The sequence below is a fragment of the Teleopsis dalmanni genome, chromosome 2 (genome assembly GCF_002237135.1).
Source record: "Teleopsis dalmanni isolate 2A chromosome 2, ASM223713v2, whole genome shotgun sequence".
In the NCBI taxonomy this organism is placed as follows: Eukaryota; Metazoa; Arthropoda; class Insecta; order Diptera; family Diopsidae; genus Teleopsis; species Teleopsis dalmanni.
The window spans coordinates 63,586,359-63,729,580 of record NC_051847.1 but is presented as its reverse complement, the minus strand read 5'-3'; the positions used below and the strand labels follow the sequence as shown (position 1 = coordinate 63,729,580).

General features: G+C 28.2%; 18 protein-coding genes across 22 annotated transcripts in view; 10 read left to right on the top strand and 8 right to left on the bottom strand.

The window, feature by feature from the left end:
- Nucleotides 1–10,307, bottom strand: part of LOC119680994 (protein wech) — an 11,971-nt gene extending 1,664 nt beyond the window's left edge. Inside the window, exons 1-3 of one of the 2 annotated variants that reach the window (XM_038094045.1) lie at nucleotides 9,794–10,307; nucleotides 3,139–3,394; nucleotides 1,207–3,058 (exon numbers count right to left, since the gene is read on the bottom strand). In XM_038094045.1, coding sequence (XP_037949973.1) covers nucleotides 1,207–3,058; nucleotides 3,139–3,320 — 2,034 coding nt within the window. In that variant the 5' untranslated portion in view covers nucleotides 3,321–3,394; nucleotides 9,794–10,307. Of the gene's footprint in view, nucleotides 1–1,206; nucleotides 3,059–3,138; nucleotides 3,395–9,793 lie in introns of those variants that run through there. The other variant, XM_038094046.1, reaches the window with a different exon arrangement.
- Nucleotides 10,308–12,723: 2,416 nt separating this feature from the next.
- On the bottom strand, nucleotides 12,724–15,534 carry LOC119682781 (mesoderm induction early response protein 1). Of its 2 annotated transcripts, XM_038096291.1 has the most exons (5): nucleotides 15,415–15,534; nucleotides 14,608–15,348; nucleotides 13,939–14,549; nucleotides 13,488–13,885; nucleotides 12,724–12,856 (listed from the first exon to the last, which is right to left on the bottom strand). In XM_038096291.1, exons 1-4 carry the CDS (start codon nucleotides 15,473–15,475, stop codon nucleotides 13,508–13,510), a joined length of 1,791 nt encoding a protein of 596 aa, XP_037952219.1. In that variant the 5' UTR covers nucleotides 15,476–15,534; the 3' UTR covers nucleotides 12,724–12,856; nucleotides 13,488–13,507. The 2 variants fall into 2 exon arrangements, with proteins under 2 accessions (XP_037952219.1, XP_037952218.1); XM_038096290.1 differs by lacking the exon at nucleotides 12,724–12,856 and having other exon boundaries at nucleotides 13,453–13,885.
- Nucleotides 15,535–17,018: 1,484 nt separating this feature from the next.
- LOC119681257 (DNA replication licensing factor MCM4) lies at nucleotides 17,019–20,230 on the bottom strand. The gene is made up of 9 exons (XM_038094398.1): nucleotides 20,061–20,230; nucleotides 19,703–20,004; nucleotides 18,730–19,649; nucleotides 18,477–18,671; nucleotides 18,240–18,416; nucleotides 17,806–18,172; nucleotides 17,509–17,750; nucleotides 17,238–17,448; nucleotides 17,019–17,121 (listed from the first exon to the last, which is right to left on the bottom strand). Exons 1-9 carry the CDS (start codon nucleotides 20,104–20,106, stop codon nucleotides 17,026–17,028), a joined length of 2,556 nt encoding a protein of 851 aa, XP_037950326.1. The 5' UTR covers nucleotides 20,107–20,230; the 3' UTR covers nucleotides 17,019–17,025.
- Nucleotides 20,231–21,948: 1,718 nt separating this feature from the next.
- Nucleotides 21,949–36,305, top strand: LOC119685940 (unconventional myosin-Va). Of its 2 annotated transcripts, XM_038100354.1 has the most exons (22): nucleotides 21,949–22,186; nucleotides 25,424–26,237; nucleotides 26,297–26,421; nucleotides 26,483–26,596; nucleotides 26,667–27,155; nucleotides 27,217–27,310; nucleotides 27,370–27,596; nucleotides 28,769–28,792; nucleotides 29,383–29,496; nucleotides 29,559–30,445; nucleotides 30,509–31,053; nucleotides 31,759–31,894; nucleotides 31,963–32,060; nucleotides 32,708–32,906; nucleotides 32,977–33,202; nucleotides 34,213–34,381; nucleotides 34,457–34,583; nucleotides 34,653–34,784; nucleotides 35,015–35,540; nucleotides 35,602–35,733; nucleotides 35,841–35,933; nucleotides 36,005–36,305. In XM_038100354.1, the coding sequence occupies exons 1-22, from the start codon at nucleotides 22,157–22,159 to the stop codon at nucleotides 36,146–36,148; spliced, it is 5,445 nt and encodes a 1,814-aa protein (XP_037956282.1). In that variant the 5' UTR covers nucleotides 21,949–22,156; the 3' UTR covers nucleotides 36,149–36,305. The 2 variants fall into 2 exon arrangements, with proteins under 2 accessions (XP_037956282.1, XP_037956283.1); XM_038100355.1 differs by lacking the exon at nucleotides 28,769–28,792.
- A 1,349-nt stretch (nucleotides 36,306–37,654) lies between these two features.
- Nucleotides 37,655–39,487, bottom strand: LOC119684808 (elongation factor Tu). The gene is made up of 5 exons (XM_038098934.1): nucleotides 39,107–39,487; nucleotides 38,959–39,050; nucleotides 38,238–38,774; nucleotides 37,947–38,175; nucleotides 37,655–37,874 (listed from the first exon to the last, which is right to left on the bottom strand). The coding sequence occupies exons 1-5, from the start codon at nucleotides 39,408–39,410 to the stop codon at nucleotides 37,678–37,680; spliced, it is 1,359 nt and encodes a 452-aa protein (XP_037954862.1). The 5' UTR covers nucleotides 39,411–39,487; the 3' UTR covers nucleotides 37,655–37,677.
- Nucleotides 39,488–40,225: 738 nt separating this feature from the next.
- On the top strand, nucleotides 40,226–44,420 carry LOC119677853 (GPI ethanolamine phosphate transferase 2). The gene is made up of 10 exons (XM_038089409.1): nucleotides 40,226–40,542; nucleotides 40,597–40,975; nucleotides 41,038–41,217; nucleotides 41,381–41,517; nucleotides 41,574–41,776; nucleotides 41,838–42,046; nucleotides 42,108–42,741; nucleotides 42,806–42,944; nucleotides 43,015–43,357; nucleotides 43,989–44,420. The coding sequence occupies exons 1-10, from the start codon at nucleotides 40,373–40,375 to the stop codon at nucleotides 44,418–44,420; spliced, it is 2,826 nt and encodes a 941-aa protein (XP_037945337.1). The 5' UTR covers nucleotides 40,226–40,372.
- Nucleotides 44,421–44,455: 35 nt separating this feature from the next.
- Nucleotides 44,456–48,935, bottom strand: LOC119677854 (origin recognition complex subunit 1). The gene is made up of 6 exons (XM_038089410.1): nucleotides 47,644–48,935; nucleotides 47,325–47,563; nucleotides 46,425–47,258; nucleotides 46,223–46,358; nucleotides 44,688–45,010; nucleotides 44,456–44,623 (listed from the first exon to the last, which is right to left on the bottom strand). The coding sequence occupies exons 1-6, from the start codon at nucleotides 48,735–48,737 to the stop codon at nucleotides 44,478–44,480; spliced, it is 2,772 nt and encodes a 923-aa protein (XP_037945338.1). The 5' UTR covers nucleotides 48,738–48,935; the 3' UTR covers nucleotides 44,456–44,477.
- A 4,680-nt stretch (nucleotides 48,936–53,615) lies between these two features.
- Nucleotides 53,616–71,564, bottom strand: LOC119681246 (zinc-type alcohol dehydrogenase-like protein C1773.06c). Of its 2 annotated transcripts, none has more exons than XM_038094377.1 (5): nucleotides 71,393–71,564; nucleotides 55,478–56,293; nucleotides 55,264–55,411; nucleotides 54,081–54,233; nucleotides 53,616–54,003 (listed from the first exon to the last, which is right to left on the bottom strand). In XM_038094377.1, exons 1-5 carry the CDS (start codon nucleotides 71,404–71,406, stop codon nucleotides 53,887–53,889), a joined length of 1,248 nt encoding a protein of 415 aa, XP_037950305.1. In that variant the 5' UTR covers nucleotides 71,407–71,564; the 3' UTR covers nucleotides 53,616–53,886. The 2 variants fall into 2 exon arrangements, with proteins under 2 accessions (XP_037950305.1, XP_037950304.1); XM_038094376.1 differs by lacking the exon at nucleotides 71,393–71,564 and adding an exon at nucleotides 59,534–59,630.
- Nucleotides 71,565–77,482: 5,918 nt separating this feature from the next.
- Nucleotides 77,483–79,212, top strand: LOC119685310 (probable trafficking protein particle complex subunit 13 homolog). The gene is made up of 6 exons (XM_038099554.1): nucleotides 77,483–77,587; nucleotides 77,649–78,036; nucleotides 78,094–78,238; nucleotides 78,292–78,459; nucleotides 78,523–78,651; nucleotides 78,714–79,212. Exons 1-6 carry the CDS (start codon nucleotides 77,545–77,547, stop codon nucleotides 79,158–79,160), a joined length of 1,320 nt encoding a protein of 439 aa, XP_037955482.1. The 5' UTR covers nucleotides 77,483–77,544; the 3' UTR covers nucleotides 79,161–79,212.
- Nucleotides 79,213–81,197: 1,985 nt separating this feature from the next.
- LOC119684658 (cytochrome b5) lies at nucleotides 81,198–92,274 on the top strand. Its single transcript, XM_038098739.1, has 2 exons — nucleotides 81,198–81,445; nucleotides 91,729–92,274. Exons 1-2 carry the CDS (start codon nucleotides 81,329–81,331, stop codon nucleotides 92,011–92,013), a joined length of 402 nt encoding a protein of 133 aa, XP_037954667.1. The 5' UTR covers nucleotides 81,198–81,328; the 3' UTR covers nucleotides 92,014–92,274.
- Nucleotides 92,275–97,580: 5,306 nt separating this feature from the next.
- On the bottom strand, nucleotides 97,581–104,861 carry LOC119684753 (twist-related protein). The gene is made up of 3 exons (XM_038098865.1): nucleotides 104,734–104,861; nucleotides 102,609–102,895; nucleotides 97,581–97,980 (listed from the first exon to the last, which is right to left on the bottom strand). Exons 1-3 carry the CDS (start codon nucleotides 104,807–104,809, stop codon nucleotides 97,609–97,611), a joined length of 735 nt encoding a protein of 244 aa, XP_037954793.1. The 5' UTR covers nucleotides 104,810–104,861; the 3' UTR covers nucleotides 97,581–97,608.
- Nucleotides 104,862–108,133: 3,272 nt separating this feature from the next.
- LOC119680841 (sarcosine dehydrogenase, mitochondrial) lies at nucleotides 108,134–113,494 on the top strand. The gene is made up of 4 exons (XM_038093839.1): nucleotides 108,134–108,598; nucleotides 109,707–110,897; nucleotides 111,002–111,144; nucleotides 112,475–113,494. The coding sequence occupies exons 1-4, from the start codon at nucleotides 108,188–108,190 to the stop codon at nucleotides 113,430–113,432; spliced, it is 2,703 nt and encodes a 900-aa protein (XP_037949767.1). The 5' UTR covers nucleotides 108,134–108,187; the 3' UTR covers nucleotides 113,433–113,494.
- Nucleotides 113,495–117,695: 4,201 nt separating this feature from the next.
- Nucleotides 117,696–118,766, top strand: LOC119683258. The gene is made up of 4 exons (XM_038096896.1): nucleotides 117,696–117,800; nucleotides 117,876–118,043; nucleotides 118,097–118,253; nucleotides 118,311–118,766. The coding sequence occupies exons 1-4, from the start codon at nucleotides 117,752–117,754 to the stop codon at nucleotides 118,672–118,674; spliced, it is 738 nt and encodes a 245-aa protein (XP_037952824.1). The 5' UTR covers nucleotides 117,696–117,751; the 3' UTR covers nucleotides 118,675–118,766.
- Nucleotides 118,767–121,292: 2,526 nt separating this feature from the next.
- LOC119678964 (zinc finger and BTB domain-containing protein 41) lies at nucleotides 121,293–124,302 on the top strand. The gene is made up of 5 exons (XM_038091097.1): nucleotides 121,293–121,585; nucleotides 121,641–121,884; nucleotides 121,944–123,078; nucleotides 123,144–123,534; nucleotides 123,959–124,302. Exons 1-5 carry the CDS (start codon nucleotides 121,469–121,471, stop codon nucleotides 124,205–124,207), a joined length of 2,136 nt encoding a protein of 711 aa, XP_037947025.1. The 5' UTR covers nucleotides 121,293–121,468; the 3' UTR covers nucleotides 124,208–124,302.
- Nucleotides 124,162–125,461, bottom strand: LOC119678965 (S-adenosylmethionine sensor upstream of mTORC1). The gene is made up of 2 exons (XM_038091098.1): nucleotides 124,373–125,461; nucleotides 124,162–124,225 (listed from the first exon to the last, which is right to left on the bottom strand). Exon 1 carries the CDS (start codon nucleotides 125,364–125,366, stop codon nucleotides 124,464–124,466), a length of 903 nt encoding a protein of 300 aa, XP_037947026.1. The 5' UTR covers nucleotides 125,367–125,461; the 3' UTR covers nucleotides 124,162–124,225; nucleotides 124,373–124,463.
- An 807-nt stretch (nucleotides 125,462–126,268) lies between these two features.
- LOC119674695 (protein ALP1-like) lies at nucleotides 126,269–127,065 on the top strand. Its single transcript, XM_038085851.1, has 3 exons — nucleotides 126,269–126,341; nucleotides 126,441–126,656; nucleotides 126,710–127,065. The coding sequence occupies exons 1-3, from the start codon at nucleotides 126,269–126,271 to the stop codon at nucleotides 127,063–127,065; spliced, it is 645 nt and encodes a 214-aa protein (XP_037941779.1).
- A 1,388-nt stretch (nucleotides 127,066–128,453) lies between these two features.
- Nucleotides 128,454–129,793, top strand: LOC119682477 (DNA repair protein RAD51 homolog 4). Its single transcript, XM_038095928.1, has 4 exons — nucleotides 128,454–128,770; nucleotides 128,828–129,222; nucleotides 129,281–129,397; nucleotides 129,481–129,793. The coding sequence occupies exons 1-4, from the start codon at nucleotides 128,514–128,516 to the stop codon at nucleotides 129,735–129,737; spliced, it is 1,026 nt and encodes a 341-aa protein (XP_037951856.1). The 5' UTR covers nucleotides 128,454–128,513; the 3' UTR covers nucleotides 129,738–129,793.
- Nucleotides 129,794–134,707: 4,914 nt separating this feature from the next.
- On the top strand, nucleotides 134,708–140,713 carry LOC119679289 (kynurenine 3-monooxygenase). The gene is made up of 8 exons (XM_038091555.1): nucleotides 134,708–135,046; nucleotides 138,009–138,318; nucleotides 138,404–138,491; nucleotides 138,550–138,718; nucleotides 139,727–139,978; nucleotides 140,047–140,277; nucleotides 140,350–140,511; nucleotides 140,570–140,713. The coding sequence occupies exons 1-8, from the start codon at nucleotides 134,963–134,965 to the stop codon at nucleotides 140,636–140,638; spliced, it is 1,365 nt and encodes a 454-aa protein (XP_037947483.1). The 5' UTR covers nucleotides 134,708–134,962; the 3' UTR covers nucleotides 140,639–140,713.
- Nucleotides 140,714–143,222: the final 2,509 nt, after the last annotated feature.

Here is a 143,222-nt window from a genome sequence, read left to right as displayed (position 1 = left end):
CAATTAACCATCTAAATTAAATTCATATGTATTACGTAGCGTATATTAGTAATAAGTATAAATAAGTGAAATATATTTGACGATGATCCATTTAAAAATAAGTTCGAAGTAATATTTAATAATGAAACATAGGTCAATGTGGTAATAGAGCTCTTTCATGAAAGAAAGAAAAAAACTGAAGGTTTTGCAAAATATTTACAGAAGAAAATTAATAAAATAACGATTGATATTTAAGCAATTGATAAAATAGAAACCTTATATTTAAGAAATGAGGAAGAAATCAACACTTTAAAAGGAAATCCCTCGGTCTAAATGGAATCAATAACAAAAACTTTGCAAAAACTTCTGATCTCAGTTATAAAGATATCTTCGTCTGGGTATATTCCCAGATCGGTGAAGTGAAGTGTATTGAAGTGATCCTAAATCACCTGAATAACTCATTATCATATTGGAATGAAACACTTATTACAGTGAATTACCCTAGTGATCACAGACACTATTAAGTACAAGTGCTTTAGACTCTGACTCTCGTTTTAACAAACAAAAAGAAAGAAAACTAATATAAATTTAAGTAAAATACAAATGAAATATCTAATAGAAATTATCTTTTACAAAGAACCAATGTAATATTGTTATCGATATGGTAGAAGTAGAAAGTAGAAAGAGATGTTTAGTGTAGATGATAGAATATTAAATTTTAAATACATCTAACTAAAATAGTAGTTAAATCTCATGAGATCCATTGTAACATCTATTTATTTCAACTAATTTCAAAATAATCGTTTAAAGAAAAAACAATAAACATACTTTTACTATTGAGCTTTCCTAAAATCAATTTACTTTTCAAACATTTTAATAAAAGTTTTCTACAGACATTTTTCTAATTTTTTCTCATATATTTGATGCAGTTATATAGCACTTTTTAATTTTTTATTCTTTAATTCATATTAATTTTTCTTTTTTTGTTTCTATCTCCTTGTCTTCACTTATTTCAAAGTATGAATTTGAACTAACTTGAAGCCTGACTATGTGTAAGTGCAGTGTATAAAGTAAAAATAATATGGAGATTTTTAGTAATAATATTGCACACCAAAATTAAAATACACCACAATACATATTAAAATCTATAAACGTATATGGAATTTTAGTTTTTACATTATAAGGAAATACTAGATAATATACTTCAATAAATATATGTAGTCTTACCTCATTTATATCTGGATCAATTAAATACAAGCAGTGATTATCAAAATCTGACACTATAATATTTCCGGTTGGAGTGTAGCAAACTCCACGTGGAGATGCTATACCCTTATTTTGTCCATGGTTATCAAATACAATTTGACGAATGAAACGGCCTTCTGAATCGAATTGTTGTATACGATGATTACGAGAGTCTGAAACTACTATCTGACGTCTAGAATTGACAGCTACGTCCCATGGATACTGGAATTGGCCATACTCTTTACCGTAGCTGCCAAATTTTATGAGAAATACGCCACTTGCAGTAAATATTTGAACACGGTGATTATCTTTGTCAACAACAATAATACGATTATCAATATCGACGCAAATGCCAGCAGGCAAATCGAATTCACCATTTCCAACACCTTTGCGACCGAATTTGAATTTCAATGTACCATCTGGATTAAAGACTTGTACACGATTATTGCGACGGTCTGATATAAGAATATGTCCCATTTTGTCAACACAAAGACCCCAAGGACGACTTACTTGACCGTCTTCATGTCCTTCCGTAGCAAAAGATAAAGAAAGTGCATTGGATTTACGAGCTTTAACATGATCTGTACTCCCAGCTATTGCTTGTGTAGAACGTGGTGCACCAAAATGTAATCCCGGTGAACTACGCATTACACTAAGCTCCCATTCTATACCAGCATTTGGTACAGTACAACTATTTGTACGCGGTGGCATTATAGGTGATGGATTATGAAAAGAGTTATCACGCAATAGAGGGCGTCTAGAATTTGTTGGTATTACAGCAGTCATTCCATTATTTGGAAGTGAAAGCACAGTACCAACATCATTTGGCGGTGCTCCAACCATATTACCGCTTGTCGGCATTGGCATATTCTTATCGTCTACTAGTATTATAGCACCTTGATTACGTATATCTTGTAAAATAGAATAGTCAGGTGCAGCGAATGCAAACACCTCTTGTTTGGGTTGTAAGTCTTTATAAATAGCTGCGAATTGCTCTAATTGTCTTTGTCCATTTGTGACTTTCATAGCAATTTCAATATGATCCATGCGAGTTGAGTTCTCTGAAATTTTGTGCAACATATCAGATGTTTCAGCCAGGCCAGACAAAGCTGATTTCAAACCAGCCATCTGGTCATGTAAAATAGCCAAGCGGCGTTGACGTAATTTTTCTACAAAATCTAATAAAAATCTTTCACGATCTTCGATTGCAATTATAAATTGACGAAAAGCTTTTCGTATATTTTCACATAATTCATTGCAATTACGTTCGATTAAGCGTATAAAAGCGAGTGCTTTATCAATACTGCTTTTAATGCATTTGGTGCCCATACGGCTGCTCTCCAAAGCAGAGGTAATTTTTTCATTTGCTTCATCAACGAAATTTTGTATAGAAGCATAGTTATGTTCTTTATGTTCATGCAAGGTGCAACACTGGCACACAAGTTTCTTACAAAATTCGCAAACATAGCGATACATTTCGTTATGCAAATCGCATACGTAGTTAGGAGCTGGTTGAGTGGGTATATTATTAGATATTCCACCTGTTGGGGAAGTACCAATTGGGGTTGGCAATGAAACAATGGAATGATTTGAAGCAAATGGACTCTTGCGATGTGCACGTAAGCAGTCATTACACATATACTCATTGCATTCAAGACAGCGTAAAGAGGCATTTACATCACACCAATTGCAACTAATGCTCGAATTGTTTGATGATTCTGGAGACATCTTAGGATTACGTACGCGTGTGCCGATCGGTGCCATGCCGAAATCATTTGTAGTTTCAAGAGAACCTAAGAAATTGTTTAGGAAGAAATCATTACGTGGTGGAGATCTGCAAAAAAATCATTTAACATATTATATCCATATAGAAACGGTTTTTCATATATTAATTTTTAGATAAAATTTACTTACTCATTGTTGGTAGGTTCATTATTAGGCATCATTCCAGCGTTTAGGTCCCAGGATGGAAAGGATTCCAATAAATTAGTTAGCAACCTTTCAGCTGTATTGTTGCTGTTTGTTGTATTTGTGCTAGTGTTATTGCTTGCCATTTGTTGTGGAATGGAAGAATTGTTTGACAAAAGTTCCATCATAAAATTGGGCAATCGTATGCGAGCGATAAGCAAGCAGTTTGGAAAGTATCACTATTAGCCACAACACGTTTAATCTATAAAACGCAAATAACACGTTTAAATTTTAAATATTTGTTCACTTTTTTATTTAAGAGAAAAACAATTTTAAATTTCTTTATGCCGATAACTGCTGATATAAAGATAGACATAAACTGACTACAGCTGCTCGTGCTAAGATTAATATTCGAGTATTCAAGTATTCAAGAATTCGAGGGTTGTTTGCTTGATGCCTGTCTCTGTCGCCAGCGCGAACTAAACTGTTTAAGGCCACTCAGATGCAACCAGATGTTGTAAAGAATATTTTGAAATCAACTCTGTCTACAGACAGCTTATTGTACAACATTTAAATCAGTGTTAAATTTCTTGAGTGTATGTGTGGGATCAAAATGCACCAATGTTAATGTTAGGTACAAAAATGGTATTAAATGTTAAGATTTTTGAATGCATTTACTGCAGTGCTCTTCTTTAATGCTATTATCTTTACCTAAATTTTGCTTTCCTATTCCTATTTATTTAATGATTTCTATTATTCTTAGCAATGCAATGGCTTATTTAAAAGCAGATGCATATTTCCGATCCCTGCCTCCTTCTACACATCACAGCAGGTCACAGTTTTACGGTTAAAAATTTCTACGAATTTTCGAGGATTGTTTTTTTCATTTTAATCCTAGAATGTAGCAAATTTGAGCTACACTATTTGGTTTCATTTTTAAAGGATCACAGTTTAATTATTTGTGCAAAACATAATACAAAGATCTAGGCATCATATTATGCAGATCGAATCGATGTTTTTTCTATTTCCTGTTAAAATTAAAAATACACGTATATATATATCGACGATATCTATACAGAAAATAAAGCAAACATTTGCAATCAATTTTTTTTTTTCTAAAAAGGATTTTAGTCAAATTTAAATTTTGCCATTATTTAAATACAATAAATTCTATGAACATACCTTTAAAAGGAATGTACCTGGTTTAAGGTAGAAAAAATTACCTGAACGTTAAAGTCACCAATACATTTTATATTTAAAGTGAAAAATAACAGCCATTTTGAAAATATTTCTTGAAAATCTTTTATCTACAACATATATACTTGCAAAACTTATTAATATAAATAATTTTATACCTAATAATTCGGAGTTATCAGAGTTATTATGATTTTAATCAATTCAGTATTCTTTATTTAATTTATTTTTCCAAGAAGATAAGCTAGACTTCAAACTATACTTCTGTAAATTCTCCTAAATTAGATTACCCAAGTAGTCCTACCAAACACTACTATGTAAAAATGCTTTAGACACTAACATGTGTTACATCAAAAAGAAGATCTTATTTAATATTAGTCTTAATACATATCATATCCTAGAATTTTACGAAAAGTAACGTTTACTTGTTCTTTTTGATATGTATATTATCAAATATAGGATACGAAAAGATAACATCATTATTTGAATAACTATATTTAATTAAATAAAATAACGTTAGTACAAGGGTTACGACTTCGCCAAAAAACTAGTTTAGTTACAACTATTATTCGAAGCCGGTCATAACGACATTAAAGGGACCGACTCAATCCGCTCGTTATAACAAATAGTCGTTGTAAACAGCAAAATAAATTGAAAACTCTGTGCCTTAAAGGATAAGGATAAAAACTATACTAATGTTTATTTGTTTAAAAAAATATGTATAATTTTAATACTATTTATAGTATTAATAATATAGTACATATTATTTAACCACTGGGAGAAATAGTCGGTAAGTTTTGTTTGGTGCTCATATTCAAAATGCATATTCTGTGCGGCCTCGTAGTAGACGAGGATTCATTTTAGATAATAATTTCTTTATAAATTCTCGAAAGAGAAGAGTGATAAAAAAATTTTTATCTTTGTTTGTTGTTGTTGTAGCGCTCAAAAATCTATAAAGCAAAATACAATTATAAAGCCAAATACATGAGTTAGGATGTGGATAGGTATTGGTAGTGTGAGAGTGAGAATGGATTAGGGGATGGGTGGAATTTAAATTGAAGTCACCCAAGATCAGAGCGGAGAAATCTAGCCAATTCGTTTTGGCAGGTTCAAAATTCTATTGGACTCAAGTTCATAAATGCTTTGAGGCAGAAAAACAGATAAGCGATATTAGGGGACAGATGAGCTATATTTAAGGCACACATTTGGAACTGATGCATTTATTGATTACATGTAACTATTTGGACCAAATGCTGATTTCAATTAAACTAGGATGACTATAGGTATAAGCGATATATTGTTATGTCGATATACCTATAAAAGGTTGCAAACTGTACATGGATATATGGCAAACCAATTTAAATTTTGAGGAATTCGGTTAAACGTTATAAGTGATATCTACTGAATTTAGTTGAATGGCTTAGAGTCTGATTATAATTAAAAAGTACACTGAAGCTCGTGCAGTACAACAAGCTTAAATTGCTTTTTAGAGGGAGATCCTGGAACTGCCCAAGATTCGCAAAAATTAAGCGTCTACCACAATCAAGCGAATATAATAAAGAAGTAGTATTATTAATACAAAAACAAAATTTACCTATAAAGTAAACATAAATAATGAATAAAAACTGTTGAATAATAAGTTCTTCATAGCCACACACCTGCGACAATAATTAATAAAAATAGTACAGTGAGTAAAAGAGATTATTTAATAAATCGTTTCTATTGACTGGATTGACTGCGAAAATCATGGTCATTTATAGTTATAGTTATAGAGATTATTTAATAAATCGTTTCTATTGACTGGATTGACTGCGAAAATCATGGTCATTTATAGTTATAAACGACCTATTGCGCCTTTTAATCTTTTTAGTTTGTTGAACTTATTAATAAGTTTCATATTTCACATTATTGTGTTGTAGAACACTAGTAAGACAAGAAAAACTTTAAATCCAGAGTCACCAAATAGTTGGAATTTTATTATATTTTAGAGCAAATAAAAAAGGTTATTGTAGGTAAAAAATAGATCTCTATATTGAGATTATTCGTAATATTTCGATTAAAATAAAGATTATAGTACATACATATACTTTAAGTTCTGTGAATATTGTAGTACATATTTGAATCCCTTAAACTCGAACAAGCGATGTTTACTGCTTTGTATGCTGAAAATTCGACTACAATAAAACTGTTTAGGATGCAATTTCTCAAATCCACAGTATTACATTAAACTCACCCCAATATTTTTACATATCCAGTCTGCTCTTAATGTTATACACATAACACACATTCTTAATACCAATATTAAGATATTTTGTAATGGGCTATCGAGGAAAATTACAAATTTTATTCATAATATTGTTATTGTCTTTGAATAAGTATGTATAGTTTAGAAAATGGAGATTATATACTGATAACTCATTCTTCATTTTTGAACCCGCTTTTAATAATAAACGGGACTAAATTTGAATTAAAAAAAATTAACTATTTTAGCAATTGTATTAGTTTCAACCCTGATTTTTTTAATTGTATTAATATATGCTTTTGTAACTTCTTTCATAAATTCTTTTATAATAAATATGTTAAATAAGCAGAAAAAACTTCTTTGAAAGGAAGTTTTCCTACTGTTTTGTTGTTATAGCTAGTTGCTAAGTTCAATTTCTTGAAATAATTTTCTAAATTAGGTTAATAGATAGAGAGAATTATAGACTTTCAACAGTCATTTGGCAGTATCGACCGTTCCTACAATTGAGTGTACTCTTTATCAAATTGTACTTTTAAGCTCTTATTGAGCTTAACTATACAAAAACATTGGCTCCAATAAAAAATTTCAAAGATTTCATGATATGCAAATAGCCGGCTTAGGCAACAAATGTCAAAACAATCAAGTATCTGCTGGAAATGATAAACGGCACTTAGTTATCGAAATTGTCGAGTGGCGCCTAAGGTAGAACCGCCATGAATGAAACTTTCCCTTGTCACATATAAATGCGTCAATTCCCAATGCGTGCCCCAACCCTAGTTCTACTTCCCATGGTGTCGCCCATTTGATTTTATGTCCTAATACACACACCAGCAGTTTGAGAACAATTCATCTCAGCTTTTATTGAGTTTGAGTTTCTCCGCTTTGATCCAGAATAGTTTAAATTAAAATCCAGACCAACATTAATCAACTCTTCTTCCCAATCAATCCCCTCTCCTTTTATTCTTCCTATACCCAAAATTTTTACGTATTAAAGAATACTTCTTCAGAAAATATATGATATATAAAATATGTATGACCATTGCTACCATATGAACGATAAATTTAACCGAATCCAGCACAATCACGAGCTCGAATATATAGTAGCAGGCAGCAAATGCACCCTAAGTAAATGGTAAAGTATAACGCACCGATTCGTGGAAGTGGCAGGGATGATTTGAAAAATTTTGTGTAAATGATCTAAAATATGACCTTAATAAATTGGGTGTCTGTAATTGGAGAATGATTGCTCCAGACCGGCAATATTTGAACGTTTGATTAGGTAAGTACTGATCCGCCAAGGACTATAATGCCAAAAAGAACAATAAAGTAAACGATGTAATTGAGGGCATTAATAATTTGGGTGTATGTGATTGGAGAATCATTGTAACAGAACCAAAAAATGGAATATTTGATTTAGGAAGTACTAGTCTGTCAAGGACTATAATGCCTAAAAAATAAGAATGAGATTGATTCTTATTGAATCTATCTATATAAGATAGGTGGTTCATTATCAACTTAAGTTATAATATTTTTAGGGAATTATTATATAAATTATTTGTAGTAAAATAAGAAATTTATGTAACTACTATTTTAAACACTCAAAGTTTATTTTTCTTATGACTTAATTATATTTGATTTAAACAAGTATTTCGACTTATTTCTTAGTTATAATAACGATGATCTTAATGATCTGTTTTCTAACCTAAGCTATGGTACAAGCTACTCTTGTACCTCAATTTAGCTTTAGGCACAAGAACACCATTCTAACTTAACCAAACCTAAGTTATTAGTAGCCTATTGAGATCGCCGGTATAACCTAACCTAACATATATCTTATAAAATATGTACTTTCTCAAATTGTCTTTAAGAATTCTGAATGTTGTTGTTGTAGCCCGCCGGGATCTGAAAGCAGATAACATGTAAGGATTACAAGACGAATACATGGTTAAGGATTGGATAGGTGGTGTTAGAGTTAAGGGGTGAGGGGATGAAAGATATAATTAAAATTAACCAGTGCCCAGCCGAAGAAACCTAGCTACCTCAAGGGTATGAGTCCAAAGGTTGATTGAATTTAAATCAGTGTGTGCGTTGGGGCAAGAGAACAGATGGGCGACTTCATAAGGCCGGGTACCAAGAACGGCCGGGTCTACATAAGCGGCGTTCAACACACAAGTATGTGTTTGTTTGACATTTGTCGTTTATAAGAACTCTGAATCTGTATCGTTACTGATCTATTAGGCCAATGCATTGTGTCGTCATTTACGCATACTCTTACTAAACGCATTTCATGTGATAACTAACGCTAACGATCTAACAGATTTATCTATCAATTTTATCTTCTACCTACCCACATACTCACATAATACCCCACTATGTGAACTCAAATAAGCTTTGGGCAGAAAGCTCCCAATCCAATTTCACCTTCCTAAAAAGATTCCTTTATTTAAAAAAAAAAATTACTAATAATCTATGAAATAAATAGAGTTCAAAAATTTTTTTTAAAACCAATACAAATATATACTTATACGTTAACTTTTATTTAAATTTGGCGCCTCACAGTTATTTTAGCGTCCTTTTGTGTTACATTTTTAGCTTAGTTACTGACATCGATCAATTATTTTAATGTATTTAATAAAAACATTTATTCTTATTCAGCACAAATATCGACATGTTCACATACACATGCGTGTGTATGTGTGTTCCCGTATATAGGATTATTTATTTGACTCAATGAAACTATCAAAAGGATGAATATTCCTCAAATGTATGTTTGTATATGTAGGCAAACATAAAAGGCAAAAAGTACGCAAAAAGGATTTCAATTCTTGTTTAAGAAAGAAAATGTTAAATTTTAGGGGATGAATTTCAGTTTGGGTCTGCTGCTACCAATGCCACACGCACTTGTCTAAATTAGTACGCAATATACATATGTATGTATGGATGGATGGATTTTCAAGAAAACCAACCCTCTTGGCCCCCTCTTTTTTAGCAAACCGTTACATGTTTATATTAAACAATGAAAATAATACACACTAAATAACTTTGGAAAACGCCATTTTGGTGCGTTTTATTTTCTTGTCAGATCCAAATAAATTTTATTCACTTTTGCCTTACTTTAACACAACCAATACATATTTTGTTTATATTATATCAGCATTATATAATGGGATATGTACAATGTTAAGGTAATTTTATTGTATTTTATGCAATATTATTTAGACTTACGCTTTGTTGTTGCACAGGCTTACAAACATCCAAACCAAATGAAAATGTTGTTTTACTGCAGGCGGCAAAGGTTGACAATGCGCTTTAGTTCAATACAATTTTTTTTACTTTCAGTTTTTTTTTTTTTGTTTTTTATCGAAAAAATGAGTTTTTAATGTAGATATTTATTATTTCTATTCAAAATCTGTGGATGAATCTAACTTATAGTTAAAACGTTATTTAAGTATGTTTTCAAACTGTTCAAACCATTGAAATTCAATATATTTTGATATTTTTATTAAAATTGTTTTAAGTTCTTATATTAAAATTACACGGAAACCTTCACTCTCCGTTCTTTCTTTTACGAAACTGTGCACACAAAATAAATAACAAATTGTGCTTCTCCTTTTGCTTTTATTCTCTTTTTCCTTTATGTGGTGTTAAATTTGAGATATTACTTGTTTATTGTGTTTTTGTAGGTACAATTTTTGAATTGTATTATTGCGTTTAAAAAGTTTGTATATTTTGTATATGTCGCGTTCCTTTTTGTTTTGAATTATTTATTAAACTTTTTAGTAATTGTTTATTGCATTATATTGTCTGCTTTTATATTATTCCAAGGATGATTCCAACCAGAACTTCTGTACCATCCGAATACCTTGAAACTACTACAATTAATGTTCGCATTCTACCCTAAATCTTGATAACACAATGAACAGGAAAATTGAACCACATACATGTTTGTATGTATACTGAGAGAATGCAGCTAAGGTGGTTAAAATCTATGAAAAGGGAAACTCATGGACGGTTTAAGTAAAATTCGAGTATAAATACGTTTTAACAATACTCAATAAAAAAATTTACTTAATGCATATTATTGTATTTATTTATAATATATAGCATTATTATTTTAAATAGAAAGTGATTAAATAATTAAATTATATTTTAATTGTATTTGTATATACAGCTTAAAGCTATATCATTTTAAACAAAAAATAATTTTATTCTTTTTAATTACATGTACCTTATATATATGTCAGGTAACTAAAAGCTATATTCAAAAAAATTTTATTTATTTGGCAGCACACGAGTTCAATTCAATCTCAAAAAATTACTTACAAATAATTAAATACAAGAATTATTTCAAGACCATTGATAATGGGTCAGCCAAAAATTCGATTAATTAAAATAATATAAAATGAATTTTTGTTGTTGTAGTTCACAACTTTTCGAAAACCCTCATTATTTATTTACATATAAAAGCTCATAAAAGCTATAAGAACAAAATAGGTTATATAAAATCCAATTAAATCAAATTGAAACATTGTGTTTCTGCATAAAACAAAGAGTAAAAAATCATCTGGAACCTTCTATGTAGCTTAAAATATTCTCTAATCAAATATCAAATAAAATCTTCAGAAAAATAGTTTAGGTTAGGTTGAAATGTTGGCCCTGGCACAAAGTCAATTTGAGCTTAAATATACGCAAACCAGAGATCACGAACAACTCCAAAAGGCACGACACCCCCAACAAGTAAAAGTGAACCAATAAGACAAATCTATAAACTAGACCAAGTTTCTAATTTTGCAGGATGAAAGTAATATCAAGTCAGTAAGAAAAAGGACTCAAAGATCTAAAATCTTCTCCTACCCAATTATGGACACTGACGCATAGTATGGAGTACAATTTTCTCCTTATCCATAGAACCGCAAACACGACAAAAATGATTATAGTATAAAGCCAGTCTCATATAGCATGTCTTCCAAGTACGCAGTAACCCGTCAGCACCGATATTGCTGATGAGGTTAAGCCTTAATTAAAGAAGCTGACTGACACATTTCCAGTTTCAGGTTTAGTAGACCAGTTTGGAATAGGTTTACCTGGAGAACTGACAAAAGGATTTATCTACACAATTTTGTTACATTATACTCCGATATTTTTATTTGTTTACCAGTCGAGAAAAAATGCTAGGACACAGTATGTTTGGAACGCATGTTTAATATGCTATAAATGATATAAATATAGTAAATTTAAACTTTTTCATATCTTTTATTAGATTTATATGGCCATCATTTGAGTATTTCTTAATGAAGTTCTTCAATTTTTTTTTCAAAAGTTTATTAAAATAATATATAACGAAACTGTGGCGATAAAAATTTAAGCAAATGCATTGCAAAATGATTAATTTCAGTTTTTGATTGCAGTAACGTCTACAATTTGGGCCTGACGGAAGTGACAGAATATTTTTATTTTATATGATATTACTTATTTACTTAATTGATAATTACTTAATTGAGTATATTTACTGGAAAAAAATATATGTATATATATAAATTGATTAAATATATATTCTTACTTTAATTTTTTATAATTTTATGTATTAAATAAATCACCTAAGCCCGGTAATAATCAAAAAACTTAATGTAAATAGGTCGTAATAACAATTAATTAATAATTTTTATTTTATAATATGAAAAATGTTATTGATATTTAATAATTATAGATTTATTTTTAAATATACATATATATTATAATACATATCCATTAAACATTCGAATATTTTTCATTTTCATAAAATATATATATAACAGTAACATATATATATATCTATATGTCATTCATCATATTTTATAATTTAATATATATAGTACAGAGACGTTGTCGCCTATCTGTCTTATAGTGTTGAATTTGTACACAGATCCCAACAAACGAGACAAAACTAAATCACACCTTATCGGCTTAGTTTATTTCAATTTATATTAATACACGTATTGTAATATATAATAAAATATATGTATATTGTATTTCATTAAAATTATTTAAATTATGTAATTATTTTGTTAATTAAAACCATAAATAATTTTTGACTAGCACGAAATTGATTTTTTAATGAATATGACGTATTCACAGATGTACATACATATATTGATTTTCCACTGTAGAAACCGGTTTTGTTAACATTCAAAACAAGAAACTTATTACAAAACGCTCCTGTCATTTATCCAGAATTTATTTAGACTTATGCGTATACACACTCGCTATTTTATTTACTATATCCTTGCATGGAGAAATTATACACCATCCCTAAAAGAAAGAGAAATTATCATATTTAGTTCAACATTCATATGTTGTGTGTTTGTAATTGGTACACTGAAAAGAATTTTTTAATTTTTCGTTAATGCAATTAAATCGATAAATTTTATACGGCTAGTGCATTTACATTTTTGACATGCATTTAATCCTATATTAATCCAAACATAGTTTTTAAATAATTAAATTTTCTATATTCCCACACTATTCAGGTCAAATTTTTCTTATAATCGGTATAAAACTACTTAGGTTTTGGTAAACGGCATTTGGTCTTCGATGATGTTTGCATTTACTCATAAATTAAATGCATTTTAAAAATTTATGGTCAGCTATGATGTACTTTTGAAATTTAACTTATTTCTTCACACACGTAATGGTCTTTTATCTATATTTAAAATATTTTTTTTCTTTCAAATTAAAATTTTTCTTTATATCAAGAAAATAGTTTCTATTTTTTCTTTGCAAGAAATATGTATTTTAAATATTTATTACTTTGTAAATGATTCACAAAACTTTGAACTGGAATAGAATGCTGTATTACACATAATTTTAAAAACAAATATATATATATATATGTATATTGTATAAAAAAGAATAAACACAAAACAAGGTAAAGCTTAATTACAATTTTTACATTATCTTATATCATTTCGTATTAAACGTTGATATAGCTGATGATGTTTCATCTGTTGGAACGTTTTTTTGTTTCTTATTTGCAATTTTTGAGGTATTTGTATTTGCTTGCGTATTGGATACAGTATCGGCACTATTGCCAGCCATAATAAGAAAACTTTTTTGAAGATTATTTGGAATTTTACGAGTATTGCTTCCATTATTTGTGGTTGTCATCAATCCAGACATATATGAAGCAGCATTATTATGTGGTCCAAAATCGTCCTCTTCATTTAAGTAAATATCCATATGATCAACTGTATTGGAATTCGCAAAATTATTATCACGACGTTCACTTTTTTTCCAAAGGTAGTAAAATTGTACCAGTTCTCTCATTGTACGTGTTCGTACCTAAGAGTAAAAATTCTTAAAAATGTTGATTCATATAAAATTTAATGTATTACCTGATTTTGTCGTATTTTCAGAAAATCTTTTCCATACTTCTGTATACCTTCCTCAAATTTTTGGCATTCTTCTTCTGACCATAAACTCATTGAGCCAGTTAATGGAACAACATTTAATCTTTTACGCCTTAAAGCTTCATTGAAATCATAACCACATTGCACCAATAAATGTAAAGCTTGTTCATTATCTTTCACTATTCCGTTAGAATCGTTGTCTAAAGATGTAGGAGCTATTGGCTTGTTTTCATTCGATTTTTGTGGTATATTTTCTTTGCCATTTGGCATAGTATTTATAGTATTTGTTAAAATTTTTAAATCGCGTGCACTATCTTCATCAGTAGGCTTTGATTTTAATTGATCATCGCTCAACATAGGTTTTATATCACGCACTTTTAACAAATATTCTTCCACTTCCTGTTCGCTGACTTGAGTTGGTTCCCATATGAGCTTATCCTCATTTTCATAAGGTAAAATATCACCATATTGTGATAGACCAAACGGAATGACAGCCTGATAAGCATTGCCCACCATTATAGTTTTTTTAACAGTTTCTTCGTCTTCATCATCATAATCGTCATCATAGTCATCATCAAAGTAAATTGTTTTTACCTCTGTAAATAAGTATAAAAGTAACAATTAACAATTTCTCAAAACTGTTTTAGTCTTCACCTCTTTCTCGTTCCTCATCAGCAACTGGTGTAAAAGATTGTTCAGGATATAAATCTAATAGATGAGAGCGCTTCAATAACTTCTTTTCGACTCCGTTTTCATAAATGTGGGAAGTTGTTTGATTATTAAGATCATCTTCAATTGATTCATTCAAAATATCGTTGCTTGCACTTTCATCTTCATCATTCATTTCGTTTATTAAATTATTTGATTCCTTCTCTTTTCCACTAATTTTATCATTACTAGCATCCTTCTTAGCTGATGCAATATTTTTAATTTTAACGCGCTTGTTAGTTTTTTTTGGTTTTTTGCGTGGCAATTCAACAGGTTCAATCATTGCTTGATATTTAGCCAATAACTCTTCTAGTGGAATTTCACTTTCTTCTTTTAGCGTGTCAATTTCTTCTTGCGGATCTTGTGACTCTAATGCAGCTAAAGCCTCTTCTTCATTCAAAGTCTGTTCATCATCAAAATCATTTACCATCATATCAATTGTAGGTTCGAATGTTGCATCACTGCCAATGTTTTGGGATACTGATGATGATGGCGACAATGGATCCTCGAAGGCAGACGAGATGTATGACCTTGGTGATTGTACACGTTTCTCGCGTGTCTGATTTTGACTACCTTGTAACACCTTTTCAGAGGATGAAGAACTCAATTTCGGATTCTTTGGCACTTCGGAATCCACATCTTGTTTACTAGTTAAAGCGTATTCTGTGCTTGCCACATGAATTCCTTCTGAAATTTGTCGAAATAAATAATTTTGACATAAAAATTTATAGTAACTTTTTTAAAATTAATCACCGTCATAATTTGTTTTTTGAACAACACTTTTTTCCGATTTTGCTTCTTCTGGCGGCATCATAACAACAATATTAAAAAGACCTTATCCGCAACGAATCTAAACACAAAACGACGAATGCCAAACAATAAACTGTGAAATAAACTGTGAAAGACACATAGAGTGTTGCAAATAACACGCACATCTAGTTATTGATGGTTGCGTTCTTGCGAATGGTTTTACACAATGCTGATATTTAAATAATTTATATACATATATATATATATATATTATTGTAAACTACTATTATTATGTATATAATGAATACAAAATAGTTTACAGTTATTTTTGAAAATTAAATATAATTTTTTATTATATTAAATATTGTTATAAAAAATTATACTTGATCTATAAGCTCTTTTCAATGTTAATCCCACTATATCCCAACATGATTCTTTTTCAATGGACAATGAATTTTCATCAAGAAAACTGTTTTGAGGAACTTTTTTCACTGCGCCATATATATATGTATAGCTTAAACTATGTTTAGGCTATCATACTTAATTCATTTTTAGTTTTATCTAAAAATCCATTAACATCGACTGCAAAACCAGATCGATTCGGCAAGAAGACAATGCTGCGTGTTTGGTGGGACCAGAAAGGTGTGGTGTACCACGAGCTCCTAAAACCTGGTGAAACCGTCAATGATGATCGCTATAAACAACAAATGATAAATTTGAACTATGCATTGATCAAGAAACGACCAGAATGGGCCAGAAGACACGGCAAGGTTATTCTGCTCCATGACAATGCACCTGCACACAAAGCAAAACGGGTTCAGGATGCAATCAAAACACTTGGCTGGGAGCTGCTACCCTACCCGCCGTATTCACCGGACTTGTCTCCTTCCGACTACCATTTGTTTTCATCGATGGGACACGCATTGACTGATCAGCACTTTGATTCCTACGAGGAGGTCGAAAATTGGGTGTCTGGTTGGCTTGCTTTAAAAGACGAACAATTTTTTTGGCGTATTATCCACAAATTGCCAGAAAGGTGGTCAAAATGTGTAGAAAGCAATGGCCAATACTTTGAATAAAATGTTTTTTACTTTCCTATTAATAATTAGTGTTTTATTTTCACCAAAAAATCGCTCATTTCATAAGTATATAGATTTATGTATAAATTTAGTTTTTATAGGAATTGCAATATATAGGAAGGAGGTCATTCCTTAGTAAATTGCACATATTAAAAAAAAAATTCGACAAACTCTTTAAGCATAAGAAGCTAAATTTTCGAAAAATAACTCTCCGAAAACTTATCTTGTTTTTCAAAAAAAAATAATAAAAATTTGATTTTAAAAGAATATGATGTGATAAACAGTGATGAAATGATAGATTTTCTAATTTAAAGATTGCTATAATATCGAAAAATCAATTTCAGAATATTGCATTCAAACTTTGCTTAACATGATAGAACCAAGAAGCTTGTATACTATTGTAATAGTATATATATATATACTAAAAATATCTGTTAAATAAAAAAAATCATATATTTAATATAAATATTGAAATATTAAGTTTTATTAATTAAACATAATAGAATAAGTAAATTATAATTATTAATAACATGAATTAACAAATTCGAATAGTATTTTTTCCCATAACAACAATCGTGCCTTCATCTTGAATTTCCTTCAAAGCATCTTCAAATTGTTCACGAGTTATGAGCTAAAAAGAAAATTAAACCGAATCAAAAAATGCAAGCTAAACATTTTTAAAACATACAGTAAGCACATAAAAATGTTGAAAAGTATTTATAAATATTATTACAAATTTTAACTTACAATCTGTGAGGCTTCCTTGATCTCTTTAAACAGTTTTTGATAAGGGACAGTAGGAATTTTTCCTTTCTTTTTCAAATTTTCCTTTATGGCTTCCACTAACTCAGCGCGTTTCTTTCGTGCAGCTGTCGATAAACCAGTTGTTAAGATACCAACATCAATTTTACCGGATAGAGGATCTGTTGCTGATTGTTTCAAAGCTTCACGATGTAGTCTTTATCAAAAAATTAATTAATTAATTATTTAAATTTTTATAATATATCTTATAATATACCTCCAAGCCTCTTCAACATCTGTTACTGTGACTTCATTACTAAGACGAACTTTAGCATGCGCTTCGGAAAGACGAATTAAACTTTCCAATTGACGTGGGTAAGCTGAAATCTGACCTCTTCGTGCACCAACTTTTCGCATATCAACGTATGCCTGTATAAGACGTTGCTGTGCTTCTTCAGTTAACGTGGGAGAAATATGTTCACGGGCGTAGGCTATATAATCACGAAGAACACTCATATCCTTATAAAATAATTATTTAATAAAATTTTACTATGCCTAATTATTTTGAACTTACAAACATAGTGTCTTCTTCCTCTTGTCTAGAAACATAATATAATGAAACCAAATGATTTGCCAAACGACGATCAAATATTTCATCTTGTGGATCAAGAACCAAAAATATAAGATCAAAACGTGAAAGCAACGTATGAGGCAGATGCACATTATCAATTATATTTTTCTTTGTATTCCATTGGGATTCAGCTGGATTTGCAGCAGCCAGTATGGAAGTACGTGCATTAAGCTGACAAATGATACCAGCCTTAGCTATACTTAATGTTTGCTGTTCCATTACTTCATGCAAAACACTACGTGTAGCATCATTCATTTTATCGAACTCATCAATACAACAGACGCCGTTATCAGCCAGTACCAAAGCACCACTAGTTTGAAAGATATTTATTTACAATTATATTTATATAATTAAGTATAAAAAATAAATGCACATACGTTTGTAAAACCAACTGACGAGTTTCTGGATCTTTGGTAACATAAGCTGTCAAACCTACAGCAGAAGAACCTCTACCTGAAGTGTATTGTGAACGTGGAACCAGATTGTAAACATATTGTAGCATTTGAGACTTAGAAGTACCGGGATCACCACATAAGAGTAAATGAATTTCAGATCTAAAATATATGTAAATTTTTTAAAATATTATATGAAATATTAAATATATAAATAGCTACCTGAAATTTTGTCTTCCCATAGTGGTATGCTTCTTTTTGGTACCTCCAAATAGTTGTAGTAAAATGCCTTTTTTAATATCGTCATTTTCATAAATAGAAGGAGCTATCGCTTTAGCTAAACGATCATATACATCAGGTTTTTGTGAAAGCATGTGCAATAATCCAATACGTTCTGGCGGAAATATATGATCTTTTCTAAAAAGATAGAAATATATAAAATCGGTTTAACGAATATTTGATGAATAAGTCCCACCCTTCTTCCTCTTCATAAAGGCGTTTGTTGTCAACTTTACGAAAATGTACTACATCAATATGAGTTTTATACACGCTCTTAACATTGTTGCCTTTTCCTTTCATTGGAACAGCACGATAAATTCCAGTAACAGTTACACGATCACCAGGTTGAACTTTGTCGACTAAATCATTATGAGCATACAGTAGCACATTGTGTGGAGTTTGTCCAGCAGCCATATCATCTGGAGATTCTTGCAATTTTACAAGTTGCTTATCAGTGAATTCCGAGCGATTGTGCACAAGTCGAAAACAGTGATTAGTGTTACAATTTGTACAAAGAGTTGGTTGGGCAATGCGACCCCGTTCAACATCTACCGTAGATATAAAATCGCATATAATGCACTTAAAGAATGCTTCACGCATTTCCGGTATAACATTTGAAGTTCTTATTACCATGCCACTAATACTTATTAATTGATCCATATCTTCAGGATTAAGTGAGCGCATATTACGTGTTTTATCAGCATTAAATGGACGCACTTGAATCTGATGTTCCAAAATAGCAGCTGGATACTTTTCGAAAAACATTTCATTTACTGCCATATCGAAAGTTGGGATTACTTCTTGAGGATAACATATTAATTGATGATACAAAGCTGCATCATATGTTTTAAGGTGAGCACAATTAAGATTAAGATACGGTTCTTCCAGTGTATGTATTTCCTCAAGCTTTTGCATATACAATGGTTGATTTACATCAATATTTTCAGATATTTCATCTTGCTCAGCTGTTGGATCTATGTAACGCATTAGAAAAGCTTGAAATTTTGTTTTACATTGACTGACTACCACATTTGTGCCCCAGACAACAATTTGTGGTCCTGTCGACGCCTCAGATATAGGATCAGTCTCTGAATGTCTTTCTGTTATTGGTTCCAACTAAAAGATAATCTTATAAACAAACTAGTTTAGAATTAAAAATGTTAACTTACCCCATCACCTCCAATTGCTACCTGACGCATGCGCTTGTCGGTACGTATATCAGGACGAGTGCGTAAAGGTGTTCCACGTATGCCAGATCGTGGTGTACGTATGGAGCCCATTGAACTGGGAGTACCATAATTTAAAGGGGAACTCAAATCAATTTCGCTCATGCCGCATCCTAGACCTCGTGCTGGACTGGTTGCGGCTATACTTACTCTAGGAGAAGTGGGTGGTAAACTTATATTATCAGAATGCTGAACATGTGCCCGACCCATACGCATAGGTGTCTCCACATCAATTGGTGGTGGAGCTATAAAAATATAACATGAAATATATACTGAATATTTTTAAATATTTAATGTTTACCAGCCAAAGGTGTACTTGGATTAGAAATACGCGCTGGGCTCGACATTTTTTAATACTATAATTTTATTTTATCTCCGAATTAATTGTATTATTATTTACAACTACGAAACGCACACTTCACAACAATCTTGTTGCGATCGAAACGAAAAGCGCGCGAAATATGTTTGTCAGTATTACCATTTTGCTTTTTTTCTTATTTTGTATGTTAGTGTTTCAGGCTACCAAAAATTTGATACTTAATAGTTAGCAATAATATACATATATATATATATTGTTTTTAATGGTTAATATGTTATATTTTTATGTATATTTATCGATTATTGATTAATATTTAATTGAAAAAGTCTATAAGTTATAAAGAAATAACTTATTTTTTTTATGTACACAAACTAGTTAATTATTTACACACCCGAATTCATTATGTAAATAATAAAATTGTTTTATTTAACATTCTCTTTGAATATGTGCCATGCAATATTTAAGTACAATACAGTATTTTAATACTAATTCATTCAACACTCATTTATTATAATAAGAAACATTTATTATGTTAGGGCCATATTAGGGCGATCGAGTGGTTGTCGATCATTAAATTTGTTCCGGCTTTATACTCAGTTTTTTGTCAACATATCCTGCAAAATAGATGTTAGTACTAGACCTAAATTGAAAAAAAAAATGAAGGCATTTAAACGATTAAGTTCATATGTAAATGAAATATAAGTATGTAATTTATTGGATTTATGAAATTCTACTTAGATTTTATAGAAATAAAATATGTTTATGTCTTGTGTTTCCAGTAATATTGAATATATTTAAATATTTTATTTATGTTCTTTAATTGATTTAATTAAAATTATAGTTGTGTTAGCGAAAAAATCATATTTATTTGTTAACGTTGATTAAAAAACTAATTTGATTTTAAAACATTATATATTGCAATTCTAACAATTTTATGCAATGGCGAATAAAATATTTTTTAACGTATAGACATTTCGAGAGGGTATTAATTTTATAAAATATTTTTTTTGCTACCAAACAACCTCAAGCTAACAAACTTTTGTTAGTATTTATTACGTTGTATTTATTTCATTCTTTTCAAGTATATAAATAATTTTTAATAATAAAAAATTAAATTTTTTTTATTTATATATTATTAATATTTACCGAGTGTTATTTTAAAAAAAAAATGAAGTTAATTTTGTAAAATGATTAAGTGTATATGCACTGAAGAAAAGCTGCGAGGTATGTGGAAATATTTATTATTTAAAAATGTTAATGAAAATAATTTAATAATACATTTAAGAAAATAATATATAACGATTTTCAATTTAAAATGAAATTAAATTAAAAAACGACAGCCCGGTAAAAGTAAATTATAATATGTAATATTTCATTTTAAATACTCTAAATACTTATTAATTATTGTGGGTGTTTTTATAATAAAACATATTTAAAACTAAAATAAAACTGTCATAATATGATTCTTATTTATTTTGGAGAAGTGTTCATTTTTATTTTTTTTATAAAATTTTTATTAGCTATTATATTAAAGTTTTAGTTTAAATTTAATGGTAATGGAGTACATACCGTGAAATATTTGAAAAATTCCAGGAGAAAGAGAGAACACTATTAATAACACCGCACAATGTAAATAAAAACACCTGATATTTGTTATTATTGCGGGTTGCTAGTAAGTACTAAATGGGTTGCTAGTTGAAGCAAATTGGCAGAATAACTACTACGGCTAATAGAGCTACTACAGAACAAGTAGTTAAACAATTATATCTAGTGAGCTTTGGTTCAGCAATGCCTTTGCTTTAGTTTTTGTTAAATGTTGTCAACGTTGTCAAAGAAGTTATTGGTTTCTGTTGACGGTTTTTTCCTTTTATATATTTTTAGTTTTCTTCTTATGGCATTAAACTTACTTGCGGGCTCTTTGTTTAAATTTCAAAATTGTAGATTAAATGTTTAGTTTATTTCAAATAATCAATAAAAATATAAAATATTTGTGCAAAATTTTCAATAAAAATTAAACCTTGAATGAATTTAAAAAGTATAATTTGTGTTTGTAAAGAATTGAATCAATCAGTGAAAATATGTCAAGTGAGGAGATGCTATATGCACAGGTATTTATATGGATTCATAATCGTGATACTAACAATTTCTAATCACAACGTTTGTGGTCAGTTTGTGTGGGGGTGAAGTGGTAATGAGAATTGTTGTTGTCAAGTCTATATTACAAATTTAATACTTAGCAAAACATGAGTGGTAAATATTTTATTTATTTAAAAATGCTGCATATGCAAGTTTTTTTTTTGTGTTCTTTTTTTTTTCAATTTTCAAATAATTTCAATACTGTTATCTTGGTTTTTATTCATACCATTTAAAATAACTATTTTTAAATAAAATTTGATGTTTTAGTTAAACGTCGTTTCATATATACATACATATATATAAATGCATATTATGTTAAATTAGGATTAGGTATCATATTATAGTGAATTTAAGTTTGTTTTTTAAAATATTTTTAATTAAATTTAAATCAAACAATATATAAGAAAAATATTTTGTGAGATATTTTTTCAGATTATATCTATATATATATATATGTATAAAAAATTTGGCGCCCATAAGTTGTTTCGTTACGTTTTAACCGCTTCTGTCGCACCAAATATTAATTATTCAAACAATTTGCATACAATTTCGTTTGAGAAGATTATTTATACAAAGAAAAAAAATTGAAATAATTTATTAGCATGTTCACACAGTCCATGAGAAAACAGTTACTTTTTATATACATAAATAAATTGCATTGTATTATTACACGTTTTTGTAGGAAAATGATAAAAATGTTTATGAATGGTACGATAAGCCTTATAAGTGTTCCGCCTTCTTGTCTAGTTTAAAAAAATTATTATTATATATGATAAAAAAATACATTTAAAATTAATATTAGATTTGTTTAAAACAAAATAAAAATTTAATTTCATAAAACTCTGAACCAGTTTAAATCTCTCACTAAATTGTATTAATTTGTACATCAATTAGAACCTATAATAAACATACATACATACATATGTATGTATGCACATACATATATAAACGCAAACTATTATCAGTTAGTCGATTAGAAATGGTTCTTTTTCGTCATTTAACAAAAATAAGAATTTGATGAGTCGCACTTAGTCATATCGCATATATTGTTTTTACTTCAACTCCATAAGTTTTTCAGTTGTACCTGACGCATTATTTATAGTACCTTGAAGGGTAATCTCATTCACACGACCTTTCAAAAAAAAAGTATGTGGTTACAAATCATACTAATATTAATACATTCATTCAAGTAAATTGACTGGATATCACTTTCAGAAAACTGTTTATAATATCATATCATAATCATTGCAATTATCATAAGACTTTGTTACGCGGTTTGAGCTTTAACTTTATCAGGTTGTTTCTCCGCAAAAAGTTTAGTGTCTTGTAATATTTTCCAGGTGTTCAATAATAAATCTTGTAATTGTTTTATTTCTTCTACATGGTTTTGAAATTTTTATTTAAGCACGTTTAGCACTGGCATCTCATATCTACAGTACGCAGTTCAAGAGCTATGTATATCAACGCACAATAAGTTTGAACAATATATCACTTTAGTATTGCAAAGAAACTAAAAAGCAAAATACGAATGACTGAAAAAAGTGAGAGCAGTACTCGAAATTGGAACTGTACCGGTAACTAAAATAAACCAATATTTTTGATCAGAAAAGCAAAGTAGGAATGATTGAAAAAGTTGAGAGCAGTTCTCAAAATTGGAACTGTACCGGTAACTAAAATAAAGCAATATTTTTGATCAGAAAAGCAAAGTAGGAATGACTGAAAAAGTTGAGAGCAGTTCTCCAAATTGGAACTGTACCGAAATCTAAAATAAACCGATATTTTTGATCAGAAAAGCAACAAAGTAGGAATGACTGAAAAAATTGAGAGCAGTTCTCCAAATTGGAACTGTACCGAAAACTAAAATAAACCGATATTTTTGACCGGAACCGAACTGAAAATAGTATATTTTGTAATATATTCGTTTAGTACTGTATAGTTCGGAACCTGTGTATTTGCGTTCAATTCACTTCAGTTATTTAAAAAGTTAATAAATGAAGGTTTAAAAACAATTTTTAGTTATAAACTTAGGTGAAGTTGGAGTGACTGCTATGCGCTCAAAGCTCATTTCAGCTCAATTAAGAGCCCGATGTGATATCACTAAATAGAGTTGTTCATATGTAGACTAGAGGTCAGTGTACGAACAACAACAAAAAATATGATTGTCCCATTTAAGTTAAAGTAAACCAACTTGACAAGTCTCTAAACTTGACCAAGTCCCTAATTTTGTAAAAGGACAGCTCTGTTAGTTCGGTAAAAATAGCAGCTCCAAAGACGAAAGATTTTTCGTCAATGAGGTACACTAACCCTTGAGATGCAGAGCCTCAACCATGAAAAAACTCCTAGTTGAATAACATGTCTTCCTAGTACATAGTGATTCATCGGCACCGATAATATAGTACTGAACAAATTCCCTTTTGTTAAAGCAGCTACTAATACGTTTCTTCTCATTTATAAACATAAAAGTTTGTTTTTATTAAATAAATTCAGTAACTATGCTTTATATAATATATTTAATATAGATTTAGACTATTGTAATTGAGAAACCAAATAGAAAAGTAAAATTGATGTAAAACTGAAGTAGCATAAGCGAAGAGACTTGGAACAGAGTTCAATATAAGAAGTTGGTAAAGACACTGTTCTCTACTGGAAGTTTGTGAAGTGGTGTATAGAAACTTTTTATCCAATTAGTTAATAAATGCTTCAATTGAAAGAATGTGCTGCCTAAAAACATTTTACTTCGCCAACCACATTTTCAATTTCAAGGAAAAACAAATTTTTGCAGCTGTTAAATACAAATTAAAAATATTGCATTTTCTCAGATTGCATTTAATATATACTTTATATATATTTTAATGCATTTGTTTTGTTAAACCTATTTTCAACTTTTAATTTTTTGTGAGATTTGTTATTTCTATTCGTATTTATTTTGTTTTAATATTTTTGACTGGATTGAAATGTAAACACTTTAATAACGCAATTATTGCTAATTGAGGTTCGTTAATTGTGGAGTGTATTAGCACACGGATTGCTCATTTTAGCATTAAAAAAAGAATATGATTTTGTTTTAATGAATATAATTTATTTAATAATTAATTGCAGTACTAGAAGGTGTGTTGAAATTATAGTTCTTGTGATTTTATATTTCAATGTCTATATATTTCTTAATTTAATTTAAGGTATATTCTTATGTTATGTTTTTATTATTTTAGGGTGCAAAAATATGGGTTCCACATCCAGAAGAAGTATGGGAGGGAGCTTCACTGGAACAAGACTATCATAAAGGAGATACAGTTATCAAAATAGTAAAAAATACTGGACGACAGCTCGAGTTAGCAATCAAACCAAATGGCAGTAATTTACCGCCATTGAGGAATCCTCAAATTTTGATTGGTCTTAATGATTTAACATCCTTATCTTATTTACATGAACCGGGTGTTTTACATAATTTAAGGGTTCGATTTTGTGATCGTCAAAATATTTACACATATTGTGGAATAATTTTAGTTGCCATAAATCCATATGCTTCGTTATCACTTTATGGGTCCAGTATTATACGCGCTTATCGTGGCCGATCTATGGGCGAGCTGGAACCGCATATATATGCTATTGCAGAGGAAGCATACACAAAATTAGAGCGTGAAAAATGTAATTTAAGTGTAATTGTAAGTGGCGAGTCGGGTGCTGGTAAAACCGTGTCAGCTAAATATACAATGCGTTATTTTGCCGCAGTCGGAGGTTCAGAGTCTGAGACACAAGTAGAAAGAAAAGTATTAGAATCCTCACCAATTATGGAAGCTTTTGGTAATGCTAAAACAACAAGGAATGACAATAGTTCACGTTTTGGAAAATTTACAAAGTTATTGTTTAAAAATAATATGGGTGTGATGAATCTTACTGGTGCCACAATGCACACATATTTGCTGGAAAAGTCACGTGTTGTATTTCAAGCGCCTGGAGAACGTAATTATCATGTCTTCTATCAACTTTGTGCAGCCCGTGATAAATATCCAGAGCTAATTCTTGGTAAAATTTGGATTAACAATAAAAGTTTTTCTTTATTTTTAATAGTTATTTAATTACAGATCATCAAGATAAATTTGATTACTTAAATATGGGAAAGTCGCCTGATATAGAAAATGTTTCAGATAGGAAACTTTTTAAAGAAACCTTACACGCTATGAGCGTGTTAGGTTTTAGTAAAAATCAGGTAAGCACATCTGATCATATGAAAAATATTGAAACAAGTTTTCTTTTAAATTAACTTATAGATTACCGATATACTAAAAATTCTAGCTGGCATCTTGCATTTAGGAAATATTAAATTTGGATATAAATATAAAAAGGATTCAGAGGAAATCGACCCTGATGGTTGTGATATAAACGTAAAATGATTTGATTTATCTGATTGATGTAATAAGAACATCAACATATTTTGATTATATATTTTAACAGGTTAATGATCTACATTTACAATTGACGGGTGAAATGTTGAGAGTGAACTCAGATGATTTACGCAAATGGCTAACTACTCGACAAATTGAATCTGTAAATGAGCATGTACTTATACCTAATACTATGGAAATATCATATGCAGCTAGAGATGCATTAGCTAAGCATATATATGCAAAACTGTTTCAACACATTGTTGATGTTACCAACAAAAGCTTGAACATGGGAAACAAGCAAAGCTGTTTTATTGGCGTGCTCGATATTTACGGTTTTGAGACTTTTGATGTTAACTCATTCGAGCAGTTTTGTATTAATTATGCTAACGAAAAACTACAACAACAATTTAATCAACATGTTTTTAAACTTGAGCAAGAAGAATATCTAAAAGAAGGCATTACGTGGACAATGATTGATTTTTATGACAACCAGCCATGTATTGATTTGATTGAATCAAAATTAGGTGTACTAGATCTTTTAGATGAAGAGTGCAGGGTTTGTTTGTTATTAGCTTAGAAAATAGGATATTGTATATATAATTAATTGTTTCATATAGATGCCAAGAGGATCAGATGAAAGTTGGGTTGGAAAATTGATAGAGAAATGCAAAAAGTTTCCTCATTTCGAGAAACCACGTTTTGGGACAACAAGTATTTAATACATTTTTATACAAAAAACATTAGTGATATGGTTTTAATGTTACATAAAGGTTTCTCTGTCAAACATTTCTCTGACACTGTGCAATATGACGTTCATGGATTTCTTGATAAGAATCGTGACACCGTTTCTAAACAACTTGTTAATGTAATTCGTCTGTCGGAATTGCCGTTGTGTAAACTTTTAATTGAATTGGAAGAAATTGACACGCTCAGCACGGATGGTGCAAAAACTCAAGCTATGGGTGGTCGGGTTGTAATAAGTGCAGCAAAGCAACAGGTAATTTTCATTTCTTAAAAAGATTTAAAAATTTACATTAAAAATATGCATATAAGTCCCCGAGCCGTATATAATAACATATTATATAAAATACTAGGATTACAATTATTGTACTTGTTATAAAGGTTTATGAAATTTTGTACACTATTGGAATATTGTTATATGGTATTTATTACCATTGTATTAAGATACAAATACTTTAATGAAGAATAAGAGTATGTAGCTTATGTTGTTCTTGAATACTTACTGATATGATGTTTCATACTATTGTATTAGCACATTAATACTTTATAAAGTATAAAATTATAATATTTTTTGTCAGTAGTTTATATTTTTGTTCGTCAGAAAAGATGAGTGGCTCTAAGTTGTAGACCCAATCTCGAGGTTCGAGATATAAATAACAAGTAAATTTATTTAGTTTTGATATTAAGTTCAGTTCCTTTGTTTTTATGTGAAATTCACATTATTTTCTTTTACAATTTGCTGTTTCTTCAAAATTATTGAAAACAATCTATCCTCTTAAGTGAAAACGTTACAGGGTACTGACGACCGAAAGTTTGTTAGTTATCTAAATATTATTTTTTAAGTAATTACTTTAATTATACCCCGATATTCATCTAATATCTAATCTAAGCTGATATTCGGTATAATAACATGTTCTTGAATCACTGGCAATATTTTGCTATAAAGTATTCTTTTAAATATTTTAAGAATGACAAGTGAAGACTAATAGTATAATATTAATTTATTATTAAGTTAGTGTGTGCACTGGGACATGAAAATAGATGAGCGGCATCATGAGACACCAATTTAATGGTAAAAGTCAGGTTAGCTATTTAATGCCAGTTTTAAACTTCTAGCATGTGGTATTGCATGACTAACGTTAAAGAAAAAAAATATTTTACCAATTATAGACTACATTAATATTTACTTATTAACAAATTCTATGTATTTTAACATGTTTTACATAGAAAAGTCTAACTACAGCAGAAGGTTAAATAAATAGAAAAGAGATTATATACATATATGGCTCAAGGACTTAAATATAATTTTTAATTGAATATTTATATACTATGTTTTTTGTTTTTTGTTGCTGTTGTCTTTTTTATTATTTTTGGTATACTTAAAAACGAAAAATTTCTGGTTAATCCAATACGTCCTTCGATCTATAGCTGCCTGCTGATTACCGACGTCGAGTTAGTTACACATTTTTATATACTGTTTTTTACTAATATATGCATGAATTACTTAAACCAAATTTCTAACTGAAATCTTAAATAATTGATAATTATTTTTTTTTATATTGTCATAAAACATTTATATTGATTGTTCATATATATCAATTACTTACTATAATATATAAATATAAAAATTATCACATAAAATAAAAATTATTCATACAACTGGGTTATTGTTATAACAAAATTTTGAAATCGGATATAAATTATCATATGTTTTCTAACTGAACTATATATTTGATTTTTTTTAATTCCTTTAAAGTGAAGGTTTCCGAAATTATGATATTTTTCATGGATAATGGATCCCATCATTTTTATTTTTTTTCTTCTCTTATTTAATTAATATATATAAGTTTAAAATCAACTAAATACAAATATTTAATCAATATTATATTCTCCATTTTATTAAAGCATTACTAATCTATTACTATATTCATATGATTAACTAATTTTAATAATAATAAATAATTGTTTTAACTTGGTTGCATGTTTCCTTTGATTTTATTATTATTTTAAAATTTAGTAAAGTTGGTTTATTTATTAAATAGGTTGCACCTTCCAAACAACATAAACGTTCTGTGGGATCTCAATTCCGTGAGAGCTTATCTTCACTAATAAATACATTGCATGCGACTACACCACATTATGTACGATGCATCAAGGTAAACAATGAGAATATATAACGAAAATTTTGGTTAATTATTTATGTATATTATTTTATTAGCCTAACGATGATAAAATTGCCTTCAAATGGGAAGCCTCTAAGATTGTACAACAATTACGTGCCTGTGGTGTACTAGAAACAGTACGCATATCAGCTGCTGGATTTCCATCACGTTGGATATATCATGATTTCTATATGCGCTATCAATTATTGTGTCATCGCACATTAATCAATAAAAATGATTTGAAGCAATCATGTTTCAATATTGTGCAAAATTGGATTACAGATGAAGATAAATATCGTTTTGGCAATACGCAAATATTTTTTAGAGCGGGTCAAGTTGCTTACTTGGAGCAGGTGCGCGCCAATTTACGTAAAAAATATATAACTCTTATACAGTCGGTAGTACGTCGTTTTATATGTCGTAAACGATTTCAAAGGCTACAGCGTACAGCACTTGGACTACAACGGTATGCACGTGGCTGTTTGGCACGAAGAAAAGCTCAGGCAATACGAGAGCATCGAGCTGCACTTGTTATATCGAAGTATGCACGTGGTTGGCTTATAAGGCGGAGATATGTACGTTTGAGACGTTCAATTTGTGGTATACAACAGTATGCACGCGGTATGTTAGCTCGTAAACGGTTTCGTGATGTTATGGACCATTATCGTGCTACGGAGATTCAACGTTTCATGCGAGGTTATTTGGCTCGTCGCGCTTATCATAAGAGACGACACGATATTATTATATGCCAAGCTGCGGTTAGACGATTTTTGGCTAGACGTAGAGTGAAGAAAATGAAAACCGAAGCGAAAACCATTTCTCACATAGAAAAGATGTATAAGGGTCTTGAGAATAAAATTATATCAATGCAACAGAAGATTGATGAATTAAATCGTGAAAATAGTAACTTGAAGCATAAGACAAGTGAAATATCCGTTCTTAAGTATGAGTTATATTATTGTTTAATTTCTTAAATTTTTTACCAACATTATCTTAACATTTTTAGAATGAAATTGGAATTAAAAAAAACACTAGAAGGCGAAGTTAAAAATTTAAAATTAGTGCTTGCAGAAAAAGATAAAGTATTAACACATTTAACCAAACAATTGGAAATTGAACGCGATGAGAAAATGCAATTACTTGAAGACAAGGATAATACCGCTGAACAATTTACAAAGCAAAAACAAATATGGCGTATAGAGAACGATGATTTGCGTAAACAAATCGATGATATGATTGAAATGGCGAAAAAAGTTGAAACAAAAGCTGCCGTACAACGAGAAAATAATAATGAATCTAAAGAAATACAAGAGGCTTATCAAAAGTTACTTAAAGACAAAGAAATAGTGGAAAATGAAAATTACCTACTGAAAGAGGAACTATCGCGGATGCAAAAATCGAATGGTACTGATTTTGTTTATCATACTAGATCGCCAAGTAACGCTTCTAGCCAGAATGAAGACGATGTAGGCTATGTATCTGGAAAGAATACGTTGGAAGTGACTCGCAGCCAAGGAGGCTTTGGAAAGGCCCCACATTTATCACAATCAGGTAAGTACTGTATTATGTTAATATTTGCAATGAAGTGAAGGCACACTGTTTCGAAGTGCGACAAAAAACAACAAGTCTCTTGCTCAAGTCTCTTGCTCAAGTCTCTTGCTGACATATTGGCACCACTGTTGCAGTCTGTCAAAAACTATGTTTTTACAATTAAAAAATCTTACGTATGTGCGTAAATTTCAAGGCTAACTAAATTTTGTATTCATTTAAATAATTATGAAAAAAATTTAAAATTAAAATGAAAATTGAAATTGGTTTTTACAACAAAATTAATTATAGTTAAAAACATTTATACCTTAATAAGTCTTAAGGCATGAAGGTTAACAACTTAAACTTGTTAACAACTAATAAGTTAACAAACTCGATGTGATTTTTAATTACACTTTATGTAATTTTTTTTTAAATTATTATATTTTTAAAATAATTATATTCAACAAACTTTAAATATTTTTAAAATAATTTTTGTTTACTAACAAGTTTTAAAATGGATCATTTATTGCATTGTTAACATTTTTTTCTGCAGTCTTTTAGTTGATTAGTTGTATCTTAACTAGTCTGTTAGACCAAGAGAGTAGTGTTATTGTTTAACGTACTAATTAGAGACTTTAGCAAGAGACTTTACTCTTGCCGCCTTTTAGAGCGGTCGAATATAAGTTAAATAGTATTAATTAAAATTTTTTGATTAAATTTTGAAAGATATAACTCCGGGCCAAGTTGGACTTGTTCTTAAGTTACGTGATATTTTGGAATATGAAAAACGCAAAAATAAAATACTTGGTGATCAGCATGAAAAGTTAATGAATCGCAACAAGAACACTGAGGATTCTATAAGGTATGGCGCATTTTTTTTCCTTTAAATAACTTTAATTTGATTCAAATATATTTTTTTTATAAAACCAGAGTAACTGAACTTGAAGTTGAAAATGAAAAGCTACGAAATGATTACGAACTTTTGCGGAACAGTATAAAGAGAGGAACGGAAATGCATGAACTTGATGGTAAAATTAATTTGAAAAATCTCCTAAAACGTTACCCCTTCGAAGCTATAATTTTATTAGTTTTACAACAACAAAAATTCTTTTTATATTATTTTAATTAATTAAATTTTTACTTGACCATACAGCTGTTTCAAGTATTGCTAAAAAAAGAGTATTAAAATTTAACAATTAAAAAATAAAAATTTAATTAATAAATAAGATTACTCTACAGCTAGTCTATGATTTCGTTCTAATATAACACAGAAAGTGCATTTTTTAATAACTTTTCAAACAAATTAACAAAATTCCAGAAAAAAATGCGAACATACAAGTCAAATACGTACGGCTTTGGGTCAGTTGACTAATAAACGCTGACTCTGAGCTACATTTTTGGCAGGGCAAGAGTTCAATCCCTGGTATTTCCAGTTGCCAAAAACTATTTATGAATAATTATATATAAGAAATAATTTCCAAAACCACTGATGATGGATATTTGGCAATACTCAACACAGCTGTTGTAGAAATTTAGTTGTTGTGGTTCACTACTTTGCGAAACTTCTTTTTTAAGTACCATAGATTGTAGTCCACAGTTTCTGTTGAAGTAAAAATTGTCATTACTGTCATATTGACGTTAAAATCAAATTTAATTAATTTTTTATTTAATTAAGCGCAATTTTATGCACTACAAGATGAATTACGACGACGTCGTGAGGAATGCATTCAACTCAAAGGTGTATTACAGCAACAAAGTCAGTCATTAAAATCGTATGGAAATGGAAATGGATCGTTAAATAAAAATGAATTTAAAAATCCCCAGGAAAATAATGACCTGGCTGAAGCATTCCAAGCTCAGAAACTTGTCAATCGGTAAGCATTATTTTTATTTTTATTTATTTATTTATTTTTTTTAATAAAAATTATCTACTTATTTCAATAGACAATTGGAATCTGAACTTAGTGCCTTGACTGAAGAAAATAATGCTCATTTGGCTGAACTAAGTAGACAGATTGATGATCTTCGTAATGAAAAACAGCAATTGCAAAATATTATGCAAACTGATCTTGACAATGTTAATGAAAAGGATATGGATAAAGTTGTACAGAATGAACGTTATTTACGTTACGAATTGGACAAAACTCTAAACCAATATTCCCATCTGCAGGTAAATGTTCTTTGCGTTTAAATTAAAAAAAAAACTAGTATCAGTATAGTATTTGCTATACTAATTAAATATGAGATTTGATGAAAAAAACACCATCTCTATACATAGTATTGGTTGGACTCATATTGATTTTGATATTTTTCGCATAGTTTTCAATATTTTGTAAATTGACGAAACAGCTAAGGAATTAGTAATTAAACGATAAACAGATTTGGTAAAGTTTCTATTTTACCAAAAAAAGTACCTTTCTACTTTTTAAGTTTGCACTTAACTTCTAATAATAAGAATATTGTAAGAATCTTTTAAATTCTAGTTTGCCAAAAAAAAACTATTCTATTTTATATAAGGTTTTTAGCCTTATTAGATTTCGAAATCTCAATACAAATTCCTCAAGCTTAATAATATAGATTTTATTTAGCAACACTACTTCTAACTTTAAAGTTAAGTTAGATTAGCTCAATTAAAAATCTTCTAATCTCATTGAGATGCCACGTTAGGATATCAGTCTTGTATTCGCTTTCTTAATTGCTCACAGCCGGTAAAGAAACCCAGCTAGAGGATTGAATCTTTTTTAATGACTACTCTTTCAGTTTTTGCTTTGTCAGTTTTAGCACATGCCTAACGACGTTTAATCATTTTGATTACAAGTACAACCGGGTCTACGTTCCGGTGCCACTTGTCAATCTCGACGACCAAGTGACCGTTCAATACCCCCAGCGGGTTGAAGTAAAACGCAGGTCCCAGTGGCAACATTAATCATACTTGAAACTCAGTTTTTAGAGGATCTTATATAACTTCTATATGCTTTGACTAGAATTCAAGTTAAATCCTGAAGTCTTATATGTTAACACAAGATATTATTTGGCCTAAATGGATTTCTAGAATTACTGTTATAATATAATCTAAACTTTATAGAGTAGGTCCACTGTGGTAGCACAAATTATAATTAATTAAAGTTTTAAATATGCAAATAAATATTATTATTAATTTTTTTTTATTATCGAAAACAGGAAGAATTGAATGTTATGGGTCGCAAATTTGATACATTGAAGTTCGGCAATGACAAAATGGCACTGAAACTTGAACAGTTAGGTGTGCCAACTGTAGAGAACGCCGCAAAAGAAGAAACTGCCAGGCCAGTTACACAAGTTACTAAACAAAAAATGCAAAACTATCAAGGTAATTAATTATTCGAATCAGAACATTATTTTATTTTGTTTTCTAAACAACTGTATTTGGTTATTTGGTTTTTAGGTGTTATGAAATTCCAGAGTTCAGATCTAGACAAAATTTTACATCGCCTTATAAACAGTATGACGCCTCGTATTGCCATTGGATTATTGCCCGGTTTTCCGGCCTATATATTATTTATGTGTATACGGTATGTACCCGATTTTTATATATTTTTTTTCAATTTTTTCTTAATTTAATTTCATATTAATTCTTCTAGTTATACTGATTTAATTAATGCTGATGACGATGTACGTGAACTTTTAAGTAAATTTGTGGTGCAAATCAAGAAAATTCATCGTAATCCTCATGTCATAGAAGTTCGAACTTTGTGGCTAGTAAATTCTATAGCGTATGTATTTTCATTTGTTAAAATAATTTTTTTTTATATAGATAAGATATAGATTATATAGATAAGTTATATGTATATATGTATCTTTTTAATTTGTAATTTTTAATTTTAATTTATTTTTTTATATTTTATATTTATTTATTCTTGAACTTTTTTTTTATTAATTTAATTTTTTTATAAAATTTTACTATATTTTATAGATTAATTAACAATTTTTTTTTATTCTTTAGGTTATTAAATTTATTAAAACAATATGGTGATGTTGAAGAGTATGTGAAATACAATACATTAAAGCAAAATCAGCAACAATTAAAAAATTTCAATCTCTACGAGTATCGTCGCGTAGTGCTTGAAATAATCAACAGTTTATATCATGTATTAGTAAAACAAGTTCAAGGATTTTTGGAACCATTAATAGTACCTGCAATACTCGATAACGATGAAATTAAGCGTGGTAGACAAACACAAAATATACGTGGACATACCACGTCTAATGATCCATCATCTCCTGACCATTCAAAAATAGCTGCTTGGAAACAGTTAATACAGAAGCTGGAACACTTTTTCAAACAGTTCTATCATTTTGGTTTGGATCGCTGCTATTCGGAGCAAATATTCAATCAGTTATTATATTTTATCTGTGCTGCTGCCATGAATTGTTTAATGTTATGCGGCGATATGTGCATGTGGGAGACAGGAATGATTATTCGATATAATTTAGGCCATATTGAAGATTGGGTTAGAGAAAAGAAAATGGTAATGTTATTTAAGTTAATAAATTTTAGTTTTATTTTAATAATAAATTATTTATTTATAGTCAAATGATGTTCTATTGCAATTGGCACCATTAAACCAGATATCTCAGCTTTTGCAATCCCGGAAAAGCGAACAAGATGTGCAAAGCATTTGTGACTTATGTACATCTCTTAACACAGCACAAGTACTTAAGGTAAAAATATTTATGAGTTTATTTTGATTTTTACGTATTTCGAGTAATTTCATCTATTTTAAATTAAATGAATTTAATAATGTTTTAACTATTCCTTTAATACTTAGGTTATGAAATCATACAAATTGGATGATTATGAGGGTAAAATAACAAGTACATTCATGGAAACATTAACAGAGAAATTAAATGCACGTCCATTGGTAAGATATTATATTAGAAATATGTATGAAATAGATTTGTAATGATTTGTTTTCTTTTCTTATCTTTTTAGATGAATAACAATATTCATGACTTTACTATGGATCAGAAGTTTATACATCCATTCAAAGTAGTTTTTAAATATAGCGATGTAAAATTAGAAGAGATTGATTTACCAAAACATTTAAACCTCGACGAATTACTCGTTAAGATATAATTTTGCTGAACAAGTAAACTTTTAGCATTCAACGTATTTAATTAAAGTATTAGTAATAGTTGTTCCTTATCGTTGCCAATCGATGTTAAAAATTAGCTGAATTTTTAGTTAAAATTATTTATTTTTATTTGATTCATGCAAATTTTAATAAATTTATAGTGCAATTATATTTACATATATATAAGTATGTATAAATTATATTTTTGTGAACAAATAGTAAATTGTACCTAAAACTATTTAAATGAGGAAACGGTTCCTAAACCGAAATATTTTGTACTAACTTTTGAAAGTATTTTTACATGCAATAATGAAAAGAATTGTTATATTATTATTAAAGATAAAGATTCTTCCAAATGTACTTAAGAATGAGCAAAAAATTGGTTGCCTTAAATAAAAATTAAGAGATTTTCGATACAATGAAATGAAGGACTTTTGTCCGATTAGAATATATGTGTGATAAAAATAAAATGATCTGATTTGAAATGTAGTGATTGCAGCGTATTTAATACAGGAATAGATAAAAATAATTTTTGTCTATATTTGATATACTATATGAAAATATGTACCTAAGTATTTTTTGTTATTATACATTCCACCAATTTATTTAAAAAATATTCCTATTCAAAATGCCATTAGTAAAATAAAGTAATTTAGTATTTTTTTGTTTACATAAAGAAATAAAAATAAATTATGCACTATAAAGGAGATATTATACTAATATTTTTAAATATTTGTATAAATGAAATTAAAAAATACATATGTATATGTTAATATTTATATACAAAAGCTTTAGCGGCTAAAAAATTAATACTGTTTAGAAAACAGAATATGCATTGTTAGTTATTAATATGAAATAAAATTATAATTTAATAACAATTCAAAGTTTTTAATATTTATCTTTTATTGTTTATTTACATTTATTTATTATTTAATATTTTTTAATTTATTGTTTTAGTGACCAAATTGTTTCAATAATAATTTTGTTTTTTAACCTGCTAACTGGTCGTTAGTTAGATAATACACTTTTTAAAAAATTATATTTGTTTTTTAAAATATTTTATATAAACTGATATTTCAACTATATTCTAATGTCATCATCAAGGTATATTTTGTAAACCAAGAAATATTATAACAATCAAGTCAAAATGTTTAAGAATTGCTACTACAGAATGTATCTCTACAAATGTAAATGCGATGTCAGTAAAGTTCGTGGATAAAGGCAATAAAAAGTATTGTACATCGTCGTAGATTAAGGTTATAGTTGCATCATAAATTTAGAATAGACAACTTCAACCATGAAACATAGTTTTCAACAGTATGTTTACTTTGCTTTAGAAAATCTGATGGCATACTCAGTTAGTTATAGATATAGCATATCAATAACCAGCTATATATTGTGATACCAATATGTGTTTTTTTAGAACTATTATTTAATATAAATTTTTAAAGTTAAAGATTCATTCTTCAATTTCAAAGTTTTATTAATTACTTAAGTTATAATGCTCGCAATATTCAATTCAAACAAAAAATTAATCGATAACAACATTGGATAGCTTATTTCTTGGTAGGTTTATAGATGGTTTTCGTTTAACGATTATTCCAGTCGCTACTGTCGCTTCATTTTCTCTTATTGTAAACGCTTGACCTGGAGTCATGACCATTTTTTTATGCAATGTTATGCTAACTTTCCCGTGTTCGCCAGGCATCAACATTTCATTTGGAGGTACTATTTTTTTTTTTTTTATAAATATACATCAATAAATAATATTATATATACTATTTTAAGTGATTAACTTACTTAAATCGATTCGAGCTGGTACATTCCACGTAGTACTGAACAATTGTTGTATATATTTCGAAAGCATAGGTCTAAATCTACCACCTTCAGCTCTGGATAATAAATACATAGATGCGTCGTAATGATTTGATATATCTTCAGTTCCTGTAGCGCAGAGAAGCATTCCTCGTTCTACATTTGATATTTTGACTCCACGAAGTAATGCACCAACATTCTCTCCTGCAATACCCTATGAAAACATGCATTCCATTACTGGTCAAATTTTTTTAAATATTTTATCTATTTAGTTACTTGCGGTACACTTTTGCGAAAAATTTGTAAATCCCCAATTGAAGTCTTGATATTTTGATTGAATCCAAGTAAATCGGCTTCAGCATTTTTTGCCATTGTACCACGTTTAATTGTACCCACAACAACTGTACCTCTACCGGGCATTGTGAATGCGTTATCGATAGGAAGTATGAAGGGTGAAGTGATATCACGTGTTGGCGTTGGTATATAATTGTCTATATGTTCCAATAATTGTTCAATTGCAGGTACACCGTATGCAGAAGTGTCATTATTCATCGCCAATAGTGCAGAACCATAAACAACTGGTGTGGCAATTCCATCAAAGCCAAAATCTGTCAGCAGTTCACGCACTTCTAATTCTACTAACTCCAAGACTTCATTATCTACTAGATCTGCTTTATTTATAAATACCACAATTTTTTCTATGCCAACCTGTTTTGCGAGTAATAAATGTTCACGAGTTTGAGGCATTTGACCATCAGTTGCTGCAACAACCAATATTGTGCCATCCATTTGTGAAGCTCCAGATATCATGTTCTATAAAAAAGCATAACGATTATATATTGTCTTAATGCACTATAACTTTATTTTGATTTTTATTGAACTAAATTAATATTGTTAAGAAGATTTAAGGGTTCACTAACCAAAAGCGTGAACACTTGGTGTCAATATTTTCAGATTATATAACATTGTTCATACTCACTGCTTAGTAGCGTTTTACCTTAATATAATCTGCATGTCCAGGGCAGTCAGTATGTGCATAGGAACGCTTTAAAGTGTTATAACCGATATGGCATGCATTTATTGTAATTCCTGAAATGAAAAACTCATATTATAACCTCAAGAATATCACTGTTTAGTGAAGTTACCTCTTGCTTTTTCCTCCGGCGCACGATCAATTTGATCATAGGCAACAAAATTTGCTAAACCTTTTTGCGCTAATACCTTTGTAATAGCTGCTGTCAAAGTGGTTTTACCATGATCGACATGACCAATGGTTCCCACATTGCAGTGTGGTTTTGTGTCTTTTTCAGTTTGCGTACAAAAGCAGCGTCGCTTAAGCTTTAATCCATGTTGAAAATTGTTTCTTATATTATTGTTAAAAGTATTTAAACTGACACCACATCGAACGGTGAATATACTTTGTGTAAATAACTTCCTCATGCCGGTCATCTGTTTTTGCTCCTTTATTTACAATTTTTTCACATATTCTTTTTCCCTTCTTCTCATCAGCATGAATAAATATTAGCAAAGATTAATAGATGAGACATAAATCGATCTATATAAGTTAAGGCTGTCAGCAAGTTCGAGTAAATTGATGGTAAATTGAGGGAAATTTCGAGTAAGGTAACTTAGATAAAAATTAGGTAAATTAAGTCTTACCGTTGTGAAAATTTTACAAGATGTTTAATAAATAAATAAATAAATTTGAAAACTTTTAACCAAAAAAATTAAATCAGTGCAATAAATAAATATTTATATAAGTGCAATGCGAAAAATCCTAGGAAATTGTAATTTACTTTACCTCAATTTACTCAAACTCGCACACGGCTAAAAATAGTGTTTGAAGCTTGTAATTTTTAACATTCGATTTGTAAACAAAAAACATATGATATTCTTAATTTGCGGCAGTATAAACAGTTTCGAAATTAACTTAATTAACTTAATTATTTTTACGAAATTAAGGAAATTTGGCTGTCTTAACATAGTATTAGGACGTGTGCGAGTTAGGCTAAGTTGATGCTAAACCAAATGGGAGATTTTTTGGGATTTTTTGCACTGCACACATTTAGCCATTTATTAACACGTATCGACACATCACTACATTATCGGCACAAATTAGAATTTCCTTCATTTAGAACGCAACTTAACCTAATTCGCACACGTCCTTAAAACTCTTTTTTCAAATCTGCAAATTCAAAACTTGATGAAGCATACATTTCCCATTTCCACAACTTGAACATTTCGCTGTTTTTATATGAATTTTTGCTAAAATTTTCGCATACATTGTTCTCTGACGCTATATGTCACTATGAAATTCAAAACAGATAAGGGTACGAGAATTTATTATAACAATTCTTTAAAATGTTTGAATAATTAATGACAACTGCAAAAGTGCTAAATAATATAAGGCAATGACTAAAATAAGTCAAGAAAGCTTTTTATTTTTGACGTTAACATGTTTTCTTCTTGGAACTGGTCTTTTCTTTGTTGGCTTTTTTCCGGTTGCATATGAAACCGTAGAGATTATTAGCAAAAATGATGATTTATCCTATGAAAGACCTGTTAGTTTAAATGGAATAAGGTAATAAATTTAATTTAATTACTAATTTAATAAACAAATAAAGTATAAACGCAGATTAGTACAGCCGGCAAAAAAGTATCCTCAGACAATATTAATGGTTGTAGATGCACTACGTTGGAATTTTTTAAATAAGACAAATATGCCGTTTACTTATGAAAATGCTTGTATGCATTTTTCAATAGAAGTTGATATTCCAACAGTAACAATGCCTCGTTTAAAGAGCCTTACAACGGGAACTCTATCGACATTTATTGATATAATATTGAATCTTGGCGAAACTGAACAATTGGATGATTCATTAATACACCAATTGGTCAAAAATGGAGCTAACATATCCTTTGTTGGAGATCGCACATGGACGAATTTATTCCCTAATAAATTTTATCGACAACAAGCGAATGTAGATTCCTTTTATGTAAACGACTTTTATGAGGTTTGTTAAATTTATATAAAATTTTTTAATCGCTGGTTAAAGCGTTTTGTATTAAATAATAGGGCGACAAAAATGTCACACAATATTTAATGAAAGAACTGACTCTGTATGATTGGAATATGCTTATATTACATTATTTAGGTTTAGATCATATTGGCCATGTTGAAGGTTCTACTAGTTCACGAATATTTCAGAAATTAAATGAAATGGATAAAGTTGTGCAGAAAATTTACAACGGTCAGGTAATTTCATAACACAAGTTAAATTAATTTGAGTGATAATAATATATAATTCTAATATATTGAATTGATAATCGTAAACATATTACTAATAATTTTTTATATATATGTCCATCTTTATCTATTAATCTTAAATATTAATTGTATGTATTCTTCGTTATGCTAGAACTTTCATAATCAGTTGGTATTGATAACAGCAGATCATGGAATGCGAAATGGTGGTGGCCATGGCGGCAGTACAACAGAGGAACGTTTTGTACCACTAAGTGTTTTTAAAAAGAATTGTACCGCAAAGAATCTCATGTAAGTAAAACAAGCAATATTTTTGTTGATATTTAAAATCATTCTTAAATATTTAGCAATAATGTTAAATATAAACAAATTGATATTGTTCCAACTCTGGCGGTGCTTTTATCCATTGATATACCAAAACATTCAGTTGGATGCTTAATTTTAGAGATGTTGCAAGACTTAACATATGAAGATCAACTCTATGCTCTTTATTATAATACAAAGCAACTTTTACAATTGACGAAACGACGATATGGGCAACAAGATACAGGTTTGGAAATTGTTATTTTAATATTAATTTGCCATGTTAAACAAAACTTTGTCTATCTCAGAATATTTAAGTTGGTTTTTAAAAGCAAAGTCTGCCCATTTTGACTTTTTATCTAAGTTGCGTAATAAAAAGGAACAAAGCAGCTTCGATTTTGAGCAAGCGAAACTCAATTATGTTCGTTCGTCCCGAACTATATCGACATTACTTTCAGAGTCTCGTGTTCGATTTCATTACGACTTTATAGCAATTGGTCTCACATTAACTACCATGGTAAGTAAATAACAAAATAATATGTTTTATTTAAAACTAATTATACTCTTTTTTTATATAGACCACTGGGTATATATTAATTTTTGCACTTTTCACAGAATCAAATTATGAATTGGAAAACTTTCCGAAATATAAACGTTTGATGCTTTCACTTTGTGTTGCTATATTTATTTATTTAATTTGTTATTACAAAGCTATAATAAAAACAAGTCATATATTAAATGCCGGCTTCATTACGCTGTCAATGTCTATAGCCATATATTTTGGTATAAACATAGTAAAAATGATATTTAAAATTATTTTACCGATGCATAAATCTATGCAGATGGCGTTGTCCATTCCAATACCACTATTGGCTTGTTTTATATTCCATACATGTTCATTAGCTTCATCATCTTTCATTGAGGAGGAACATCAAACTTGGTATTATTTAGGAGCTACCGCACTTATATTACTTTTTATGAACAAATTTAGAAAAGCTACAATTGAAAGTAATATTGGCCAGGAATATTTTCTTTTTAAAAATATACATAAAACTATTTGGAAAATGCGTTCCGATATAAAAATGCTTATAGTGGTAACGTTGATGAGAAAGCTTAATCAAACAGGCGACAGATGGAAAGACTTAATAGATTTAGGTGATATTTTAAATGAACATGATAATAAAGCCGCTTTAACTTTATTTTTTATTATTGGTGCGTTAAAATAGTTTATATCTTTTATGAGTAATATAATCTAAAATTAGTATTATTTGCTTAGGACTGGTAATGCTATTAATGCAACTTAAAAATGTGAATGGACCATTAGAAATCGTTCCTTGCTTTTTCGCTACAATGTGTATTTACTGTTTTCGTGGTGCCAGTGGAACTGTGAACTTAGTTCAATCGGAGGATCATAAGTGAGTACCATTTCATGTATTATTAATTTATAATAATAATTCTTAACAATTTTATCATTTATTACCATAGCAAATATGTAATTTTGATGTTATTTTGGATAAGCATAGTTATTTTAGCAATAATTCCATATGCTAAAATTATTTTCGGGAAAAAAACTTATGGATATGCAAGAAAGCCAAATCTTATTAAAATATTAAATGCAAATTTTAGTTGCTTTCTACTGGTCTCCGCCTTATTGCATAAACCCCACAATGTTATTTTAGTACCGGCACTGGTATTTGTATTGCAAGTGACATATTCTCTGTGTGATAACTTACATAACCAAAGGTTTTGGCGAGATAATCAGTTACATGTGCTGGCTTATAAAACAGTTTTAACAATATTTGTTGCTAAAATGTTCTACTTTTATCAGGTAAGCGAATTTAATATCTATACGAATATACTTCAGTTGCATAGGCAGTTGAATGACATATATACTTATATAATGTATATATATCCTTATCAAATCCAAAGCTAGTTTAACTGTCTTAATATACCACATTTTTATTTGATTAATAAATGAGATGTAGTTTCAATACAGCACATAACAAAAAAAAAAGAAAAAGTATAATTAATGTATATATAATAATATAATTAAGATGTCTATAAAAACTAAAATCAATTAATTTATAATTTATAAAAAATAACAATCTTAATATATTAATATTAAAAGTATTTGATGCAAAACTGGATAGTTCAGATGATTCGAAACATATTTTTGTTTCCAAATTAAATATTCGAATTATAAATTCATAAAATTAAAAATATAAATATTTTATTATTTGAACTATAGGATGTAAAACCGAATAGATCAGACGATTCGAAGTTTGTTTTTGATGTTAATTTATATGTTCATGTTGACTAAAAAATTTGAATATGATATAATTTAAATAACACGTACCACATTTATAAATTATGACGATTTTGTAATTTAATTCTTATTTTTGTTTTTTTTTTTTTTAATTTTTGTATAAACTTATTAACAATATATTTTTATTTTGCAGGGTAATTCAAATAGTTTAGCAACAATTGACCTTAATCCAGGTTATATTGGTCAAACCAGTTACAATCCTATTATTGTGGGCACATTCGTGACGCTTAATACTTACTGTGCATATATAGTTGCCTTTCTCTATTTAATTCTACACACTTTTAGTATACAAGCCAAACAAATGCCGCGCCGTGAAGAGAAAGAACAAGTCACAAATAGTGCGTTGGTGATCGTGAATGAGAAACAATTGCAATATGTCATATCCTTGTATACAATATCAACTATAATGCCTGTTGCAGCATATTTAGGTTTAATGATGATATTTCGTTATCATCTTTTTATATATTCAGTATTTGCACCAAAATTTTTTTACGAAGTTTATAATGTTTTCGTGTTTTATTTTATTTTTGCCTTAACAAATTTGTACTTTAAATTATTTAAATAAATGTTTTAACGTTGACGTTAAAATTCTGTTATTTTATTATTATTCTTGTATTTTGTACTATGATTCAGTATTTACTCGCAGCGCATAATGTATATCATCCATACTCACGTTCAGCAGAATCTTCTGAAAAATGTCATTGCGCGAATGTTCACAAATGATTAGTCGTTCTGAGCCCAATTTTGAGCAGATACGCAATGCACGACCTTTAAGTAATTAATAAATATTTATTTTTAATCTGAATTCAAAAAGAATTTATATGCAACGAACCTGGTGTAGGTACAGTTACTCCCATAAATGCAGCTATTGTTTCAATCTGTAGGTAGACACTCATAAAATTAGTTTCATCTACACCAGTGCGTGTTATTTCTGCAACGACGGCTTGTAGGAAAAGTTGCTCGAGACGTGAACAGTTCTTTATGGACTGTACTTTAGCGCTGGCTATCATTTCACCTAAAGCCTGTTGTACATGTGCCATATTTACACATAATTTTGTTTTATTGTTGGCGTCAAAAGAAGCATCAGCAATTTCGGTAGCTCTACGGCAAATGTCTAAAGCACGTCGTGCATCACCGGAGACTGCAGCAACCTTACTGAAATAGTAAACAGCATAACATATATAGAATTTAATGGAGAACAGTTATATTGAATTTTGTTTTTAATTATATTTTCTACAAATATAATTTTTCAAACGGTCGAATGATCCAAAGAATTTATTCAAAATTTAAGAATGATCCAAAATTTATTTTGTAAATAAAATTAAATATTTTTTTTAGATTAAATTATCAGTATTAATATATGAAATATATATATTATTAATGTATAAAATCTCAAGTTATTTTGAATAGGAAGACTTTAGCCAATATGTCTTTAGCATGAAACTTTAACCTATAGGCCTAACCTACTCTTAAATAATCCCGTTTAATCTGACACCATCATCACATATCTATTTTCTGCCCCATGTATACGTGCTTGTTCTTGTTAGATCTGTTAAATTTAACATTTATATACAATCATGTCTTGAAGAATATATAACCACTTTTACTACGTTTTAATAATATGAGCTCCGTAAGTACTTGCGATCGTCAACTTAATAACTCTTAGCAATAACTATAGTATGTAATTCTAGATGCTAATTACAAAATCTGTGAAGAGTTTTAACTCTATCTGGTATTGCTAGTGATCAATAGGTCTATGTAAGGCTTACAACTAGTCTAATCTAGCCTAATATCAAAAATCAGTGATAGTGTCCAAGCTTAAAGCTAACAATGGCGTGAACGACTTTCTGACAATATTCCTTTTTAAATATGTTTCTAAAATATTTTGTAAAATGTGTTTAGAAGCTTATTGTGGTTCATTTTACAATACAGAATGATAAGTCCCAAGTAACAAGGACTTAATGTCGACTATTTCATACAGGTGTTTAGCAATCTTAACTATTCTTATTTTTCGGTTTTCAAACGTCTGTTTTTGAACAACTATAGTATAAAATATAAAAGCTCTTCTTGAAATTTATAGAATTACTTCAAGGACAGTTGAAATATTACTATTGATCAGAATGATTTGATCAACCGCTTATAAAAAAAAACAAAATTTAGATTAATATTTTTATTTTCACCTTTTCAACCTTAAACTCTGGCTACTGGCTTACTGAGCGACACTAAATCGTCTTAGAAGACCAATGATTTCGGGACGTGGACTAGATATTTCGATCTAATTTTTTTTTAATCATCTAAATTATTCAATTGACATTCTTTTTCAAGGTAGTTATAGATTTAAATGTATGAAATTCAATTAAAGCTTACCGCGCAACAAGTTGTACGGCATCACTTTTGAAAGCATCCGAACCACTTAAACGTTCCGTAACAATTTCTTGTAGCTGTTTGTGTGTATATGGTTGAAAAGTAAGACGCGTAAGTCCCAATCGCGATGTTACTTTACCTAATTTTGAAAAAATTAAACATATATTTGAAAACAAATTTGATTTATCATCACTACATTACATACCCATTAATAATCTTTCAGGTAAGTCCATTGTGTTGGCTATTGTTACGACTACTAAACGTGCCTGTGATTTTGTTGGCCAGTCGAGTAAATTATATACGACATCTTGCCGTCGGTTGCAAAGTATATCAAGTTCATCTACAAGCAATACTGTGGTAACACGTCTTGGCGCTGATGTTGTGAATCGTTTTTCAAGTAATGTATGTGCATGTTCCCAAGAAACAGTTTTACCAGTCAATTGTTTATAGATTTGTACATATGCTTGTCTTGGTTCTGTTAGACGCATACCATTAATTTCTATATAATCAAATGGTGGTAAATTTTCTTCAGTTGCTTCGCGTTGCAGTGTACGTATAACACCAGTTGTTGTTGCTGTTTTTCCAGTTCCAGGCACACCAGATACATACATACAGCCACCACATTGATCTTCTATTTTTCCTCTTAAAAAAGTATAAATATTTTCAAATTCTTTTTCACGGCATGGTAGACTCTTTGGTACTACAGATACGTGTAGCTGTTCTCGTGCTAGCTGCAAATCATTTTTGTTTTGTTTTGATGAGAACGTTATGCGTTTTTCAATGGTGGGACTTAGTTCTCCAGAACGTAAAAGCTTTAATTTTTGTGTCGCTGTCATAGAAGATCGTTTGCTTGGAGTTTTTTCTTCATACATGTCGGATTTACGAGAGCTACGTTTTGGTGTTTTTGGAGTTTCGACATCGACATTATCATTTTTAGTATTGCGCGATCGTTTTGGTGTGCTAACTATATCATTATCATTAAAAATTCTACGTTCCACAATATTCGATAGCTGTATACTGCGTTTTGGTGTTCCATCAGCTAAGATATATAAATAAAATATGAAATTAGAAATTTTAATATTATATTAAATTATTATATTCCTACCTGGACGACTTGTTGCTGATTTTAAAATGCTTTTTCTTCGCGTAGCAGTGACCCGCGGTGTCATCTCAGAGTTTATATCAGTATCTTTTGATTTCTTTGATGGCGTTTTATATATATTCGGTGTAGAATTATCAATAATACCTAAGCGTTTACGACTGCTCTGCGTGTCTTCATGTGAAGCACTATCTGCTAATGCTAAAGGATCTTCATCAATAGATTTAAACTTGTTAGAGCGCCGCCTAAAATAATTTCAATTTAAATCAATTATGGTTAATAATTTTTTAAAAATGTTTATGCTTCTTATAAATATTTTACTTACGTTTCTGAAATTCGTAATTTAATTTTAATTTCATTGTTGCATGATGGTTCATCTTCAACCGGCTTAACAATGGAATAATTTAGACAATCAGAATCTGCTGTTACATTTCCTTCTTTTTCTAGGCTTAAATTTAAATTGCGTCTAGCTGCTGAAGCTCTAGAGTTATGTATTGGAACTTTGTGATTCTTCTCAGTTAGCGGAGATGTGATGAGATAATTAGCATTCACCTCTTCCTTTTTCTTTTTAGCAGAAAGTTTTACCACACTTCGTCCGCCAATTATTTTTATTGGCGAAACTTTATTTTCAGTAGAAAATTGACTAATATCGACAAATTCTAGTGCACTTGACGCGCACATAGAAGCCCGTCTGCGTTTAATATTATCGGTATTTCGAGATTTTTCTTTATGTGCTGACCGCACTCTTCTACTGTTGTCATTATTTATTTGAACTTTGGTTGTAGATTCTGTAAAACAACTATTGCGACGCGTTTTCCTGACGGTATTCCTTTCAATATCTAATGGTTCTTCACTGTACTGTAGCGGAACTAACCGATAATATTGTTTTACTTTAATAAATTTATATCGACAAACAAACATTGGACATGTACTACGTGATGAGTTGAGATTATTTAAAATTTTGGACGCAGTATCTTCGACTTCGCCAATTACGACAAGGCACTTACGAAAAATTGTCTCCAAAGAAATATCAGCGTCGTAAGGTCGATGTTCTTCTATAACTTCACAATTAAAGTCTATATTTATATTATCAGTGTCAAATTCTTTATGAGGAATACATTGAGGACGTGAATACCACTGTACACATGCACGGTAAGGATCCTTTTTGCACATGTCCTCATGTAATTCATACAGGCAAATTATTTTTGCTATATCACAACCTTCAACAGTATCCGGTTCAGCTGCATCTGCATTAGACACGAGTACGAAATCGCCCACACTTAAAGTTAGTGCTCCAATAATGCATTTGGTGTAATAAGAAACGTTTTTATTTTTCAAATTCGTTGCTTCAAAATGTAATGCTTGACTTCCTATCCACTTAACACTAACATTTGAACTAAATAACTCTTTAATTACCATTTTTGACTTCTTTAATTTTTATTGGATATCTCAGCAAAATAAATTTTTAAATACAATGCTCCAATAAATAAAATAAATAAAAAAAATATTAACCCAATTTTCAGCTGCTGACACAAAACAAAGGTTCTCAAAGTATGTTTTGGCGCGCAATAAAGCAGCAGCTTTCATGTGTGAGTGTGTTTTGTGTGAGTGAAGGCTGAAGTAAATGTATGATTATATAGGCAGACCATACAAAAATAAATATCGCCCGTTAAAATTTTTCTTTTATTATGTATAGAAATTATTTATTAATCTGAATTTATGTTATATGTTTTTTATATTAAAAGTGCATAATAACCATGTAATTAAAACAAAGCATTAACGATGATTGGGAATTATTGAGTACTTCACAGTAACAGAAAAATCATAATAATGCAATTACCACATATATGTACAGCAAGTAATACCATTTTGCAACAAAATTAATACATAAATATAATAATGAGGTTTGATAATGGAAAATGTAAATATATTATATATCTGGACAATATCAATTAAGTCGTCTTTATGTTCAATTAAGCTATCAGACGTTTTTATTTGGCAATGAATTTTGTGTTATGGTCGTAAATTATTTTAAATTACTTTTCATCGATTCATGTGAATTTCTTAGATCTTGATCTAAGATTTATAGTTACAAACTGTTTCAATTTCATTAACATAATTGATGCGGCATTTATCGGAAACAAGTCATGAAATTTTTACATTGGTTATATGTGTGACGATTAACAAAAACAGTAATAAATTCAAGTGTAGTCCCGCGGTTTAATTCAATAACCCTAGCGTTATTTTAAGTTTGATGACATTGCTATAACAAGTTATATAATAGATCTGTTCCAGTAACACTGCGTATACATAAGTGCGTTGCACCAGCAAATTTTCGATTAAGTGAGAGCATCTGAGAGAGCGTAACATTCCTGTCGAAAATTGAAAACTCGTACTTAACTCGTACATTTTATTTCAAATAAAATTTGTGTACATGTGTGAATCAACTGTTTTTGTTTGAATTCAAATTTTTGCCTTGTTTATTTGCACGGCACTGGTGTTCTCACCAGATTTTACACAAAGCTGAAAATCTGTATAAAGAGCGTAATTTGGCATTTTATTTGTTTTACGCTCTCATTTTGTAGTTTACTTGTGTTTTACTTGAGTTTTACTACGAGTATCTCGTAGAATATACCTGTTATGATTGAAGCATCAACTTAAAGATGTGACCTGTTTTTAAATTTCACTATATTAAATAACCTCTTCTACTATTCCATATGTTAACAAATTTTAATTTATGATATATTGGAGTATAGAGCAGTGAGTTTTACATTTAGCAACAACTTTTAGATGAAATTTTTAAATTGATTATATAAATTACTTCTAGTTGTTATTGGTGATTCTATATAAAAATATGTAATTCAAAGCCCGCTATCTCGAGAACTAAGATATGCGACGTAATGGAAATACTTACTTAGAATAGCTCCTTGTATTAAAATCTTTAACATGGCAAACATTTTCCGCAAACAGAGTGTAGAATTGATATCCCTCTTAAGCGAACAATTTTTATTCAAAACCAAATATAATTTTTACCATCAACTGAAACAATTTAATCTTTTTTATATTAAAAGAAGCTAACTGATGATTAATGTCTACTTAAAGGTGCATTCACACCAAAGCGAAAAAAAGAACATTCGGAGGTAATCGTAAAAGTTCGTTCGTTCGCTTTTTTGTGGATGCATCTTAAAAGAGTTTTTATTGCATAATAGCAACATTTTGATGATGTGCATTTGAATTATATAGATGAGTTCCATAAAATATATTCAGTTTCGCTTCTTCTTTATCTTTTAATTACCGAACAGCGGCTAATCTTATCAGCTGTCAGATTTTGTTTTGGTTTTGCTATTGTTGTTAAACAATTCAAAACAGAAAGATACGCGCAATGTATTTGAGAGCAATGGAAATGTGCGGGAAAAATTTAACATTATTTAAGTATATTTAAATTGTCATTATATATTTATATTGCCAAAAAGGATTTAATGAATGGAGTTTATATCAATATGTTAACTTGAGTACTCTTCACGGTAAAAAAATACAAGATTAAGACAATATTTGAAAATTTTAATTCATTGGAACTGCAATTTCTTTTTTAAATGATATATTACTAAATTTTATATTAACTTTATGACATCAATTATTTTTTGTTTTTAAATAATTTATAACCTTTTATGCATTATTAATTTTGTTTGTAATTTGTTTAAAAAGTAGTGCTTCAAATAAGGACAATAGTAGAAATTTTAATTCAGAATAATATTTAGATTAATTTTCTTTAAACCTTAGTAATATCAATAATATACAAATGATTTTTTTATAAATTTTCTTATAAAATCAAATAGTATTTATTTATTTAAAATTAATTAATAGCATTCTGTATATTATAAATTATGTTTTTTAATTAATCATTATTAATTTTTTTTATTTTATTGAAATTGCACCTAGTCTACTTAAACTAATTAGCAATAATCATTATTAATAAGAAAATTTCATTTCTATAATTTCAGTTTGCTATAATTTTTAGTAGAATAAAGAAGAGAAGAATTTTGTTGCAAACTCTATGTTTGGAGTTTACGAAAATTCCAAAAATTTGTGAATATTTTAATGTAATAGAACAATATTCTGATGATATTTTTCACAGTTATTTTCGAATGGGTCGTTCATAACTCGATTTTTATGGAGGTTAGTATTTGAGTTTCACTTTATTTTGATTTGCGTTAACTATTTAAATATCTAAGGCCATTTGCGATAGCAAGTTACGCTTTTTGGATGTTTTTATTGGAAATACAGGCAGTTGTCATGCCGCAAATGTGTGGAAAAACAGCCTAATTTTCAAAGCAATAGCTAAAGGAAAAGTAAAACTAGCACCAAATGCAGTAATTTTAGGTGATTCTACTTACCCTCTCTCAAAATTTGTGATGGTTCCGTACAGGGACAACGGATACCTCAGTGTAGATGAAAAAAAATTTAATTATTGCTTAAACTCGACAAGATTGTTTATAGAGCAAACCTTGTTAATTCTTAAGCAAAAATTTAAAATTCTGAACCATATAGACATAGGAACAGTGCAAGCAATTTCAAAAGTGATATTCATAAAACATCATAAATATTCATATAAAACATCAGAATACATTAGTGATCTCACCACAGATATGTATGTTGGAAATTCTGACGCTGAATGTCGCTCAAATACTTTGATTCCATCAGAAGAAATTGACGATGATATCGATGGTATACCTACACGTAACAATTTAAGAACTCTCTTAATTTCTTAAAATGTCGTAAAATTATTTTTATTTCTTCGCGTGATAAGAACAGAACGTCGATCCGTTCGTTCTTGAAACCCAATATTTATAATCGTTATTAATGCTATGAACCTACATTATAAAATAGAATATTGGAATTTTATGTTAAGTTTGTTGCTTTTGTAATGAATGTTTCATAAATCGTACCATACTAAGAATCGTGTACCATAACCCATACTAAGAATCATGGTATTAAACGCCTTTTCGAAATAAAGGACTTACGTATGTATATTCACTTGTATTGCATCCTAACTATTAAATACAATTAGATGCAAATTATTGAAGTTTATCTTTAGGCGCGTTTGGTGATAAATTTTGCGAAGTGTGTGCCAAAAACATAAAAAAAAGACATGTATTCTGTCTCTGTTAAAAAACCATGAAGAATTTAAAAATGATATTTAATAAAATTTTATGCTAGCTGTCATACAAATGTCAGGTTTGACTGGTAGTAGCGTAACCGTGGTTGTTGTTAGTATAAATGCTATTAATATGCTTGGTAGTGTAGACATCCTTGTGGCTTATTGTAGCAATGAATCCCTTATTCCCTATATTAGTAAACACTAAATTGTTTAATAATTAATTGTGCTTTATATTTTAATATATATATTTATATACATAAGCAAGTTTTTATTATTATATGTTCAAAATTTTAAATTGCATTTTAATGTTGCTTGTATTTATTGTATTTAATAGAGAGGTTTCGAACAATAGTGAACTACAACAACAATTTTTTTTTTCATTTTAATCGTAGAGTTTTTGTAAGCGCCCACTGTATAAATTACTAAATAAAACAACAATATAAAATGGATTATATATGCAAATTACGTTTTTATTTTACACATCTTTGCCTTAAACATACATTGATTTTGAGGTGTTTGTAATAGTTTATAAAAGAATTTCTTTTTAGAATTCCGCAAAGATAAATAACATTTAATTTATATATAAAGAGCGAAATACTACTCGCAATAACAATAAAGTATAATGAAACATTTAAATTTTTCTTTCTTAAAATTCACTGACATAAATTTTTTTTTTGTTATAATAAAAACTATTTTTTTATTTATTATTATTAAAACATAGAATTGAAATATATGAATTATGTAGTCATGATATTATTTGAATTATTGTCTTGAAATAATATAAAAAAACAATAACAAAACTTTCAAGATTCTTCATAAATGCTATAAGAATTATTTTAAAAAAATGTGAATTGCGCTTATAAATAAAAATAAAATAAAAATTTAAATATAAAAAATTATTACATATCTAATTATTTCATATCTTAAAATGTTTATATTGGAATAAACAATATATAACGACTATTCTTATACATCTTACATATATTAAAAGCAGTAGAAAAAATGATAATAAAGTTAATGCTAATGCATAAATAAAGCCAAAAAAAATTTTTTTTAATACATAATATATATATATATATATATATAATATATATTTTATATACAATAAAAAATAAAAAAATAAATATAAAAATTAATTGTTAAATACCTATTCAATTGTATCAAACTAAACTTAAAGTTCAATTAAGTGTAGGTGCGATCTAACATAGAAGCGAAAAAACAATTTAGTGTTTTAAACTAGTTTAGTACTAACAATCAATGAGATAACATCGCACCTGCTCGAATTATTTACCTTAATTTTGAGTATATCAAAATGCTCAATACTAATATGCAAAATCATTTAAGTGATAGATATTTTGGTTATGAATACAATAATTAAACTTAAGTTTTACTTAAATATTTTTTAAATGCTTATTCAATATCGTGGAAACGTAATATGGCACGTCCAGGAATTTCTGAATTGCACAACTTTTGTATAACTTCTGCAGCTTGTTCACATGGGAAAACCGAATGTGGAGGAGGTTCAATCTAAATTTAAAAAAAGAATATATATATATATTAATATACACATTTCAAGATGCAAATTTTAAGTTTTTACTACTTACACTTTTATTAGCAACTAATGTAACTAAATCATGTAATTGATTTACTGAACCGTTCGATATTGGTATAATCTCTTGTTGATATTCATTAGATAAGCGTGAGAATTTCGGCATTAATTTTTCGGCAACTTCATCACTAATAAGTACAACACCACCCTGAAAAATCAATATATAAATTGTTTAATATTTATTTAGTTTCAGTATTATTTTTATTATGATTAGGAAAATATGTGAAGATGAAGGTCGTATTGAGAAGCTACTATTGGATGTATGGATGAGAAACCCTACAACCATAAAAGGAAAGCAATTTAAATAGATTGGAAGGGTGTGAATGTTTAGAAATTGCAAAGTAGATAAGCTAGCGAGACTGGGTGCTTCAGAAAATCATTTGGAACATTTAAATAATATGGGTATACTGTTAGCATCCTGCATAACATTGCAGAGTTCTTTCTCTACTAAACTTTTTAATAAAGGATAAGGTGATTTTCAATTATCTAAATTTTCCCTTATATGGTAACATAATGGGCCAATACCCCTTAGGGTTAGGGTCCCTTTAGATCGGCGGTAGGGGGAAAATTAAACTCAGTTCATATTTTGGTTAAGTTAAAAAAAATTGAAAAGTTTTAATAGTCACTAGATAATATAAGATGATGTCTAATGACTTTGATGTTGAAATTTAAGCAGGAATTCTGCTTTGATAAAAGATTCCATAAAAATGTAAAGATAGTTAAAAAAAAACAATTTAGATTTTCAAGGCTGATGCATTCTATTTTTTCTAAATTTATATGCATTTCTAATCTTTTTTAAATAAAGATTAGAAACTTTAAATGTAAATATAAATTTTTGAATTAATAAAAATGATTATTAAATATTATGATCTATTGAAAGGTGTCTTCCGAAGTATATATAGATACTGACGGCAGCCAGACTCTCGGAACACAAGACTAAGATTAAAAGAGTAGGCACGTTATAATAATCTTAAGATTTTTTCTAGTCTTAAATCTCTTTTAATAATTGCACCAAAATATATTGAAGTTTTTTAAAATTCTTGTCATGTACTGACGAAATGTAAAATATGTAAATTTGTAATACCGCATACTTGTACAAAAAAATATCCCAACATATCTTCTTATGATATGTATAAAAATAATGAAACACAAAAAAAATCAAATTAATAATTATATACCTTGGAGAGACAGTGCATTGAGCGGTGCAGACTTCTAGAAGTTGTGCCAAAATCAATAACTACGTCAACAGGACCACCACAAACATCTTTTGTACGTTCTATTAGTTGAGGTTCGTAGAGGCATTCGTTCCATTGAACTACACTAACACTGTAAATATTAAATAGATTTAAAATAAAATTATGAACTATTTTATATATATTTCAAAAAACATACTCTTTAATTTCTGTTGCTAAACGGAATCCTTCATCTCTTAGACTAGCAACTGTTACATCAATAAAATTATTTGCTCCAGTTGAAGCAAAATGATAGGAAGCGATACGTACAGCCCATAGAGCAAGACCACCAGTCCCGACAATTAGAATTTTACATTTTTTATTATTTTGTTCAGCTGAACGCTTCTTAAGCATTTCTGTGACAATGGCATGCGCTTTGAATACAGCATTCATTGCTAAAAGAGCACCTGTTGGTAGCATGGCAGCTACACTTATTGGTAAACTATCTGGTATTGGAACAATATTTTTGAGATCTGGTACTACCATTAATTCGGCATAACCCGCTGGGGCTTCATCAAATGGATAGACTATTACACGTTGTCCAATTTGTAGACCACAATTATTGGCTTCTGTTATTTCTGAACCTAATGATTCAATAACGCCAGCTACTTCGAAACCAGGAAATAGAGAACCCTCACGTATACCTTGATGTGCTGGTGATGTTTGTGTTGTTATCGAAGGGCAATAATCGCTAAGGTCAGATGAAACGGATGACATACTTGTTAGAGATGCTGCACGATCTCGACGCCTATAACAAGCACCAGCACATACAATTTTAATCCGAGCACCCATAGGTGGTGTATCTTCAATGGGTACATAGAAGTTGAAGACACAGTTCTTTGCAACTGGTCCAGGTGATTCAATTGACACTTGACGGCAGAGTTTGTTCATGCTGCAGGATTTGCTTGTAGGAGGTAAGATAAAAGGGGATGAAGATATATCTTCTTGGTTAAGTGTGAACAAACTGTTCGTAGTTCTGCAAATAGAAAAGAGATATAAATACATATTAGTTTTGTATAAAAATCAACATAAATACTTATCGTATAAGCAAATATTTGTTTTGACATTTTGTTCTAATTTTTACTAATGATTTCAAAACATTTACATTAACACACATATGCTTACATATATACATACATACAGACATATATTTGAGTTTGTTTAATCAATGAAGCTCTGGTATTTCTACAAAAATACATAAAAGCGAAAAATAACAATGGATTTTGTGTACTTAAGTTTTCAGTTAAATACTTGCATATTGTGTGTATTTTTTAGAATAAAATTTAATTAAATTTTGTTTTTAAAATTCCAAACAAAATCATTAATTGCCAACAATTTTATTATAAAAAAAAATTGTTTTGAAAATTCTTTATGCGCGCTTACGAAAACTTCATGAATATCAAGGAAGCAAGGTCAAATAAATAAATAAGATAAATATATATCTACATATATTTGTATTGAAAACAATTATGTATAAATATATATAAACAATTTTAATTTGCTCATAAAAAACTATTGAATAAAAAAATAATATGAAATAATCGCTTTAATCAATTGAATAAGCGTTTATGTTTGTTATTCGAAAACAAACTTGTTGAATCTATTTTTACTTCCAGTACCGATAATAAATTAATAATATCTTAGATTTTTTTATTGTATTAGAATTTTAAACAATTTACAATAATTCTCGTATGAGTGAAGTAATTCTAACAAAGAATGCAAACCCCAGTCAGTGTTTAAGTTTATATATTTAAAAAATCGTATTTTAATATTCATTAAATAATAAAGTGTTGTATAAATATTATATCCTTCTCATATATATATGTACTTTATTATAAGCAGATTATTATTATTATTATTATTATTTTGAGCCTTTCCGAGTTAATGCATCTAGTCAGTTTTACTCTTTGATAGCTGGGGGGTTTCTGCAGAGTCCCACCCATCTCACTGACTAATTTGTGTATACCTCATAAGCTTCGTGATTATTTAATGACTGATCTAAGATCTGCGTACCGCCCCGTGTGGTTAATGATTACTCTGAGATAAGATAGTGCTAAGTGGGGCAGCCAGCCTATCGGTTTTTGCATATAGCTTCTGGGCTCTGTCCTTTATGTATTGTTTGACCTGATATATTCTAAGTATAATAATACTTTTTATATTATAACATTATAATGGTTGAAATATTTCTTATATCTACAAATCGAAATCGATAAAAAAGATCTTGTATTGTGATGCATTATCTCTTATCTTTCTACACATAATAAAGGATATATTAATGTATTCTTCCTGCAAAAAGTATGTTAATGACATAATAAGTTTATTTAGGTAGTTATAACGCAGTATATCAGACATCGAAGAAGTTGTAGCGAAGGCTGTGTGTTTTGCTACTGATCTTCAAAGAGTTAAAATTTGTTAACTTGACTTTAATCGGTTTAAAAACCGAATTGACCGGCAAAAACTATTTAACGAGTCAAAATATGACCAGATATCCCCAATAACATTTTTGTTATATATACAAAGAATTTCTTGCAGAAACCGAACATGCTTCTATAGACGTACATATGCAGGTCTCTGCGTTTTTAACTTTATAGAACAAACATATTAATTAAATGCTTTAATGACTAAAAGAAATTTTTTAAAAATAATTTTTTCACGGGCTAATTGGTCAGTTATTAAATAATGATCTTTTTTTTTAGTTTTAATTTTTATTTAGTTTTATAAGATTTTTATTGTCCAATTATATACTAAATTTGACCGTAACTTAGTTCCACTTGCAGTAACCTATTTTAAGAATGCATGAATTTTAGTTTAAGCCCATGCGGAGGCATAAACATGTATATATATATATAGAGACCTGCATATCTATATATATATATATGTACAAAGAGTTTCTTGTAGAAATCGAACATGCTTCCACTTGCAGTAACCTATTTTAAGAATGCATGACTTTTAGTTTAATTCCATGCGGGGAGACCTATATATATATATATATATATACATATATATATAAATCGAACATGGTAGAGACGTATATAACATATGCAGGTCTTTACGTTTTTACCTGTATAGAACAAATTTATAAAATAAAAACTATATAATAAATTTGACCGCAACTTAGTTCCACTTGCAGTAACCTATTTTAAAAATGCATGAATTTTAGTTTAAAATTTTAAAAATGTAAACAAATTTACCTCAAACAGCTCTGGACAAACCTTATAGTCTATCGAAAATTTAATTCAACTGAATTAAAACAAAATATTCTTTATCACTCATAGGTTAGCCACAAGAATCCCCAAAAGAACCCAATAGTCAGCCATAATCTTTTATTCGAAATCGATTTTTTTTTATCATAGCACATAAAAGCCTAATTATGTAATTTATGTTTAAAACCCTTTTAGCCGTTTTTGGCAAGCACCCAATGATGGATGCATCTAGTTATATCCATACATGCATTTTTTTAATGTTTAATACTTGTATGTTTTCATTGGCTTGGATATACATCTGTGTCCAAGTATTAGAGTAACTTCGACGTAACTCATGCTTAAGTGAGATTAGGACAGCTTTTAGTCATATCAAGATATATTTCTTTTTCATTCTGTTCAGCTTATTCACACATGTACTTGAGCATTAATTAATATCTTAATTAACTTCATGGAATTTATTTTTTTAATACTTTCAAAGAAAGTACTTCGTAAATGTATTTTCTAATATATATATATATATGTGAAAGTTACATTTGAACAAGTTTTATAACTATACTTAATGTTATAAGCAGGTTTTTTGGAAATTAATCAGTTTTTATTAGGTTTGACGGAAAAGGTACACAAACTAATTATTTCTGTTTTTCTTTTTATGCTACCGTAATGACTATTAGTAGAAGCGATTTATTATGGCCGCAGTATTCCTTTCAACTGGGAGCCTATGTCCCTGTAGTTTATCAATCTACCCTAAGGACCATAATTATTCACCAGGACATCAAGTCAATACGAGCGTTTGTCGTTTCGAAAATGGCATGTTTGTTTGATATTAATTTTATATTAAGAAAGGAAGGGATTATTTACGGCGACTCCTGGATCATGAATAAATTAACTTAATTACTTCTTTGTTTGTGGCAGACTTAAAAGTGCTTTATTTGTTACTACTTTTTAATCAAGGTTATACACAAAGCAATTAAATATACATTTATTTTGGAATAAATTACTAAAGCAGCTATTACCTCGTATCTATTATATCCACCGGCATTTTAATTTAATTAATTAAATTTGCATGAATAAAACAATATGTAAATCTTTTAATTTATTTGTTTAGTTAAATTAATTCTTTTTAATTGCATTTATAATTATTTATTTGTATTTAAGTTTTTATTTTTTGTTTTTGTTTTAAGTGTATTTTTTCAAATTTAAAAATCACAAAATTTTTAAAAGAACTTCAATGTGAAGATATTTGTATATATGTTATTGCATAAAGTAATAATTTTTTTTTTAATTAGAAAACACTTCACTGTAACTACTTTCAAACTATTGATTTGTACACTTTAAAGTCTTCAAAGTCTCACAAAAAACGTCCACTCACTGCTGCTGTTGTTTAACAACTGAAAATGTTGAGGCAATACAGGAACAGCAAAGTTAAAAGCTTAAATAAGAACACGAAAAGAACGCTTACGAGCGCTACAGTATTGAGAAAGCTTGTCAAGTTCTTTAGAAAACAAAAACATGTGTAGGTTTATTTTTATACATATGATTACATAGATATTCATATGTTGTTGATGCGGTGACTACAAAATTTCACGTAATAGACGCATGTTAGTCGGGAGGCAGTTTGAGTGCTATATATATTATATATTTTATAGTGTTGATTGTTTATTTATTTTTGTTGAGATGACGTTGTTAAAAAACCAATGCATATATGTTAATATACTTAAATTTTTTTTTAAATTCAAATTATATGATTTTGGATTGTTTTATATTTTTATCTATATAGTTCTTAACTAACGAGAAAGTAAACCAGCAGATATAGCCTTATTCAGCTAAATAATTTTTTCCTTAAAACTTATAAGAGTTTGTAAATTGAGTTTTAAATTTCATTATTATTGTCTTAAAATAACAACAAATTAGTTAGTGAGTTTACGGCGATCCAGAATATAGAATATTAATTTTTATATTTTTGTCTACAATTATTACCAAATTAGTTAACGAGTTTATGAAAGTCCAGAAGCGAGCGAATTGAAGTCCCAGCAAGTAAATGATGATATAATAAATTTTATACTAAAGAAAAATTATTAATTTTAACAATTAAAAAAAATATCATGAAACAAATTACTTTTTTAATAGAGAGGTCCCAACAGATGAATACGAAAAAAAATTTTATTTTTGATCACTTGAATTCACTTGATCACTTGAATCACTTGAAACTCATTTATTGTAATTCACTGCTGTTTGTTTAATACAATACTAGTATTATATTTCACTATATAATTGTGGTATAGAGTACCTCTTTAAAGAGAAGCACTTACAGATATATAACATATTAAAATATGAAATTAATGATTGTTCTGTAAAAAAAATATAAAAAAGAGTGCAATCATAAACATATAAACAATTTTTTGTGATTGAAATTATAAAATTTGACTAACTTCTAATTTATAAGGGTATTATGAACTGTAATTATTATTGCTCTTAATTAAGAATAAATAATTAAAAAACTTTTTTTATAAAATGTTATTGTATCGATGAAGACGAGGCTTATTTAGAACTTGTAAAACTCATCCATTCGCTCAGTACTATTAAGCAGAAGCAACATGCAAAAGATGGTTTCAACGGTTCAGAAATAATGATTTTGATGTGAGAAATGAAGAACGTGGAAGACCGCCAAAAAAGTTTGAAGACGCCGAATTGCAAACGATATTGGATGGAGATGACACTTTGGGTCAAAAGCAAGTGGCAGAAATGTTAAATGTTGCACAACAAACAATTTCTGACCGTTTAAAAGCTATGGGAAAGATCTAAAAATGTGGAAAATGGGTGCCACATGGATTGAATGAAAGTCAGATGGAAAACCGAAAAAACACTTGTGAAATTTTGCTTCAAAGAGACGTATATATACGTATAGCAAAATTGTAGAGTATTTTTGAAGTCGTTCAAACTTATTTGTTATTGTTTTGTAAAAACTCACAAACGAAATTTTGTTTGAGACGCAATTGTTATGTTGAAATTTTGTTTTGTTTTCTTTCTCTGTTTGTTTACTTACGCATAAATAAAACGATTGTTCTTGAATATAAATTTTATGTATTCACTTATACAGAACGTGCTCAAAAGCACAAAGTATACAAAACTTACATATATAAATATGTATATCTGCGCACTTAATAGATACATAACGTTAGTGAAGTAAGTAAAGAAAAACCAAAAAAGGACAACTGTAATAGGTGTAGTGGTTTCTAACTTCAATCTGCATTGCAGACACATTGTGTGATGTACACATTATGTTTCATATATGCGAATTTACATTATGCTCATATATTTTTTATCAATATTAATATATTTATTTCAAAACTTGTTTTTTATATATAAATAAGCATTAATTAAATCAATTTATAATAATAGATAGTTTATATTTAAACAATTTGGCAGAATCTCAAATATTAAAAATATATTTTTCGATTGGCAATTCTCTAGGGTAACTTCTTTATCCGTGATTTATTTTTAGTACAGTTTTCATATTCGATTGATTAATCTCAAATAAATTGTATTACACCCGGGGTTAATATATAACACTTTTGACATTTTGTCAGGATAATAAAAAAATCACCATGAATTTAACAGCAGTTTTATGTTGTTCGACAATTTAAATATATTCGGCATGTAGGGATTATTCTAAATATGTTCGATTGGGACAAAAGAAGACTATATATTATAGATCACTGTACTATATACACATTAGCGGTATAATTTTTTGGCTTATATCTAACTGAATTCTTGCTTGTAATTAGTAAGAAATGCAAAATGCTTAAGTTCACTTCTAACCAAATCGTTATATTACTTTCTAACAGAATTGAAAGTATTTTAGATGCCAGTTAATAAAAAGGATTATGGTTATACTTGATAAGTTAATTACATATACAATGATTTTTGAGGACATCATATAAAATAAAAGAAATACTAACAAAAGAGATTTTGTTTTTCACAGAAAATAAAAACATACAGTTATTAGTTATTTTCCCATTTTTATGGTAAATGAGAAAGCCGCACATTGTTTTAAAAAAATTATCTGTTATATTATATGCCACATTCATTTTTTAATTCAACTGAGTTTTAGGTGTAATGCCCTTACTTCATACTTCAACCTAATCTTTCCTCCATGCCATAAGAAAGAAATGATTTTTAATAAAATATATAACTAAGAAATAAATAAAAAAAATCTCAATAAATAATAAAGAAAGAACCATGAGGAAACGTAGCCACTTTGGAAACAATTTTCATTTCACCATTAACAATAAATTTGTTTAAAGTTTGCATCACTTAAAAGTTCTGGATACCATGACCCAATACTTTTAAAAAATACCTATTAAATTTTTTATTAATCATGATAAGTAAACAAAAACATAAATTATTAATAAATTGTTTTTATTTAATGAGTGCCAAGTAGTTTTTTTTTTTTTGACAAACATAAATTTCTTCTTTCATTTTCGACACGCGTAAGAAGACACGTTTACCAAAAATTGTTTTGCTAATAAATAAAATTAATATAAATATGTATAACTATGTATGTATATTAATATGAATATGTATATTCAAAACAAAGCTGGTTTTTATGAAGAAAGCTTTTTTTGTTTTCTTTTTTATACATAAAATTTTTTTTATGTTTTGATTTGTATTTTTGATTAAATTACTTAATTTTATTCGAATCCTTATTATTTTTAGCTAGTTATCAAAATTAATTACTTAATAGCAGTTACAGCGAAAGTAAGTTGTATAAGTTACCGACTGTAGTGCAGAACATGTGTAAAAAGCATAACGCATCCCAAAGCAACGTGATTATCACGCACGCAAAAGATGATTTCGGGTTTTTGAGTACAGCAAAACAATGAGCAGCACAGCACAATACAGCACAACACTGCACAAACACTGGGAGCTACCACCGCTGCCGCTGCAAATGTGTAATTGCTTTTATTTTGCTTATGTTTACCACTCATTGCAAACCAAAAAACGAAAAGCGTCATAACACTTTTTGTATTGTTTACCTTGCGTTCGATCGTTTTGTTCTTGTTTTCGTGGTGCTTTTCGTTTTTGTTTTGTTGTGTTTTATTTTGTTTTGCAAATAAATTTGATTTGAAATTATTATTTTGGTTTATATGTTTTGTCCTGGATTTAATTTTATTTATTTATTTTTTTTCATTTTTTGTTTTCATTTTTATTAAATCGTATTTTCATAAACAAGAGGAAAATATTAGCGAAATAATTGCAGGCCGTTGACACAATTTCCTTTGTCTTAAGTTATTCCTGAGATCTTTGTTTAATTTTCTGTTTTGTTTTTTTTTTTGCATTTATTTAGTGGGTGTCTTTTTTATTGTGATTTTTATATTCGTTTAATTTTTTTGTTTTTAACAAATTATTTAAAAATTTAAAAAATTAATTTCTGAAATCAGGTTAAAGTCTAATATTTATATGTATATAATAAATATATGTATATGAAAATATAAGATAGGAGGATTGTATGTATATAAATGTTGCTGCCAAGTAGCTATATAAATTAAAATTAGTGCAGTTAACATCATTTTTAAAATTAGCTTAGAAAAAAAAACTTTTGAAATTATATATTCTTCATAAATCAGTTTTCACATTCAATGAATACAAAGCTATATAAATATATGTATGTATGTACTTATATTGTTTACTTTTAAAAATAAATTATTTTTGTAAATTAGATATAATGTCTCATTGAACCCTGAATTGTTAATAAATTCGCAAGGTTTTTTTTAGAGTTACCACATTAAAATTGTTTATAGATTGTGCTACCTAAGCTATGGAAGTTTTATTGTCTCTGTATCAGAGTGCTTATTGTCTCTGATATTCTGTCTTTAAATATCAGGGAGTTACACAGACATACATATATGTATCTTTGAAATAAAAAGTATTTGTATTTTTAAAATGTATTTATTTTTGTTAATAAGACGTAATCCTCATTGCATTGTCAAAAAATATCAGCGTTTTACATTGAAGACCTCTCAACAAACTGGCTAAATTGTGAGCTATTCTCTCAAAATAATAAAGAGTTACAGAAAAATTTTTATAAAATATGTATATTTATTTTTAAAATATATATATTTTTGTTAATAAAACATAATGTCTCACTGAATTGTCAATAAAATGGCATGATTTCTTATTAGAGATTGCCCATCAAACTGTCTTAACACTTCTTCCTTAAAATATTAGAGATATATTTGATATAAATATATTTGATAAGATATCTAGATCAAAATAAGACATAATATCTAACTAAATTGTCAATTAAATGGCATGGTTTTTTATTAGAAGCTCAGCATAAAAACGGTGCCATACTGTCTTATTTATACTACTACTGTTGTAATAGATCTCTATTTATGTAATAGAACTATATGTATATAAATCAATATATATGTATATAATATACAAATGTTTAAAACTCTTATTAACAAAGAATTTTTAATGTCCAACTTAGTTTTGGTAAAGTCACTTATTAAATAGATACTTATCATACTTGTATGTACATAGGTATGCATGTTATAAACCACTCTATGGTTGACATATAACCAAATTGCAGCTCTATACATATAACATCGTTGATTTGTTCAATTTATCATTATTATGCACACCTCAATTAATTAGTCTTCGTAAAATTTAGATGGTACGACTTCTGAATATTGTATGGCTTAGATATAATGTCTGTGTAATCAGAAATTAATTGGGAATTTGACTAGAAATATTTGATCTTTAGGTCAAATAATATGTGATTTGTTGGATGTTGGATTATACAGAAATAATGGTCCGCAGATAATCTAACAACAATCGTATCAATTAGTCGATAAGTTGACCGGGTCCTTATGGTAATAAAAGTTAAACAAAATAAATTTTTTAATAAATAAATAGTTTGTAACCAAAAGAAGTGGCTTTTAGTGAGATATTCCAGGTAACCTCGAGGCAAAAGAACAGCTTTATTCTCATGATAAAGCGTTTCCTTTTTAGTAGAACAAAGCTAAGGGTGTTGGTAGATTAGCGAACGATTATCATTTCAACAAGAAGGCTTTGTCTGAGGAGGCACAATGTTCTTTATACTTGGAATCAGATGAAAACTTTAGGCACATTTAGTCATTGTTCTACTTTTATTTACGCCAAAAGTAGACAATTTTAGACAATATTATTCAAACGACTGAGTGTCTTCTGTTTAGTTATATTCTTTGTAACACAAAGGATCTAACTTAATTCCGTTGGGTGTTAATTTATATTTCTACTCCAGTTTACATCAGTATCAACAAAAACCTGCATTTAACTAATATAATATTAAATATTAACTTATTTTTCATACTTCAATAAATTGTTTTGTTTTTATAATCAAGTTGCAGGATAGAAACGGTCTGGCACATGAGGGGGATTGTTATTAGTCCGTGCAAACCGGGCATAACACTATTCTGACGACATAGTGACGATGTGTTAGGCATTTTCAAACCACCTATCCGCACAAAAAAAGAAAAAAAATTATAAATAACTTTGAATTTTATTACTAAGCTCATCAAACCGATGTAGGTATCTTCATATTTTTCAGATTATGCCTCGAAGGTGAAGAAGCTACCATGCATTTTCTTTGTGAATGCCCAGCTTTATTAACGCTTAGAAGAAATTTGTTTTATATGGAAGTTCTGTCATCAAAAAACAGATTAAGAACTCTTCTCTAGATTTAGTTCTAGATTTTATTCACAAAGTTTTAAGGGGCTTTGTGTAATCAATAGTGAAACTGATACAATAGAACTTTTCTGGCGCTGTATCGGCTGTTGGGGGATTTCAGGCTTAAACTTTTAATAATAGCAATCTTCAAATTTAGGATGAATGCTTTTATAAAAAATAAATTTCAAAACTACAAGAGTTGATTATATTATAGGTAGCGGGGAAGATGCAAGAAGTATCTTACTAAAAGATATTCTAATGAAATCATAATTTAAATATTTAAAATTATCGCTTATGACAGTATTGAAATACCATTCAGTAATTTTTAAGTAATTATAAATAATAAATAAATAAAATACTGAAATATCTGTAGTTAATTGATTGCAGCTTTTCTATTGTCTTCAAAAGTGAATAGTAAAGTCATGTTGAAAAATAATTGATGGATAGTAATTTTTTAATGTTTTTAATTTTTATTTATGTTTTTTTTTAATTATTTTTGATTTTCTTCCTCATTACGTTTTATCTCTAAATAGGGATTCAAGTAGTTTTTCTAAATTGTCAAACGACCCATATGATTGTATAGATACATCTATATATAGTATGTGTATTTAGATTCTAGAAAAAATTAAGATAAACATGTTTACCTTGGATCATTTTTAGAGACTGTAAATGACAATAATCTTTTTAATTGACAATTACTTGATTTGCTATATTGATTTTTATTTGAAGATAATCAATAATGACTTTTACAATTAGATAGTACACGTTAAGGCATGAAAGAAAAATATCTGAAATTTATTGTGCTGCTGTAGCATGGAATAATTGGAAATTATAAATAATTAAATCAAATGAACAAACACATTTTTTAGCTTTCATTAGTAAGTGACTTGTTCAATTATTTAAATAAAAACATTTTAATATACATGTATTTATGGAAACAATAATAATATTTAATTCAGATGTTATTCAAATAAGTTCTATTAATGGAAACTACTTGGTAACAGACTAAGTTACACAATAAAGGCACAGATGTTCATAATGCAGAACCTGAGCAATACATGAAAGCGGTACGAAGCAAAGTCTGAATTGCTTCACAGATGTGGACTTAAACAATACTTATTAAAAATTAATATATTTAAATTTATACATTTAATAGTATAACACAGAGTGAAAGAATCTATTACTATGAGTATTAAAACAATTGTTATTGTTTTTTAATAATGTAATTATTTTTAAGATATATTGTACATTAGATAATATGTTTAATTACTGAGATACTATGTTTAAGCAAGTGTAATGTATTCAAACTTTAGTATATTTAATGAAGTATATTCTAAAATTATACTACAATCATTTCTGATTTAAAATTTTTAATTTACTTAATTATATCAGTTTTACATATCAAGATTGACAGACAGACAAAAAGAAAATATTTACCAGATTGTGAAAAAAAATATGAACTTCGCTCTTCTGATTGCTAACGCCCATACTTTTAAAACTTTCATATCTCTACCATTAATAATAATAACAATGTTAACCTATAGATGAGATAAATCATTACTATTGCCGTAATATATGGTATTAAGGTCCAAAAATAATAAAATGTAAGAATATGGCTTTTATAGAACCTTCAAATGTGTAAACTCGGCCCACTGTTGGTACAAGGGCTTAAAATGGAAAAATTGGTGCTCATACCTAAGCACCGAGTTTCAATTTAGCTGGAAATTTTTACAAAGTTATTTAGGTAGAAATACATGTTATTGAAATCTCTGCTATAGAATGCTTTAGAAGTCTCAAGAAAATTGAGCATTACTATATATTGTGATAAACAGCCAGCTATTGAACTTTTTTAGCCTTGGACCACGTTATACAAATTAGTTCCGCGCTGCAAAAATCCCTTAACTGAGTTGGATTATATAAACAAAATAATACTTGTTTGCATACCCAGATGTAACAGCTGAAAAGCACACTAAGAAAAATGTTTTAATTCCTGTTATATATTCTCTTTTTAGACTGCATTATGACCTAAAATCAACTACTAACTGAGAAAATAATTGCAATAATAAGTTTATATATTAAATTGGAAAACTGGTATACTTTTAAAAGTGACAGATAGATAGAAACTTGTACGACATTTTCCCGAACTGCAAATAAGGTATCACGTATAGAGTCATTATGATATCTACTATTAAGTTTATCCTTTATAGTCCCTTCACTTAAGTGCTATAATCTTAATATATTTTAACAAAGATAATCTAATCGTATAATCCCAAATGAATGCTCATCTTGTAATAAATAAATCAATAAAAACATTAAAAGACTAACAATTCCAACAGATCTTAGGAACTGATTTAAAAATAAGATAAAAATTTTTAATTACTAATAAGTTGTTAAGAACAATGATATATTATAAATAAAATAAAAGATTAAGAAAAATGTTTCCTTAACGAATACGTAATGCAATTCTAATTATGGGAAATGGAAAGTTTTGCTTTTGTTATAACAAAATATTAAAATGTGTAGAAGTTTGGTTTACAAAAATAGTTTCCACACAACAAACTTAATGATAATTTATTAAAACGTTTTTATTAAAAACTTTTTAATGTCTATCTTCATTTCATTTAGATACTTTCTAGTTTTCTTTGTCTATTTCCGACAAGCCATGAATAACCAATTTTCATCGACATACTCTCTCTTCCCCATCAACCTTTCAAACTCATTAATAAAATAAAAAATTGTTATAAATAATTTTTTTAAAATTATCAACCTTTATTAAACATTAATAAAATAAAAAATTGTTATAAATAATTTTTTTAAATAATAAATTTTTTTTACATATAATACATACTTTGGCAGACATTAAAAATTAGTATAGAGAAAAAAAAAGTTTTTAATTTTTTAAAATAAATTTTCAATCCATATTGAAATATGAAATATGTGCAGATTTATGAAAATAAATTCTGTGGGGTACAGCAATTTCTATATTTTACAAAAACAACGCTCCAAAAATATTTAGATCATTATACCAAAATTGTGTATCCATTCAATTGAATTATTTGGTTAAGTTAGCCATTTAAATTTTTATTTTACAAAGATATCAGTCCAAAACGTTAAGATACATACTTAACGCACCTTGGTTTATGAAAAACTTTATCACATACAAATATAACATTTTGACCACTTTTAAGTCGTCAAAAACCGTTATATATTTTTTAGAAAACATCCTACCCAAGACTATCAAAGATTTGGTAAAAGCGTTAATCAACTTATACTAACAAAGAGTTAATCACCAAGAACTACATGATAGTACTTCCACAATAGAAGTTCGCAAATTTAATGAGTCTGAAGGATATCCAAAACATAGATATTTACAATATAATCTCCTTTATCAAATTAAGAGCATGGCGGACATTCCATGCTTTAAAATAAAATAAGTAAACCTTATACCACGGACCTCACTTAAATCAATGGGTTAAATTTCATTAGAGTGAATGTTAGGTGGTTTATTAAGAAAGCAGTTCAGCTTTATCAGATTACAAAAAAGAAGAGTGGGGTTTTTACTTGAAGTTATTGAATTTTAATTAATATTTAGATGGCCAGCTCTTTTTAGACGGGAAGTAGTGGATAGAGATTCTTTGCTTATGGAGTAACGTTCTGTCAGCTTTTTATTGTATTTTTTTCTTATATTGGTCAATTTTAGCTTAGCTTTAACTAAAGGAATTTGTAGATCTCACTGGATAGTTTCATTTTTAATATACTATGGGGTACTAACGATTATTCTGAGTATTTTTGTTTGAGCTCTTTGGATAATTTCAATATTTGAGGCATTAGCATTACTAAATAGCTGGGTACCATAAGTCTATATTGGTTTTATGATGCTGTTGTACCAGAGTACTTTATATTCTATGCACAGGGAAGAACTGTTATTAATGAGTCAATCTAACTTAAAGGCTTGGAGCTTCATTTGTATTTTTTTTTTGGAACATATATCTTTTTTTTTTTTGAACATATAATATCTTTTGCTGGTATTGGGAGCACTAGTATTACCAAATAGCTGGATACCTTATGGTATTTTAATATGGACTTGTGTCCAAATTGGTTTTATGATGCTGCTATACAAGAATACTTTATACTCTAAGCACAGGCAGGATCTATTATTAATGAGCCAATCCAACTTAGAGGTTTGGAACTTCATTTGCACTTTGGGTGTTTTTTTTTTTGAATATATATGTTTTGCTGGTATTATTGTTTTTAGAATCTTAACAAATCCTTCATCTAGCTCCTGACATCAAAAAAATATCAAAAACATAACCAAATAAACTTTTGATAGCCGTTTGTATAAAGCTTGGAAATTAAAGGGTTAAGTCTGTCTTCATGCTAATGAAGCTTCATTTTTTTTTATATGTGTTTATATGTGTTTCTTATAAATATACACAAACTTGAATAATTGGAGTAATTATTTTATTTTTAGTAATAGCAACTGCTTTTATAGGGTATGTTTTACCATGAGGACAAATATCTTTTTGAGGAACCACTGTAATTACTAATCTCTTATCTGCTTAGTTTTACTGTTATATATGTTCTAATATTTATTTAAACATTTTAATAAAATAAAACATTTTGAATAAAATAACTTTCAAAGTAGTCTATTTTAACACACATATACCTCTATACCTTTATTAATTAGTTGAAACAATTAGTTGTCGGGTCTAATGATAGTTCCGATCGAAATGAATACTTTTATGAATTATTATAAACCTCTCTGTTTTTCTTGAAGAATCAATCTTTCGACGATGTAAAACAGGTGCAGTTTAAATGTATCTGAACAAATCTGGTTCATCAGTGACTTTTGAAAGTCAAAGCGAAATTTTAGCTCAACAAATTTAATTAATCAGCAACTAAAATTAGCTAAAATTGGAACACGCGTTCAATTTGTGTTTATCATTTTTGTTTGTTCATAAAAAATCGCAAGTAATATCACTTCCAAATAATAAACAAATTCGAATATATGTATTTTCGGACCTTGGTAACTAATCAAGGTATATTTGTTTATATCTTTTGTTTATTGCTGCGAATAACAATAATTTTACTACTTATTGATTAAAACTGTTGAGATAAGAGTAAATTATTTGATTTGATTTGATTTCAATTTCACTTACTGGTCTTCAGCCATCGTTCAATAATATTGCAATAATAATAAAAACCACAATAAATAAATAAAAATATTTCCGTCTCTATTGAATATAAACAGATAGAATGTTTATTCCAAAATAATATTCACTAAGTAAAATTTTGTATTCTTCGCACAAGAAACAATCCACAAATGAACAACAGAATTTTGTTTAATTTTCTGGTTGGTCTTTCGGGAATGCTTGGTTCTCAATACATTATATACTGCAGATATACGTACATACCCGTATGTAAAAAAAATATACATATTATTCTGTTTAACTTCGGTTATTCTGTATGTTATGAAATTTATTTTTATTTGCAAATATGAACAATTAAAAAAGATATATTTTTTATTGTTTCTCATAAAGTCATTTATTTAAACAAAATATCCTGTATGTGCTTTGTTCAGATGTGTCAATTGCTGTTCTTGAACCGCAATTAAAATCGGAATATTTTGAGGCAATGTTTGGGTCGCGTGTACACAAATTTCGGATGAAAGTGCGTAGAGAAATTAAATTGATTTGAATAACTTCTATACACACACACATTAGAAAAATAAATCAACATTTACATATACATATGTGATGATACTGCACACGCCTTCCAAATTTCTACATATGTACTATATTTATTAGATTTTAAGACTGAGATAAAAAATACAGAAATTAATTTAACTTAAGGAGAATTTTCTTTCTTTCTTGAAAAAATCGTAAAATCCTCTATATTATTAATTAAGTTAATTAAGTCAGACATTGAAAACGGAATTCAAGTTCAAATATGAAAAAAAATCAAATCCAATCAAAATAATAAATTTATTAAAGGTAAAATAGTGAACTAATGAATGAATTTTATTTTAATACCTTGATGATATCAAATACACAGACGTGTGTTTAATAGTACATTTCCATCGCTTATTTAGTAAGCTTAACTTACTAAGTAAATGTCATTAACCATACAAAAAGCTTTCTTGCTTTTTCACTTACTTTAAAATATAGTAAACAAAATTCTACCAAAATTTCTGATGTTTGTAATACAATAAAATAAAATATTATTAGTATTAGGAAAAAACAAAAGAATTGTTATTGAAGTTGGTCTGCTCTAGGTCTCTGATTGATAAATGGTTTTCAGCCAAGAGAAGTCGCTACTGGCACAGCATTCCAGGTAACCGTCAGCGTAAAGTGCTGGTTCATCTTTACAGTTATGGTAAGGTATCCTTCTTCAGAAGAACACAGTTGAGGTTGCTGGTGAGATATTTAACGGGTCACCATGGAGTGCGTTATCACCTTAACAAAATGGGTCTGTCCGAAGAGATAGATTGTCGACTCTAAGACTATTCAGTCTTAATCTAGGCCAGTTGGAGGTCACTGGTTCGAGAACTACTCTCCTCTTCTGACATTAGGAGGTCCTCAACGGCCGACATTCTGGTTTTCAGCCGGTAGGTGGAATGTCTCCTGTTCGGGTAGAGTCTGTTGTAGCACAAAAGATCAACCATGGTCGCAATGCTCTGCTTACTGTGAAACTTACTGTGATCATCAGTAAACTCATAAAACAAGCGTACAAATAATATAATAAATAATAAAATAAATAAAATAAAATATAAATAAATAAATAGTAGTAACATTAGCAGTAACAGCAACTGAAATATAACCATTCATAACATTATTCATAAAAGTAATTAAGTCACAGGTTTGATTTTGATTTTCCGGGCACACCAATTCCTCAGTCAGTAAATTTTTCTATATGGCTTTATATATAATTAATAGGTAGGCTAAATTTTTAAAAAAATTCAAAAAGAAATCTTTTTGTTAAACTTCTCTATATGTCATAGTTTAAAGTTAAAGCTTTTTACACTTCATCGATTGTTGATGATTTTCATGTAAAAATGTTCAATTTTAAAATACGATATCTTGAAAATAAAGCTATACTGACATATAGCATGGTGAAAAAAGTTGTTTAAAATAGCGGTATATACTCAAATTCATTAGCCAGAACGTATAACATGAGCAAATAACGCCTTGTTAATGAACAAGTTTACTTTCAACGAAGCACTTATTCAGCATCCAGTCATGGACTAAGATGGACACCTTAATCGAAGACGGCGTATTTTGCGAAGGTAAACATTAATATCATGCTTACATATAAGGAAGTACTTATTCAACATTCAGCTAAAGTTCAAGATGGACAACTAGAGTGATGAGAGAGTATATCGCGAATGTAAACATTACTATCATGATTAAATACAAGGAAGCACTCATTCAGCATCCAGTCACAGGCCAAGATGGACATCTTAAGTGATGAGAGAGTATATCGCGAAGATGAAGATTAATATCATGCTTACATACATATCATGCTAACATACTCATTCAGCATCCAGTCAAAGATCAAGATGGACAACTAGAACGATGAGAGAGTATTTCGGGGAGATGAGCATTGTCAACGGGTCACTTAGAAATAACGCTTCTAAAATTCATCCATCTAATCCTAAATTCATGTTAGGATAAAAAACCAATTGAAAACTCTACAAAGAAATGAAGAAATAGGATTCGAATTATGATACAACAAAACATATAATGGATATGCTGACTGTAAATGATACTTGTAAATTTCCTAAAAGTGCTTGACATATTTAATAGAACAGCTCTTATGGACAAGCTTTAGCAACAAAGAATTACCAACAAAAATAATTGATATAGTCAAATTGATGTACGATAAATTGGAAGTAAAAGTCTTATGACATATGCACCAGTAGCTGCTGTTCAAGTAGTTCTAAACATTATGAGAAAAGTATGCAAGCAAAGTATTGGCATAATGTGAATTTTTATAAAATAATTTGAGAATTTGGGCTTTGAAGACTATATCTACCTACAGTCACGCAGAAGCATCGATAAGTATAATCCGAAGTAAATCACCTGCAATACACAAAATATAGTTAACAAACTGTATGAATGGGTCATATACTTAATAATTTCTCAGTTAATCAATTGATAATGAATTTTGGAATGATTAAAAATAACAGGTTTCCAATTTTAATTGTGAATCATCTTCGTATTATACATTTCTGTTTTTGATTTCTGTTTTTAATTAAATTTAATTCGTTGTTGTGACAACATACAAGTATAAGGAAGAAATTAAAAATGTCATAAGTTGTGATGCAATATACTATAAACATTAAATCAGTTATTGAAATGTAATTAATTGTTACATTGTAACTAAAAGAACACAACTTAAATAAAAATGTTATTAGAAAATCATTAGTAATTAGAAAATAATCAAGAAATTGAATCATTTTAACAAAATCTACTCTATTATGCCTCCCTATTATATCCGGAAATACATCGACGATATTCTATTATCAAAGAGAAGAGAATTCGTTAGAGAAATTAATTCTGTAATTACAGCAATTTATTGTTGATTTATTTCAAAAATTACTAAATCAAATAAAACTAAATCCATCTAGAAAGATAATAGGTGTTACGTGTTCACCTGGATACTGAATTATCCTACAGAATTCCTATTTTTAAACAAATATAAAGTTTTGGACCCCAAGCTACCAAACTTATTTTGATGCCTCAGTTGACATCATATGACAACAAGTTTCTGATTTACTAATATCTTCTGATTTCTGACCTATCAACATTGGCTGGTGTTCTAATAATAGTTCTTATAAACAAAAACAAAAACCCAAACGTCCATTATCAAAAATAATTTATTCCAATTAACTAAATCCAATAAATTTAAATTTAAATAAATTTAAAGAAGACAAATAAGAAAAACTTCCTGTAGCTTTTTTTGAAATAAATGGTTAGTTTACATTATTACACATAAATTGATATGGATATTGTACTACACTATAGTCCACGTATGGCTAGCAATGTACAACTTATAGCACTCAGCAAGGCCTCAAACACTACTATTCGTCAGCTAGAAATTGTACAAAGCCAGGCTATGAGAAGACTTTTCAAGGTACCATGGTACATTAGAACGAATGACATCCTCAGGGACCTTAAAATTGTTCCGATCAAAAATTATATAAGGATAGAGCCCTGAAATTATTTACGAAAACTGACAGGCTTACCAACACCGTATTATCGAATCTCAGAATGGTTACAGGCTCCTCAGGGAGGTATGCAGAGCTGATATTAATTATTGCTTAGTCTGATGAAGTGATAAACAATAATCCAGTCAAGGCGTAGAAAGGGGTTATGAAGAAACCTCGCAGTTAATAGAGAGTAAAAATGCACAAGTCCACTGACTCAACTAGCCTTAACATAATAATAATAATAACATTAATTCTTTTATAGAAGAGAAATATATTAAATATTTAGCAGCACTATTTTCCTATCTGTTTAAAAATTACATACAATATAACAAATTAAACAAATAGCTATTTAATTAATTGATAACGAAATATGGTGAAATGTACACTATTTCATCACAGCATGTAATTTAGTAACATATTATTTAATTAAAGTTCTATATACATTATTGGAATATTTTCAATTATATAATGTAATTATAAACACGATGGGATATCATGCCTAAATGGAACTCTTAGATCACCATGATAACCTTACCTAATGTAATTATTAATTTAAAGATACAAATTGAATAAATAAATTTTATTGCATACTTTTCGGATGAAAAGTTTTTACAAATAATCATTCATGGCACACAGGTGGACCGACGTAGTAATGAGAGATATTCTGTTACTTATAAATATAATTATTTAAAATTAATCAATATTTTATATGAGTTTTTATAAAAATAAACTAAATAGTGCTTTTACAGTACTGTGAAAGAACGCCACTACGTTTCTTGAACTTTATTTATAAAAAAAAATAAACGATACCTGCACAATTATTTTTTTATTTCAAATTATTATGAGAATGCACACTATTGTAGTTTACACTACATAACTTAAAAAAGCTTTTATTAATAAAAATATACAACATAATAAATCATTGCATTTATGATTTGTTTCGTAAGCTATTACGTTATGACTGTCAATAGAAACTAACTACCATATTTAGTTCATGCCACTTCCTTCAATTTAACACATTTATTTTCAGAATATAATTTGCGAAATGTAATGACATCATGTTAGATATTTAAATTACACACAATTATTTTCAAATTAAATCGAAGTTACATTTTTACATGAAATTACTTTAAGCTCTAACGCACTTTGACATATTCGCGAAAGATACGTCATAGTAACAAATAGCTTCGAACATTAATTGGAAAGTTGCACAGATTTAGAAAAGCAGTTTGCTTAAAAATTATGGTTTAAATTTATATTAGTTTTTTAATGAAACAAATTAATTGCGTAATATGAGTTGTTTTATATTACATCTTTATACTTACCACTAAAATAATTGAAATATTTGCAGTTAGTCTTTAAGATTTTTTTTTAATAAGACTTCTTTTTATTTTTTCTGTTAGTGTTATTTATTTTTAAATAAATTTATTTTTGCAATTTTAAAAAAAATATTATTTATATACATTAAATTTTTAACGCGTCGTTTTCCACAAATCTCATTTAGACTTTGCTATATAAAATTCTACAACAGCCAAAACATTTGACTTTGAAATATCCTTTGCAAATTGAGTACGAAAGTGTATATCTTGTAATGTTTTCATAATAATTTGCCGCTCCTTACCAACAACAACAAAAAATTAATTACTGCGCAGATGCTGGCTCCAAAATCAGTAAATTACACTGAAATTATTTCAAATGAATGTTTAATTATTGTAATATATGCTATTTATCAATTTTTTTTTAAATTAATACGATATTATTGAACTTAAAAAATAATAAAAGCAAATATATTTTTTGCAGGTAATAGTATATCCAGATAATATACTTGATTTACTGTTATCCGGCGGTTTAATGCTTTTTCCATATAAATTTCAAATTGCTCATGGGCAACACTGTCAGTTGTTTCATTTGACAGTTCATCAGCTGTCGTAATAGCAACAACAATAATTGTTGATATGATAAACAAAGTTTATACGCCTGCAAAAAAGCATAATTTTATATATTCAAATTTTAAAAGTTTATAAGTGAATATAAATAAATTTCCTTGATTTTAAAATAAAAAATATTACTTAAAAGTTTGAACGTAGTTTCTATATCAAGATGCAGAACGTTGATCAAGGAGAACATATGTTGGCGTTAAAAGGTGCTTTTAAATATTTAGAATATAATTGCAATATCTTTAATTAAAGTAATTTTATTGTTAGTAATGCGTTTAACTCGTCCGACACTGGTTAGTCCTCAAGTTATTACATGTGAGGTGAAAGATATGCCACAATCAAGTTTTCGACAGGTGCTCGATAATGAAGGGACAACTGTTTCAGGTGCAGAAACTGTAGCTGCAGGTCAATTTATGTTATTGCCACAATCGTTTGGTAATATATATTTGGGTGAAACTTTTGCCAGTTACATATGTGTACACAATTGTACAACGCATCCGGTAGAAGGTGTTAGTGTTAAAGCAGATTTACAATCCAACACGACACGTATTAATCTGTTAATGCATGAAAAGAAAACACAATCTGTATTGCTGGGACCAGAGGAAACAATAGATGATGTTATTCGCTATGAAGTTAAAGAAATCGGCACTCATATGTAAATAAACTTTTAAAATATTTAAATATTTGATTAAAAATGATTTTTTAATTTTAGTTTAGTTTGTGAAGTCAATTACAATACTCTTGCTGGATTTCCACAAAATTTTCGCAAATTTTTTAAATTTCAAGTACTTAAACCACTTGATGTAAAAACCAAGTTTATTAATGCTGAAATGGATGAATGCTATTTAGAGGCGCAGGTAATTCGTTAAATTGTTAATCAATTAAAAAAAAATAAAACATACATTTTTAGATACAAAACATAACAACTGGACCCTTTTGTTTGGAGAAAGTGGAATTAGATAGTTCAGAACACTACACTGTTACTTCTTTAAATACTCTGCCAAATGGAGAGTCAGTGTTTTCCACAAAAAATATGTTGCAACCAAACAATAGCTGTCAATTTCTTTATTGCATTAAGGTATTTCTTTAAATTCTTTAGTTTCCATGCCATGAAATCTTTTAAAATGTTCTACTTAATTAGCCAAAACCAAGTATTGCGAAAGATATCAAGGAACTTAGACAAGCGAGTGCTGTGGGTAAACTTGATATAGTTTGGCGTTCGAATCTTGGCGAAAAAGGTCGCTTACAAACAAGTCAATTGCAGCGTTTAGTGAGTTTTTATTATTAACTCAATTATTGCTTTACAAAAATATTATAAAACTGTTATTTCAGCCTTTTGAATATAAAGATGTGCGTTTAGAAATCATCGATGCAGAGAATATTGTTAAAATAAGTGAACCTTTCACTTTTCAATGCCGCGTAACAAATACCACTGAACGTCCGATGGACCTCGTAGTTAAATTGGAGACAAAACTAAGTAATAAGTGTGATTATACTGGAAGTGCACAGTTTTCAATAGGAAATTTAGATCCAGGGCAGAGCAATGAATTCCCTTTAACTATATGTCCCAATAGGCTGGGTCTTATTAAAATATCTCCACTTATATTAATAAATAAGTTATTGCAGGAAAAGTACACAATCGATAAGGTTGTAGATGTGTTTGTTGTTGATGCGGATTACCATGAAGATAGCACATTCCAAATAAATAAATTTGTACGTTACGACAATGCGCTACAAGTACTTTCAGAAGAACAATCATTAAGTTTACAAGTTGTCTGAAAAGTGATTTGTTTAAAGATATTTAAAAAATTTTGAATCGTTTTTGATTATAGTGCAATTATTTAAATAAAACTGTTTTTGAAAAAGTTTACAAATGTTTTATAATCAACTCGTGTAAATTTTGAAAGCACTGATCGCAAAAAGCTGCACGATTGGAACTGTTCGATATTGAAAAAATATTCTATATTGTCAAAATGGAATGTAAAGAATTCAATTGAAATTAAACTAATTCACTGGAAATTTCCTATAAAATGAAAAAAATTTCAGATTAAATTGTGAAGCTCTTATGCAGCGCAGTTTTTGTTATTTATGTGTAAACTATACATAGTGAATATATGAAAATATAAAAAAAATCAATGATTGTATGTGTTGAGGACATTTGTATTATGCATTCATAAAAAGAACCCAATCAAAAATATCTGAAAGATTTTCAAAGAAGAAGTATAATATTTCAAACAAATGGAAGGTCAAGAGAAGACAGAAGCAGTTTTTATAATAAGAAACTAAATTCAAATAAAATAAAATTAATTCGGCTAATGTTTAAAAGAAAATTAGATATAAAAAATTCGTGGACTATTAATACAAATGTTTCAAGTCTCCAGATATACCAGAAATAATTTTCTATCTAAAGATACCTGAAGAAAGCTATCGGCAAAAATGCTTTAAATACTGGAGCTGAAAATACCTTGAGAAGATAGGAAATCACTAAACCATAACTATATTAAAATATTAAGGAAATGTCATAAAAAAGTTAGATAAATCTAACTTAAGATTTCAGATAGTTCAAGAAAAATGAAAAGTAATACAAGATCAGAAGTATAATCCAATGAACATAAAATGCCTAAACATAAAAGATAGAATAAACACATTAAAAAACTTTATCAATTCGGTTCCAAATTAATTATATACATTTTCTTTAGGATATCTTTATTTTTAAAAGTTTGATGTTAAAAATATCTTAATAAAAAGTTTTTTGTGATATCTTAATTTTCGTTATAGTGAATTTAGCACAATAAGTTTACTTGGGAACTATTTTTGTTAAAATCAGTTACTGCAAGCAACTCACTTTTATTATGCTATATGTCGATATTGCACTAAAAGCGTCAATGCATATATCATTATATTTAATAATATTTTTGGCAGGGCACGAGTTCGATTCTTGATACTAGCAGTCTCAAAATATTAATCACGAATAATACGAATAATTATATATAATAAATAATTCCCAGACCATTGATGACGAAAATTTGGCAATACTTAAAACAGCTTCATGATCAGCCAAAAATTCATTTAATTAAAAAAAATTAAATTTTATTGTTGTAATTTAATACTATTCGTAATACCTCTATATTGAAAACAATAGTTTATATTGTTATATCATTAAAATTCAATTCAATATATAATATTTTTATCATTTTACTTTTATACATAAATTGATAGGAACTAATGATTATGCTTCATTTAATAAACATCAGGCTTTAAAGTTTTAAATTTTCACATGGATTACAAAAACTAGTTCTGCCATCTAGTGGTAATATATAGAATTTGTAAATTACTTACAAACTAAAAATTAACATCTGACAGCTCATTGCTATTGGTGGTTTTTGAGTGAAAATAAAGCGTAAATTTAAAATTAAAAAATAATGCTCTATATAGGCCTTGCACACGGTATATAAATTATGTTGGTATGGCAGCGAATGTTGATATTTACCAGAATTACGAGTAGGGTAAATTAGATAAAAATTAAGTGAATTAGATAATACCATTGTGAAAATTTTATAAGATGTTTAATAAATAAATAAATAAATTTGAAAACTTTTAACCAAAAATAATAAATAAATCAAAAAAAAAAAATATTTGTATAAGTGCAGTGCAAAAAATTCGTAGGAAATTTAAATTTACTTTACCGCAATTTACTCGAACTCTTACACGGCCTTAATAATATTTTTATGCATTTTTTAAAAAAATACAACACTGCATTGGTTTTCGCTGTAAATCGTTTCGGGCAAATTTGTCAGTGGTGTCGTAAAAACCACACCACAAGAATGTCTCACATTCCATTTATATTCACAAAGCTGAGAGGCGTATAACTAGTCTTGTGCCACAGAAAACTACTAGTTTAGTTAACCTATTTTTATATATACAATTTAATATTAAAAATAATAAAAATGTCGGAAGAAGTTAAAACTTACACTCGTAAACAAATTGCCGAACATAATACAAACAAGGATACCTGGATAGTTATACATAATAACGTATATGATGTGACTTCTTTCCTTAACGAAGTAAGTAAATTCTTAATTTATGTGTACGTGAGTTCAAAAAAATGTATATGTATATGTATAGTGTCGTGATTTTAACAGATAAAAACAATAGATATTGCGTATCTTTTTTTCAAAAGTCATTGTTTTATTTAATTTTCGTTGGCCAAATGACAATGCGAATAATTATATCTTGAATATATTAGACAGTTAACTACATGGCACTTCTTAAAAAGCTAAAAAACTTAAGTTTTGGACTTTGAACGTGGCGTTTTAATTTTCCGTCTAATTGCGGTTAATTCTTTTAATTCTAATTCAATTTTTCAATAGACATTTCCATAGACAGGCGCAACAAAAACCAAAGTTGAGTGTAACAATTAAAAATATTACAAATCAAAGTACATGGATTTTGCCTTCGCTACTGAAACATATTGAAATTATGCGCTTAATCGTATTAATATTTAGTTTTTGCTTTAATTAAAAATTCAGTAGAAAGTTCTTAACATGGGTCTTAATATGGGTCAAAGTTATTAATTTAAATTTATATGTGGTCAGAAACTAAGTTCATTGTTTCATTTTATGTTCAGATTCACATTTCTCTTTGTTGACATCGTTCATCACCTTTACTCCGTTTTACGGGTCATTTTTTTTTTTTTTTGAGTAGAAATTATCGCCAATTTTTAAACTATTTAACTTTCAAGATTTGATAACGAAATAAATTTATTTAATTTGCTGCTTATTCGATGCAAATACCGCTTTGCCGATATATAAAATTCACTTAAATAAACAACGCATGAAGATGATAAGTGAAAAAAAGTTTTGTGATTACGTGACCCGGCACGATTCGCCCCTGCAGTTTTAACAAAAAAAAAGAAAAGAAATTATTTTAGTTGCGGAATTAATAATACAATTCATTATTAGCTTATTCAATTTGTTTTTATATGTTTATATTAATATTTTGTTTTCAATATGTTGAAGTTTCATATTACATATTTTTATATTACGTTTCAATTGTGAGACTGATTGACCTTTTACGTTTATCATATCATTATTATTTTATTGATTTTAAAATATTACCTGTAATCATTCATATTATATTAATACGATATCAGTAATTAAAACTTGAAGCTCCATATGAAGTTTTAACACGCTATCTCAAATGTATTTCCCAACTACAATGTTGCAGCTCATGCCAACGTCTATTTGTTTAGTTTTTATTAAGCATGACCCTCATATCCCATTCACACGACAAAAATTATACATGATTCCGTAAACATGATTAAAATACAGTTTAGGCGTTATTTGAGTTGATTATAAGTAGTGAACAGCTCTTTAAAAAATCATGTGAATAAGGAAACCCTAAAAAAATACAATGAAACAGTGCCCAAATGAAATTGTGCCCAGTAAAATGTTAAATTTTTATGACATATTAATATATGTAATTAATATACGTCTAATGTTATATATAATAGGATGAGTGACTAATGTTATATACAAAAGAAATGAGTTTCGCATGAAAAAAGGCTTATTTGTTGAAAATTTACGCTTTGAGACCCTAACTTTAATAAAAAATCTATGCAATACCTGTCCATTTAACTCTTGATATATAATTTTTTATTGAACATAGTGATCAACAGGTTGTTTCAGTTGTATTTTAAGTGCTGTTTTAATATGAAAGGGCAAAAAGAGTAAAGAGAAAAAAAGTTCTTGAAACATTTTTGAGGTAAATTTTAAAACAAAATTTAAGGTAACTGTCGAAAGCTAAGTTAAATCGTCGTTCATTCCATTTTTACTGGTTTAATTGGCTATCATCTGCTTGAGACATGGCATCTTAAAAAAAAACATACTTTCACCCTATTGAAGACGGCTCATAATACAAAGGAAAAAAATAAAAATTTATTAAAGAAAACGAAAGTATATTTATATATATATACTATATATATAAATACATAATTTACTGTATTTGTTAGAACGACTTAAGAAACTAATAAACTTTAATTATTGTATTAAACAAGTTAGAAAACGAGAACCACATGGACAAAAACCATTGAATATTAAAGTATAATTAAGTTTTGTATGAATATATTATTATTAAAGTTAATTCATCACTAATTATAATGAAGACATGTACCAGGTTAACTGTATTTGTGTCTATATTTTATATTTGATTTTCAAGTAAAGAAACAAATATATATAGAGATCTAAAATGCATATTGCATTGAAATGGCTTTAGGTTAGGTTATACCGGCGATCACTAGTGGATGCACTTAGGCCTGTTGGCCCATTGTGGTTTGAAATGGCTTTATTACAATAAAAAATTTGCTAAAAATTTCATATTTAATTTACGTTTTTAGAACATCATTATATCGGAATATCGCATATCTGAATGAGATAACGATGTATTAACAGATTTATTTCATATGATGTTTGGTCTTGGGTACATATCTAGGTAGTTTAGAACTGATATATTTAATAGAAAGTCGCACGACTATTTATTAGGTCTTGGTTAAATGAATACGACACTTAAAAATAATTGACCAAAATTGTCATGGAAAACACTCATGCTAAGCCACGTACGATCACATAAGAACAAAGCACCCAATATATTAATATCTAATAAGTAGGCATGTAGTTATGGAATCCTTTCAATCATTGCTGTCAAAGCTGTGTGTTAAAAAAGAAAAATGAATATGTTTTTTATTTACTCTGCCACCGTTTTGTCTTTACTAGAAGACGTCTATTCACTACAGGTTCCCACTTCATTAAATGTCCTCAATGCTTACATTAAAGTAGCTATCCGAGTTATTAAGACAACACTAAAATTGGTTCAGTCAGCTAGCGAGGTTGTATTCTTATAGCTTATTACATTGAGTTCACTATATCATGTCTTTCACGATAAATGCTGTTTCTAGTAATTTATTCATCTGTCTAACATGAGTACTTATATTGCAATACGATTAGAAAAAACTATTCAAAATTTATAACCAACGTTAAACTCTGAACTAACACCTAATTAAATGAGTAATTTCCACTTTATGACGTTGAGTATTTTACATTGCAAACGTAATTTTTTAATTATAATTTATTTATTGTATTTTTTTTTATATATTTATGATAGATATATCTGAAGATATAAGGGTTGTTATTTTAAAAGACAATTACTAGCGTTCATGATACTTTTACTCTAATATCTTTTTCACATACCTATAACGCAGTTCAGGTCAATCGATTCTAAAGTATTAATTATTTATTTATTTATTTAACGGGGGTTTTTATTAACCATTGCCTGAATTTAAAATAATGGCTACTACGGGCTTAGAAGTTTTTCTAGACCTATGTCAAATAATCTTTTTGAATTTTGTTAGTAGTATATTATTCCGATTTTGAAAAACAATTCTAAACTTTGATATTTTATTAAAACTGATAGCTCGTTTTATGTATTTATTATCTAAAATCAATCGTTTTATCACTCAATCGAACTTAGAATAATGACTGCTACGGATTTAGAAGTACTGAATATGAACTAAAATAATATTGAACTTAATATGTTGTTCTAGAGCTATGTCAAATAGTCTTTTTGAATTTTGTTAGTACTATATTATTCCGATTTTGAAAAACAATTCTGAACTTTGATATTTTATTAAAGCTGATAGGTCATTTTATGTATTTATAATCTAAAATCAATTGTGATATCATTCAATCGGATGTTGTAATGTATTGTGAGCAATTATTCATACATTTTAATCCACTGCATATAATGGTATTTATAATCTTATCTTCTACTTATAGTAATTTTTTTTATTTGAGTATTTAGTGCTTACTGGATCATATTTAAAGAGTATACTACGTGCTAAAGTTAGAAAGGAACTAACAGAATCTCAGAAACAGGCTTTTTTCTATATTGTGCAAAGTGATATAGTTTTTAATTTTTATTACATACTATATATATTTACATATGAACATATAAGATATATAATAGCTATATATAATATATATAATAGATATATATAATATTTATAATAGATATATATAATATATATAATAGATATGTATAATATATATAATAGATACATCTATTATTTAATCCATACTTACACTTTCTATATAAGCAACCTGTTCATAATACTTATAATAAAAACGTTTTAAAGTTTGAAGTAATATTTTTGCCTTTACAACTAAAAGCGTTTAATAATATAATAAAAATGAATAATTTGCTCTTAATGTTCTTAATTAAATAAGAAAAAACAATAGTGCATGTAACTGATTCCATTTTCCAATTATAGTATCGTTACAGTATCTGTTCTTAGGTAATGTACTTAAATAGATAAGTAGTGGAAGGCGTGTGGGTTTTTGCACTTTTATTTTAGATTCATTTCAATACCACCACGTGGATCTTAAATTATAATTATAAATAATTGAATAATTGAACTTTATTTTATTAAAAAAAAATATTCAAATAAATTTTGTCCGTTTATTATCAAATAATTTTTGTTTGTGATTACGAAGTTATTATTTCATGAAAAGCATAAAATATTTCAAGTATTATTATTTCACAGTATAGATAACGTTTAAGCAAGTCAACATCAAACTAAAATTAAAGTACATTTTAAATATGAATTTTTATTTATTATATAACCATGGAATGAAGCGACATTTCTAGTATGTGATATTATTTTTAAGTATATATATAATGCAATAATATTTTGTTAAGTCATAAAAAAGCGATAAAATTCGAATGGGTGTTTTGGAGCTGAATTGCAAGTCAACAATTAGTATTGAATCTCTTCATTACTACTGAAAAACACTATTTTGTCATGTCATGTAAATTCTCTTCTACAATATGTGACGTTTTAATAGATTAGCCAATTTATTTTATTAAATGTTTTCAATATTATTAGAAAACACTATTTTGTCATGTCATGTAAATTCTCTTCTACAATGTGTGACGTTTTAATAGATTAGCCATGTTTTTTGTTTATAGTTTAAAGTATCTATCTTTGATTAAAAACTTAATTTCTAATTTTTTTTACCCTACATTTATTAAGAAAATAGATTTTTAGAAAATAGACTTATAGAAAATAGATTGGTAAAAAATAGATTTATAGAAAATACACATAGAAAATAGATTGGTAGAAAATAGATTAATAGATAATAGATTTATATAAAATAGACATAGCAAATAGACTTATAGAAAATAGATTGGTAGAAAATAGATTTATAGAATATAGATTTATAGAAAATAGATTTATAGAAAATAGATTGATAGAAAATAGACTTAGAGAAAATAGATTTCTAGAAAATAGATTTATAGAAAATAGATTTCGAGAAAATAGATTTATAGAAAATAGACTTATAGAAAACAGATTTGTAGAAAATAGATTTGTATAAAATAGATTTATAAAAAATAAATTTATAAAAAATAGAAATGAATTTCTAATCTAGTCTAATCTAATGTCTTTAAGCTTCTTAAATACAACATATTATTTCATGCAGGAAAGCTTTGTTATTTTTAACTGAAATGGCATTCACAATCTTGCGTAATCAGCTCGGTAGCAGAATAAAAAAATAAAAGTATTTTAATGTTAATTTTTTTTTTTTTTGCCGAAAGTGATGGGTCTTATGACGAAAAGAAACTATTTAAATGTTAAAAGGGTTCAAATAGAAATGAAAAGACAACAACAAAAATTTTAAGTTAATTTATTGAAATTTAGTTGACCATGAAATAAACTATTTAAATGTAAAAAGGGTTCGAATAGAAATGAAAAGACAACAAAAATTTTAAGTTAATTTATTAAAATTTGGCTGAGCACACAATCCTGTTTCGAATATTGCAAATTAGTGGTCATCAATGGTCTTAAGAAATATTCAAATTTTTTAATTAGTTTATAGTTCGTATATAATTTGTTTGGACTGCATTTTTTAAATTCGTTTGAATATTTTACAATTTCATTTTTGTTTTCTTAATATAAATATTATTTACTCACATTTATTGAAATGTCAATTGTCAAATTGGGTTAAAAACTATAGGTTGGGATTGAGTGTAGTCGTATAGATTGAAACTGCGAAATTTCCATTTGTAAATCCAATACTTTCACAACATTTAAATTTTAATTAGTAGTGCACAATATCATTAATACATATTAATGAAGTTTTTCTTCATTAAAATTATAATATTCTTATTTTTTGTTTTCTTCGATAATAATGTTTATATAATAATTTATTAACGGGCTAATTGGTCAATTTAAATAGAAATAAAAACACTATAATTTATTATTTATATTCAAAAATAGTTTATATTTTATTAAAAATAATTGTTCCAATATTTTGACTGTCTTCGACAGTCATCTTCAGGGAAACTGAACGAAACAAAATATATGTACAATGTTCATTTTTATAGCGGAAAATTACAAGAAAAGTCTTAACAGTAAATACAATAATAATAATGACAACAAGAAAAACAACAATAGAAAATAAAAATAAAAATTATAAAATATTTATAAACATCCTGTGTCATTTGTTTATAATATTTCTATAAGTCTGAGTACAGTTGTCCGTTCTATAATTTAGTCTTATACTATTGGGAGCTTGAAGTATTGAGAGCATTTCTAGAAAGCACCTTTTATAATGGTTTCTTTCTTCATGTAAGATTTTTGCATTATCCAAAGTTTTAGTGTCCCTGAATAGGACAGTCAAAATATTGGAACAATTATTTTAATTAAAATATAAACTATTTTTAAATATAAATAATAAATTATAATGTTTTTATTTCTATTTAAATTGAAATCTCATAAAAAGAGAGATTTTGTCGTTATTTGAAGGTTAATTAAAAAAATAATATAAATTCAAAAAAATTAAAAATTACTAACGTAACAGAATTTTAATGTGCAATAAATTGAAATATATATTTTTATATTTATAAACAAAAATATTTAATATATTTAACAGTGAAGTCATAAAAACACAGTAAGTTCATTAATTTTAATGTGATTTTTTTTAAAATTAATTTTTTTAATGTTACTGCATTTTAATTGTATTATATCACCTCTGAAAGTACCTTTGAACAACAGTTTTATTTTGTCAGGTTCATATGTGTATATAATTTTAACGTCACGACTTTTCATATTTTATAGGTCAGAGTTCCCCAACGTGGGAAATATACATCACATAGGGACAATTTTAAGGTTTAGGAGGAAATTCCTCTTTGGTAGGTAGTTCGAAATTACAAATATGTTATTTGATAATAGTCTTGATTATATGCCATTTACCTCAATTGACGAGAAAAAAAATGAGAAAATCTATACTAACAAAAAAAAAAGATTTTGATTTTTACTTTAATAATATCACCAATAGATAAGGACTAGCACGAAAAAGGCTAGGAAACACTGTTATAGATAGTTATTAGGTTTGGTTAATTTTAGTTGTTTTATAGAGAGTTTTATTTAAAAACAAATTGTGTAATTATATTATAAGTTACATTTTATAGTTTCTTACTTAAATACGCTCCTAACTATCACCTTACGAAATTAATGACTCTGAAAATTAGAGATTTTCTATAAATCTTGTTTAAACATTCGTCTATACTATCTACTCGTGTTTTGTGGTTCCAAGAACGGTAGGGTTTACGTCCCGGAGACACTCGTTGATCCAGACGACCAAGTGCCGTTCAACATTCCCAAAAGGGGTCAACACAAGTAGATCCCGTCTAGTTACAATACCAACTGGTATTTTACGATTATTAAGCAACGGATGTAGTATCTTTATTTCGATTCATTGAATTAAATGACATATAAATTAATAAAACAGGTTCACCTTCTTCTGGCTTCATTGAGCTGAATGACATCTAATGAATGATACTAATATATGATACTAATATGATACTAACACTTTTTTTAATAAGACTATTCTCAAACAGTTAATAGAATATTATTTGGTTTCACTATAATTTTTTTATATTCGTAATTATTAATTTTATTTTTAATTTAATTATTATTATGCATTTTATTACCGTTTTACGATTTCTGAGTGTGACATCATAAAACTAAATAAAGTACAATATATTTAGATTCATTTAACTTCACTTAAAATCAAATCTATCTCATTTTAAATGCGGCGACAGATTTTTACATGTTGTATCCGTCTTACCTTTTTTTAACAAAAATTCTCATGAATAAAATATTGTGTTTATTTCTGTTAGAAATATATCAAATTCTTTTGTCACTTTTGATCTTGAAAAAACTATGCAAATAAGAATGAAATTTTAAATTAACATTGAATTTTAAAGCTATTCAAAAATATTATTCAGTAAACTGTTCCGACGTTGATGAACTTTATGCGATATCAAAACAATTAGCTTTTTGCTGCGATTCGACTTTACTTTTCAAAAAGTAAAAAAATTATGTTTATCTATCTGATTTGATATTGCATTTTTATATATTCTAATAGACAATTTTCCAGACACTTCTTATTGATCTTTAATTTTTATTCCATTCAGACAATTCACATAACATATAAATATAGATTCATATAAAATTAATTTAGATTGTTATTATTAGAGATCAAGAGTCATTGCTACCAGAATAGATCTATTATGCATAGTCTTGCGTTTAACCCTTATATATTGAAGCTTTGTATACATTTTATAAAGTCTAGCTGCCTTGTACATTCTCGGCACTTAAGTTTTGAAGTCTTTATCTATCAAGATTAGCGCATTCACAAAGATAGGGCTTTGAGTTTTAATGTCTATTTTACAGAAATGGCGAAAGTAGCTTAAATAAATCCCTTAATTTGGAAAAGAAAGTATTTTAATTGTTTGTTTGTTTATATAATCGGCGATTTTATTAGCTTCTTGTAATTCATGTCTTGGAGTGATTGTGACAATGTGACAGTATGTATATGAGGGTAACTTTCAAAAAGATTCAAAGATCAGAAACATTTACCCAACAAGTAAATGGCGAAATTAATTCTAATGTCGATCAATCCGTGAAATATATGCGGAAATTATCCGGTTAAGAATATAATCTAATCTCTAGACATTTGTCATTTATGATGATCTAGACATTTTTGCACTACCTGGTTTAAAGTACAATGAATTATCTCTTTATATACTGGGACTATGTAGAAAATTTTGTATGTTCTTTGTATTTACATTTATATTCCCATTTTTGTATTTAAAGATGCCTTGTAGTTTTGAAATACTTAACCACGATATTTCTTAACTGGAATACGGAACTGTGAATTATTTTCAAGCACTTTTAAGCCGTCAGGGTTGGACAGGTTTTTATTTCAAGCATTGCAAGCATTTCAGTGAATAATTCTTTTTCTTCTCTTATCCTCTGCTTCCAGTGGAGCATAGGGTCTCCACCATCCTTTAGTATCGGGTTCTATTACTTGATTCTCGGCAAATATAATTTCAATTTCCAATTTCAAAGAGCTTTTCTTAGCTTTTCCTCAATTTCCCTACTCAGGTCGATGGCTGCTTTGAGAATTCCACCTCAGAGCTTGGCATTCAATGTTTTGAGTGAGTCTGCAGAAATTGTGCTATATCTTAACAGTAGCAGGTGATTGATTCGTGATAGCCCATAGGTTGGTGTTTGTGATGCGTTTGGTGACCTCAATATTTGGCGTGGGCATTTGTTCACAAAAGTGCAGTATTTATTACGAGATTTAGACGTTATATTGTATTAAAAATATTATATAGGTATAGTGTATGTATGAAAAATGGTTACTTGATCCAGGTGGAAGTTCCAATCTATTGTTTTATTAAGCAATTAAATACACTGGGAAATTTAAGTCACTTTGGACTGGCGATTTAAAATTATAACAGATGTTTTATATATGTTTTAATATTTCAATAATACTTCAAGATTTGTAGAATTTAGTATAAATAAAATATAACAGCTCCTTATTTAAATCTGCAAAATGTGGTCGCAACATAATTAGCTATATGCAATGTTTTAATATAATGCAGAAAGTGAAGCCAGAAGAGTCCATAGTGTATATATAGTTTCGTTTTTAAAACTTTAATAACTATACACATATATAATGTCAATCGGCATATTTTTCTTTGTTTTCAAAACTCCAGCTTCTGAAGTTTTGTCACTGTCGCGGCCTCATAACTATTGTTTTTTTATATATTTCAGGTAATATCATTGCTATCGTGACTACCTCCTCGAAGTTAAAATGATAGCTTATTGATGCATTTATATTAATAATTAATTTTTATTACATATTATATTATATTTTATGTACAATTGACTATCTTTCATTTTAATATCTAATCTAATCCTACCTATTTTTTATTTTTTTAGCATCCTGGCGGCGAGGAAGTTTTAATTGAACAAGGTGGTAAAGATGCTACGGAAAATTTCGAAGATGTTGGTCACAGTTCAGATGCACGAGAAATGATGAAAAAATATAAAATTGGAGAGTTAGTTGCTACCGAACGTACGAATGTTCCAGAAAAATCTGAGCCAACATGGAACAATGACACAAAAAATGAAGATGCTTCCATGAAATCTTGGTTGGTGCCTCTGATACTTGGTGTTGCTGCTACTCTGCTTTACAAATACTTCTTTAATAGTAAACAACAATAATTTTTTTTATTTGAGCATTTAACACAGTTTTATATTTTTAAATTAATTTTTAAGAGCCCATTCCTCTTTTTATATGAACTTTTATTTTGCATTTATCGATGGTGCAAACAGAAAATCCTTTAATATAAAACTCAATGTGAATGCATATTGAAAATATGTTTAATATATATAAAAAAATTTTCATTAATAATTGAATTTAAATTGAAAAATATATGTAAATACTTCAAAGGAGGCGGGAAAGTTACTGGTTTTTATTGTTTTTTTAAATTCAATAAAATAAATTGTTTTAACTTTGTAATCACAAACTTTTTTGAACTTTAGATAAATATAGTAAAATTAAAATTAAATATTTTAATTGTTTTTAAATATTTCAAATATATTATAAATAATTATGTTAAAATTTTTTAGTGAACAGAAAAGGAGTTTTTTTTCATTAATAAATGTAGAATAATAATATTAAATATGAAACTAATACATATTTAATTATTAACAGTAACATTAGTTACTGATGTACGTATTATATAGTATTATGTATTATATAGAATAGTATGTGAATCAGAGTTTCTTAACTGCCGACCCACGCCATATATATCCACAATATTATTTTCTAAAAATGTGTTGATATCAGTTCTTGTAAAACTGAACACTGATATAGATTATCATTAAATAATTGATGTTCTTTGGAAACTATGAGATTAGTATAGGAACATTGTTTTCGTGGGTTTTTTAGAATTGTCGCTACAAGTGCAATATAATTTTTATTTATATTTATACATTAGTTTTAAAGACTGAAATATGTAAAAAAATTATCCACAGAGTTCCATAAATGATAATTCCATTGTTTTTAAATATAATTTATAAATGTTAATTTTTAAAGTTATGACGAAAAGAAGTTATTTTTAAGTTAGAAGGGTTCGAACAGTAATGAAGAAACAACAACAACAATTTTAATTAGTTTATTGAGATTTGGCTGTTTCAAAACAAAGCTGTTTCGTATTTTTGAATATAATATATATTTGTTCTTACTGCAATAGCAATATGTCAGTCATCAAACCAATTCTACTGTTTTATTGTTAACAAATTTTATTCATTTTAAATTTGTAGTTGTAGCCTAGGTCATGGACCTGCATTTCTGGCTGTTGACATAAACAACCATTAGTAAGCCATTAGTATAAATAGATTATAGGACAAATACGTTATCTAGATACATTAATTTAAAAGGACATAGGTTAAAATCCGATATATGAACAACTATAACTGTTCTAATAACTTCTCAAATGAAACAAATAAATGATACATGATACAAATAAAATTTTCAAATTTGTAGTAATCGGGTTTTATTTTTACTAAAATAACCATTGGTACACAATGTGAAGTTAAAGATTTTGGGAAAAAATTTGATAGATTACTCACAACAAATTAGTACTATGAATAAATCTAAGAATAATAGTTCAGATAAATAAATCTTTAATATACTCCATAATACGAAGAGAAGGGTGAGATGGAGTTTCTATATCTCTTTCCTTACAATGATAGGATACGAACAGATTTGGCAGAGTTGATTTTCTCAATTTGTATTTAACAAATCTGTGTTACGAATGTCTATTAAACCCATTATTTATAGTTATTGTTATTGATCTGAGTTCAAATGTATTTAGTCAGAAAGATTGTCAGCATTTTTCTTGTTTACCCAAATGAATCCAATGTTACTACATATTGACGCATTCTGATAAGTGAATAATCTTCTGAAAAGTCTGATTCTTATGAAAGATGTTAAGACACCAGCTTTCACAAGCTTATCAACTATTACGTTTTCATCAAATTTCTAGTGACCAGATAATTAAAGGTGTGTTACTTTTTTCGTAGTAATCAACTGAGATGTAGGACTTTTCAGCTTTGAACCATAAAATTTAGTGGTGCGAACTCGGAAAACTTTTATAGCTACAAGTAATTGGGCAGTAATTTATTATAAATGAACTGTTCTAAAACGTAGATCGGCTATATTATACTCTAAGTTTTCTCCTAAGTTTTAAAAAAAAGAACATGATATTTTGCAGCATTAGAAATCATCCTTTATTCCTACAATTAAAGCGCTTAAAAAGTTTTTATTACATTCATATCCACTAATAATAGATGAACTATTGAAGTATTTTGAATGTTTTAAAATATTTTATTCACATAAGATTGTTTGAAATATTTTTAATAGGTTTTATGATAATTTTATAGCTTAACCAGAATCATCACTCCATGATGATCATCACTTTCACAGAATTAATAAACAAACTATATCGTAAGTACCACTTATGCCTAGTTTTCGCACCCACTTGCTACCATATTGTGATATGCTCAAATTAGATTGTTTACCATATATAAAACAAAATTGAGACATCAATTAATCATTTCAAATCATCACCAGACTCATTAACATGGAACACACACAATATGGATGCGGTTATGTTTGGAGTTTGTGTTTACTTTTCGAATATAAACAGCTCTCATTATATATGTGTATTATTGCTCTTAATTACTTTGAATACATATCATATAAGTATGTATGTTTGTATAAATAAATGATATTAGTTTTAATTTTTATAAATAGATTAATATAAATATGTATAGAAAAAGATATTTGATAAAGAGCCTATGAATCTAATAAATTTCAATTGTGTATCTAAATATATATTAGCTACTTTAGCTTCATGGTTGTCTTAGATCCGTTTCTTGCTGCTTCAAATTTAAATTGTATATCTAAATACATAATATTAACTTCTGTAGCTTCATGGTTGATAGATCTCTTTCTTCTTGCTCCATTCTAATATTCCGAAAGTTTTGTCTTTGTGCATATGTTGAAAGGTATTGTATTTTTGTCCATTCCACGAAACAGTGTATGATTGAAAAGTGATTGCAGGTTTCTATTCTGGTCGGTTCTTCGATCATTCTGGTCAGTAATACTTTGAACTTCAACTTCTTCTGGTAACCAAGCACCGAGAATTTATTGTGTAAATTTTTTTAGTATGAAAATAAGGTCAAATATTTTTTGTTACTAACAGGCGAATACAATGAGATATAATATACTATATATCCATTTAAAATGTATTCATTAAATATAATATGATTGTGTTCTATTAGTAACTCAAATATTAGTAAAACTATAACCTTATTGTAAAGACCGACTAATTTACAATTATAAAGCTATTCTATTTTATTACTTTTATTAGTCAACCCTAAAGGTTGATATTATCTATATAAAAATACAACACGTTTAGGATAATCACTGAATTTGAATAAAAATGGAAGCTTAAAAGTTATAATAATTTATTTCTTTAAAACATTGGTTCCCAACCATTTATTGACTAAGGATCACCACGAAATTTTTTTTTTTTTGGGGTCCTAAAATTTAAGAATAATAAACTGTTTGGTTATTTTAATATAGTTTATATATCTTTGATGTAATTATATACACATAATATAGGTATACAAATACTTGTAAATTTTTTGTGCTTATTTTCTAATAAGTTGGATCTCAGTGAACAAATTACAAGCTATGCATCCATACCTCTTTAATTTGATTCATGGACCATTTTTAACCATCTCCCGGACCAACGGTTGGGAACCACTTATTTAAAATCAATCAATCACAAATCTAATTTATTATGATATGATGTTTTTTATTTATAACTCTATGCATTTTTATGGTTTAATAAAATAAATGTTCTTATCCGTCATTTATATCTTAAATATTCCATAAATATACTTCAATTCTTGTAGTTTCAATAGAAGAAAATGGAAGAGTAATGACTTTTTTAAATTAAAGTAACTCAATAAGAGGTGCTAGTGATTATATATTCAGATTACTATTATAAGTATATTCTTCCTCTAGTTGTTCTTACAAAAAACTTATGTCTAAGTTAACTGACACGAAAAAAATTTAAACATTTTGACAATTAGACATAAGGAGTTCGACATTAGTCATGGGCCAATATCAAAAGCTTAAGGCAATTCAAACAGTTCGTTTGGATCAATACAAATGCTGACAAGTTAATCAATCGAAATCGAGTTGAACTCAGAATAATCGCTAACTAGTTTAATAACAGGAAATCATCTTTCCAAAACCAGATTAAGGAATATTAATACTTGTATTCGTTGTAAATTGCAGAGCAAAACCTTTTTCAAATGATTTTTATCATATCAAAACTTGAACTTAAAGTACATTGTAGGTTAATATAGATTAATGTGACAGTCGGTATATGTTAGTTGACCAACTTATTTAAACCCTACGAGTTCATTATGTATTTCCACTCTATTACTTAAAAAACTATTTGGAGGCTCTTATGAAAAGCAGGATGTTTTTAATCCTAGCGCTGGACACGTCTCTGAAAGATTGAAAGACAAGTTTCCCTAAAAAATTCATCCTGCTTCTAGCCAGTTCCGGGTAGCTATAAAAGAAGTGTGTTACCAAATTAAAGCATGTCTCTGAAATTGCCAGTGACTAGGTATACAGTGAACGGTTACACCTTAGAGATATGCTCTCTTGTTTTTCGGCCCTCGGTTTTCTTCTATCAAATATTGGCTATATTAGCCTATATGTTACACAGATGTTTCTATTAAAAACATATTATATAAAAGTTTTATAAATATATGTATAGTGTTTAATACATTTTTTATTAGATGATAATTTTAAAAATAATATATATATATACACACATATACAAAAAGTTATAAATAGCCAACATGTTAAAGAGTGACTAAATAAATATTAATTTCAATAAATTTAATAGATAATTTAATAATAGATATAGTTTCGTTAAAACAAATTATAGTAGGATCTTGAAGACAAATTATTTGTGAAGAGAATGAAATTAAATTTGGTATTTGAGTTCATCAAAGTTAATGAAATCATTTAGGGCCATGAACTGGTTCTGAGACGAACAGCTTTTGAAGTAGTACCACCGATTTTTTAATTGAATTGAACCATTATGAGTTACAAATTCCACTTGGATTAATTGGTACGGAGAGAAATCAGTTTTAACTGAATCAATAACCTAGAGCAATGTTTCTTAATCCTAAAGGAAATGCGTACTAAAAAAATATTCAATGGAAATTTACAAGAAGTGAAAAAATTGTCAATGTGTTTTACAAGGACCGAGGCCATTCTTCTTGTGAGCACTTGAATTAATAAAGATTCAGGTGCAATGACAAATTAAAACAGAGCACCCAAGCCGGATGGCAGGATCGTTGCCTTTTTGACATTGCTGCTAGCCAGACCTCAGACTATGCCCAGATGGCAATATTTGTTTCTGATATTTTCCCCAAAAAAACAGATATTGTGGAACAGATATGCTGCTACTGAAAAAATAATATCGTTAGAGTCGATATAAAATAAATATTTTATAGACCTGCAGTTCACAACTTTTATATCTATTTGTTATTTGATTTCCCCCAAACTATATGAATCTAATGTATTTATGATCATTCCTATATATCTAAGAATTTCGTATATATAATTTAAATACAGTGTTTTATACATATAGTACAGATATTGAGTGAATACTATGTGTAAAATTTTATTAAATAATATATTAAAGTTTAAGCTTATTAAAGTAATGCCGTCGGAGCGCTGGCTTGACTTGTTATATTATGTGCCTGACTTGGATGATGGAGTTGTAGAGGTTGATGGTGACTGTGTTGAAATCTTCTAGGATGAGAATTATGTTGATTAAAATTTTCATACATGCAATTGGTGGAATAATCGCACACATCCGATATCGAGTTATCACTCATATACCAGTGTGTGGATGATGATGTGGAGTTTAAATGTCGAGGTTGTGTGTAGTTATTATCAGGTTCTATGCGCATTGGCTTCGGAAGCACATTAATATCTTGTCCGTGTTGCCAATCCATGGTAGAGTACTGAAATGACATTTGGCGACTGTTACTTGGTATATGATGTAGACCAAATGGCCAGGACTGAAATAAGAAGAGATAAAAAGAAAATATAAATATGTTTGTCTTTGTTATTTTATGGTAGCAATAAAATTAGAAATAAGTATCTAACTGAAGTGTAATTCGTCAAAAATTGTTTATTTATCTTTTAGATGCAAATAAATTTTCCCTTTTCAATATTAGGGGCGCTTAGCAAAACAATAAAAGGATCTATAATAATATAAGAAAAATAAACTACAAAGAAAAAGAAAAGTGTGCAACCAAATTGTTGCGGAATTAACAAACAAAAAATGAAATAAAACAAAAGAAAATAAAATAAAATAGAAAAAAGGGAAAATTCCCTCTTCTGATATAGTAAATAGATCACACGAGTCTTGCACAATCTGTTCCAACTGTTGTGTGATGTGGATTTGATTTTCTAGCGTTTGTTTACACTTAAAAAGTAAACATCATCATTTCAAGCAGAAAGCATGGGATTTGAATGTGATGATTAGAGCACTACGGAAAATCGCAAATTGGGTAGGCAACTTAGTCACAAGATTCTTATGGAATCCCAAAGAAAATCAAAAAACAATTAAAAAATATTTAAATTTATTTTTTATTGAACATATGGTATAGTGTGGAAATACTGGGAAAGGGATGATTAGATTACGGATGTGAAGGTATAAATTAAGTAATCATCATAATTAAAAATATGTTGTATCTGAGATATTATTATTATTATTATTATTAAAAGTTTAAGCATGAAATCGCCCAACAGCCGGTACTGTGGCCAGAAGAGTCCCATTGTACCAGTTTCACTATTGATTACACAAAACCGCTTAAATCTTTGTGAATAAAATCTAGAACTAAAGCTAGAGAAGAGTTCTTAATATGTTCTGATGAAAGTAGTTTCCTGGTGCTTTCCTCATCTTCCAGGCATAATCTGCATTCCGAATTAGCAGATAGTTGTAGTTTATGAAGGTAGTATTTTAGTCCATAATGACCTATCAGGAAACCCGTTAGCAGCCTTAAATTACATTTTGCGAATTTAAGGATGTCTTTGCAGGAAATCTGAGATAAAGCAAGCATATATTCTTAATTTCAAAATGCTTAAAATTAATTAAATCACTTATTTATACTAATTAAAAATATATTTTAATATGTATTATAAATGATATATTTATTAATATAATTTTTACATTTCTAATTAATTGTTCATATGATTGTCGCATTACAGTACCATTGATCCATATCGAATAATCATAGCACATTTAAATATTTATCCTAGATGACAAATCATTTTAAAAGTGCTTTCAAAGATGGATTTTGAAAGAAAATAAATGCTAAATATTTTTTATTTTCTTTAAAAATGTCCCCAAAACCGCCGACAGTAAGCAATCTTAGCTGTCTTTCGCGTCATACAGAAAATCTACAAAAATAACATGACAGACTTTTCTAAACTTAAGTGTACTTGAAGATGAAATTATCTGTCATATTTTTAGTTGAAATTCATAAAAATATCACGTTACAGGAAATTTAATTTTAATTTTGCTCTCTGTGATATATTTCTATTTAGAGATTCATTATGTGACAATATAGTAAGTAGGAAAAATAATAATTTGTTTAGTTAATACAAAAAAAAATTATTAAATTCTTTAGATACATTATAACAAGATTTATTTTTGAAAGATTTATTTTATTAACTACCACCTGATAGAATAAATTATTTAGTAATCATATTTACTATAGTCATAGTAAATGAATAATGAAGAATAATGAATTATTAATTAAGAATAAGTGTCAACACTGGGCATAAATTGACACAACTCAAAAATAGATATCCCATTCAATGTTTACTGCAGAACCTGCTGTGATGAGATGAACGAGTAGACCTTAAAACATCTCTGTTCACACGTAGTATATAATAATGTCAATGTTGTTGTCAATGTTTCTTTATCAAAGCTATTGAGGTCTCTCACATCAACACAATGGTTTAACGTGGGTTGACTGTTTTACGAGTCCTACTGGCATCATGTGATATCATAACAGGCCAATTTGGCTTAAGTCTGTCGAGTGTCAACTCAAGAATTCGACGACTATGTTCACCTAGCAACATACCTATTCAAAAATAAATTAAGTTTTGTTGATGTAATTAAAAAATAACGTTCCTAACTAAGGCTACCTCAAGTACAACAATATACAATTGATATCAATTCAATATGATATACGATAATGAATATTCCATAATTAAATACATGAGGAATCAAAGACTAAAATGAAATGGTTTCATAAATACGTCAAAAAAAATTGCAAAAGAGCATTTATGAAGTTAGCAATGACTGGAATGGAATGGAACACTATCGTGCAACACGGGCAGATCTTTCAAGGACTGTTACGTCGGTAAAAAAGAATAAAACTTAGGAGCATGCTGTACGTAATATGTTGACTAATAATACTTTATGCCTTATTATTTATTTAAATCAATAGAAAGTAAATTTTTAAAAATATGTTTATAATTTAATTTAATTTTTACACACGCAAAACTGCACTGATAAACCTTTGCATATTTACTAGAATTACGACATCTACGATTTTAATTTCATTCTGATTAAAGACTGGTTGAAAATGCAGTTGCAAAAAATATTTACATGATACTTGGTACTATTATGTTGGAATAGTAGTTCAAGTACTCCCTAAATTTATAAAAATGTCGACTATAAAATCTACAGATTCCAGATAGATTAACTCTAACTGATATCGCTTGGGACTAATAGGTCGGTATTTTGCTTATAGTTGGCCAAATTAACCTAACATAGAAAAATGTTCTGATTATAATTAGAAAGTATTGTAGGTGAGTATCCTTTTTTGTATGTTAAGATTATTATTATACAAGTCTAGAAAAGGGTCAATATAGTCTTTGCGCAGGAAGAATTTTTGTTTCTAATACATGCCATCCATTTGAAATATTAATCTATTGTTAATATCTTATATTTTATATAGTCCCCAATTATATATATGTTTATATTATATTGATGTTGTTAAATAGAAGTTTAATATAGGATGCATGATTTATCTTATACATAGAATTGGTTTCATATCTAATATCATAATTGTGTAGATATTGCATATATGTTAGTATAATTGAAGAATCGTCTGAGTAACATTTTAATATATTCCATTTTTTGCCTATTCGGTGTCACCTCTCCTATATGCTGTCATGACTTTCCTTTGATTTCCAAAGCGATATTTTGGTAGAGTTTGATAGAAAGACAGAGCAATTTTTAATACAATATTATTATTTTTCATTGGATTTTATAGTTAAATCGAGATTAGTAAATTTTTAAAGGTTCCAATATTATTGAAAAGAATAACAGGGCTAGAAACATTTATACCTGTTTAATAAAATCTGAGAATCTATTTTATATGGCAGATTGTCGAATAAGTATATTCTTCATTTTTTAACTGATGTCATTTATCGTAAAATCCCTCAAATCATACCATGCAATAGATGTTTAGCTTGCAGTAGATGTTAATAATTTTTAACTGTTAATTTTGTATATATAGTTATATACACATTCAATACATCCATGAATCTTAAAGAAATTAAAAATAATAATTTTAATTCGCTTTTGATACACCTTTATCACCATCATTATATGTAACATTAAAGAATCGATTGTATCGAAAATGGTTTCGGAGGAATACGTTTACCTTAGCAAGAGTATCATTAATATTTAAAAATATTTCGTAAGGGAGAGAGGAAATCTTATATACATTGCTGTTGTTAAAATTATTTTTAAATTATATAAAACAATTAAATAACCTTCAAAATGTGAACAATGATTACATTTCAGATAATAAATATTAAGAGTATTTAGCTGTAGTCGATGAGTACAAATTAGGATGCATTCTTCCAACATGCAACAGCTTAAGATGCCATTTGACATTGCGCCACCAATTGACGAGTTACACCTGTGAACATGCAGCTGTAAGTGTGAAAACACGAATATGTGTACTCGTATGTCCACAGAGAAGACCCCGAATTTGTAGACATGAGAAATCTAAGTGATGCCACTGACACCACTTAAGCATAAATGTTCGTCCCAAACCACAAATCTTGTGAGAGTATTTGCGGGGTGTATTCCTGAATGCTGCTGTTTAAAAGTTATTGAATGCGTTAATTACGATGTGTGACATTTTTGGAGGACGGAAGTTATTCGGTCAATTTTTCTTAACAAAATCTATTAATATATTTATTTGAAAACTAAAATGAAACTATTTATTGTTTAGTTCATTCACTTATAATTTTTTCTATAAACATATTAGCATAATTTATAAAAAATTTATATTAATGCAAATATAATCTAACAAAGAGTGATGAACTTGACTACCCAGCATTTACCCAAATACCGTAAAAGTTTATTTATTTCATTTCTTTTAAATAAATAAATAAATAGATAAGATAATAATAATATTTTAATAATTAAATAACATATATATTCAAAAATGAACAATTGGGTATAAAAAAGAAATTGACTTTCAAATACGGAACCCTCATTCAGTTTGTACTACTATATCGTATATGTTCACACTGATATTTTCTTGATTTGCTGTTTTTTATTTATTCATTAAAATTGCATATTCATTTGTAATTGAATTTAATTACTTACCATATTTTGTGAACTATTCGACATATTAAAAATACTGTTGTGTTCTCCAATTATTCCAGAACTGAAATTTTCACCATGACTTGAATCTCCTTCAACAGCTGCTTTAAGCTGTTTAATATATATTGTAGCTAAACGTAAAGTATCTAATTTAGAAAGTTTGGTATCGGGTGGAATGTTAGGAAGTTTTGTTTTGAGACGTCCAAAGGCACTGGAAAGAACACGCATACGTGCTCTTTCACGTGCGTTTGCTGCATTTCGCTGCACCGGCGGGTTTCCACACTTGGAACCTATAAAAAAGCAAGTACAATAAATATATATTTGTGATTTCAGCGTTATGACATATAAAAAATTAGGATAATACTTAACTTTTTTATTCTAACTACTATAATCGTCTTGATAATAATATATGTTTGTAATAATATTAATATAATATATCAAATAAAATATATGTTATTCAAAATAATAGGTTAGTCTATTCTTTACTTAAATTAAATTTACATTAAATTTAAATTTAAATTTACCTAAATTGTTTACAGGTGGGGCTAGACAGGAAAAAGTAACATCATGAACAAAGAAGATGGGGTAACATATGCAGAATTAACAACATACCTCGGAAGCAGTATAGACGATGTTATTACCAAAATTACCAGATCATGTGATTTCGTTCAATTGAAAAAGATGAATTTGTAGCCATGTGTATAAAGTTTTAGATATTCGTTTTAGATAAATTCTTAACATAGATCAGAAATACCATAATTTTAAGGTATCAGAAATATAACATTCCTTGGCGTAGCATTCTTGGAAAATTATAACTTACTAATATAATTACTAAAAGTATGATTTGTGCAATACTCCTTAGAAACATCGACACTCCGGAAAGATTGCTGATATTTGGAATATCAATTATTGGTACAATACAAGAAGAAAATGCGAATTCTAAATTTCGATAAATTAACAATATTGGGAATATGACAGGGAATCTGAAATGATTTACTGAAGAATGCCATTGATAATTTTAAATTCACATTTATATAATATTAAGGAGGGATAATAACTAAGATAGTGTAAAGAGGTCGAGCTAGATTTAAAGAAGATTAGTATTAGCAACACGGTAGATGCTACGAATAAAGAACTCATATAAAAACAAATTAGTTTGCAAATCTGATTGTGATGAGATACTAAAAAAGAAATAAATAAATGTATAAATAACGACGAGGCAGATTTGGATAAGAAAGTATTGGATATATAGATGTTGTGATTACAAGGCCCATATGAAGACAAACTGGTATGCACATCAGAACAAAGATGATGATAATGTTGAGATGTTAATAGATAAATAAATAAACCAGAAAATATATACCTAATCTTTGGCAATGACTTTGAAGGTAACTGTTTTTGATTCTTTCTTTATAATGTTGAAGACTTATTGATATATTTAATTGTATATATAAAATAAAATAAAATATAAAATAAAATAAAATAAAATAAAATAAAATATAAAATAAAATATTAATGGTTATATTCTTTTGATGTATATTTTTTTGATATATTGATATTAAAAACTTATATATAACTTTTATAGCTTTTGAATATATTTTAGTAAATTTTTATCTTCAAAATGTTAACTTTTTTTGACTTTTTGCTCAGAACGAATTATATTTATTATTAAAATTAAAGCCACAATTTTTTGTTCTAATTTTTTATATAAATATTTTATTGTTTATATAATGAATAAATCAGATATAATAATGTATAAATATTAAATATATAATTAAATATATAAAATAAATAAATTAGAAAATAGTTAAAATATAAGTTAATAGAAAATCAGATATATAAAGTGTGATATAAACAAAGAAATAAAAAATAAAAAATAAAAAAATAAAATATCATAAATGAATAATAATAAATAATAAATAAATATATATTTATATATAGAATGCCAAAATAGACAATAAACTAAAATATAAATAAAATATAAATAAATTAAAAACAAATATATAAAAAAAGAAATATACAAATAAATAAGAAAAAAATATATTATTAATAAATTTATATAAAATAAATTAATATATATCTTATACATATATGCCTATAAGATAGGACTAGTGATTTAAATACTTACTTTGAGAACTCGTATCCTCATCGAAATCATCATCGAATATGTCAAATGGACTTGAAGAACGCTTCTTTCGTGGCATATTAATACTTTTTATATATAATAATAGTTTTTTGAAATATTATTAAATTATAAATTTTTATATGAACTTAATTAAATGTATGTGTACTTATATGTAATTTTTTTTTAATTGGAATAATTTATTTATTTATAATTTTATTATAAATTACTTGCATATCTCATTATAGACTTATACGTTTATTATTTTCTATTATTAAAACCTTATTGTTATATACATAATTTTATTTTAATTTTTTAATAAATGTATGGAATTTATTTTTCTTTACACACTAATTTTTTTTAGTTCATTTATAAATTTGATTCGTAAAATTTATTATAATTAATTAAGTTCTGAAATCACTTTCACTTCTTAGTCGTGCGCAGTAAGATTAAATCAAAATATCGCGTCCCATCTTACATCGAGAACCGTGAAGGAGTACGTACTACTTTCTTCTGAACTTATTTCGATTAATGCAGAGCATAGACATTTCTCATACGTTTGGTTTTGTTTGTCTACGATTTTTTCTAGGACTATTTTTAGCATATGTGGGAGGAGATTCTCTTCATAAGATTTCATGTTTAATTCCGACACAATTCTATTGGTACATGGTCTGAGTATGTAAAAGATAGACGAATGGAAATGTAAATACGAATGATTTGTGGAGGATGTGCACATATGTAGAATTACAACTGAATATATTTATTTAAAGTGTTTAATTTGGTAGAAGCATGCAATTTTACTTTGTATATATGAAATATCGTATGGTTTTGGTATCATCGTTTTAAAGATGGACAAATACCAGATTGGCTTTCTTAAAGTTGATTGCTAACATATTGTTTTGATAAATAGCCTCATAGAATTGTTTATTTGTTTGTTTATTAGTTTGTTTTTATTGTATGTATCATTAAAGGCGGAAGATACAAATAATATCTTTGAATCATTTTTATTTAAATATATCCAAAAAAAGTGTTTTTGTTTTGAGGTCCAGAACATTTAATTTTTGTATTTCTTTTTTTAATATGAAAACATTTTTAGTATATAGTAACAGTTGTAATGATCTTATGAATAAGAATCTAAACAATAATATGCCTTATAACGGCTGGTATAACGAAAAATCACTTATTAGATATTTATAAAGTCATTTTATATTTATATTTAAGTCAATTTATATTTATAAAGCCATAATGCCATCACTGACTTAAGCATTTTATACTACTAAATATTCCTTGTTATTTTAAAGTTGAAAATTTTACAAATATTGTTTATAGGACCTTATATTGTATATAATATTATCATTACTAAGAGTACCAGATAAATAAAATATTAATTTATTTGTAAAGGTTTCAACATTTTTTTTTGCAGCTTCTCTGCAAAAAATGTTGCGAAGAAATAAGTACTTGTCACTTTAATATATAAACTTGAAAGACAATGGAACTTATTTCTTGGAAAATTTAAATTATATTTAATATTAAAGCAATATACGATGGCCCATAGTAATCAGATAATTGGGTAGCTGCACCTCCACTCGCCTAAATGTAGTAAATCATTTGCGAAGGTATGACCTTGTGTATGAGCAATTACTGATTTCTAAATAATTGGACTACAGTATTTATAATAATTTGTTTATTTAAACTAAATTAGTTAGACAATAACCTAATCGAATAAATTCAGACAAAAATTTAAGAAATAATTATATCTTGAGCGAATCTGTTTAATTCATTTATTACAAAACTAACAATTACTAGGTATATACATATATGCTGTATGCTGTATATATATTGGTCACGCCGATTACACAATTCAAAAATATAAACTAAATTTATTGAACAAGTATCAAGTACCAGGAAAAAAATATTTAATAAATAATAAACAAGAATAAAAAATATAAGCCGCAAGCATGCCCTCCAGAGCCAATCCAAAACACGAAAGATTCTTGCTGTAATTATTTAGCATTTTGTTTCCGGAGAGTTGATCCAGAAAAATTCGACTTCGTGCCAATTGCACTGAAAGAACAAAAGAGCTATCTACATATAACATAGTCCATTTCTTTATTATAAAATATTCGATTTGATTGTTAAAACAACTTTGGACTACTTGTTCCAAAATATACTCGCTCCTTGATGATATGCTGTTGAAATGAAAATTGAAGTAGTAGTGAAGATTAATGTTTTAGTGAAGATTGAGGTTGCAATGAAGATTAGAATTGTAGTGACGGATATGGTTTGAAGGAGGACTAAGGTTGTTGATATTTGGTCCCAATGCTAAGGGTCGATGTTTCTGAAAGTATAATTTTCATAATTAAATTAAATAATTAAATTACAAGAGGGACAATAAAAGCTTGGAAAATTTATATAGATTACTAGCCAATAATCAACTTTTGGAAAAGAGTATAAAAGAGTAAAATTCTAATTTGAATACTTATAATACTGGTTATTATTCAATTATATAGTTATCCCTTTTATAAATTTTTAATAGCTTATATAAAGCTTTTATGTTTCAGCTATCACAATAGACTATAATTAGTGCTTATGTAGGCTTTGCGGTGCCACGCTGCCACTCCTACCTAACCTAGTTTGTACGTTGCAAATTCTAGAACATTAAATACGTTGTAGACCATTGTATATTTGGTAGTATATTTAGTATCTGTATCAAATAAAAATAATTTACACTTATTTATTTTAAAAAGACCTATAGCTGGGTAATAATTTTCTTTCCATAATAACTGAACTGCTTTCTCTTCCAAAACACAAATTTTCCTAGAAAAGAACTTTTTTAGAGTTTGTAGACTTGACATCGGACAACAGATCTGTTAAATTCCGTTAAATTCAATGGAATTATGTACATTCCTCTTTAGATTTTTTGTCAGAAACGTGGCAGTAAAGCGGTGAATAACCGCCAATTATAGAAAGAAGAAGAATTTCTGTCGAGCTCTACAAACAACCTATTAACGAACTGTTAATATATATTAAATTTAAAATCTAAAAATATGAAGAGTGAAACATTCATAACATATAACTGGAAAATGTAACCTGTATTAAAATAAAAAATAAAATTTAAAAATTCTTATATTTTGAATTCCTCAACTTTCTTATATTAATTCTCGAACATTCAATATTTCTTATAGATAATATAAATCACTGAAAAAGATTTTCAAAATAATTAATTAATTATATTATAGAATTAATATCAGCATAATTAAACAAAACAATCACAGCAATAATATTTTTCCAGCAACAATTCTCTTATAACTTATCGAACTTTCTAATCAACACATAATGACCTCTCACTTGGCCCCTTAATGTTGATTTTGATACCAGTTTCGAATGAATTCTTCAAGCAGCTGAGCTTAGTTTGGTTTTGGAAGCCGTGCCTGATAAGTGTCTTTAGTCGGTACCTTCAATGTGGAAAGCTGGTAAAAATATATTTCAACAAGTGACTAAACAGTCATTTAGGACTTCAACTGTCATACCTCAGACGACAAATGTTCGATATCAAGCCACACAAACAGAAACTCCGTCACCACAACTGCCTACATCAGCAGATGTGATCATTATTGGTGGCGGTTCGGCTGGTTGCCATGCATTATACCATCTCGCAAAGCGTGGAGTTAAGGCTGTACTACTGGAACGTGCTAAGTTGACAGCTGGTACAACTTGGCATACTGCTGGCTTAGTATGGAGATTGCGACCGAATGATGTTGACACTCAATTACTGAACAACTCAAGGAATATGCTTTTGCAATTAGAAGAAGAAACTGGACTCGATCCAGGTTGGATACAAAATGGTGGCATATTCATAGCACATTCAGATGTAAGCAATCAATAATTCAAAAATTTTAAGAGAACATAAGAATATTTTTATTCTTCATACATCTATAAACTTTTTTTTCTCAATGGAGATAAGAAATTAATATAAAATTTTGTATAAATGTTAATATTGTATATAACGTATACATACACGTATTTACAAAAACAAGGGGCCGGACTGTATAAATATAATATTAACAAATAAATGTGTATTGATATTTACGTATTGTTGCTATATTTTTAATAATCCTTGAGGATCGGAGAAATTTGACTATTGATTTACTTTTGATTTATTTTATTAAATATTTTATAAATATATAAAATATATTTTATAAATATTTAATATTGTTTTTCAACGGTTACCTTTATAATGAATATAGAGTTAATTACAGACTAAAATGATTAATAAAATAAAAATAAAAATTAAAAATAAAAATAAAATAAAATATTTATTTTAAAAATTAAATTCAAAATAAACATAAAAATAATGAAAATAAAAAAAAAATATTTTATTAAATATTTAATACTGTTTTTCAAAGGTTACCTTTATAATGAATATACAGTTAATTATCGACTAAAATAAATATTACCACACATAAATGATAACTAAAATAAAAATAAAAAATAAATAATACAAATGAAATAAAATTTTTATTCTGAAAATAAATTAAAAATATATATAAAAATAATGAAAATAAAAAAAAAATATTTTATTAAATATTTTATAAATATTTACTACTGCTTTTCAGAGCTTATATATTTTATAATATATTATAATAAATACATATTTATAATAAATTTATAATTAGCACATATAAATGATAAGTAAAATGAAAATAAAAAATAAATAATGTAAAATATTTACTTTAAAAATAAATTAAAAATATATGTAAAAATAATGAAAATAAAAAAAATTATTTTATTATATATTTTTTAACATATTTATAAAATATATAAAATGACCTTCAATGACTATATAAAATCAATATTAATTTGTTAAAATATTATGATTATTATATTCTAAGATTTTTTATAAAAACATAGTTAAATATATTATATACTCAATAAATATTTTTAATTTTAAAATATTCTGAAATACATAACCTTTGCAGACTCGTCTAGATGAATATCGACGATTGGCTACAGTTGGTAATGCTTTAGGTATTGAAAATCATGTACTCTCACCGGTGGAAACTCAAAAATTATTTCCATTACTTGATCCTAAATCATTTATTGGTGCACTCTATTCCCCTGGCGATGGTGTTGTTGATCCAGCTATGCTCTGTACTGCTTTAACACGTGCAGCTACCAAGAATGGTGCCAAAGTTATAGAAAATTGTTCCGTTAACGATTTAATTGTGGAGTCTACAGAAAAAGGCCAGAAACTTATTGGAGTAGCAACACCATTTGGAAATATAAAAACAAATACAGTTATAAATGCTACAGGAGTATGGGGTCGTGATTTAGTTAAAAAATATGGTTCACATTTGCCTTTGATACCAATGAAACATGCCTATATTGTATCTGAGTCAATACCCGGTGTAAGAGGTTTACCTAATATACGTGATCATGATTATTCCACATATTTCCGCATACAAGGCGATGCCATATGTATGGGAGGATATGAACCAAATCCGGTTTTACTTGATGAACCTGTACCAAAAGATTTTCACTTTGGACTCTATGATTTGGATTGGTCGGTATTTGATACCCATATAACTGGTGCCACAAAATTATGTCCTACTTATGGTAAATATGGTGTTAAGAGTACAGTGTGTGGACCAGAATCTTTTACACCAGATCATAAACCACTTATGGGACCTGATATGAATGTTGCAGGACTTTATCATAGTTGTGGTTTTAATTCTGCAGGTATGATGTTCGGTGGTGGTTGTGGTGAGCAAATTGCACAGTGGGTTTTAAATGGTAAACCAGATTTGCCAATGTTTGGCTTTGATCTGAGACGTTTCACTGCAAACCAAAGTAAAGCGACGCAATGGATAAGAGAAAAGTCACATGAAAGTTATGCAAAGAATTATAGCATGGTATTTAAATATGATCAACCATTGGCTGGACGTAATTTCCAAATTGATCCTTTACATACGGACATGTTAGCATATAACGCTTTCATGGAAGAGAAGCAGGGTTGGGAACGCCCAGGATTCTTCTTGACCAAACCAGCTGAAGTTTTATCTTATGATTATTATGGAAGTTATGGAAATCAGAAACACAAGGATAATGTATACGAGCATGTGTTGGAGGGTGATTTGCATTACGGTCGTTTTTCTGATCATCATAATTTGGTGAGAGATTTTAAATTATTTATAAAAAATTGATTATATTTAAAAAATTCTATTTACTACACATGTTTGTTGACATCCTACAAATGTTGTGTTGCAATGTGTAGATAGGTGCAGAGGCTATGGCTTGCAGAAATAATGCTGTCGTCTTCAATATGAGCTATTTTTGTAAACTCTATTTGGAAGGACCACAAGCACAAAAAGCTGCGGATTGGATTTTTACTGGAAACACAAATCGTGATGTTAAAAAGCAAGTACACTAGTGTTCGTTAAAAAACGAGGCGTTTATAATTCGAATTACTTACGGAACTATTTTCAGAGTTTAGAGGGGGGAATAAATTCAATATTATTTTCTAAATCATTTGATTAACCAAACAAATTTTACAAGTACTTTAAGTAATTCCCTGCTGTTAACTTACACATAGACACTCTATTCGCCTTACTAGACATACGCATAGCTTATATGGTCCCTATTCTCAGTCATAGGGATATCACAGTCAATATAAAGTATATAAGCTACCCAACCAGTCAACTTATTCGAACTTCTAGAAGATGTGCACATACAGTAAACAGTTAATACAAGATGAGAAGATTCAACGATATGCAGACATCTGTAAGCAATGTGTTTGAAATGCTCTGTGAAATGATCAAACTTTCATCAAGCCTAGTAAACTTTCAATGATTCTAAAGAACGAAGGAAAAGTTTCACACTTGCTTTACTATTGTGCACCGTTTGAGTGTCGAAGATTAAAGTTTACAGACAGTCAATTTTTAGAGGATATTAGTTTACTCTCTAGAGAGCATTTTGAGCTTTATGGAAGATTGCAAAGAGTTTGCAGGGCTTCGAGTTATGTACGATATATATAAATAAGCTAAAAGACCTAAGTAGTTTTTTAGGATCGCTGTTATAATCTATCTAATAATCTCTGATTTATATAAATTACGTTGACTTACATACACCTTGAAAAACCTAACATATCTTCAGAATATTTAGAATATATTGAAGAGCGATAAATTCTTCATCAATTGCTCTTCAATATAGAGAGTCATGGAGCATGATTCTCTATAATATCAATTACACTAAATGTATATATTCGTTTAGGTTTAGTAAAATTGGATTTACGGAACCAGTATATTTTAAAGAGATGAAGAGGTGTTATGTCACATATGACATATTTCCTTTAAAATCAGTAAATAACAAAGTTATTGATTGAACTTAATTAGATCTTACTTTTAAACGCATCTTTTTATTGCATTTTACTGTTTAATACTGTACTTATACCACATTTCCTAATAAGTAGAAACACAGATCAAATCAGGACTATTGTCGTACCTATGTTTTAAAGAAGAAGAAAAAGAGAAATGTCAACTGGTGTGCTTTAAAATATTTCTGTGGCATCAGAATAGAATCAGGACTTTAAATACATTTGTTTTAAATAAAGTGTATTTAAATTAATTTTGGTTCACCTCATCAGAATGTAACATTTTTAGAAGTTTTTTCTTATGTAGTGTTTAGTTGACTAACTAATTTTGCTAGCCTATATTCTCTTATATACTCTAATACATATATATCTTTTCAGAACTGTTTATACCTGCGCTCTCAACGACTGCGGTGGAGTGGAAGCCGATGTAACAGTTTCACGTTTAGAATCGGGTGCAGGCACAGTGCTCAGCCCAAAATTGAATGGACAAGGACACTATATAGTAGCTGGTGGTGCTTCTGCCTATTACACATATAATACCATTTTACGTGAAATACAAAACAAAGGCTTTAATGCAACAGTACAAGATGTAACCGCTGATTTGGGTGTAATTTCAATACAAGGTCCCAAGAGTCGACAAATTTTGCAAAAAATTATGAATTGTGAACTGTCCGATACGAATATAGCACCAAATGGTACTATATTAGCTAAAGTAACTGATAAGTCCGGTAAACGTCAAATTGATGTACGTGTATTACGTGTAAGTTTTGTTGGTGAACTTGGTTATGAATTGCATGTACCAAAGGAAGATTGTTCTGCTGTGTATCAATCGCTAATGGAAACAGGCAAAGCTGATGATTTACGTAATGCTGGCTACCGTGCTTTATATTCTCTGAGTAGTGAAAAAGGTTATCATTTGTGGAGTTTTGATTTGCGTCCAGATGATACACCAATTGAGGCAGGATTAGGTTTTACGTGTCGTAAGAATGGAGAATATAAAGGTAAAGCTGCTATAGATAAACAACGTTCGGAAGGAATTCGCAGACGTTTAGTTTATTTAACACTAAAAGAACAAGTACCAATTTGGGGTCTGGAAGGTGTGTATCGAAATGGTGAGCCAATTGGCATACTTAGACGAGCTGAATATGCGTATGCTTTGAAAAAATCATTGGGTCAAGCTTATGTGCAAACTAAAAATAATGATATTATTGACAACAAATTTATAACTTCAGGAGAATACGAGATTGATATATTAGGCAAACGCTATAAGGCTGATTGTCACTTAAGAAGTCCTTTCGATCCAGAAGGTAAACGCATTTTAGGTATATATAATTAGAAATTCAAAAAATCATTTTATGATGTACTTAAAGAGAGTTTTAAATATTAAATATATTGTTAACGTGAATATATGTAATAAAAATATCGAAATAAAAATGAATTCAGAATTATAGATATTTTTTATATTTTTTTTTTTTTTTATTACTTTTATTTGTTCTGAGAAAGCCTTTCGTTTTGTGTGATTTCAAGTGGTGTAGTGCGGAGAAGGTCACAAATACTTGAGATGTTGTTTTTGGTGAGGGTAATAAATTATTTTGACCTTTCAACATCTGCCAGCTAATCTATGAAGATCATATTAAAGAAAGAAGTACTTTCTTTTACTTTTTTTTGTGAAATTGGAGTTATTTGTGGTTGTGGACACGGAGTCTAATTGCTTAATTAATTTAAAAAGTGTATTATTGAGTTGTTATGACATCACAAGTGAAATTCTTAGAAGGCTTATTTTATTTGTTTTTTTTTATGTTGTAAATTCAAGTCTGGTCTAGCAGACATTTAGTCGCCAAATCGAATACTTGAAAATCCCGTAAATGTGCATATAGAAACCTAGTATGAATATATCTGCTAAAGAAAACAAGGATAATTGTCGATATCTTCTATACAATAGAAATCAAATAAATTAATTTTTATTAATATATTTAATTTTATAACATTAAAAGGTACTGAACGTACCGATACTGAATACGTCTTAAATACATATCACAATTCTTATTATTATGAGATAAGCTTTGGTTGGAGTGACAGCCGTTGTACCAAAGTTTACTGAGTTACAAATACGGACTCATTCAAACAACACGTATAATAAACCGTGTAAACGCCAGACCTTAAGAACCTCCTTAAATGCAGAAGCTACAAACATTTAGCGTACGAATAGCGATCCTCTGAAAAATGTGATATTATTATTGAAAGTCAAATGGCTCTGCAACCGTTGAAAAATATTTCTATTCCAGACCAGACGAAGATTATAGTTATTAATAATCATTATATTATTCTTTTACTCAAGTTTCCAAAGGTCTTTTAGATCAACGAATACTACATAGAGATAAAAGAAAGATCAAAGAAGATGTGTGTATATTTGTCTTCACATTTCCTAAGATATGCAGGAATAATGGATTTCATTAGTGAAGGACAGTGATGCAACAACAAAATATATAAAAAACCGGTTTCAGCTGTTTTTATAGTATATAATTTATTGTTGTACAATGAATGAATGAATGAAATGGATTATATCAGTAACCTTTAAGGTAGTGATTAAAATAAGCATGTCCAGTTAAGAAACCGGTAACTAAACGAATGTTTAAATTTGTTCAAATAACACAAATGACACAAATAAACTTTTTGAATTGTTTTAGGTATTTAATTTCAATTGATAATGCATATAATTTTTCGTTCATCTTAAACTTTTATTGTAGAGTAATGCTTCTTTTTATCAACAAAAACATATATAAAAAAATCGAAATATATTTAGGAATTATTTTCTGTTGAAAAGGAAATCAAGTTTTCCGCTTATTTATTGTGCAATTGTCTGACAAATTTGTATCTTGGTAAATATTTAGGTTCCTTACTCGTTTATCGGACCTGGTAACCTTCTCCCGAAGTTAAAGTACGTTAGTATCAAACACTCTGTATTCAAAGACCCATACAACGGGTGGTTTTAAGGTTCACATTTATCCGTAAATATTTCAAAAATATTTCAAATACTATACACTAGATATAATCGATTTTAATAAATTAATATTTTTATAAGAACTTGGAATGAGCTTTCAATATCTCCCTTTAACAAGCATCCACATACGCCCTTGTCAATATTAGTTAAAATTATTTAGTATGTCATACCGCGTTCTTATGATACAGAGATGCACTTTGTTTTGCTATATAAAAGAAATTAAGTTCAGTAGTAACTGTTTCATAAGCCCTACTTATGTCCCATATATATACAATATTATTAAATATATGCTATTATTTAACTATTATTTTTGCTGTCATTTTAGTAACTTTGTGGGAAGCGAATTTAGTATGACTATTATAAAGTACATATAATCATTATTATTCTAATTAATTTGATTTTAATTAAATGTTGTAATAAAACTAAATAAAATGAAAGTAAAATTAAATTATATTATAACTTCGTACACACCAACTCATTGTTAATATGAAGAGATTTTATTTTATTTTATATTTTATCCATAATTCAAAATAATTTGTTTGCTAATTTAAAACTAAGTAAAGAATTACGGACATGTATTTATATACCAAACAATCACTTATAAACGTAATAATTAAATGTTCACAATATAAAATTAATAAATAAATAAATTTGATTTGAAGAATATTCTTTATACACTTTCTAACAAAATCAGAATTGTACTAAAAAAGTACGTAATTTGACACTATTGTGCTACATTTAAGCACATTTTCTTTATATAACTAAAACTTTTCATTTTGATATTTTTAGACAAAATTTTTAATATGGATGTTACTCAGAATTAAACATTTTGATAAAAACACGTCATATACTTAGCGTGATAATAACAATAAATAATAAAGAAAGTATATTTAAATTAAGTTTGTCTTAATTAATGATTATCCGACCTAAGATTAAAGTAAAGTTTTTCGGTAGATTAGTTATATATATATATATATATATATATATATATATAATGACTCTCGGTGTGATAATATAAAGTGATAATAACAATAATTAATAAAGAAAGTATATTTAAATTAAGTTTGTCTTACTTAATGTATTACACGATCCAAGATTAAACTAAAGTCTCTCGGTATATTAGTTGATTACTCTCAGTGTTGTTGATATATATTATATTTAACTATAGGAAAAGTAATCCTTTTAATAAAAGAAAATATATTTATTTCGAATCTTTCAAATCCATATTACAAAAATAATAAAACGAAGGCAGTAGTTTGGAAATCAATGTAGACTATCAAGTAATGATTCGGTATATTTTTACTTAATAGATATAATAGTAAATCTTTTTATTCCTTCCACAACCACATCGATTTTAAGGAACGGCTCATTATTATTGTTTTGAATTATTATTTTATTTATCAATTAAAAAAATTGTTTCATAGAACAATTTCTTGATACAACAGACATACTTATCATCGTCGCTTTGAATAGTTTTTATCAGAGACCGAAAATAATTATTTTAAAAATTATATAAAATAAATATTTGTTGTTGTAGTTCACTACTGTTCGAAATAAACCTCTATAAAAAATTTCCAAGAAAAAAAACAGCAACAAAAAGTTTAAAAAACAAATTTTTTTATTATTTATTTGAAAAGGCGAATGAAAGGAGTTATTATTTAATCTTTTTCTTAATAATAATTGTTATGTTTTCTGGTTTTTATAAAAAAAGATGTAATAATTTGTAAAATGAAAACAGCTTGTTTGCAATCACTCATTTTTTTTACTATTACTATTTATTACATTTTTTTTTTGTTTTTGTTTTTTAATTATGTTTTATTTATATTTAAATAAATGATATATTATATCATTTTATTAAGGAGCAAATTAAATTTTGTTTCGAAACTCCTGTGATTGTCTTTTCATCAGTAGAACTCTTTTGGGAGCTTCGGGTGCACCATTCTGTACAATTACTAATCGTTCGTAGTATTATAGATATACATGTCCTTAATTTCATTTGTAAAATTTTTAGTTATTTTAACTAGCTATGTAGTTAAATTGTGTATTGATCATAAGAAAGGCAGATTACAAAATTAAGCCATTTCATGAAATGTCGTGAGGTGACATCACATGTGCAGATATCAATTTCCAAGGCTGCCAATCTTCTAAAATATTTTTTATTGAATCCAAAAAAATTTGATTTAATTTAAATTAAAAATGCTATTTAAAATAAAATTTCAATTAATAAGTTAAAATTAGAAAATACTATTTAAAACATAACTAAATTAAAGCTATATAGTTATTGTTTTATACAAGTTTATACAGATATAACCATTCTATTAATTTAATTCGAAAATGCTATTTAAATTAAATATTTTAAATTTAACAAAATTATAAAAAATTAAAGCTCATTATTAACAATAATAATAAAATTATTAATAATATTAATAATAATTAATTAAATAATAAATTTAAAAAAAATGAAAGCGGCAACCCTAAAATGTTTCTTGACTCTTAAATAAACAAAATAAAATAGCGAATTTTAGTTATTTTTATAATAAAGTATTTTCTAGTTTTTTTAAATAGCTAAATGTTTTTCAAATAACAAGAGAACTTAAATAAATTCTATAACAAATTATTTTCTCATTATAATATTTGGAAAAAAATTTTAAATCATGCGGTGTGCAGTGAGCCATTGTAAGCAAAACAACGCTAAGAAAGATGGTAAGGTATTCTTAATGTTTATTATTTGCGAGAATATAATAACATATTAAATTTTTATTATATTTTTTGTTACAGGTAACAAAAACAGCATACATTACCATAAATTCCCAACAGATCCAGAGCAAAAGGAAGCTTGGATAAACTTCTGTCAACGACTCGGAATAATAAATACAAAAACAGAAAGAATTTGTTCTTTGCATTTTAGTGATGAAGACTACGAAAAAAATTTGCAAATGGAATGGGGTGAGTATTATATCAATGAGTTATTACTTCAAGTTTTATTTTATGATTAATAGGTTTAAGTTCTAGCAGGACAGTTCGATTAAAACCTGGAGTAGTACCTCGAAATGAGGAAGAGCATTTAAAAATTAAAAAGGAATTCGAATGCCGCGACAGTGGAACTCTTTCTTTTATAGATTATAATGCATATATAGACGAATTGAAATTACAAATGTATGTAAATAAGTAATAAATATTAAAAATATAAGTGTTAACATAAATTTTTTTCAGAAAAACTTTACAAGAAGAAAATAAAGCGTTGAAGAAAATACAAAACGATTTCTCAAAAAGTAAAAATAAATTGCATCGTCGTATTGAAGTCTTAACACTTTACAATACTAATATGGAAAAATCATTAGGACATCTCTTTACACCCAATCAATTAACAAAAATGAAAAATGGTGAAAAAAGACGAAATTGGACAGCTGCTGACATAGCGCAATCATTTACGCTTTATTCCACAAGTGCCAAAGCTTACAAATATTTAAGAACCAAAAATTTTCCATTACCAGGAGTGAGAACTTTGCAAAGATGGTCGCAGAAACGAGCAAAAAAAACAAAAATAGAAACCGAAATAATTATTGACTTAACATAAATAGTGATACTTCTATACGTGATTAATATATATGTTATATATGTATGTGTCATAAATCCATCATTCATTACTCAATTCCAAAAATTAGATATAATAAAAAATTATTTGTTTCGCATAGATAATAATTATATGATTAAAATTTTGTTTTAGTAATTATCAGTACAACATCATTTCACAATAATAAATTGAAATAAGTTAATACATCTGAAGTAACAATAACATCGTTTGAATTTATAATTTACTAATCCTGGTTAATTAAAAATATTTTTACAATTAATTCAAATTTTAACCAATCTACGAAACAGTTTATTGCAATAATCTTTAAAATTTTATAATATATATAATTTCACAATAAACACCTTTGAGCACTGGTTCAGGACAGCACGATCATAACATAAACGCGAGGCGGAAGTGATCGCTATTAGGGAAGCATTAACTTATTTGAAAGTGGTTGATATATTTGGCAGGAATATATACTATCAGACAGTCAAATTGCTGTAAAGTTCTTAAGTACAGTTTAATTTACAATATCTCTAAACGAGATATTGACGCAGCCTAATATTTTTCTAATCTGGGTCCCCTGTCATAGGGATATTTTTACAACTGCAGAACAGACAAGATATCCAGAAAGGATGCTTCAGGACTTCACTCGGAACACCTAAGTAATTTCGATTTCGACGAAATCATGCAAATTGTTACTGAGTTCTTTCTGTGCTGAACTTCTTAATAATAAATGCGAAGACTCAACGATATGTAGGCATCTATATGCTATGTGGCCATTTTCCACTAAAAGGAAATATAATACTCTCATTGAGATGCTCCGTAGACATATTAGTCTTATAGTAGGTTTGCTTACAGATCATTGCAGATTAGGGAACCATGCTAGAAGATTTAATTTCCCCCTTCAATCGTAACTGTCGCAGATGTGGGCAAGAAGATGAAACTGCTTCCCATCTACTCTGTCTTTGTCCAGCTCATGCACGGCGACGACTTAGCTCTTAAGGTGCCCCCTTCTTTGAGGATCTTGATCAATTACACCAAGTCCCACTAAACAGCATTCTAAGCTTCGCCAATGGTTTAAAGCCTAGTTACTTCACTATATGGTAACACAATGGGCCAATAGACCTAAGTGTATCCTCTAGGGATCTCCGGTATAACCTAATTCTAAATATACAAGTACAATATATAAACATAACTTTTAAGTTCGAGTTGGTAATGGTGATCTAATTTATTCTTAAAATAAAATTTGTTAGGATAAGGTTTCTATTTAAAATATAAAAAACTTAAATTAAACAATATCCACAAGTTCTCAATTTCAAAGTAAGAAATATTTATTTTATCTCTGCTATATACTGCCTTGAAAAAAAAAAATTAAGAATCGGTCATAAAATAGTATTTAACTGGTTATGAAAAATCCGATCAAGTTAAAAAAAAATTTAACAGAATTTCCAAGTTAGGTTAAGTTGGAGTATTGGTGTTGTGCCCCAAGGCATACTTGAGCTTAAAAAATAGCTCGTTGTGATACCATGGATTAGCGTTGTTCATACGCAGACTTGAACGACCCTCAGAAGGATCACAGTTAAAACAACGAAGAAAGGCACGACTGTCCCATTCAAGTGAAACTAAACCAATCTGCCAATGATTATAAACTTGGTGAAATTCTTAACTTTGCAGGCTGAGAGGATATGACAAAAAATGTGAAACAGAGACTATTCCTTTTCTTCAACAAAAGCAACCTCGATAAATATCAATATATGTTAAATTCTTGTTTAAAAATCTAAAAACGCAATGAAATAGTAACGTTTAAGGAGTATGGTAAAGCAAATTATACGTAAAATAATAGGGAACTTAGTAAAAAAAGCTCAAAAAAAACAAGTAAAGAAACTCCAGGTCAGAATAACTTGATAGATGTTTAAAACTTCAACTTATGAAATTTATAGTTCTGATGTCGTTATATTATTATTTATTCTTGCACAGAGCGCATAGGTTTAATTAGTAATTTTATGAACTAAAAGTTGACATATATATATGTTGCAATTTTTTACCTACATTTGTTTTTTAAGAACTTAGTAGTAGTAATTAATAAACAATAAAATGAAAATAACTGGATGATAAATAATAAAAATTAAAACAAAAACAAAATCGTAATAGAATAAAATTAGCGAGCTGGTCCGTAGTGCAATAGTTAGTCGGCAATACTAAAAAAAATAAAATAATTGTTTATTTATTTTATTTATTTATTTGTGTTAAAGAAAAATAAAGAATTTAACAACGAGGTTCTTCGCTTTAAAAAAAAATTATTAAAAATTACAAACTTCATATTTTAATTTAATATATTTTTTACTAAAACCTATTCAAATTTATTTTTTATTTGTATTTCATTTTTATTTTTTAATATCTTCATATTATTTATTTTGAATATATATATAAAATATTTTTTTCTTTAAAACTACAAATAGCATCTTATATAGTATTTCTTTTTAATATTATTTTTAAGTTTAAAAATAAATATTTACTGAAAACTTGCATTAGAAAATTGAATTATTTTTAAAATGTTTATAATATTATTTATAATATAAAAATGTTTAAACTCGTAACCGGCGAATTTGTAGTGGACTGTTCCAATTCCATACCGTTTGCCTGCTTGGTGCCTTATTGGCGCTGAACAGTTTTGTTGTATTGATTGTGTGACGAATAAAGTCATATTGTTTATTTGTTTGTTTTGTAATTATAATTTTCTGTTAATATAAAATGCATATACATCGAGTTTGTTAAAAACAAAAGTTATTAAAAAATGGTTAGCTGTATCTTATGCTTGTCCGAACAAGCGCCCGACTATATACAAATTTTCTCAAACAAGGGTGTAAGTTTAGACGTCTGTGGCATTGTTTCTAAACATTTCTGGATTAAGGTGAGCTTCGATTTATATTTAATTACATAAATAAATTCATATAATTATATAATAGCCCAAAAAAACTTATACCACTGAACAAGAACAAATATGTGTAACGTGCTGGGCAGAATTGGAGCAATTTCATCGTTTTTACAAGCGCGTTGCTGAAGCTCATAATTGGTGTGAGAGCAAAAGCGAATTTTTACCAGTTGGCTTGGAAAATGACCCTTTGCCACAGGAAGTAATATTCAAATCGGAAGACTTAGCAAGTGCTGGGCAATTAGTAGAAGCTTTGGGAGACAGTTTCTTTGACTCGGGTGAGTAGAAAATATACATTATGAAGAAAAACAGATATTAAAAATTTTCACTTTCGCAGAAGTTAAAGTTGAAGTGCATGATTTGGAACTCTTACCACAAATTGAAATCATAGAAGAAGTTGCGCAAGTAAGTCTTCGTGCGCAACGTGCTAGTAGACGTAATCGCCTTTTGATGGAAAATAGTTCTGATAACTCCAACTTGTCTCCGATTCCTAAACGAATTAAAAAAGAAAATTGTGTTACATTAAGTGAATTTAATGATATAACAGACGTAGAACCCAAAGTAGAAACAGCAAATGAGTTGAATATTAAGACTGATACTGTCTCAGAATTAAGTACAAGTATTGACAACGAAGCAACAACGGATAAAAAAATTACAAATTTAGAAGAAACTCCAAAGAAACGAAGAGGGCGGCCTAAAAAATTAAAGGAGGAAACTCCAAAACGAAGTCCAAAACAACGAATTAACGTAAGCATTGAGAATTCAGCTATTAAAATTGAGTTACCAGCTAGTGAGAGCGATGGAGATGATACGACATATGCAAATCTTACTTCAAATTTCGATTCAGGCACTGACGATACTTCCAGTTCATCAAGTGATAATGCTTCGGAAAAAAGTTTACCAGACATCGAACCGCAAGAACGTTATGCAGAAATTCCTAAACGTATCGTGGTAAAACCTAAAAAATACAGAAAAAGAGAAAAACCTTTGGTTCCACCAAAACGTATGACGCGAGAAGAGATTGAACGCAAAAATCAACAACAGGCAGAATACGATAAGATTATAGCGCAATTCTTTATGAAATATTCATGTCCCAAATGCAATTTGTTAGTACAAAATTTTGGTGATATGAAGAAACATTTTCGTGCTTCTCACAATGATGAACCTGGTTATATGACCTGTTGTGGTCGAAAATTTCAACTACGCAAAACACTAGCCGAACACATTTACGTACATTGGAATCCAGAGCATTTTAAATGTAGTGTATGCAGCAAAATATTTCAAGACTCACGTTCTTTGGAAATACATGAGCTTGCACACACCAACCCTACAGAACAAAAAGAACGGAAGCTATTCCATTGTGACAAATGTCCTAAGGCATTCACAACAAAAGCAGCCTTCGAATATCACTCGTTTTCCAAGCATGTTCCCAAATCGGAATTTAAATTTTCATGTCCTGAATGCAATAAAAAGTAAGCACAAAGCGTTAGTGTTCTTTAAATAATTTTAATATATTTGGTATATTTTTCTAATATAGATTACCAACTGAACGTAAATTGAAAGATCATATAAAGTACATGCATGATCCAGAGAGTGCTATTATATGTGATAAATGTGGCAAACAAATGCGTAGCCAATCAAATCTTAAAAAACATCACGAAATTGAACACTCAGATGTACCACGTCCTGCTCCAGTACCTATGCAATGTGAAATTTGTGGTACATGGCTACGTCATATAGCCGGTCTCAAGCAGCATATGAAGACAATACATGAAGATAGTGGAGGAGAACATCGCTGCCATATATGCAACAAGGTTTCCACAAATGCACGCGCACTTAAGCGGCACATATATCACAATCACGAGTGTGAACGTAAATTTAAATGTACAATGTGTGAAAAAGCTTTCAAGCGGCCACAGGATCTAAGAGTGAGTACAATTGTTAAATGCATTTTAAAGCAATTTTTGATTAAAAGTATACAAAAATTGTGTATCCATGCATTAAAAATTATAGCAGATTCTGAATGCATGAATTTGACAGCAATGTTAAATAGGGTATGGTTTCTGTTGTAAGCTTGTGGGGCAATGGCTCTTGCATACCCATTGTAAACCAATGTTGCTGCCAAGACCATAATACTACATTGATATTGCAACATGTACTTATTAAAGATTGATCTTAAGTAATTCCATATAGATACATAGTACAAAATTGCTCCAATATAAAAAGGAGATATAGAGATACACGGTACTATTCAAATTAAATTATAGCAAATATATAATATACACTCATTGTTAACATAACACTATTATTAATTTATCTTATAATAAATATAAAAATTTTTTACAATTATAGGAGCATACATCGACTCATACTGGGGAAGTTTTATATACATGTCCAAATTGTCCGATGACTTTCTTTTCTAATGCAAATATGTATAAACATCGTCAACGTTTACATCGTGCTGAATGGGAAGCTGACAAGAAAAAACCAGTACCGCCAAATATAATGCAACAGGCTGTCGGGGCAACGGCTGCAATGAAAATGCAACAGGCTTCCTTAATTTTGCATCCAAACTTTATGCAAACAGTGCACAACGATTAAGTTAGAATTATTTACTTTCTACAAGTAAAAATTAGAGCATTAAGTTAAATTATAAGAATTGTATAAACATAATTAATTTTTAAAATAATATAAATAAGTAAACCAATTTTGCATACACTTTTATATTTCCATATAATGTTTTTGTATATAAAATGAAATTTTTACCTTGGCTCAATAAAATTCATTATTACATTATGACGAATGAGTCTACCGTATTAAAAATATTTACAGTTATTACTTAATATAAACATTTCTGCTATGAGTCCAAAATATTTCGATCCTGTGGTATATCGATGGTTACATTCATATAATCTTCCCGATGCAACTGCGCCCAGTGTTTGGCTATGCGTAAATCGATAGCTTTGCGAAATACTAAACACGTAATATGTTGTAATTTTTCGAACCGTATGCGCAGGAAACCAAGTGTGGCAAGTGTGTAACGCCAGTTCTTCATATAGCAAGCATTTTTATTAACAGGTTGGGAATCTGGTGTAATGATTATAAGTATACCTTCCGTTTTCAATAATTCATAGGCTTTTTCACAACACTCTAGTCGTTGTTGTGGGCTTGGTATATATTCTAATAATAAGCTGAATAATACACAGTCATAACTCCTTGCTGGTAAGCTACACACTGAGTTATTTTCTATACACATTTCATTTCCGCCCACATTTATTTTAAGGAAGTTACCTTGTAGTACATTTGAATTCGTCGCAGGACATAAATCGATTGCAGTTACATTAAAGTATGGCACACTGGAGAATGGATTAAAACAACTGCCTATATCAAGCAGGTTTATTCTGTCGGGTATAGAATTAAAATCATTATCATCTACAGTTTCATTTAACCACATCTTTAATAAATGCTGTTCACGTAATCTTTTTTTAATATAAATGCCTTCTGTAAAAAAGTATTCAGTACAAAAATCATTAACCCATTTGATACGACTATGTGTAGATAAACGATTCTCTGAATTTATATTGCTTTCCCAAATAGTGGAAAGCTGCTTCATCGCCTCTGCATATTCACTTAGACGTACTGTGTCTTTTAGATATATATCCCAGGCTTGTTCGGTGCCATATTTCTGATTTAATTGACGTAAATAATTATGACATTCTTTGATTTTTTCTGCAAGCAATTTATGTTCTTCTGTAGCCATTTGTTGATTATCGTTGTGCCGTTTTATTATTGCATTAAGGATTCAGCTGTTGGCTGAAGATTTGTTTACATTTCTTCAGAATTTGTCATTGACAAAGTGTCAGTTGGTATCGTGGTTACCAGGTATGCAAAAAAATTTTTTTATTAATTTATGATCAAAATTATTAATATAGTAGGTCTGTTCCACGAGCTACACATAGTAACTTTGAGTAACACTGTGTATACACAAGTGCGTTCCACGAACAAATTTGTGAGTAAATGAGAGCATCTGAGAGAGCGTAACATCCCTGTCGAAATTTGAAAATGTTACGCAGACTTTACTCATGCATTTTATATGAAGTAAAATTTGTGTTTATGTGTAAATCAGCTGTTATGGTTTGAATTCAAATTTTTGTATTGTTTGTTTGCGCGGCATTTGTGAATATAAAAAAATTCTGCATTTTTAATTGTAACAATTGTAATAAACAAATATTGAAATGGATAAAACCATAATAAATATTTTATTAAGTGATTTAAGTAACACAACACAACCAGAATATAACGTAGTTAATACACTTCGAGATAGTGACTCTGACGATGATGTAGAATTGGTGTATTCGATATTACATAAAAAAAAAGAAAACGTGTGTGTATAAAAAATTATATACAAGATGTTGTTTACAAATATGACGACAAGGAATTCAAAACTCATTTCCGCATTTCGTGGATCCTTTTTAATTCTTTGGCTATAAAATTTCAAAATAGTACCGACTTTATTGCACTGCGAGTAAGTGAGCTGAACATTTCTTCAGAAGCTCACGTTGCTGTTTTTTATGGTTTGCTGGTCACGAAGCATATTGTTTTAGAGATTTATCAGATCGCTTTAATCTTTCTTTATCGTCAGCAAACCGAGTTATAAGAAGGATGAGAACTTTCTTTAGCAACATATGTCCGGATATAATTGCATGGCCTAGCACATCAAAAAAGGAAGAAGCAAGTACATTTTTCCGAAGCTTATGCAATTTTCCATAAGTTATAGGTAAGGATTTATGTGCATATTAACGCTGCATATATATTAATACATGTTACTTTGCAGGTTGCCTAGATGGCACTCGTATAACTATTGATCCTACTGGAGATCGTAAGGACGACTACATTGACAGAAAAGGAAATATTTCATTATGCTTGCAAGCCATCTGTGATGAAAACAGAAAATTTATTAGCATATTTGTCGGACATCCAGGCTCCTGTCATGACAGTTGGGTCTTACAAAACTCTCCTATTTATATGCGACTACCATCGAAGTGTGGAGGTAAGTTCTTTGGAAAAAGAAATGAGATTTATTAAAACCTCTTACGTTTACAGAATACTATCTACTGGCTGATTCCGCATACCCCTGTACACAACACATCATTACGCCATATAAAGACAACGGGCGTCTTACTCGTGCACAAAATAATTTCAATAGAAAATTGGGGTCAGGTCGAATACTAATAGAAAATGCATTTGGTATTTTAAAACAACGTTTTAGACAGCTACTGTGTCACTTTATAAGAGTATGTTGTGTTTTGCACTATCTTGCAAATGGAAACGACTTAGAATTCACATTTTCAGAACAATCTGAGGAAGATAATGATGTCAACAACCAGATCCCTTTTAGATCAAGTATCGTTAGAGATTCAATTTGTAATGAATTACAAACACAAAATAACTTGGATTAAAGTGTTTATTTGTATATTGCTTATTTTTCATTAATTAATTTTATTAATATTGCAATAAAGAACTTAATTCTAATTAATATATTAACATCACATTTTATAAATATATACTTAATTCTATCTTAGCTTTAAAATTACATTATTTAAATAAATTTTTAATTCTAACTAAACATAAAGACTATAATATTAAAAGTAAATATGTTTTTAACATAATGTGTCCTAATAATAATAATATGTAATATATTAAAATAAGTTTAAAAATAAATAAATATAATATATTAATTATTTTATTATTAATGTGTTTGTCTGTTATTTTTCAATTTCTATTTCTACTGTTTTGTTTTTCAAAAAACAGCCGTTTTCACCAGACTTTACACAAAGCTGTTCCATGAAAATTTGTGTAAAGAGCGTAATCTGGCACTTTATTTGTGTTACGCTCTCAGTTTGTGCTTTACTTCTGTTTTACTCATGGTTTACTATGTGTAGCTCGTGGAACAGACCTAGTGTTTTATTATACCATGTTTCCATTTCTGTTATTTACGCAATTTTGCTAACAAAAAACCGCTTATTAGATTAATTTACCATACAATAAGCTTTCATTTAAATGAAAGCATTAGAAATAAATCAACTGATTTAAAAGCGTCGAATGCAACATTTAAAAACATATTACCAAATGTTTTAAAATATTTGTTTTTACATATGTTTTTTATGTAAAATAAAAACAAACTATTTATTTCATTCGTATAATTCTTATATGGAGTTTACATTGGCCGAAAATGGCATTTTGACACTTTGAGAGGGCTTTTTTTTTGACATATATACAAAAAAAAGTTAATAAATGTTTGTTTGGTGGTTGCATTTTCTGAAAACGATGCACCTTCTTTTAGAACTTCTACTTCCCAAAAAGTACTTAATCGAAGTTAAAAATATGTTTTCAGTTTATATTGTAAGGTTTAAAGGTATATTCAACCTTTATAAAATATTTTTCGGTACAGGCCAAAAATCAAATCAACAGGCAAGTTGAAAAATCAGCTGTTTGAAATGAGAATAAATGAATTTCAAATAACGGCTCATTCAAAATGATTCAAAACGCTATATTAGCTCACAATCAATAGCAGATCTTTCATTTGGTCTTTAGTAAGATCGAAAATAGCTTTCAGTCTTGCAAAAACCGCTGTCAGAATACGAAAGATCTTTCAAAAGATCTTTCGCAAGATTTTTAAGTGTGGAGAGCTAAAATATCGTTACAAGAATTGCTCTATTGATGCCTTTTACTACGATATAAGCTGCGGCTGAACATACCATGATACTATATGGCTAAACAGACCATATTTTGTATAACATACCTGTCTTTAATTGATTTCAATTTGACATTTAGTTATGAGCGCCGATCGCAAAACAGATGATGAAATAAACAAAATTTGAATTGGCTGGGTCTTATTACACTAATAATGGCACTTTTAGAGCCGTTTGGCAATGATTTAACAAAGTATATAATTCAACGATTGAATCGCCATAAAATAAGTAAAGTCAGTGAATTTTTATTTGCGAACGATAAAGATTTAACTAAAATTACGAATTTATCCGAAACAACAATAACTGAACTAAAGCGAGATTTACGGAAATTACATGGCGTACATCGTGCCCAATTATCACATATACGACGTAAAATAGTTAAAGAAACCAAATACAATACTGGTATAGAAAGGTAAAAGTCAAATAAGTTATGATATTAAATTGGTCTGATCTTAAACTCTTCATAAAGTCTTGATTGCTTATTGGGAGAAAGTTCATTATTTCCGGGCGCTGTTTGGGAGATATGTGGTTTCTCAGGAACTGGCAAAACACAATTGTGTCATACAATAAGTTTGAATTTAATTAAAAACTACAATTGTGATACATTATATATTGATACAAAATATGATTTCTCTGGTATTCGGATAAGACAAATGTTAAAAAGTCGTAATATTTCTAAAACTGATGCTGGGCGTATAATGCAACAGATAAAAGTGGAACGCGTGGATACACTTGAAGGTGTAATTAAAGTCTTAAAAGAACTATGTGTTCAATTGGAAATTGAAAACGCGGACTGTAAGGCAATAAAATTCATAGTAATTGATGCCTTACCGGCAATTTGGTTTCAACATCGCGAACGTGAAAGTTGGTGAAAAAATATACTTATATAAAAATAGAAATTATAATATTATTTATTTAATAGGAATGTTTTTATTATCAACTTTAGTAAATACAATATGGAAATTGGCGCTACAGTATATGAAAACATTTTTATTAGTAAATTTAACAGTTTATAAAGAAACAAATCTGTTTGAGAATGGTAACCGGGGGAAAATAATTTAATTTATTTTTTATATTATATATAATATTTAATATATATATTTAAATTATGTTGCTTTGTAGGTTTACAGTATTCACAGTTGGGTGATACTGATGGTGAAGTTAACGAAGAAGCATTAATGCAAGCAAGTGTTGAATCATCCATAGTACCTGCATTGGGTAGATATTGGTCCAGTGTACCACATTTGCGTTTATGTATAAAATCAAATGAAAAAAAAATTGAACCAGTTTGTAAACGGACAATAGCAGTTTTAAAAAATTGTTATGGCCCAACGGGAGGAAACTGCAACGTCAGTATAACTGATGCAGGTGTTATATAGATGCAGCACTGTTCATGCCTATCTTATTTTATGGGAACAAAAGTGCTTTATCAGTATAAAATAAGTTCATTTATATTCATTAATATCATTTATATTTACAATATTTATTAATAATGTATATATTATTTGCTTTAGTGTATTTAATTTAGAATACGATCTTTAAAAAACATTTAAATTGTGAAAAAATAAGTAAAATTTTTATTTCAATAAGCATTTTAATAAGTTTTAATGATTAATAAATATTTCTTTTAGAACAACATTAAGATAACTTCTTCAAGTATTAAACCATTTAACATTTAGTTAATAAAATCATTAAAATTGTCAAAAAAATAATTATGATTTTATTTATAATAAACAATAAGAATATTAATTAGTTATAATAATTAATAAATACTTCATTTGAGCACAATTAAGATTGTATCTAAAAGTATTCTAACTTATTTTAAGATCGTTTAATTTTTATTTAATAAAGCCACTATAATTTGTCAAAAAATAATTATAATTTTATTTATATTAAACAATAAGAATATTAATAATAATAATTAATAAATATTTTGTTTAGAGCGCCATTAAGATGGTGTCTAAAAGTATTAAAGCTTAGATTAAGATCATTTAGTTTATATTTAATAAAAACATTAAAATTATTGAACAATAAATACAAATTAATATTCAAATTTATGTGAATGTAATAATTTTTAATAATTAAAAAATATTTCGTTACGAGTACCATTAAGATGATCTCTACAATTATAAGAGCTAAGATTAAATAAGTTAATAATTAAAAAAATTTCGTTTGGAACATCTATAAGGTAGTATCTACAAGCGTTAAAACTAAAATTGAGACCATACATGATCATACTTTTATTAATATTATAGGTGTAAATAACGTATTATTAAGTTTAAATGAATATTAAACAAATATTGGTTTGTGTATCATGATATACATGAACTCTAGTAATAAATTTAGTACATATATGTTACTATGTTACTCGGTTACCGAGATCGTGATTATCATCATTATTTATTAATAGTACTTTAAATATTTTTGTCATTTAATTAATTTAACTATAATGTTATAAACAGCTCAGACTGATTGGGATAATATAATTTGCTGCAGACAAGTTAAAGAATTTTTGCCAAATCAATCAAAAGTCAAAACTATGGAGCTACTAATGTGAACAGAAAATACATCTGACTTGTCAAGGGGTTTCTCACTGAACATTGCGGAGTCAAAAAACATCTATCATATCAGAGTATTACAAGGGATGTTAGCTGCAGACTTTGTCACGAAGAAGAAGAAATAGCAGAACATATTTTGTGTCACTGTGATAGTCTTGTCAGTCTCAGATTTCAGTACTTATCAATTGCCTGCCCACTTATAACGGAAATAGGCAATATCTCTTCAAGGGACATAATGACATTTTTAACTGGCACGCGCTTATGGAAGTATAAAGTGGGTTTGTTACAATAATCATCAAAGGATGCAGTGACGTGGTGAAATAGTTGCCAATCCTTTCAAAATCTATCTATAATATTATAAATATTTTGTCTTTATAAATTATAGAATAGAAAGAATTTATTTCTATTAATTTGACAAACTAAAATAGAAAAAATTAATGCGGAGAATTTTGTGTTGAAATACGCACAAATGATTTTATCTTAACAATTATTATAATTTTAATTTTTATTTGCATTTAAGAGCAACTTAAAAACTGATAAAAAGTGCCAAAAATAAGATTTTAATGTCAAGGTTACTTTGCAAATATATTTTTTATATATAAGTAATGCATCTAAAGAGTTAATCCTATAAGTCTTAGACACTAAATATTTTCAGATTTAAAGATTTTAAAATGCAAAGAATTTTACGCATACTTAAATTAATATTTGAGACTTTGAAGTGAAACTTTATACTATATATAGTTTATATGTAGTTAACTTTAGCATAAATTAATATAAGAGGATTATTTAGATATATAATATATACAATATATTTACATAAATACGTTAATATTAAAATAAATTGCAAATACAATAAGTTTTTTGTTTATTTTTTGCTATTAAATTTGCATATAATTTTTATATATAAATGTAATGTAAAGAATTTGATTAATTACAAGGCATTTTAATTGCTTTCATAAATTTTATTGATTAAGAATAATTTTAATAAATTTTTTTTTTAATCAAATACAGAACGTTAGCCTTTGCTAATTGGCTCGTATGTAAATGCTATCTCAATGCATTTCTCTATATAAAACCTTCGCATATTTATATTCTATTTAGAAGCAGATTTTAAATATTTCCATTTATTTTAAATAAATATATATTTTATTGTTCCATATTATAAATTTTCAAAATTATGATTAAATATTTTACAGTTGTTCTATAAAAAGTTGTGAGAGTGGTTATTTTTTTTATAATAGCCTTTTGTATAATTGTCAATAAAATAATATTGAAATATTATAGTAATATAATATACTATTAAATAATAAAACATCTTTAATAATTATAGTAGAAGAAAGGAAAGAGATCATATGTGTCTTATAACAAAAGACCCATAATAAATATTGTAAGTAGTTCTTTCTGATAAAGGCATAACATGACTTAAAACTACAGTGTAGCACAGATGTAAGTTCTCAATATAGCAGAGCACTAAGTAATGGATGATTTAGGGTTTTAAATTTTACCATAAAATACTTCAGATCATTTTACATTATATATAATATACTTAGTAAAATCCTTTCTTATGGACTTCAAATTAGTTTTCAATAACCCTTTCTTCAAAAAGTGTCTGTATGCACTATAGCGTCCAACTATTAATAATTCCTAAAAATTTTATTTTAATGGAATATTAGAGTTTAGTTGATCAATATGCATAGAAAAAATATGGTGGCATTAAATATACATAATTTTTTTTATGTGAATTTTAATGATTAACTCCAATTAAAGGGTTTTAGTCTAATACAGACTAAAATCCATAATACACGTAGTGAATTTTGACAAGATAATAATAATACATCGATTAAGCATTCAAAACGATGTTAACTTTAGAGATGCTCCATCGAAAGGAAAATTATTAACCAAACAATGAACAGGAGAGAGAACAACGATAAGATTAGCACAAGCTAACTGCTATTTTTAGAAAAGATCATAATATATATTTTTATTATTTATCTGATAAATTTTTTTATATAAATAAATTTAATTTATTTTATCTAATTTTGATTAGAGCTTTGATGTAAATAGATTAATGTTTCAGTATATATAGTTTTATCCTATCCTTGTTATACTCGTAATACTTCCTGTAATAATATAAGATAATAAATGAATAAAAAAGAATTCCATTAACCTATAATAGTTTCTCAAAATAAGCAAATAATAAACGGAAGACGGCCTTTCTAAAGAAAGCTAGAATTTCCCTAGTTAATAAGTTTCTAATATCAGGCAGTGCATATAGTAGGTATCCAAACAAATATAATTTTAGTTTCGTCTTTTTTACCCGTAAATTATTTTTGTTAATGAGTTTCTAATATTAGACAGATGATATAAAATAATCAGACAGAATATATGTCATTTTAGTACCGTCTTCTCCACCTTTAAATTATCTTTAAATATTTCCGTTAATGAGTTTGTAATGAGTTATATCATACCGAGGATATAGTGGGTGTAGAGACAGATGTCTTTTTAGCCTCCTCTTTTTTATCCTTACCAGAAAATTTTTTAAACATTTTGTTGCCCTTTCCGTCACACTAGCCAATGCTTAGAGTCTATAATTTGTAGTAAGTCATATATGTGATGATGTATATATATATTAAAACTATTCGAAACTTTAATGGAACCTAAGATACTTTTGAAAAAAACCTTTCAGTTTACTAAGCGGATTCAGAAAGTAAATCTTTAAGCTATTTCATCTACGTTGCATAGGTAGGGAAAAATGACACTTTCGTTTTCTTCTCAGATTTTTAGTCCCTCAATATGGTTATCTAGTCATATGTGGTCTGTCTGAAATTGCTAATATTTACGTTTTAAGGGAATTGTTAGCTATTTTTCGATTTAAGAGATGTTAACTTGTGTAAAGTTGTTTGCATATCGTTGATCCTTTTATATTTTATTTAATTATTCTATATAGAAAGACTTTAACAATTATTTGCATAATGCTGAATTTATGTTCAGTTCTTTCAGATGTTTTGAATGTATTCTTTAGAATATATAGCTCATCTAACTTGCAATTATATGCTATACCATGCGAAGGCCATTCCAGAGAAGAGATATATTGAACTTTTTTGAGATCTCATCTAGAGATATATAATAGTCAAAAACTGTTCTAAATGTAATTTGAAGTGAACTTGAAAACTTTAAAGAAGCTTGACTGTGAATGTCATCAAAATTATGTCTTTTTTCTTTGGTGTGGTTCAGAAAATTTAAAATATAATAAGCGTTTTACATTGCCATCAATTTAAACCAGTCTAAGTTTAACTAAGTATAGAAAAGAGAAATACTTTATGAAAATAAAGTATATTGAAAACTGATAGCTGATATAAAAATAGGTCAGTTGTATTTATCACAGATCATTGCCATTAGATGAACTACTCATCCAGTACAACATTCTGAGTCTCTTTTCTTACACCCAGTTTTCATTTCCCCTTATCTAATTTCGCTTTCAATGAGTGAACATATTAAATATAATCTAAGTCAGTTGGATTTATGTTGACTGTGAAATTAGGTGAATAAAACTTAGTTATAAAACTTAGTGCATGTAAGTATCTATGTGAGTGCCTCTAACTGAAAGACTTCTATTGTTTGTTGTTGTTTTCAGCACTTTTTTGGCTTCTTTGGGTACGATATTTTGTTTGTTATGAATAGATATGGCCGAGATACTCTAGTTCATACGTTCATTGCTACATGCAAAGAGAGGCGTAGGCAAGGAAAATTCGTATGCTGTATTAAAGTTCCTACCCTGCATATTTAGTTAGTTAGTTTATGGTTTCGTGCTCTCGGTTGAAGATGATTTTTATTGACGGCGATATTTTTTTTCTGTGGTTAAATTCGTATTGTAAGTGTTGAATCTATGCAACCAGGCAAGATATACGCTAGAGATTAATTTATTGAGTTTTCATCTATCGCGGCGATAAGTCGAGAGTGGCTAAATATAAGAAATTTGAATTTTTATTAATAATATTAAAAATATTTGAAGCTTAAAGATCCTTGAATCATAGCAAAAAAAAAAAATGACAGAAAAAATTCCTATGTCAAGTGGAAATGGTAGCAATACTGCAGCTCCATTAAAAGTGGCGGTTATTGGTGCCGGACTGGTGAGTTCTGTTTTTTTTTTTATTGGAATTTAATATGCTTACTGTGGCTTGAAAAATAAAAATAATGGAAGAAATTCGAGATTCAATTTATTTAAAAATGTGATTTGATATGTAATAAGTAAATCAATATCAGAAAATTAGTTAAGTGAAAAAATGGATGAATTATTGGGAATTTAATACTCCTGTATGAATTTCAGAATATAGATTATTAATTTTTTAGTTTTTAAAGTATATATAACTAAAAAATACTTGTGATTGAGACTTTACAAAATTTTTATTTGATAACATTGTTTGACCCTACTATTAGTTGTGAAACACAACATCCTTCACAAAATGTCTTCCATGGGATATCTTTACAGTACTAGATCCTTATGAGGTAATTATTATGACTTGTTGGTATATAGCTGATAATAGTTCGGTCATATTTTGACCTATATTTGTTTTCAAAGCGTTAAAAGATTAAACACACAAACACTACCTTATAGAGAAAAGTACAGGGGTGACCAATTCCACGATTCTGATGGATAATTCACACCATAAAAACTTCTAATTTCACTTAGAAGTTTTGTAATAATAATAAAAGTGTTTTTTAAGGCTAATTGTCAAATTTTTTTTATCATTATTAAAAAATAAAAATCGAGAAAAAAAAGATATCTTACCGATATTTCGACTTTAGTCTGAAATAATCAACAGGAAACCTTTACTTAAGTAAACTTTCCGTGTAATAAAGTGAAAACAAGATGTGTATCGTGTGTCCTGTTGAAATCACAAAGAAAAATTACTATATTGACAAATCTCATGATCCTGGGTATCCTGTTAAAATTTTAAATATCACGAGCAGATATTTAATTTACTATTTATCTCCTCAATTCTAACCGAGCAGAATTGACGGTTAGTTTCATACTGTCCTATCATTTTCAAATAAGTATTGACCTATCATATCTTCAGTCATCACCACACACCATACAGTGACTTTTTGAGTAAGGAATAGTCTTTGACATTGTTTTATTTGTTTTTACTGCTTCAGAAGTTAGAACTTTAATTGTTGTGCAAAGTGTACCTACTATAGAGTCACCAATTCTAGTAAGTTTTTATAATTTTAATATATTCAGTGGTTATTAAATGATCCATCTGTATTGTAAACTAAAGCTAAACATTTGAAAGCCTGAGTGTTAGTACTGTAGGACATATGTCATTGAAATCATGCTATCAAATCAGGACCACGAAGTATAAAATTTTTATTTCTAATTTTTTTGCTGGAAAATATATATTATTTAAACTTCTATTGACTTATGTAATGACAATATTTGCAATAATTTTAGATATATAGCTGTATTAAATCAAAGAAAAATAAATATTTTTTATAAAACATCATAAGAATCTTTACACCGTTAAATATATTACAGTTCGCAATCTTAGAGATTAAAAATTTAAGCTCAAACCAATCACTGATTTCTTAACTGGACGTACTCCTCTCAATTAACGCTCTTCAGAAGAAGAAGGATTAAAGGACATTGACATCTACAGATTCTTAGAAATATGGCGTGACAATTTTATTTGTTCGTGTCTTGCGATTATTAGGAATCGGATGTAGTATCTCCATCTCACTTTCATTTAACCGAATAAAATAAAAGATTTTGAATTAAAAGAATTTGTGAAATTTATTAATAGTCTCAATTTGACCAAGTTAGTTTACTAAATTTTCTCTCAAACTAGAATAATACTCATAGATCATAAAGGCGCGATGAATCTTCTATTAACTATAGTTAATAGTTAATAATATATAGTTAATAATAAGAACCCCTGAAATATAATATTTTTAAAACATTCAGTTCGGATTTTGTCATAACTAATATATTACAAACTTCATAGAAAGTCTATTATCAATTTTTAAAAAATTCAGCATAGGTTATGTTGAACTAATTAATATCGATTCATTTTATCAGTTAATGCTAGATATTAATTACAGCCAATTTCAAGTCAGATTAGACTAAGCTAGGTGTTATGAAACGGATTTATAATAATACCACAGTAAATATAAGAATGCTAGGTTAGGTTAGGTCGGAGTGTGTGCCTTGTATCCAAAAAGTTCATTTGAGTTCAAATAATGGCCTGTTGTGGTACCACAAGATAAGCGTTTGTTCATACACAGTCTAAAGATCAGCATACAAACAAGGCCGAAATGCAATGACTCCTATATTAGGTAAACATGAACCAACCTGACAGTTGGTTGACAGTTGATGACAGCTCTGTCATGTCGGAAGAAAAGAGGCCGCAAATAATTTAGATCTTGTCGTAGCTAAATATGGGCAATGATACATGAGATAGCGCACGGTTTTATACTAATTCTCAGAACCACAACCACGTCAAAAGTCATAATAGGGTAAGCAAAGAATGCTAGCCAAATAAAGAAACTCTTGGTCATTTATTTCTATTAATACTATTTATTATCCATCTATTCCTCTAAGATAGATATTAATTTTTAAATTGTAAAAGTAAGTTTCATATCTTGTCTGAAGATAAAAAGAATAAATGCTAAGATAGATATTAATCTTCAGACTGTAAAAGTAAGCATATCTTGTCTGAAGATAAAAAGAATAAATGCTAAGATAGATATTAATCTTTAGATTGTAAAAGTAAGCATATCTTGTCTGAAGATAAAAGGAATAAATGGTTTATCTAAAGTTTAAAATTTTTTATTATAACTTCAATAAAAATAATTCAACTATTTCCTGTTATATCTTAATCTAACTGATAAAACTAAATACCATAATAAATGTTTGTCATAGACATATCAGACATAATTGTATCTTTTAAATATCTTATTAAATATATTTAAAGATATTTAAATATTAAATATCTTTTAAATAGAAATAATGATATAACTGCCATTACACGTGTTTAAATAATCAAATATCATAAAAAACGATTTTACACGTTTTAACTTTTTATTATGACATAGGTCGGTTCTTTAGCTTCACTGAATCTAGCCAGACATGGCTATGATGTACATCTTTATGAATATCGCGAAGATATCCGAACAGCAGAATTAGTACAGGGAAGAAGTATTAATTTGGCGTTATCACAAAGAGGACGTAAAGCTTTAGCTCAGGTTGGTCTGGAAAATGAGATATTATCAACAGCTATACCAATGCGTGGACGCATGTTACATGATATTAGGGGGCGAAAAACAGTTGTAGTCTACGATCCTTGTACAAATCAATGTCTATATTCGGTTGGTAGAAAACAATTGAATGAAATATTACTTAACGGTAAGGCAAATTATTTCTCTAATGTATGTATAATATACTACATACACATGTATTATATGGAAATACCATTAAATGTATTTTTTAGCTTGCGAAAGGTTTCCTAACATACACTACCATTTTGAACATAAATTATCATCTATCAATTTAAATGAAGGGACTATGGAGTTTAAGCAGTAAGTTTTGACATCATATATTGTTCTCTTTACTAAATTATATATCTTTCACTAATAGACCTTATGTAAAAGAGCTGCTTCAGGACACTGCAGATCTTATTGTTGGTTGTGATGGCGCCTTTAGTACTGTACGCCAACAGATGGTTAAGTCATCTGGTTTTAATTATACTCAAGAATATATTGAACATGGTTATCTGGAACTGTGTATACCTGCTAAAAATGGAAATGTAAGTATATTGATTATGTTAGTTTTGTGATTGTATGTAGGTTGACTTTTTTTTAATTAATTAATTTAATTTATTTATATAATTTTATTTTTATTTTTAATTTTTTATTTTTATTTCTTATCATAAGCTTAAAGCTTCGTGGTGTGTTTGACCGCCTCTTCGGTTGTTATTGTTGTATAATAACCAAGGAAGATTATTCGTTACTTTTTCGTATTTATTTGCTTAACTTTTATCTTCCATACTAGATATTCTCAGTAATATGAACCAATTTAGAAATTAGTGAGTAATTTGATATAGTATCTCAAGCTGCACAGTTATTCTAAATTTTTATATTTATTATAAATACAAGTGTCCATCTTGATTTTGAAGACCTCCTTTTACTTAGACAAAAATGCAGCCTTTTATATTAGGTTATGCTGGCAAACTAAAAAGGCCACGCGTAGACCATTAAGGTACTTATCAAGAATATCAAACCCTATATAGTTTTCATTCCAAAAATAGTATAAATCTTTTAATCACACTCTGATTCCACATGGTTAGTTTAGCTTAAACAATTTTTAATCTTCAGAGTATATATTTTGGTATTCAATACAATGATCAGGACATAAGTTGGATAGAAAATAGTAGTTGAATGAGTTTGTATATTTCAATCTGTTTGAAATATTACTTTTTGTAAGATGAAACATTAGCTTTATAAAGATCTGTTTCGTTATGGTATATGACTACGAAGGAACTAATACCTCTAAAATAAAAGTCACACAATTACTTCAATAAGAGCTATAATTAATTCAATACCCTGCAGGTCCAAATGACATGTAATTATTTCTAGCATTTTTGTAGAAGCTAAAAAATAAACTAAATTAGCTTCTACATTCATCCATTAGGTTATTATTAAAATACAATACGAGTAGGAATGCTGACTATTAGAAATGGAATACGTAGGTGTTTAATTCATATTATGCTATAAAATCTGAAGACAGCCAAAATTTAATAACATTCTCTTTACAGTTTCAAATGTTAGAAAACTACTTACATATATGGCCACGTAATATGTTTATGATGATTGCATTGCCCAATCAGGATAAATCTTTTACAGTGACGTTATCCATGCCGTTTAAAATTTTTGATACCATTAAAACACCAGAAGATTTGATTATGTTTTTTAAAAGATATTACATGGATGCCTTACCATTAATTGGAGAGGAATTACTTATAAAGGATTTCTTCAAATCAAAGCCACAATATTTAATTTCCGTGAAGGTAAACTGCATAGAAGTTCTAATAAGTTTAAGCCTAAAAAATATTTACGACTATTAATTGTTTCTTAGTGTTATCCATATCATTGCGGTTCGAAAGCTATAATATTGGGTGATGCAGCTCATGCGATGGTGCCCTATTATGGACAAGGTATGAACGCTGGTATGGAAGATTGTACTTTGCTTATGTCAATTTTGAATCAACCAAATATAAGTATTGGAGAAGCTCTTGAAAAATTTACTGAGTCACGTTGGGAGGACGCACATGCAATTTGCGGTTTAGCAATGTATAATTATGTTGAGGTAAAAAATAAAACTCTTTGATATGAAATTATGAAACTCTATTGATGTTTCTCTTATAAAATGTCTTTTCAGATGCGTGATCTAACAAAACGTTTTTCTTTCCTTCTTCGTAAATGGTTTGACAATTTGCTCTTTAAGTTTTTCCCGACATTCTGGGTGCCATTGTACAACAGCGTGTCCTTTACGAGTATGCCTTACAGTATGTGTATTGCTAACCGAAAATGGCAGGATAAGGTATTATAATAATTTGAAAATTGTTTTTATTTTAATTTACATTATACTTTTTTTAAAGGTTATTAAAAACTTCTTTATATTTGGAATTTTGGCGATTTTTATTGGGTTACTATTTATGTTATCCTAACACTTTTGATCACACTTTAATCTAAAATCTCGATCAATGCCTAAAGTCGTATGCCCTAAGTGTAATAAAATTGATACATGTATATATAAATTACAATATATATTTAATTTTATATAATAAAAAATATATGTAATCATATTATATAGTACATAAATGTGTTTATTTTATTTTAATACAGTGCAATAATTATATTACTATTGCACAATCAATAATTACATCTTTATTGCAATTTTGGAGCTAACCTATGCGATAAAAATTTTTATATTTCCATTCCAATGCGGCATTCAGTTTTATATTATTAAAGAAACGTATATAAATGAATGTTAAATGATCAATTTTTATAAATGGATATAAAGTCACTACTTAGGAATAGGGAAACCTCATTCCAAATATGGCAGAAAAAAGAACAGTTACACTTAGCATTTAGCAAGCTAAATTTATTGTAGCCAGAAGAGAATGGTTGTAAAGTGTTTATAAGTTAAGGGAGTGGGATTGGCGTAAACTTAAGGAATGACTAAGTAAGGTCAAGGTCAGAAAGAGCACGGTTGTAGAGCGGTATACGTGGTGGGCGGGCATGCTCCTTCTCAAGAAAGCGAGGAAAGTATGAAAGCAAAGAATTGAGTGGACTTGTACCTTATGACTTAAAACAACACAGTTGAAAGGGGGTTTACTTGGTGTTCTGCAAATTCATCTGAACACTCATCGGATACAAATATCGTTTATGTTAAGTTTATAAATTTGTTCAATTACCAAATGTTGTGTTTTGATACAAATTTTATTAACATTGAAATTCGCAAATATTCTTAAAAATCCTTAAATTGCTGTTATTTTGAGAGACAAAGAGTGTTTTTAAAATTAATTAAATTATTAGAAACATGTGCCACAAAGTAATGGATTGCATTGGTTTTAACGTCAGTGATATCAGATAGTAAATATTTTACTTTATCGAAACTATTGTATTTTGTTGGAGGTTTCAAAAGTAGTGAACAACAAAAAAAATTTTTTTTGACAATACTCGAATAAGCTGTATGGTCAGCCAAAAATTCAATTGATTAAATAATATATTATAAAGAGGTTCTTTTGAACAGTAGTGAATTACAACAATAAAAATTTATTTTATATTATTTTAATTAATTGATTTTTTGACTGACAATACAGTTGTTTCCAGTATTGCCAAATATTCATCATCATCAGTGGTTTCGGAAATAATTCTTGTATTAAATTATTCGTAAATAATTTTTTGAGACTGCAAGTACCAGGAATCATACTCGTATCCTGCCACATTTGAAGCTCAGAGTCAACGCTCTGGGTTAAGCTGTACTTCACTTTTATTGTTGCACATTTTTCTGGAGTTTTGTTAATTTGCTGTGAAAGTTTTATTAACAAATTTACTTGCTGTGTTTATATTAGAACGAAATCATAAACCAACTGTAGAATAATTGAATTAATTAATTATATTTTTATTTTATATATATATGCATATTATATTATATAAATAATATATTATAAAAAAAGAATTTTTGTTGTTGTAGTTAACTACTTTTCGAAACGCTTCTAATACTATTTTTATGAAAAATGTTATTATTTTTGTTTTTTTGTATTTAATTAAAATTATGCAAAAATTATAAAAAACTTTAAAACATCATTATTTTGCTACAAATATATAGTACATATATTTGCGTGCGCGTAAAAGAGCTTTTTACTTCTAGCAAAAAGCTCTTTTTTGTGCTTCAGCTGTGCGCACAATGGCAGAATCAATGAACATTAACTTTCACTTGTTGATCGAGTTTATTTCTTATGCCTTTCTAATTTTGTTGTTTGTACAATCGCTTTGCTATTTGCAATGTTTAAACAATATAAATATATTTTAGCTTTTCTCTATATTTCATATTAGATATAAATTTGAACAAAAAATTATTAGCTTTTGTTTAAAAATTAGCATAAATAATTATTCAGTCAATTAATTAAAATCTTCTTGTTTTTGTTTTTATATAGAATGTAGTAGGAAGAGAACCTTTTATTTTATAACTTTCTTTGTACCAAAGCTGTCACTCTTTATATTAGTTTTTTTTTTTTGTTTTTGCTCTTACTTCCATACCGCCATATATTCTCACCGGCAAATAAGCAAACTGAAAGCACTCTCATTGGTCAAGTTTTTGCACAGGTTTTGTTGTTTTTATTATTGTTCTTTAAATTCGTTTTTTTTTTTTGAATTAGTTTCCGTTGTCGTCTTCATAATTTACTTTAGTTGTTCGTCACATGTTTGACTCTTCAAATCGTATTTAGTGGTCGTGGAAAATCTGTGTCGTTGCGGTTTTTATTTTTTGGGAAAAATTGAAAGATCGTGTATGAAAGTATTTTATTTTTTAAAAATATAAATTTCATTACATTTAATAATATAATAAAAGTGTTTATAATAGACGTTGTTTATGAGGGTGAAACAATTAAAAGTGTGATATTGATATAATGTATTTGCTATTGCTGCTTCCTTATCAAGCGTGCCAAACATTTGTGAAAAAAAAATTAAAAATTTTCAATTCATGTGCTTTTTAAATTAAAAATAAATTATCAAGTGATCAATTTA

Excerpts from the sequence above, each read along its gene's own strand:
- LOC119682781 (XM_038096291.1), bottom strand. The coding sequence starts at position 15,475 with ATGATGCCGCCAGAAGAAGCAAAATCGGAAAAAAGTGTTGTTCAAAAA. Across the intron at positions 15,349-15,414 it reads TCAAAAAACAAATTATGACG|AAGGAATTCATGTGGCAAGC; the intron begins GTGATTAATTTT and ends GACAAATTTCAG. Across the intron at positions 13,886-13,938 it reads TGAAAATACGACAAAATCAG|GTACGAACACGTACAATGAG; the intron begins GTAATACATTAA and ends TTTTACTCTTAG.
- LOC119681257 (XM_038094398.1), bottom strand. The coding sequence starts at position 20,106 with ATGTCGAGCCCAGCGCGTATTTCTAATCCAAGTACACCTTTGGCTG. Across the intron at positions 20,005-20,060 it reads TCCAAGTACACCTTTGGCTG|CTCCACCACCAATTGATGTG; the intron begins GTAAACATTAAA and ends ATATTTTTATAG. Across the intron at positions 18,417-18,476 it reads ATGGGAAGACAAAATTTCAG|ATCTGAAATTCATTTACTCT; the intron begins GTAGCTATTTAT and ends CATATATTTTAG.
- LOC119685940 (XM_038100354.1), top strand. The coding sequence starts at position 22,157 with ATGTCAAGTGAGGAGATGCTATATGCACAG. Across the intron at positions 27,156-27,216 it reads TTTTAGATGAAGAGTGCAGG|ATGCCAAGAGGATCAGATGA; the intron begins GTTTGTTTGTTA and ends TGTTTCATATAG. Across the intron at positions 32,061-32,707 it reads GGAAATGCATGAACTTGATG|CGCAATTTTATGCACTACAA; the intron begins GTAAAATTAATT and ends TATTTAATTAAG.
- LOC119684808 (XM_038098934.1), bottom strand. The coding sequence starts at position 39,410 with ATGACCGGCATGAGGAAGTTATTTACACAAAGTATATTCACCGTTCGA. Across the intron at positions 39,051-39,106 it reads GCCGGAGGAAAAAGCAAGAG|GAATTACAATAAATGCATGC; the intron begins GTAACTTCACTA and ends TTTTCATTTCAG. Across the intron at positions 37,875-37,946 it reads ACCAGCTCGAATCGATTTAA|TACCTCCAAATGAAATGTTG; the intron begins GTAAGTTAATCA and ends AAAAAAAAATAG.
- LOC119677853 (XM_038089409.1), top strand. The coding sequence starts at position 40,373 with ATGACTAAAATAAGTCAAGAAAGCTTTTTATTTTTGACGTTAACATGT. Across the intron at positions 41,777-41,837 it reads ATATGGGCAACAAGATACAG|AATATTTAAGTTGGTTTTTA; the intron begins GTTTGGAAATTG and ends TGTCTATCTCAG. Across the intron at positions 43,358-43,988 it reads AAATGTTCTACTTTTATCAG|GGTAATTCAAATAGTTTAGC; the intron begins GTAAGCGAATTT and ends TTTATTTTGCAG.
- LOC119677854 (XM_038089410.1), bottom strand. The coding sequence starts at position 48,737 with ATGGTAATTAAAGAGTTATTTAGTTCAAATGTTAGTGTTAAGTGGATA. Across the intron at positions 45,011-46,222 it reads GCCGTACAACTTGTTGCGCG|TAAGGTTGCTGCAGTCTCCG; the intron begins GTAAGCTTTAAT and ends TTACTATTTCAG. Across the intron at positions 44,624-44,687 it reads AGTAACTGTACCTACACCAG|GTCGTGCATTGCGTATCTGC; the intron begins GTTCGTTGCATA and ends AATTACTTAAAG.
- LOC119681246 (XM_038094376.1), bottom strand. The coding sequence starts at position 59,559 with ATGCCGGTGGATATAATAGATACGAG. Across the intron at positions 56,294-59,533 it reads GTGGATATAATAGATACGAG|AACTACGAACAGTTTGTTCA; the intron begins GTAATAGCTGCT and ends TTCTATTTGCAG. Across the intron at positions 55,412-55,477 it reads TTAGCAACAGAAATTAAAGA|TGTTAGTGTAGTTCAATGGA; the intron begins GTATGTTTTTTG and ends TAATATTTACAG.
- LOC119685310 (XM_038099554.1), top strand. The coding sequence starts at position 77,545 with ATGCAGAACGTTGATCAAGGAGAACATATGTTGGCGTTAAAAG. Across the intron at positions 78,037-78,093 it reads AAAGAAATCGGCACTCATAT|TTTAGTTTGTGAAGTCAATT; the intron begins GTAAATAAACTT and ends TTTTAATTTTAG. Across the intron at positions 78,460-78,522 it reads AATTTCTTTATTGCATTAAG|CCAAAACCAAGTATTGCGAA; the intron begins GTATTTCTTTAA and ends CTACTTAATTAG.
- LOC119684658 (XM_038098739.1), top strand. The coding sequence starts at position 81,329 with ATGTCGGAAGAAGTTAAAACTTACACTCGTAAACAAATTGCCGAACAT. Across the intron at positions 81,446-91,728 it reads TGACTTCTTTCCTTAACGAA|CATCCTGGCGGCGAGGAAGT; the intron begins GTAAGTAAATTC and ends TTATTTTTTTAG.
- LOC119684753 (XM_038098865.1), bottom strand. The coding sequence starts at position 104,809 with ATGCCACGAAAGAAGCGTTCTTCAAGTCCATTTGACATATTCGATGAT. Across the intron at positions 102,896-104,733 it reads TGAGGATACGAGTTCTCAAA|GTTCCAAGTGTGGAAACCCG; the intron begins GTAAGTATTTAA and ends GCTTTTTTATAG. Across the intron at positions 97,981-102,608 it reads CGAATAGTTCACAAAATATG|TCCTGGCCATTTGGTCTACA; the intron begins GTAAGTAATTAA and ends TTCTTATTTCAG.
- LOC119680841 (XM_038093839.1), top strand. The coding sequence starts at position 108,188 with ATGTGGAAAGCTGGTAAAAATATATTTCAACAAGTGACTAAACAGTCA. Across the intron at positions 108,599-109,706 it reads TATTCATAGCACATTCAGAT|ACTCGTCTAGATGAATATCG; the intron begins GTAAGCAATCAA and ends TAACCTTTGCAG. Across the intron at positions 110,898-111,001 it reads TTTCTGATCATCATAATTTG|ATAGGTGCAGAGGCTATGGC; the intron begins GTGAGAGATTTT and ends TGCAATGTGTAG.
- LOC119683258 (XM_038096896.1), top strand. The coding sequence starts at position 117,752 with ATGCGGTGTGCAGTGAGCCATTGTAAGCAAAACAACGCTAAGAAAGAT. Across the intron at positions 117,801-117,875 it reads AAACAACGCTAAGAAAGATG|GTAACAAAAACAGCATACAT; the intron begins GTAAGGTATTCT and ends TTTTTGTTACAG. Across the intron at positions 118,044-118,096 it reads AAATTTGCAAATGGAATGGG|GTTTAAGTTCTAGCAGGACA; the intron begins GTGAGTATTATA and ends TATGATTAATAG.
- LOC119678964 (XM_038091097.1), top strand. The coding sequence starts at position 121,469 with ATGGTTAGCTGTATCTTATGCTTGTCCGAACAAGCGCCCGACTATATA. Across the intron at positions 123,079-123,143 it reads TGTCCTGAATGCAATAAAAA|ATTACCAACTGAACGTAAAT; the intron begins GTAAGCACAAAG and ends TTTCTAATATAG. Across the intron at positions 123,535-123,958 it reads AGCGGCCACAGGATCTAAGA|GAGCATACATCGACTCATAC; the intron begins GTGAGTACAATT and ends TTACAATTATAG.
- LOC119678965 (XM_038091098.1), bottom strand. The coding sequence starts at position 125,366 with ATGGCTACAGAAGAACATAAATTGCTTGCAGAAAAAATCAAAGAATGT.
- LOC119674695 (XM_038085851.1), top strand. The coding sequence starts at position 126,269 with ATGAGAACTTTCTTTAGCAACATATGTCCGGATATAATTGCATGGCCT. Across the intron at positions 126,342-126,440 it reads ATCAAAAAAGGAAGAAGCAA|GTTGCCTAGATGGCACTCGT; the intron begins GTACATTTTTCC and ends GTTACTTTGCAG. Across the intron at positions 126,657-126,709 it reads ACTACCATCGAAGTGTGGAG|AATACTATCTACTGGCTGAT; the intron begins GTAAGTTCTTTG and ends TTACGTTTACAG.
- LOC119682477 (XM_038095928.1), top strand. The coding sequence starts at position 128,514 with ATGGCACTTTTAGAGCCGTTTGGCAATGATTTAACAAAGTATATAATT. Across the intron at positions 129,223-129,280 it reads TCAACATCGCGAACGTGAAA|GAATGTTTTTATTATCAACT; the intron begins GTTGGTGAAAAA and ends TTTATTTAATAG. Across the intron at positions 129,398-129,480 it reads AACAAATCTGTTTGAGAATG|GTTTACAGTATTCACAGTTG; the intron begins GTAACCGGGGGA and ends GTTGCTTTGTAG.
- LOC119679289 (XM_038091555.1), top strand. The coding sequence starts at position 134,963 with ATGACAGAAAAAATTCCTATGTCAAGTGGAAATGGTAGCAATACTGCA. Across the intron at positions 138,319-138,403 it reads GAATGAAATATTACTTAACG|CTTGCGAAAGGTTTCCTAAC; the intron begins GTAAGGCAAATT and ends TGTATTTTTTAG. Across the intron at positions 140,278-140,349 it reads CAATGTATAATTATGTTGAG|ATGCGTGATCTAACAAAACG; the intron begins GTAAAAAATAAA and ends ATGTCTTTTCAG.